The sequence below is a fragment of the Sarcophilus harrisii genome, chromosome 3 (genome assembly GCF_902635505.1).
Source record: "Sarcophilus harrisii chromosome 3, mSarHar1.11, whole genome shotgun sequence".
Taxonomy (NCBI): Eukaryota; Metazoa; Chordata; class Mammalia; order Dasyuromorphia; family Dasyuridae; genus Sarcophilus; species Sarcophilus harrisii.
Genome location: NC_045428.1, coordinates 542,542,154 through 542,659,002, shown reverse-complemented (window position 1 = coordinate 542,659,002; position 116,849 = coordinate 542,542,154). Strand labels below are relative to the sequence as shown.

Below are 116,849 nucleotides of genomic sequence, written 5' to 3'. Positions count from 1 at the left end.
CAAACACAATGAACCTAAACTTAGAATTTTTTTTTAACTGTCTGATTAGACCTTGGCTTAGGTATATCTTTAAGAGAAATCTTGGTTGATTTCCAAGTGAGGAAGGAGAAAAGGAGGAAAACTTTTTGTCCTAATTCAATAATTAATTATTAAATATAAGAGAAAAATACTTATTTCTCACAGTAGTATGAAGTTTACATCCCTAAAATGTGCCTAAAACATTCTATATTAACTTATAAATATTTGTTTTTGTCTTCTTTCTTTTCTTCCATCCTTCTGTCAATCTTTTTCCAGAGTTCAGTTTAAGAAAGCATTAGGTTAAATTCATGAGTTTATTCCTCCTAAGAAGGCATATATAGCTATGTAATATATATCTATACATACATGGGAACACAGTAGGAATTAAGCTCAGGATAGGCTGTAGAGATTATAAAGATAAAAATCACGAGGTCCACATGTGTATAATTGCATAGTGTTTTGATTAGGTTATCAAGACAAAAATCAAAACTCAGGGGGTGGGAGGAATGATTGCATAATGGTCTGATCAAATTATCTCTGGGCTGGCTGTTTTTCAGAAGGTTATTGTGGTCATATCAGGTTTTATCAGTGGACTGGGGATCAGTATGAATCTGAATTGATTCTGTAGTATAGCCAGGGAAGTTCTGGGTTCAGCAAATGGATACTGAAAGGAGTTTCTGATGTGCCCAGCTTAAAAAAGGCTCAGTTTGTCTCTTTTTTGGTTGACACTGATTCCCAGATCAGTCCAACCTCTGGAGAATAGGGAAGCTTGAGCAAATCAAAGTGGTTAGAAAGAATTAGTAACTGCCTCAGTTTTACAGAAAACTGCCAGTTTTGTCCTAGCACTTGGTCCCTGATTGAACCCAGAATAGAATGGCTATTTTGTAAGAGAAGTAGAGGTTGAAGACTCAGGTGTCCTGGGGCCAGTGAACACCTGTTGCTACACAAGCATCACTTTAGATTGATTTGTTTTCTGACTTGAAGGATGAAATGCTGATTTCAAGTCATTTTAAATCTCTAATCCCCATGGGGAGACTCTCTATCTTCCATGTTCAGGGAATTACATAAAGAGTCAGAATTTTTAAGATAATTGATTTTTCTTTTTCTTTTTGGGGTTGGGGAAAGCCCTTTCTTTAAGCAAAAATCCAATGTGGACTTTGTAAAAATGATGTGGGTTTGTATTACCATATATTTGGAAAAGTGGAAGAATATGAATGACTGGATTTAACTTGGACTGTGCCATGACAATTTTTTCAGACATTCCTTGGTACAAGGCACTGGGGAAGACATTCAAAATGGAAATGCAAATTCTTCAAGTTACTCAGGAGATATAAAAGCTTTGACCTTTGCCAGGCACATTTGCTGAGGACAGAAAATATGAAAACTGAAGGGTCCACATAGAGGAGGTTGAAAGCACTCCACCCAATTTTAGCTTGATACTTTAATTAGATGAGAATTTCTCAATCAATCAATCACTTGGAAGCTTCAGATTAAGCACTAAAAGACTTGAACTGGAATGACTGTCCAAGAATCCTGTTTGGATAGGCTGAGGAAACTTGATCGTGCTCCAGAGATTGTTTATAAATTATCCAGAAAATTATTGAGGTCCAGAAATTACGGCATATTTTGCATTCTAGAGGTATTGTCTGAGAAGGAATCAACTGGGATGGTGGGAGAAGTCTCCCTTTTTGCTTCAGCCATGGCTCTCCTACTCTCCCATTTTGGCTGGAAAAGTATCTTGCAAGTTTCAAGGGGTTCAGAGGATGTTGAGACTCCCATCTTCCATTGCCTATGGTGTCATAATTGTGGCATAGGACCAATTGATAGCAGTGTCACATAGAGTATCAAAGAATCTGGATTGGGTGAGATGGCTTTATTTTTTCTTCTCCCTTGACATCAAGAGAACAAACAAAGCTCAACCAAACCTTTAATTTGTGGACAACTGTTTTCTAATCACAGCGTGAAGGAGAATAAAGGAAAGGATGGAAGTACAGACTTCAAGATTTCAGGCTTTGTCCAGGAACAGCCTCATTGCCATGAAATCTTATTCTTGTACTTCTTGCTTTTTAATTTTGCTTCTGAAAATGTTCTTTAATATGAGTGAGAAGTCCTTTGAGGGTCACTTTATGGAAAAAGACAAAGGGATGGCAATGAGCCAAGTTAGTTATACTTTTTTGGGGAAACGAGTTTATTATACTTCTACTCTATCTTAAAAATCTAAGATAGACGATTATGTGGTAGTCATTCAAATTCAGTTGGCGGATGGCTACAGGATGGCTAGATCAGGTCTTGTTAGCACATGTACTAATGAATGAGCTGGTGCAGTTTGATCTTAGAGTGCCATCTCATGGCTTGTGCATGTATTATATTGTGTATTACCCACACAGGAGACACAAACCCATTGCCCTGTGTGTGCAGTCTACTCAAAGTTCTTTGAATACAATACCCCATCTCCCTTTATACTGGATTTTCTATGCCTGAAGTGTATCCCTCTCTTCACTTCCTAGCTTTCATCTTCATCTTAAATCCAACCTTCCTCAGGTTGCTTCTCTCAGTCCATCTGCAATCTCCACCTCCTTCTAAAGGTACCTTCATATCTGGTAGAAATCTACTTTTATACTATCTCTTCCATTAGACTGTACTCTCTTTTCTCCATTCCTTTATAATAATTTTCACACAAAACATTTAATTTATTTTCATTGTTTTTGATGTATTGGTCAGTTTTACTGATTGTTGTTTTTCTCTTTATTTTTTTCTTTTAAGAATATTTTTCATTATATGGGACAACAACTTTCAAGATGATACAAGGAAAACATTATGTTGTGATTGAAATTAAGGTAAACTGAGGCACACAGTATGAACACGATCAATTTATTATCAAAGCACAAATTTACTAGTAAATAAGGTCTTAGATTCTTCAGCTAGCTAAGACCCTGAATGAAGACTGACAGATTGTTTTTTATGCTTTTTTTTGTTAAACATGGTAGAAATATATATTAAATCCAAAATATGCATACAAATTTATACAATTATGCTGCACAAGAAAAATCAAATCAAACCAGAAAAAAAAAGAAGCAGAATAAAATATAAGCAAGCAATAAGGAAAAGAGTGAGAATGCTATGTTGGGAACCACACTTAATTACCACAGTCCTCTCTCTGGGTGTAGATGGCTCTCTTCATCACAAGATCATTGGAACTAGTCTGAATCATCTCATTGTTGAAGAGAGCCATGTCCATCAGAATTGATCATCGTATAGTATTGTTTTGTTTTTTTTCATCGTATAGTATTGTTGTTGAAGTATATAATGATCTCCTGGTTCTGTTCATTTCACTCAGCATCAGTTCATGTAAGTCTTTCCAGGCCTCTCTGAAATCATCCTGCTGATTGTTTCTTACAATAATATTACACGAATATTAATTACATATATAATTTATTGTATTTTATATATGATAATAATAATATTATAATATTACATTAATATTGTACAATACAATAATATTCCATGACATTCATATACCACAATTTACCCAACCATTCTCCAACTGATGGGCATCCACTCAGTTTCCAGTTTCTGGCCACTACAAACAGGGCTGCCACAAACATTTTTGCACATACAGGTCCCTTTCCCTCCTTTAAAATCTCTTTGGGATACAAGCCCAGTAATAACACTGCTGGGTCAAAGGGTATGCACAGTTTGATAGCCCTTTAGGCATAGTTCCAAATTGTTCTCTAGAATGGTTGGATCAGTTGATAATTCCACCAACAATGTATCAGTGTCCCAGTTTCCCCGCATCCCCTCCAACATTTGTCATTATCTTTTCCTGTCAGCCAGTCTGAGAGGTATGTGTGACATATCATTTTTATGGACAAAAGGAGGAACATCCAAACACTAGAAGGCAGCATCATAGATGGGGAAAACAATTTGGTTGGTTACAAACTCAGACAATGAGGGACAATATGATTAACTAGAAATTGGGAATACTGGACTAGCAACAAATCCTCGTTCCATCCTGTTGTTATAGAAAGCTTATTGGTAGTGTCTGCCTGCATGGTTAGTTAATGCCACAGTGATAACAAACCAGGTTTTTTTGAAGGACAGCTAGTGGTACAGAAATACAGACCAGGATCTCTGGTATCCATTTGAACTTTTCAAGGAAAACAGATTTTCCTGGTATGAGAATAGTGATTAGTAGGAAAGTTGAACTTCCAAACTTAATTCAAAAACAAATGAAAGAAAAGTGATTTAGATGGTTACTAGAAATGTCAGTGGTGATAAAAAATGAAATTAATTACAGAATAGAATAAATTTTATTTTCTCAATTTTCAGCTAAAACAAAAAAAATCAATAAAAATTAAAAACAAAAAGAATTCAAGAACCTCAATGGCAGGCACTATCTTCTGCCTTTCTTTGTGTTTCTAATCCTCATAGTGCCTGACACATAGTAGGTGCTTAATGAATGCTTGTTGACTTATTTCAGTTATATCAGTAATATTATTATCACAGAAAGTCTTGAATGCCAAGCTAAGAAGGATGGATTTCATTTGTGAAGTTGTTGGGAGCTACTGAACAGTTTTGAGTGGGTCTGAATGCTAATTCTGCAACTGTGACATCAGGCAAGTCACTTCTGTTTGGACTTTAATTTCATCTGTGAAGAAGGGAAGTTCCCTTTTGTTTCTAACTATTATTCCATGAACTTAGGAGTGATATATCTATATATTAGAAAAATTGCTCTAGCAGCATGTGAAAAATGGTTTGATTTGAGGAGAGTATGGAGATTGGAATGAATCATGAATCTGTAACCTGGGCCTAAGGTGATAAAGGATTATATGAGAATAGATAAGGAAAAGTTAAAATGAGGATAGTCATATAATAATTGTACAGATATAGTTTCCTTATTGGCAGTAGGGGCTGCTAAGAAGTATAATTTTCTCAGCTGGAATGAGAACATAAAGGATCCTGACAGATGAGAGCTACAATGGACATGAATCTTTGAAACTCTATAAAGCAGAGTGATAGCAAGTTACTAGTTTAGTTTAATGAATGAGCTATAATTCTTCTAAATAGAATTTCCAAACCTGAAATTGGAGCTCACTTATATTTCTCCTAGAACAGTAGATTTTGAAATATTGTCGATGGACCCAGAGGTCAAAATTATTTTTATAATGATGCTGAGATATTATTTGTCTATTAAAATTTTGCCCCATTTCAAATTATATAAAAGTGTGAGACTGAATTTTCCTCAGATATTTCAATCAAAACAACATCTCACAATAGATTCCATGCAGAAGCAGATATAACAATCCAGTTGTTTGTTCCCTATTGAACCAGAAATTTGCAAAAATTCTTAACACAAGGAAAGGGAGAGGAGAACTTCAGCCTCTTCATTATTAGTAGTCTCTTCAATATCTTCAGGGTTCATGTGTTTCTGGCTTCCAGTTTTGAGAAACAAGATGGATGATACCAAACCCTCTTCAGGTTACTGAAGGAAAAGACTCTGGGAAGAAGCTGACATGGGAAAAAACTGGTAGTCTCTACCACATCCCTATTCCCAGCTTGCAGCAATATTTTTATTCTAAATTTTCAATTCTAAATTCTTTCCCTCCCTCCTTCCATTCTTCACCTATCTATCCATTGAGAAATCTCTGACTTCTATTTGCTATGGATTTCTTTGCTATTTGGTATATGTGTTTATTGTGGGATTGGTCTTTGCTGGGAAGGGAGTCAAGTCTTGGATATGAAGTTTGGAGTCCTGCTCCTCTCAAATAATGAACAGTGATCAGAAGTTAGATTGAAGTTGAAAACCACCTCCAAGACTAATAATATTTAAGAAAGCAGATATATATCATTGTAGCCCTTCTCTCTGAGAAGAACAGAGTCATGAAGGTTTTGGTCTCAAACTCCTATTTCACCTTCCAGCAGGAAATATAGTCTCATTTTGAGAAGATATATATATATCTTCTTTCTAGCCATGCAATGACACCTCCATGCAGTCTATAAAGTATAAAGGGGTCCCAATACTAAAAATTCTAAGAACCATTGTCTTATAAGAATTAGTTAAATGGAGCCATGGAGCTACAGAGTGTGAATGCTGGTCCCTCAGCCTAAATGCTGCTCTTTTTTATCCAAAGAGAAGGGGGCAGTTAAGAGGAACTGGATCTCTCACAGTGACTATCATCATATGTTATTATAAGAAAGAAAGTCAAAGACTATAGGAATGTAAGCTACTATTTTTAGTCAATAAACATTTATTTCTGAGGTACTACCTCACATCTCTCAGATTGGCTAAGATGACAGGAAAAGATAATGACGAATGTTGGAGGGAAGGTGGGAAAACTGGGACATTGATGCATATTGGTAGAATTGTGAAATGATTTATTGGGGGGGTTTCTGAACCCATATTTTGCTTTGATTTTTTTCTCCCAACATGACTCATAAAGCAGTGTGTTAAAATAAACAAACAAAAAAAGAAAACATTTATTAAGGGGAGGGAATAAGAATTTATTCAACTTTTACTATGTGCCAAACACTGTGTTAATATTATTTCATTTCATTTTATTTAATCCACACAACCCTGTAAGTTATCATTTATTATTATTATTTTATCATCCTCATTTTACAGTTGAGGAAACTGAGGTGGGTGAATGAATGTTAACTTTCCCAGGGTCACATAGCTAACAAATGATGGGGTCAGATTTAAATTCAGGTCTTCTTGACAGCATTTCCAACACATTATCCACTGTGTACCAGCTTACCAATCATTTATTATGTGCCAGACACTATGTTTAGCTGAAGATACAAAGAAAATTCATTCCCTGAAAGAGTTCACATTTTAATGCTGGAGACATCTGAATAATGATGCAACACAAAATATAGACAGAGTTGATGGAAGATAATCTCTGCATCTTCTATGCCAAATGAAGTCTGACCTGCATCTTTTAGGCATGAAAAGTAAAAGACAAGATGAAGAATAAGAACAGTAGAAGCATGGGGGTGCAGGGTATTGGGTACAAGGAATGGCGAGGAATCTCGTGTCAATGCGTCAAAGAATAAATAGATGGAGGAAGGTAAGATGTAAGAAAGCTGGAAAAGTGAGAAGGGAAGGGACTACTTTTTTAAAAGCTTTTTATTTTGAGAACATATGCACAGATAATTTTTCAGCATTGACTCTTGCATAGCCTTGTGTTCCAAGTTTTCCCCTTCTTCCCCCCACTCCCTTCCCTAGATGGCAAGCAATCCAATATAGGTTTTACATGTTAAAATATATGTTAAGTACAATATATATAAACACATTTATACAATTATTTTGATGTACAAGAAAAATCAGATCCAAAAGGAAAGAAAATGAGTAAGAAAACAATATGCAAGTGAACAACAAAAAAAAAGAGTGAGAATGTTATGTTGTGATCCACACTCAGTTAAAGGGACCACATTGTGAAGAGCTTTAAGTGAGAGAGAATTGTACAGATGATGATGGAGTTAATAGGGAGCCCCAAACTTTTATAGAAATGAAGCAGGAATCACATAATCAGATTTTTACTTTAAGATTACATGAGCAGCTGGGAGCAGAACGATGGGAATGAGAAGAGATTTGAGGTAGGGAGAGCAATCAGCAGGTGATTACAGTGGTCCAGGTGAGGTGATAAGGTATTCTGCAGCAGAGTGATGGCGGTGTCAGATGAGAGAAAACAAAATATGTGAAAGGTGTTAAGAAGATTGCCTTTCTTTGCATCCCCAGCACTTAACACAGTGCCAGGCACACAGTAAGTGCTTAATAAATGCTTGTTGACTTGACAAAATCTGACAAGAGAGCTTAGATATGTGGAGAATGAGTAGGGTGTTATGGATGACACAAGAGTTGTGAATCTGGATAACTGGGTGGATGATAGTATCTATGACAATACTAGAAAAGTTGGGAATAGGAGAGTTTTAGGGGAGAGAGATAATTCTATCTATTTTTAACATGTTATTTGGGGTGCCAAAATATGATCCAGTTTGAGATATTCAAAAAGCGGTTGATGTATTAGGACTGGAGCTCAGGAGAGAGAAAATAAAGGCTAGATATACCAATTTGGGGATAATCTACCTAGAGATATAATGGAACCAATGGGACCCGAGTTCATGAAGCAAGAGAGAACAAGAGGAACACAGAAGAGAGTCTAAAGCAGAAGCTTGGGAGGCACCTATGGTGAGAGGTCATGATATGGAAGACAACCAGACAAAGGAACCTGAGAATCTGAGGAGTGGTCAGAGGGGCAGAAGGGGAATCAGGGGAGATTTGAAGAAGGGGATGAACAGTGAGTGTCAAAGCCCACAGAAAGGTCAAGGAGGATGAAGACTGAGAAAATGCTGAGTTTGTAAATTAAGAGACTGGTGACTTTGGAGAGAGCAGTTTCAACTGAGATGCTACGTGTACAGTACTGACTCAAGCGTTCAGAGAACGGAGAGTAAATTACCTATCTACTATTAGTTTTCTTTCCACAATTGGGGATAATCATACATATAGTACTTACTTCACACAATTATTGTGTGTTATCTCAGTTATTACTTTCTTCCCAGGGGAAGAAAGCTGTAAGCTGAGGCTTGGCTTGCACAAGCTACAATTAGGTAAATAAAGACAACTTTAAATTGAAACAAAAACCATACATGAAATATTGGAGTGGTGTTAATTCTCTCACAGGTGCAGGGGCTCTGTTGGGCAGCTTGCTCATCTTTGCTCTCGGGTCTGTTCTTCTCTGCAGATTAATTCAACTTTTTGGAATACAAGTTTTTTCTCTATTGCTAGAATGCACACTCCTTAAAACTGCTTCTTCCGTCAAGTAGTTTTGTTTCTCTGTGTCTTGTAGAGAGTATCTTACCTTCCTCAATTGTGCCTTGAACTCTTTTTTTAAAATTCAGTTTTGTTTTATTTTCAGTTTTGAATTTTCTCCCTCCCTATACTTCCTCTCCTACATTATTCCCACATTATTTTTTTTCCCAAAGCAATTGTGACTAAAGTGATCACACAGCTAATTATGGTGTTAAGTGTAACTGAGGTCAGATTTGATCTCAGGTTCTCCTGTCTTCAGGGCTGGTGCTCTATCCATTGCACCATCTAACTACCCAACTGCCCACATTATGTATGTGTGAGAGGGAGAGAAACAGATAGAGATAGAGTCAGAGAAAGACAGAGACACAGAAAGAGACACACACACAGAAAGACAGAGCCAGAGAAAGAGAAAAAAAAGTTTCTATTTGCAATTTAAGTCTATCTGCTCTGTATCTGAAGGTGATAGCATGTTTCACCATGAGTCCTTTGGAATTGTGTTGATCAATTATTAAAATTTTCAAAGTTAATTGTCATCATACTATTCCTGTTATTGTATAAATTATTTTTCTAGTTCTGCTCACTTTATTTTTCCACCACTTCATACAAGTATTCTCAGATTTTCCTATCTCCTTCAGCATTTCTTAATACCCCAATAGCATTCTATTTTGTTCATATACCACATCACATTCATCTATCCCCCAAATGATGGGGTCCCGTCAGTTTCCAATTTTTTGCCATCACAAAAAGAGCCACCTATAAAGATGTTTGTGTATCTGGGTTCTTTTCATTTTTCTTTGATCTCTTACAGGGGTCCTCAAACTACGGCCAGTGGGTCAGATGCAGTAGCTGAGGACATTTATCCCCCTCACCCAGGGCTATGAAGTTTCTTTATTTAAAGGCCCACAAAACAAGTTTTTGTTTTTACTGTAGTCCGGCCCTCCAACAGTCTGAGAGACAGTGAACTGGCCCCCTATTTAAAAAGTTTGAGGACCCCTGCTAAGATATGGGTTAATTCTGGTATCACTGACTCAAATGGTATATATAACTTATTAAGTTTTGGGGTGTACTTCTAAATTTCTTTCCAAAATGGCTGGATTGTTCACAACTTCATCAATGAGGCATTTATTTGAGCCCCTGTTTTCCCACAGGTTACGATAGTTTTTCTCTCTTTCTCCAGCATTTGTAATTTTCTTTCTTTGGTTATATTAGCTAATCTGAAAGGTGTACGTGGTATCTCAGTTGTTTTAATTCACATTTTTCTAAATATTAGTGATTTAAAACAGTGGTGTCAAACACAAATAGAAACAGGAATTGTATGTAAGGAATTTTGCAGGCTGTATATAAACCAAGAAAACCACATATTAACATTATGTTCTAAAATATTTTCATTTCTTTTGTTACATATTCCCCAATTCTCAGAATTGTTTGGGGTTGTATTAAGCCCACAGATTACATATTTTACAGCTGATTTAGAGCATTTTTATATGTCTAATTAACTTAGATTCCTTCCTCTGTGAATTGTTTATTCATATTCTTTGATCATTTATCACTTTGAGAGTATCCTGATTCTTGTAAATCTGACTCAATTCCCTATTTATTTTAGAAATGAGATCTCTGTCAGAGAAAATTCCTGCAGATGATCCTTCCCCCATTTCTTGCCTTTATTCTGTATAGGTTTTGTTTATGCAAAAACTTTCAATTTTATGTAATAAAAATTATTTTATCTCAAACAAATCTTTCTATCTTTTGTTTGGTCACAAAGTCTTCCCCATATATCTGATAGGTATAATTTCTTCCAGGCTTTACTAATTTGTTTATGATATCACATTATGTCTAAATAATTTTACTCATTTTGAATTTATCTTGGTATACAATATGAGATATTGGTCCTTACTTAATTTTTATCAGACTGCTTTCCAGTTAGTTATTTCCAATAGATATTTTTAATCAAATAGTGAATTCTTGCCCTAATAGTGGAGACCTTTATGTTTATCAAACATCAGGTTACTGTGTTTTTTGCTTTTGTATATTGTATATCCAATTTGTTTCACTGATCAACCTCTCTATTTCTTAGCCAGTACCAAAATGTTTTGATGATTGCAGCTTTGTAGTAGTTTGAAACTTGATACTGTTAAGCTTCCTTCTTGCCTGTGCTCTATTTTTCCTTCTCACTGATTTCCTTCATAATCTTGATCTTTTTTATTCCTTCAGATGAATTTCAAAACTATTTTCCCTAGCTACATAAAGAATTACTTGGTAGTTTAATTAGTATGGCACTAAGTAAATTAATTTAGATAATGTCATTTTTGTTAATATATATAATATATATAAGATATATTTAATAATATAATATATATAAGAAACTAATATTGCTCTAATTATTTAAATGTCTTTACTACGTAAAGAATGTTTTGTAATTCTGTTCATATAGTTCCTGTATATGTCTTGTCAGGTAGTTTCTCAAGTGTTTCATGCTATCAGTAATTTTAAATTTTAAATGTATTTTCTCTTTCCATCTCTTCCTGCTGAATTTTTTTGGGTAATATACAGAAATGCTGATGACTCGTGAGGGTTTATATCTATCCTGTGGTTTTGTTAAAGTTGTTAATTATTTTGATTAGCTTTTTTAGCTGACTCTAGAATTATATGCCTGGAAAAAATTGATTTTTTTTGTTTCTGTTTATTTCTTCAATTTCTTTTTCTTGTCATTGTTATAGCTAACATTTCCAGTATAATATTGAAGAGTAATGGTGATAATCCTTGCTTTACTATTGATCTTATTAGAGAGAATTCTAGTTTATAACCATTATAAATAATGCATGCTCTTGGTTTTAGATAAATACTACTTATCATTTTAAGGAAAGCTTCATTTATTCTTATTTATCACTTTCTAGTTCTCTTTAAAAGAGTAGGTATTATGTTTTATCAAAACCTTTTCCCATGATTTTTGTTAGTTATTAATTTGGTCAGTTATGCTAACTGATAATTATCAAGTTATGTCAACAATAGCTTACCTATTATTTAACCAGTCTTGCATTTCTGACAAAAATCTAACATGGTCATAACATCTAATCTTTGTGACATATTGCTGTAGTCTCTTCAACAATATTTTTATTTAAAATTTTACATCAATATTTATTAGGGAAATGGGTCTATAGATTTCTTTTCTGTGTTGATTATTCCTGGTTTAGATAGCAATTCCATATTTGTGTCAAGGGAAGAATTTGATAAGATTCTTTCTTTACCTATTTTCCCCATCAGTCTACATAATATTGGAATTAATTATTCTTTAAATATTTGGTAGAATTATCTTGTAAATCCATCTGGTCCTGGGTTTGGTTTTTTTCCTCCTTAGGGAGTTCATTTATGCTTGTTCAATTTCTTTTTTCTAAAATAGGGCTGTTTAAGGATTTTATTTCTTGTTCTGTTAATCTAGACAATTTATATTCTTATAAATATTTATATATTTCATTTAGATTGTCAATTTTATTGGCATATAGTTAGGAAAAATATTCCTGATATTTGTTTTTATCTCATCTTCATTAGTTGTGAATTCACCTTTTTCATTTTTGATACTGGTAATTTGATTTCTTCTTTTTTTTTTCTTTAAAAATCAAATTAGTTAATGGCTTATCCTTTAAAAAAAAAAAACCTATACCTGTATGATTCAGGTCAGTTCCAATGGTCTTGTGATGAAGACCCATCTGCATTCAGAGAGAATATTATTGGGGCTGAGTGTGGATCACAACATAGTATTTTTACATTTTTAATTGTTTGCTTACATTTTGTTTTCTTTCTTGTTTTTTCCCTTTTTGATTTAATTTTCCTTATGCAGTATGATAATTGTGAAAATATGTATAAAAGAATTACACATATTTTGTATTGGACTACCTACCAGCTAGGGGAGGGGATGGAGGGAAGGAGAGGAAAATTTGGAACAAAAGGTTTTGCAAGGGGCAGTGTTGGAAAAATTATCCATGCACATGCTTTGTAAATTAAAATAAATAAATAAATACAAATAATTACACGTATTTAACATATATTGGATTATTTCCAGTATAGGGGAGAGGAGAGGGGGAAGGAAGGGAAAAATTTTGAAATACAAGGTTTTGCAAGGGTGAATATTGAAAATTTTTTATGCATATGTTTTAAAAATAAAAATCTTTATTTAAAAAACTACCTGAAGGTTGTGTTTATTAATACAATAGTGTTTTTAAGCTTTCAATTTGATTAAATTTTCTTTTATTGTCAGAATTTGATATTTAATTCAGGATTTTAAATTTGTTGATTTTCTAGGTTTTTTTGGAAAGAGGACAGTACATGCCCAATTTATTTTTTTGTACTTTTTTCTCTTTTATTGATGAAAGAATTTACAATTATACGTTTCCCCCAAGCTTTGGCTGCATTCCCTGAATTTTGGTATGTCGTTACATTTTTATTATTTTTAGTGAAATGATTGTTTCTATAATTTGTTCTTTGATTCATCCACTCTTTAGGATTGAATTATGTATTTTCTAAGTAATTTTAAATTTTTGTTCCAAAGATCCTTTGTGGAATGCATTTTTAATTGCATTATAGTTGAAATAAGATGCATTTGCTATATCTGCTTTTCTGTATTTGTGATATTTTTATGCTGGAATACATGGTCAATTTTTGTGAATATGCTACGCATAGCTGAGAAATACATATTTTTATTCCCATTCAACATTGTTTAGAAGTCTGTCATTTAACTTTTCTAAAATTCTATTTATTTATTTATTTTGTTTACATCTTTTTTTTTTTTTATTATAGTAATTTTTTATTGACAGAATCCATGCCAGGGTAATTTTTTTTACAACATTATCCCTTGCACTCACTTCTGTTCTGAATTTTCCCTCCCACCCTCCACCCCCTCCCCTAGATGGCAAGCAGTCCTATATATGTTGAATATGTCCTAGTATATCCTAGATACAATGTATGTGTGCAGATCCAAACAGTTTTCTTGTTGCACAGGGAGAATTGGATTCAGCAGGTAGAAGTAACCCAGGAAGAAAAACAAAAATGCAAACAGTTTACATTCATTTCCCAGTGTTTTTTCTTTGGGTGTAGCTGCTTCTGTCCATCATTGATCAATTGAAACTGAATGAGGTCTCTTTGTCAAAGAAATCCACTTCCATCAGATTACATCTTATTTCCCAGTGTTTTTTCTTTGGGTGTAGCTGCTTCTGTCCATCATTGATCAATTGAAACTGAATGAGGTCTCTTTGTCAAAGAAATCCACTTCCATCAGAGGACATCCTCATACAGTATCGTTGTTGAAGTATATAATGATCTCTTGCTTCTGCTCATTTCGCTCAGCATCAGTTCATGTAATTCTCTCCAAGCTTCTCTGTATTCATCTTGCTGGTCATTTCTTACAGAACAATAATATTCCATAACATTCATATACCACAATTTACCCAACCATTCTCCAATTGATGGGCAGCCACTCAGTTTCCAGCTTCTAGCCACTCAAACAGGGCTGCCACAAACATTCTGGTACATACAGGTCCCTTTCCCTTCTTTAGTATCTCCTTGGGGTCTAAGCCCAGTAGAAACACTGCTGGATCAAAGGGTATGCACAGTTGGATAACTTTTGGGGCATAACTCCAGATTGCTCTCCAGAATGGTTGGATTCGTTCACAACTCCACCAACAATGTATCAGTGTTCCAGTTTTCCCGCATCCCCTCCAACAATCATCATTATTTTTTTCCTGTCATCTTAGCCAATCTGACAGGTGTGTAGTGGTATCTCTAAAATTCTATTTAGATCCTTAACTTCTTTCTTATTTACTTTTTCCTTTGTCTAGGATTGGGAGGATAAATTGAGATCCCCCACTATTACAGTTGTACTACCTATTTTTCCCCTGTAATTCCTTTAATTCTTCCTTTAAGAATTTAGATACTGTGCCATTTGGTATATATGCTTTTAGTAATACAGTTTCTTTGCTTGGGCAACTAGGTGGCAGAGTGGATACAGTGCTGGACCTGGAGACAGGTAGGTGCATTTTCCCAAGTCCAAATTTGACCTTAGACCCTTACTAGATGTGTGACTCTGGGCAAGTCACTTAACTCTGTTAGCCTCAGTTTCCTCAGCTGTAAAATGGGGATAACAATAGCACCCATTTGTAAATTTGTGAAGCATATAGTAGGTGCTTAATAACTTTCTGGCAGAAATAGAGGGAAAAGAAATGGAACAGGTGTCAGATTTTATATTCTGAGGTTCAAAAAGTATTGCAAATGGTGACTGCAGCCATGAAATTAAAATATGCTTGCTCCTTGGAAAGAAAGCTATGGCAAATCTGGATAGCATACTGAAAAACAGCAACATCACCTTGCTGATAAAAGTCCCTACAGTTAAAATTAGAGCTTTTTTCAGAAGCAACGTATGGTTATGAAAGTTGGAATTTACAGTTGCTAAAACAAATCATTTTCTCTCTAGAAGTAAGTATTTAAAAAAAGTTCATAATGCAACTTCTAGGTTTGGTGGTTGTGGAGATACTTCCAACAACCACATGGGTGTCCCAAAGATTTTGGTGAATCACTTTGTGGTAGGCAATAAATACATAAAGGGGAGTTGGGGAGGGGGTAATTATGGCAGTCATGCAAAGTCAATCTATGGTTTGGAAATGGTGGTCAGATGATGACTTAGAGGCTTGTTTCCAGGTAAGATAAAGCTAAAGTTTACCAATTGGATCCCAGATTGCCAGGGTGTAGGATTTCTAAGGGTGTAGGAAGTTGTGGAGGAAAACTGGGAGAACTGTGTCCCTCATGGAGGAAGATGGTCAATAGAATTAAAATTTTCAGATAGGTGAAGAAGCATTAGCAAGGAGAAAAGACCATAGTGGAAATATTTAGAGTTAGGAGATGGACTGTCCTGACTGAGGAACAGCAGGGAGGTCAATTTCTCTGGATCATTAGAACATAGAGTGGAACAAAGTGTAAGAAGACTGGAAAGGTAGGAAAGGACCTGGTCACAAAGGATTTTCAAAGCCAAATGGAGAAATGTCTATTTTATCATGAGAGTCATAGGTAAATCCTAGAGTTTATTGAGTGAGGGATATGTATGTGTGTGATATCAGAGATGCAGTTTAGACAGATTAATTTGATAGCTGAGGGGAGGAATGGAGTGGAGTCCATATTGATGAAATAGAGTCCAAACTGAGGTAGGGCAATTAACCTGGCTATTGCAAAAGTAAGGCAAGAAGGGATGAGCGCCTGTTTAGGATTTCTTGCAATAGATACAAAATAGACATGACCTGCCTTTACAACTGATAGAAGTAAAGAAGCAAAAATGAACACCTAGGTCAAGAGCCTGGTTGACTTAGATAGTGGTGCTATTCTTGGCAGTAATAGGAAAAATTGTAAGAGGGTAGAGTTTGGAGAGAAAGATAATGAGTTCTGTTTTGGTCATATTGAGTTAGATGTGGAGGAGGAGTAAGGAGAAAAGAAGGGTGAGGGACAACTCTGAGGTTGTGAATTTGGGTGACTAGAAGAAAAATCATTCCTAAAACAGAAACAAAAGATATTTAAAGGATGGGCAGAAAAGGAAGAAGATAATAAATTATATTTCAAACATGTTGAGTTTGAGATGTCTTTGGGACATCCAGCTGGAGATTGCTAGCAAGTTTTGAGTGATTTGGTACTGGATCTCAGGAGAGATAATGGGGCAGGATATATGGATTTGGAAGGGGAAAAGAGAGGGAAGGATTAGTTCCAAGCAAAACAAATTCAAAGAATGTAGGAAAATATCTTTAGTTATTTTTTGAGGCAGCATATTATAGAAATCTGAGGTGGTACCAATAACAGTGGAAATGGCTGGAGCAGTTACAGCATATAAATTTGAAAGTATACTATGGTTCAACCTAAAACTAAACTAATCAAAATAGTTTATAATTAAAACAAGAAAATTGATTGATCTCTGCATTTTTAAATTCCTGTGTTTTTTCATTAATCACAGAGCAGAGTATATAACATTTTAAAAATTCTTTTTCCTTTGCAATTTTCTCACCTTATAATCCCTCAAGAAAACTTTAAAATCTCTAAAAATAGAATTTAGATATTTTTCCCCAAGAAAAGTTTTGGAGTCATCTGGTGAGATGGACTGCACAATCTTGATTCAGAAACAACAGGGTATTTTATTTTTAGAAATGTCATAGAGAACACAGTCATATTCTTTGCTTTGTTACCTTATCATGTAACCATTCATATAATGTTAAACCATCTTTGTGTTATTAGTATTATCAATAAACATTATATGTATTCATGAATGAAAAGAATTCTATTGTTCTGTAAGAAATAATAAAGGGAATAATTTTAGAGGAGTCTGGAAAGACATATGAACTGATGCAACATGAAGTGAATAGAACCAGGAGAGCAATTAATACAAAGACAACAGTAAGCTGAAGAAAAATAATTTCAAAAAAATTAAGAATTCTGATTAGTATGATGACTATCTATGATTCTAGACAACTAATGATCAGAGACTACTTACCTCCTGAAAGATAAAAGATTCAAATTACAGAATCAGAATACACATACACATATGTATATATACATATTACATATAAAAAGTTTTTCTGGACATGGCCAATATGGACATTTGTTTTGCTTGACTGCATATTTTTAAAAGTTTTAATAGCTTTTTATTTTTCTAAAATACATGCAAAGATAGTTTTTAGCACTTACCTTTGCAAAACCTTATGTTTCCAAATTTTCTTCCTTCCTCCCTAGAAAGGAAGCAATTTGAAATAGATTAAACATGCAATTCTTATAAACATATTTCCATATTCATCATGCTCTACAAGAAAAATCAGATCAAAAGAGAAAAAAATGAGGAAAAAACAAGCAAATAAACAACAACAAAAAGATGAAAATACTATGCTTTGATCTGCATTCACTCTCCATAGTTCTCTCTCTGAATGTGAATGACTTTTTCCATCAACACGCTATTGTAATTAACTATGCATGTTTTTAAGCAAGGTTTTATTTTTCCTCAGTTCTTATAGTGGTGCTGATGGGTATTGGGAAAGGCAAGAAGGCATTGCTGCTAATTGAAAAAAATTTAAAGGCTATGTTGACTTTGTAGCTATCTGCAAAGAGATGATAATTGAACCCATGAGAACTGTGAGAATATGCTTAGAGAAGATATGGAGAAATAAAAGGACCTTAGAGAGAGCTTTTGAGGACACCTGTAGTTAGGGTAGGACATCAGTGAAGATCCAGCAAATAAGGAGTCAGAGGGCTGAAACTAAGAACCAAGAGAGCATCATCATGAAAGCTGAAGGGAAGGAGGCAGTGATGAATAGTGTTGAACAATGAAGGAAGGTAAAGAAGTATGAGGATTGGGGGAGAGGGAAACATTGAATTCAACAATAAAGAGATCACTGGTCACCTCTGAAAGAGAAATTTCAGTGCAGTCATGGGATTAGCATTCAGATTACAAGAAATTGAGGAGTAGAAAAGAAGTAAAAGCAATGAATATAGATAGAAATCTGGGGTTTTTTGAGTCTGATCTTTCTTGGGATAGGTATCTCTGCTCCACAAATGCTTTCTCCTTCTGACAGTGATACCCACCTTATCTCTTTTCCAGGAATTCTCTGTGCTAGAAATTTCTAAGCATCCTTGCCAATTCCTGGATATTTCCTTACTGTGTCATCAGAGGTAGGATACCAATCAAATAAATATACCTTCCCTTTCCTATAAAACACAGAAGACTGGTCCCAAATCTATATCAAGGAATGGCTTTGGGTGTGACCCAAAATTAGAGGAGTGATTATCACAGTTAGTGTTCAAGGTCATGAGGTCCATCCCTCCTGGAATCATTAATCCCTTTCTTCTCCCTGTCTTGGACAGTTGATTCACTTACTAGAGATCTACATTTCTTCCAATTAGCCGATGCTCATTTGTATCCCTGCCCCACCATAAACTGTGTCCTTGACTGTATAGAGACAGTGATCCAAAAATGTCTTTTCTTTTCTTGTCTCATCCTCTTTATGTCCCCATGAAAGGATCAAGTATCACATTTGTGAGTTAAAATATGCCAAATAAAATCCAATAACTTTCAGCATTTAAATCTTAAATTAAATCTTTAAAAAACAGTTGCAATGGAATGAGATAGATGGGATAATTGAAGGAATAATATAAATTTCTGGAGGATATGGATCAAGAAGAGTTGTTCTTGGCAAGGAGACGGAACACCTTTTCTTCAGAGAATAGAACAAAGGATAAAATGGGGTAGGGAGCTGATATAAAGGAGTCTTGAGATGCAGAACAGGGGAGAAGAGAATTCACATGGAAGGCTCCTCTTATTTTAGGAAAAGAATAGATGGAAGGGTCCTTTTCTGAGAAGGATTTGGCTTGGGGGAAAGAGGATTTCTGATTATTTTATCTCAAGGCTCTTCCTGTGTCTACTAATCTTCTTATTCCACGTTATCCCTTTACTTACTAGATCTTATGGGTTCAATGATCATCTCTGTGCAGATAAGTCTCAGATTTATATATTCAGTCATAATCTTTTTCCTGAATTTTAGAATCTACCTTCCAGCTGCCAGTTGGACATCACCTAATCTCTCTGGTCTCAAACTCATTATGTCCCAAATATAACTCATCATTTTCTCTAAATCTGTCTCTGCACTAAACTTCTTGATTTCAGTGAAGGTCACCATTATAATCCCAATCACTTAGGTTTGTCATCTTAGAAGTTCTCTTTGACTTTTAGTTCTCCTTCCCCCATTCCCAACATTCAATAATTGCCAAGTCTTTTTGATCTTCCATGCGATCCCTTCCCCCTTTTATACATGCACATTACCTCCAGCTTAGGTTAGATTTTCAGCACTTCCTTTTTAGACCACCAGTAACATCATCTAAATTGAGAGCCCGTCCCTGCTCTAACCCATCCTTTATACAGCTGTGTCTAAAAATATTCCTTTAATGCTCACATCAGTGCCCCTTATAAGGAGCTTTCTTTCAGTCCACTGGTTTTGTTGTGCTCTCCCTTCTCAAATTATTTTATAGTTACTTATCTATATACAGATTACAGAGCCGACTACTGGGCTTATACCCCAAAGAGATACTAAAGAAGGGAAAGGGACCTGTATGTGCCAGAATGTTTGTGGCAGCCCTTTTTGTAGTGACTAGAAACTGGAAACTGAGTGGATGCCCATCAATTGGAGAACAGTTGAATAAATTGTGGTTTATGAATGTTATGGAATATTATTGTTCTGTAAGAAATGCCCAGCAGGATGAATACAGAAAGGCCTGGAGAGACTTACATGAACTGATGCTAAGTGAAATGAGCAGAACCAAGAGATCATTATATACTTTAACAACGATACTGTATGAGGATGTATTCTGATGGAAGTGGATTTCTTCAATAAAGAGAAGATCTAACTCAGTTTCAATTGATCAATGATGGACAGAAGCAGCTACACCCAAAGAAAGAACACTGGGAAATGAATGTAAACTGTTTGCAATTTTGTTTTTCATTCTGGGTTATTTCTACCTTCTGAATCCAATTCTTCCTGTGCAACAAGAGAACTGTTCGGTTCCGCACACATATATTGTATCTAGGATATACGGTGACATATTTAACATGTATAAGATGGCCTGCCATCTAGGGGAGGGGGTAGAAGAAGGGAAGGGAAAAGTTGGAACAGAAGTGAGTGCAAGGACAGGCATCGGTTCTGTCAATATAAATTCATAATTAAAAAAAAAACCAGATTACAGAGCCAGCATGACCTAGTAGATAAAACTTGGTACCTGGTTGAAATATTATCTAATTTTTCTACAGCTACAGCTACAGAGTAGCTGTGAAATAGTGGGCAAGCCATTTAAACTTGATAAGAATCTCAATCCTCAATTAGAGGGGCTAATTTTGGAGAGGTGACCAGGCTCTCTAGACCATGCCCCACCATTGAGTAGCAGATGTCCTCTAAATGGATGATTATATGATGTGTTCCCATCACACCACTAAAGTGAAGGCAGGGTATGATATACAACTTACCTATCCAAGTAGAACCTATTGAATGTTGACAGCTGGCTTAGTACAGAGAAAATAAAAAGGGATACTGGAATTATAGCTAACTCTGACATTTTTTCTAGGTCTCTGACAAAAATAAATCTTTATGTCTCCGCATAGACAGTAATCTCCCATATCTATCAAGGGAAAGTGGTACAATCTGAGACTGAATTGTTCTTGCTTACACAGACAGAAAAGCCTCACTTCTATGCCCTCCAATCTCATTTGGCTTTGAAGGTCTTGGGAGTACTAATTTGCCAAAAATCAGGTGAATGAATTCATGAACAACTTCTTTGAACAGGTGATTGGCCTTTTAGGAGGATAAATTGGCTCTTTTAAGGGCAGGTGCTCGTAACTATCCTCAGAATGATTTTGAAATTGAATTTTCTGGAGAATGGGTATGAGAAGAGCTTGTCCAGTAAGACTTCTCAACAAAAATTACAAAGGGGAAAAAATCTACCTTTAACAAACAAACTAAAAATTACAAAAGGTTTTGATAAACATTAAAGAAACTATTACTTGAACATGAAATCAAAAAGGATTAAAACAGTTGTTCAGTCTCATCTGACTCTTCACGGTTTTCTTGGCAAAGAAACTAGAATTGTTTGCAATTTCCTTTTCCAGCTCATTTTAGAGAGGAGGAAACTGAGGCAAACTGCATTAAGTGACTTGCCAAGGCTCACACAGCTAGTAAGTGTCTGAGGCTGCATTTGTACTGGAGAAGATAAATCTTTCTGTGCTCACACTCTATCCACTGTGCCATCTAGTTGCCCTAAAGGGCATCATACTAAATACAAGTTTTATTCTATTAAAGAAATAAATTTCTATTGGGACACTGATACATTGTTGGTGGAGTTGTGAATGGATCTGGCCATTCTGGAGAGCGATTTGGAACTATGCTCAAAATGTTATCAAACTGTGCATACCTTTGATCCAGCAGTGTTTCTACTGGGCTTATATCCCAAAGAGATACTAAAGAAGGGAAAGGGACCTGTATGTGCCAAAATGTTTGTGGCGCCCTGTTTGTAGTGGCTAGAAACTAGAAACTGAGTGGATGCTCATCAATTGGAGAATGGCTGAATAAATTGTGATATGTGAATATTATGGAATATTATTGTTCTGTAAGAAATGACCAACAGGATGATTTCAGAAAGGCCTGGAGAGACTTACATAAACTGATGCTGAGTGAAACGAGCAGAACCGGGAGATCATTGTATACAACAACATCAATATTATATGATGATCAATTCTGATGGACATGGCTCTTTACAACAAGGAGATGATTGAGGCCAATTCCAATGATCTTGTAATGAAAAGAGCATCTACATCCAGAGAGAGGACTGTGGGGACTGAGTGTGGATCACAACAGAGCATTTTTACTTTTTTAATGTTGTTTGCTTGCCTTTTGTTTTCTTTCATTTTTTTCCTTTTTGATCTGATTTTTCTTGTGCAGCAAAATTATTGTATAAATATGTATACATATATTGGATTTAACATATATTTTAACATGTTTAACATATATTATATTACTTGCCATCTAGAGAGGGGGTGGGGAGAAGGAGAGGAAAATCTCAAACACAAGGTTTATAAGGGTCAATATTGAAAAATTATCCATGCATATGCTTTTGTTTTTTTGTTGAGGCAATTGGGTTAAGTGACTTGCTCAGGGTCACACAGCTAGGAAGTGTAAGTGTCTGAGGCCAGATTTGAACTTAGATCCTTCTGACTTCAGGACTGATACTTTATCCACTGTGCCACTTAGATGCTCCCATGCATGTTTTGAAAATAAAAAGCTTTAATAAATAAAAAACCCTAAAATTTTCCTTTCCTTCCCCCACCTAGAATATTTTTAAATGCATAAAATTAAATACATGTTATTACCAAAAGAAACCAAATATGTTAAATAAACATATATTTTAGCATAAAAAAGAAATACATTTCTTAAAATGAGAACTTCATTGACAATGGTAATAGACAACGAGTAACAAGCGAATCCAGTCCCTCATATGGTTTTGTTCTGTTCCTTACTTTGATTATTGGGGAAGACTAGTATTTCTGGTATGAGGACTGCCAAGCCCTTTTCAGGGCTGCTTTCTACTTTGGATGCTCACTTGATCCACCTAACTCTCACTCGTGGCACCAAGTTAAGGTAATTATGGGGTCTCAAATTCACTGCTGAGTTGGGGGTGAGTCTACCTCAAGCTTGTGAAGACTTCCTCTGGTGGAATGGGCAGAGGAGAGCAATTTGTTCCAGTGGCCATGAAGGCAGCTGAAGCAGGCCGGTTGGAATGCCTACAACTTCATCACACATCAAAGATGCCAAGGTCATCCACTACATTTTGAGCCATCAACAGTCATTTTGACTCTGTCTTGCCCCTGGATTGTTATGAAGCTGACAACTTTGTGCAATTCTGCCTCAATTAAATCTAATTTAGGCATAAATTAAAAGATATCATCCATACCATTTTACCATTTCTACCTATCTCAAAATCCTATGGCAACGGGCGAGTGACATAGCAGCAGGTTCTCACCTGGGATCCTGGGACACCTGATATGCTGGGAACTGAAGTCACAACCTTGCCCACAGGTGGTTCAGGCTACAGGGTCCATCTTCTCACTAGAAGCAGCAGTGAGATTCGGTGGCCCTTTGGGTGTCTGAGTAGCCTTTATAGGACCACATGCTCACCTAATGGTGTGAGGAAAGGACTAGTAAAGGTGCCCTAAAAATGATTTGCTTACCCAACCGTGGCCTGATTTATTGAGGCAGGTGAGGATTCCACCCTTCAGCTAAAAAACAAAAAAGTGCAAAAACTTCTGCAAAGATAATTTCACTCATTATTGGTATATGGAATGGGCACCCACTCGTAGAAAATACAAAATCACTGGAAATATACACTGGAAAAATACAAAATCTGAAAAACAAACAGATCTTCTTGCAAGAGAATCCAGCAGGTACTGCATCCAAATAACAGCCCTGAACAGAACTGGATACATGGTTTTCTGCAGTGCAGTGAAGGAGAGTGCTAGTGTAGGATTTGCAATCAAAACTAATTTAGTCAATTTGCTTACCAAAATGTCTACAAGCTCATGAAAATGTAATCGCCATTTGCAGGGAAACATCAACATTAATATCTATGATAAACCAAAGAAAAAATTTATGAAGACCTGGAGATCTTTATCATCAATGCACTGAAAGAGGACAAGCTTATAATTCTGGGTGACTTTCATGCTAGTTTAAGCTCAGATTTCAAGATAAATGGAGTAGGAAACAGCAACAGCCATAGTCACTTACTGCTGAAGACTTGTGCTTCTCATGACCTTCTCATCATCAGCATTGTCTTCCATGTAGTTAAATGCAATAAAACTTTGTGGAAGCATCTTCTCAACAAACACAGGCATTTAATAGACTATGTGACTGTAAGAAGAGACAGACAAGATGAAGGTGTATGGATCTGATCATAGACTTATCTTCTCCAAGCTAAATATTCATATTCAACAAAAGTGGCAGCCCCAAGGCACAATGACTACTAGAAGAATTAATGTCAACAGATTGGAATACAACAGTTTGCTGCTACCTTGGAGAGAACATTCAGTTGACATCAGGGTCACAGAAAAGGAGAGGGGAGCTGTCAGAGATTTGGTATACAGCCCTGCATTTGTTCATCTGGGTCAGAATACTTGCAAACATCAAGAATTTGGTGGAAATGATGGGGAAATTCAGAAGCTGCTAAATGAACAATATAAAATCTCCACAGGTGTACTAGCAGGATAGCTTATCTATCTCTAAGAAGGCAGCATTTAATTCCATCAAAAATAAAATTCAAGTAAAGCTTAGAGAGATGCTCAGTAAGAAGGGAGATGAAATTCAATTTTATGCTGAGAGCAACAATCCAAAGTGCTTTTATGATGTCCTGAATATGGTACATTTCAACTACTCGGTGCTGATGGAGTTATATTGATCAGTGATAAGGAAATAATCTTAGAGAGATGGGCTGAACACTTCCATTGTGTTCTCAACAGACCATCATACATCAATGCTGAAGAGACCATTTATCTCAGATTGAAGTCAATTCCTCTGTAGCTGAAATTCCAACTGAAGAAGAGTTTTTGAATGTTATTAATCTCTTTTCATGTAGCAAAGCACCTGGTACTGAGATTTAAGAGATGGGGAAGTTCATTGTTCCTTCAAAAACTGACCGAAATCTTCTGTGTTGTGGGGCAAGAAGAGGTTATCCCCTAGGAATTCAAAGATGCTTCCATTGTCCATCTCTATAAAGGTAAAGGGATTAGACTATCCTATGACAACCACGGAGGTGTCTCTCTCTTAATCTTTGCTGGCAAGGTGTTTCCTACATGGCTTCCTCAGTAGGCTGATCCTTCCCCTGGAAGATGGTCATCTACCTGAGAGCCAATTGCTTCAGAAAGGACTGAGGAATGGTCAATATGGTATTTAATGTCAGGAACATATCAGTGGTCTGTTTACAACGTTTGTGAATCTGACCAAGGCCTTTGATACTGTCATTTGTAAGAACTTATAGAAAAATGTCAACATTTTGTTGACTGGAAATGATAGCATGTTTACATAGGTTCTGGATAATGGGCAATGCTCTCAAGCTTTTCCCAGCTCACTCCCATGCTTTTTAGCATGTTTTCAACCATATTGTCTAATGACTTCATTAAGAATGAACATGGTATCAAGCTCAGCTACCATACTGATGATAAATTCTTTGACCTAAAAAGGCTACCTGAAAAATCAAGACTAAATTGGAGGGAGTGTTGATGCGTGATGTTCTGGTTGTAGATACTCAATGCAGCCTCTGAAGCTGAGATGCAACAAAGTATGAATTGATTCTCTGCTTCTTGTGCTAATTTTGATCTAACAATTAATGCCAAGAAAAGACATTTGCTCTTGTGACCAGCCAGAACCATAGCATCCATATGTGGAATTGGTTATAGCAAATGGAGAAATTTTGAATTCTGTGGTTAAGTACACTTACCTTGGCAGTATACTTTTTAGGGATATACACAGTGAAAATGAGGTTAACACATGCATTGACCGAGCTTGCTCAGTGTTTGGGAAGCTCCAAAGGAAAATGTGGGAGAGGAAAGTTATTAAGCTGACTACCAAACTGAAGGTCTATAGAGCCCTTGTGTTGATCTCATTGTTGTATGCCCATGAAACCTGGACAGTCTATCAGTGCCATGCCAGGAAACTGAATTGCTTCCATTTGAATTGCCTTAGGGAAGACTTAAAATTACCTGGCAGGAGAAAATAACAGGTTCTTTCTTAAAATAAACTGCCAAGCATTCAAACTCTATTGCAGAGAGTGCAACGCCAATAGAGTTTAAATGTCAAATGTACACTTGCCAAAAAGACTACTTTATGGAAAACTCACATAGGGCAAGCCCTAAAGTGGTGGTCAGAAAAAGCCATACAAGGACACTCTCAAGGTCTCTCAGCTTTAGAACTGATTCCATAACATGGCACAGGACTGCCCTCATCAGAGAAGGTGCCATGCTCTACAAGCAAAGCAGAATTACATTAGCTCAGAAGAAATGTGAGATGTGCAAATTTAGAAAATCCGCCCCAAGCGTTCACATAGAATATTTGTGCCCAACCTGTGGTAGAGCATTCTGAGCTCATATTGGTTAATCAGACCAATAATCTAATATAGTGATGTCATTTTGGTCCTCTTGAAGAACAACAATCAACCAACCAATTCCCGTTTATTTAAACAAGGAAAAAATCCATATCAATAAGGACACCTAGAATCTTGAATGGAAAGAAGTGATATATGAAACAATGACTCAGAAAAAGGTCACCCCAATACCAACTTTTAGGCACTTAGGTGGCAACATAGTGCATAAAAGAGCCAGGCCTGGAGTCAGGAAGACACATATTCAAATCTGGTTGCAGACAGAGACTATGTGACTCTGGGTAAGTCACTTAACCCTGTTTGTCTCAGTTTCCTGATCTGGAAAAGGAAATGACAAATCAGTCTAGTATTTTTGCCAAAAAACTCAAATGGGGTCATGAACAATTGAACGGCTGAAAATGACTGAATAACAATAAAAACACACAAACTTTAAACCTATAAATGGCAATCTGGAAAAATGGAAGAAATTCCCACACAGGTCTTTAAGGTCCTGATCAGTAAGTGTTATATTGTGTTATATCTACACACACACACACACACACACACACACACTCTTTCTCTTTGTCTCTCTCTTTTGTCTCTCTCTGTCTTTGTTTCTTTCTGTCTCTGTCTCTCTGTCTCTGTCTTTCTCCCTCTCTCTCTGTCTCTCTGTCTCTCTGTCTCTCTCTCTCTCTGTCCTTCTCTGTCTCTGTCTCTCTCTCTCTCTCTCAGTCTCTCTCTCTCTCTTTTCTCTCTCTCCCTCTCTCCAACAAAATGTAAACTTCCTGAGGGCAGGATCCATTAAAAAATGCTAGTATACTCAGAATCTAGCACAGTGTGTGTAAAATGCTGTAGTAGTATATACACTTAAAGACTATAATTATTACACATTTAAAATTTGTTTAATTGAGATTAAAGATTTGGGTGGGGACATTTTTAGTGGCCGCTGAAGTAATTTCATGGGTAGAACTAGAGGTTTAGTCCTTTCTGGACTTGGGGAAAACATAGGACATGTTCAGTCTGGAATCCATTTAGACATTTAGATAGAGTACATAAGGACAGAGAAGAACCTGCAGCTGTTAGAAACAAATTTGTTCTGGTCTCCTCCCCCTTTTACTTTCTCTTCTTCTCAGCATGGAACTGCCCCTCACTTGGTGACTGCAGACACTTCTCTAAGCACCTCCCCTCCCTAATAATAAAATGAGGGGATTGGACCAGCTGGTCTCTCAGGCAACCTTTCTGGCTCTGACATTCTAAAATCCTTCCATATTCTAAGGTCTTTCCAGTTCTGACGTTTGATTTTATGACATTTGATTCCTGTCTCTGGATAGAAACCCCCAGATTCAGACCTCTCTGATGCTCTCTAGCTCTACCCAGAGAGAAAGCCGGCTTCACTCGTTTGCTTTGGGGCTGGATTCCTAGCCCTCTCTTGGAGCGTGAGTGGACAGGCTGACGTCTGAATATCTTCCTGGGAAGCGTTCGCAGGAGACTGTTAGGGTTTCGGGATGCCCACTAGCATCTAAAAGCCCCTCGGCCTCTGCACAGAGAAGCGGCTGGGGAAAGCATGAAAGAAGGCTTGTGCTCTGACCCCTTGCACCGCAGCGATGGGAGGAAACTACCTCAGGATTAAAACCGGGTGGAAAAGGGGAGGTCAGGCCGGGTCTGACGGGATTACGTGAAGGTCCTTAGACCGGTCATCTTTTTTCCCCATAATTCTCCAGCGAAGCTTTACAACCCAACTATGTCCCGGGCCTGAAGACCGAAGTAGTTTGTGCTGCCCGCCATCCAGCAGCGGCGAAGCCCCTTCACGTTCCCTGGTCACCTGGGTGAGGAGGTAGAGTAGGAAGCCAGTGAAGAAAAGGCCTTGAACCTCCAGACGCCTCCGCTATGGCGGGCCTCGGGCTTGCGTTTTTTCAGTTGCACAGGAAGAGGCAGCGGCTGCTGGACAGGCCCAAGTTTCTGAGAAGTCAGTCTGAGATCCCGTTGCAGCCTGCAGAGAACTCCAGATTAGGGACTCCTGCGCAAAAGGACCCAGAAGCGGCATTTGTGAGGGCAGATCTGGAGGCCACGATCACCCTAAACGTCGAGTAGATCCCGGTGATGTCCAAAAAGGAACTGAAGACGGTCTGTAGGGTGCTGGGCCGAGAAGCCCCCAAATCCACCACAGGCAGGGAGCTTCGCAACTGGCTGTTGGAGAATTCGGGGGCAACGAGGAGGCTGCTCCGGAGAACGCACTCCTCCACCAAGACGGTCCCGCCCTTTTCAGCACCCGGAGGAGAATGGGATGAAGGGGAGTCTGGCACCGACGACTTGGAGGAGAGAGTTCCCTCTTCCACCGAGGTCAGCAGGGACCTAGTGGGGGCTGGGGAATGCGCAACCCGACGGGGCGGCGGAGGAGCCACGGGAGGGCGGGTCAAGACGCAGGGGAAGACTAGCAAGGGCGAAGCTGAAGGAGAGCCCTCCGACTCTTCCTCCATGTCCGCAGAGCGGCAGGGGAATAGTGGGGGGGATGAGTTCCTAGTCTCGGAGAAGCGAGGAATCCCGGGCTGCTCCCGAAAGCTCTTTGGCTGGAAGACCCGAGGCAGAGCCATCAAGCGCCTGGAGCTCGTCCTGGAGAATCTCGGAGAGAGCAGCTCCAAAGACCTGCGCTCCGAGGCTGGCGAGGAGCCCAGGACTTTTCTGAAACCCCCCGGGAGTATTTCTCCCCGGGACCTACTCGAGGCTACGCGCCGGCGTTCCGTGATGTCCGGTCCGCCCCGGGAGCAGCCGGGGGTTTCCCCAGAGGAGGAGGCGCAGGATGGGTCCGCGCACCCGCTGACCTGGACCTCCCCGCAGGAGAAGACAACTCGCAACTTCATCTACGGGCCCGAGTTATTTTGGCGCCAGCTGCGCCGCCTGCGGCCCCGGCCCCGGGAGCTCTATACCGACTTTGCTGCCCAGGTGACGGGGCTGGTCGGGGCCTGGGTGGAGAAGGCCGGGGCGATGACTCGGGATGAGGTGATAGAGCTGATCAGACTGGAGCACGTGTTGGATCAGCTCCCGGAGCAGCTCGGCCACCTGGTGCTGGCCCAGCAGCCCAGGACGGCCATGGAGGCGGCCGCCCTGGCGGACCAGTTCTCCTTCCAGCGGAGCCGTCACTCGGGGCCCGCGGCCGGGCTGGGGCCCGGGATCTATTCTTGGTTCTCCCGAGCGCAATCGTCCCCCACTGGGAAGGGCACCAAGAAAAGCAACCAGAAAGGCCATACTTTCGGAAGGGAGGCCGGGTCCAAGAAGGAATCCCAGTCGTCTGGCTCGGGTTGGGGATGGAAACCCCTGCCCGTTCGCACCTGTCACAAATGTGGAAAGGTTGGCCATACTAGAGCCAACTGTCCCAGCTGGAATTCTGCAGAGTCCTAACTAGGGCAGGGCTAAGGGCATTAGGTGGGAAGGGTAAACCGAGGAAGGGGACTGTGGAGTGGGGAGTGGGGGAGAAGCCCTAGGAGAAAGGAAAGAGTCCCCTGTGGCTGGAACATAGTCCACCTTCAATTAAACATTTTTTAAAAAACATTTTACTAAAGCATTTTTTTTTTCCGAACAAATTTACTAATGGCTGAAAATGTGCACTAAAGTGAATTCTGGGATGAGAAAAACTGAATTGACCCAGCCTACGAGCTCAAGGATCTTATATTTCTTTGGTGGGAGATAGGAGCAAGATAGGGAGTAGTAAAGAAGAAGTAGCAGTCAAGTACTTCAGGGAGTAGTAAAGAAGAGGTAGTAGTGGAGTACTTCAGGGAGTAGTAAAGAAGAGGTAGTAGTGGAGTACTTCAGATATTTTAAAGGAATAATATCTTAAGCCAAAAGGATCACTTTCAGTTGGGTAAATAGATAAGAAAGGATTTAATTAAAGTCGGCTTCCTCTGCTGAGCTTTAATTGAAGAGGACTCTAAAGACAGATCTAAGATTTTTTCATTTCACCCATGGAGGATGGACTCTATGAAAGTCTAGGGAAATCGAAATTAATAATTTTTTTCCTTCCTGCACTTCATTTTCTCCATCTGAAAAAGAAGAATCTTAAACTAGATAATTTTTTCATACTCCATCCATTCATCCCAACAATAGATTTGGCCTCTATTTCAGCTTATGCACACCAGCCACTCTTCTGGGAAAGGGGGTTAAGAACCACCTGTTTCTGTGATCCTCTTGGAAAGGAACATAGGTGCAAGGGCAACATGGCTACTGGGAATGGAAGAGATAAAAGGGAACTAGACACAATGAGTTACTGGCTGTATTTCTTGATTCTGGATGGTGAAAGTTGTTTTCAAATTGAGTGACCTGTAAGAGGATCTCTTACCTTAATCCCAGAGGGTATTCTCTTAGGTAACACTGCCCCAGGGTTCCAACATTCCAGCTTTTTCACCTGATTCAGCCTAGAATAGCAATAGCTAGATATCCCACTTGGTTTACATCTATGCTGGACATTAGCAGAGTGACGTCTCCAGGACCTTGGTGAGGTGGCTTAGGTGGGTAGGGGGAGCCTGTACAAGAGCTTTGATCAGCAGCATTCTCTCTAGTCCCATCTCCAGCATGGAGAACAGAGACAGGTATCTGGAAGAGCTGTACAGGCCAAAGAAACAAAATATTTTGGGCTTGGGGGCATTGGATTAATTGTTGAGGTGCCTCCAACCCCTGTACCTTAATTGGAGACTCCTAAGATAAGGTGAATATAATTGTCATTGCTTAGGAAGGGCAAAGAATTTCTTCTACCTTTTTTGGATTTTGACTCAATATATCCAATGCACAGGTGAACTCAAATGCAGATCTTCATAAATTAGCAAGGTACAGGAGAGATTATTGGTATTTAACCAAGTTCAGTGGAAAATTGGAATTAAAGCCTGAAAACTTCTCTCAGGAAGCCAAAGATATGATAGAGATAAGAATTAAGGAGACCTGAAAGCTCATATGAAAAGTGCTTCAGGGCAATGTCAAGAGTCATGGGTTTGAATCTTGGCTCTGCCCTCACTGCCTTCGGTGACTTTGGGCAAATTCCTTTCTTCCTTTCTGGGTCTCATTCCTTTCTGCAAAGTGGGGGTGGGGTGGGATCAACTTGGTAAGATCTCTATGGCCTTTTCCAGATTTAGAGCTATGACCCTCCAATCCAAGTCATTCTTGACCCCTCTAATAAGTGTATGATAAACTTATTGTGTTCTAATGGGAAGAATCCTAGGAATTAAGTCTGAGTTCAAGTCACTTCAGTAGCTGGTGACCTTGGATGAGACTTGACCTCCTAAACTTCATTTTTCCCATCTATAAAATGACAGATGGAGGTGGGGGCGGGAGTGGGGTAGGATTGCATTGAGTGGTCTCTTAAGAACTTTCTAACATTTTATGCTCAATGAATTTCCATTCCACAATGAAGGCCCCCAAAATTCTCCCAGGACTGTATTATGGCCCAGAACTCTGAACCTGATACAAAGAATTCTTACAAGGTACTAAGTCAGTGGAATTGATAGAGACAATAGTTATCTAATTTAGCATGGTTCAGTATGATTGATCCTACAAGGATTAAACAAATAGCTGGGCCAGAACTTGAAACAAGGTACTAAGTGGAATTGAGGAGACAATGGTTAAATCTAGTTTAGCATTGATTTAATCCTACAACAACTAATGGTTTCCTAGTGATATAATGATTGGTGTATACTTGGTGTGGGGCATATAAGCAAGAAGCTCTCAGAGCCTCAGTCAGGATTGAATTGGAGAGATTCAGAAGCCAGAGAAGGCAGGAGGGAGCTCAAGCTCTCAGAACCAAGACCATTCTGAAAGGCTCTCCAGAAAGCTGCCCAGCTCCAGGAAGAAGATAATAAAAGATCTGAACTATAAAAAGGCTAATTGGGCTCCAGGAAAGGAGACAAGACTTAGAAAGAGACAATAAAAGATTTGAACTTTAACCCCTGGCTCTAGTCCTTTGCTTACTGAACTGAAATGAAGGCTGCTCTCAGAGAACCCCAAGAAAACCCCAACAAGAGAACATTACATTTTAGAGAGAATATTACATTTCGGCACCCAACATGGGGCAGACATGATTCTGATTTCAGTGGAAAAGCCTCCTTGACCCAGAAATTAGGATGAGTTCAAAAATACACAAGGAAACCTTGTTAAAGTGCTAAAGTAATACTTCAGCTAAAATGGAACAGATGTTTAGAAAACAGCTTTTTTCTGATTCAAGGAAAATGTGTAGAGAGCATTGTCAGACTTATGAAAAGCCAAGGTTTGATTATAATTTGGGAGCAGATCACTGAACTTTTAGAAACTGTACAGTACACATCTCCTTGGTTCTCTAAGGAAAAAGAATTGGATTTAGAGGAGTGGAAATTAGTGGGAGATCAACTATGCCAATTCTACAATGAAAATGGACCTGACTTAATTTCCAAAGAAACACTTTATACATATAATTTAATACAACTGGATTTAGGAAATTATATGTTATAGAATAAGAAAAAAGAAGAAAGAGCAGGAGGAGGAGGATCCAAATAAACTAGGTGAAAAGGATGAAGAATCAGATAAGAAAGAGTTAAGTACAATTCTGAATGCAGCACTTCACAGCAGAAGCCATCCCCTGACCTACTTCCCTCAGTTAACCCTTCATGGGTGGAGGGAGAAGGAGGAGGGAGAGGCAATAACACAATCAGCACCACCTATGAAGCAGCCTATAACAAGATTACAAAAGGCACTGATTAAAGCAAAAAACGAAGGACAGGATGTATCTGATTTAATAAATGCATACCCTGTGATTGAAGAGCTTGACTTTTCGGGTCAAAAAGGGAGAAGATACACTCCTTTTGATCTGGAAAAAATTAAGGATTTGAAAAAAGATTGCACTCTTTATGGGGCTACATCATCTTATGTTAAGATGTTACTAGATAATTTGGTTTATGAAATCTTAACCCCTAGTGATTGGAAATCCATAGCAAGGACATATTTAGAACCTGGACAAAACTTGTTGTGGCTTTTGGAATATCATGAATTATGTAGGATTCAAGTCCAATGCAATAAGAAAACTGGAGTTAATGGACAATCACTTTAGACCAACTAGCAGGTGATGGTCAGTATGCAGAGAATTCAGCATAGACTAATTACCCCATAGGAGCATAGGAGCAAATTGCTACTGCTGCTATAAAAGCTTGGGGTACCCTTCCAGGGAAAAATCAAGGGGAAGCCTTCACAAAAATAGAGCAAGGTCCCAATGAACCCTTTGTGGATTTTGTGGGATGTCTGCAGACATGTGTCACAAGAACCATTAAAGAAAATGCAGCTACAAGAATTATAATTAGACAACTGGCTAAGAAAAATGCCAATGAGGTTTGCAGAAGAATTATATGGGGACTACACAAAGATGCTCCTTTAGAGGAGATCATAAGATGCTGTGCCACAGTGGGCACAAATGCTTATTATACCCAGACTGTGATGAACATGGGACGACAAGGTCCCTCATGGCAAGGGACTTCTAGAGAGACTCGCCAATACTTTCATTGTGGAAAAATACGACATCTGAGAGCCCAGTGTAGGTATAGAGATAGAGTGAGAAGACAGGGTGAGAGAAGACCTAAAACCCTATGTCCAAAATGCCACCAGGGCTTCCATTGGGCCTCAGAATGTAGATTGACCCAGGGAAATGAGAGGCAGGGCCCAGCTCCAAGATATCATACAAAAGACAAGTGGGGCATGATAACAACTGAGGTTACACCTTTGGAAGTTCAGTACCCTGAGAACAATCACCAGAGAAGCAATCTGATAGAAGAAAGAGATTGCATGATCAATCAGCAGAAAAGCAATCAGATGGCAGAAAGGGATTACAATTGGGGAGAATACAAGCTTTTTTAACCCAACAGAAGGGCAGTGTCCAGTGCAAGCAGTTTTAATGTAATTACCAGATGATGAAGAGAGATTTAGAAAGTAGTAAATAGAAGGGACTAGATAGTTTAACTACTTGGGAGAAAGGGTTTGCTTGTATCTCTACAGATGGAGAAGGAACCAGATGGGTGGCAATAAGCACTTGGAAAGAGACAGAAAAAGAGAACAACCTTGAAACAAAGGAGAAGACCTAAGAACAAAATCTGTAGGAATCATTGGATTCCCTAACACAAGATGAGACTATTGCAGGACTTCAAAGATTGCAGGAATTATTGGATTCCTGACATATGAAGTAATGAACAATGGATTCCTTTTGGACTATTTCTAGGATTTATGGACATGTATAATTCCTCATGTTGATTCATGTTATTTGTTACATCACTACTAGCTTGTGTTATATTGGTATGTGCTTATGTAATTTATGTAATTATGTGTAATACCTCCCATACTGATGGATTTATATATACCTGTTTTAGGAGTGAGCCCCTTCAGAAACCCCTTCAGAAATATGACTTGACTTCCCATTTCTTTTGGTGTTTTCATCTCCCTTCCTGAGATGTCAGGAAGGGCGTGACCAGCTCCTCTTATGGTGTTTTCATCCCTTTTTTGAGCAGTCCTTTTTTAGGGTTCTCACCTCCTTAAGAAGTCAGGGAGGTCATGACCACCTATGTTCTAAAACAAAAGAAAGTGGGAGAAGACTGGTTTTATTTGGAAGAGGTCTCCAGGACTTTATCTTGTTACTCTGGCAGAATCAAAGGTCTGACTCCCTTTACCAGAGGTGTGTATATGCTGGAGGTCAAATCTATTACTATGACAGATGGATGAAGTATAGAGAAATTAGCTGCATTCCCCTCTGCCCCCTTTGCCCCCTCTGCCCCCAGTACTAATGAGAAAGAAGTACAAGGCAACACTATTCAGGCTTTTATGAAATCAACCTGGATGGTATTTTAACCTTGAATCATATAATTCTTAGGAACTTTATTTGAATAAAGTCTCTATGATCAGGAGTCCCCAGGGAGGAAGGTTTATTTGGGAGGAGAGGAGAGAGTATCAGGCTTTTGTATCATGGATAATGTGAGAGAATCTCCTAAAATCAGTTTTTGTGAAAAGTAAAAATCGGAGACTTTGGACATGAAAAAAAAAAAACAAACAAACAAACACAGAAACCTACTTTGACAAAACAAAGCACAATCCCAAGAAAATCTAATTGGGAGTCTAGAGAAAACCATTACTTTGAGCAAACCAGGAAGATGAAGACTAAAGAATGGGAAAACACATGTCCCAATGAGCCAGAGGTTTTTTTGTTTGTTTGTTTGTTTTAGGGAAGACAGGTTCCAAGAAGGTTCCTAGGCTCCCGTTTAGCGTTACTTGGCTCAAGGGACCTTTGATCAAGGAAAGTCCTTCTCTAGTCCCATTTCTAATTTACCCTCTCACTGTGACAAAACTGCTTTTTACTCCTGATTCAGAGAACAAAATCTTTTAAAGCATACACTCTGTGCCAGGGATACTACTAACTTTCAGAATTATGAATAGTTCTTCTCTATCAAGAACATAAATTCTTTTAGGGAAGGGGTTGTTAAAGTGGGGTCCCTTAACTTGAATAGGAGAAAAATCACATCTTTAATATATTTGGTTTTCTTTGTATTTTATTTTATGCATTTAACATGATTCTGAGAAGGGGTTATAGACTTCATCAGACTGACAGCTGAAAGGGATCCAAGGACGCCTGCAAAAAGGTTAAGAACCTCTGTGCTAAAGGGAAAAACTGTACAAAACAAAGTAAATATAACATTTACATAGTGCTTACTATGCACCAGAACTGTGCTAAGCACTTTAAAAATCATTAAGTACAAAATAATCAGGGGCAGAATAAGCCATAACAACAGAGGGAGTATAGCTTAGGTAGCACCTGAATTTAGCTTTGGGAGCCTGAGAGAGAGAGAGAACAGCCCAGATTCACAGGACAGTCTGGACAAATGGGAGAGAATATCAAGGGGATTTAAAATGATTGGGAGGGTGGGAAGATATATGTTGAGCCAACCTGGAAACAGAGGGTAAAGCCAGAAGGGTTTTAAATGCTCAAAAGACAGCCTGCAATTTGTCCAAGAGGCAATAGGGAGTTACTGACATTCTTTCATTTAAAAAAAAGTCCTTATTATAAACTTAAGAAAAAAGGAAATATTTACATGCCAAAAAAAAGAACCTCATCCCCCAAATTGTGAAGCTGTGACTTTCTCTTACATGCAGTTTGTTTAAAAAGTATATATATTAAATGTATCAAGATAATAAAATTGGCCAGTTTATTTCCATGTCTCTTTCTGAACATTATTACCTTGTAAATTTTTATGGTCTATTGATGGTCTTTTCATTCTTTTGTATCTGGAACTTCCCATTAATAATACTTTTTCCTATTAATGGTTTCCCTCCCTCCCCTCATTATAGAGTTCTGCTTTGTAATAGGTTTAGTCAAGTAAAAGAAACAAACGAAAAGGTCTCATTTCACTACTCTATATCATCATGTCCCTTTGGAAAGTGAGAAGTAAATTTCAGTCTTCAGTCCTCCAAAGTCACTTTTGGTCATTGCATGGATCAAAGAACACTGAAGTTTTCTAATAAAACAAAGTACCTGGGCAGATTCTGGCAATGCTAGAAGCATGCCAAAGTATTTAGCAAATGCTTATTTTCTGTAACCTAACAAAACTTCAATAGTTGTTAAATTAAACAAAGTTAGGAAGTGTACCTTCTATAAGGGAAGAAAAAACTGTTTCCAGGTAAGGTTCTCTGCCCTGGAGAGACTGAAATCCCACTTCCCAAATTTCTTGGTCAATTTTCCTGGAGCCTAGAGCTGTCTGGCAGACTATATTTGATGCAAAAGGGAAAGCATTTATGAAGTAACCATATATGCCAGGCATTGTGTTAAATGCCTTAGAACTATTGTCTCATTTGATCCTCAGAAACCCCCAGGAGGTATTCATGACTTGGGAGAGAGAGCTCTTTTAGTTGAATAATGAAGTTAAAATCTAGACTGTAAATTAAGAAGGAAGGAAGTATGTAATGTTTAAAAAGTTCAATAGAGAGGTGGATGTAATGGGCTGAGGCTTGAGTTGATGCACTGAGGTCCCAAGTACGTGAGGCTAAATAGTAATTGGCTAAATAGTAAATAGCTATTAATATACATGATTGGATAAAGAATGGTCCCTGCCCACTCTCCATGCAAGTCCTGATGTGTTGTATAGGAAATGACGATTTTGGTGGGTGGAGGCAGAGAGAGACAGGAAGAGAAGCTGGGATAGATTGGGCCTGGGTTCAAGACTCCGAGCTGCTGGTTGTGTGGCTGCTGGTCGAGCTAGCTTCTTGACTCAGCTGCACACATTGCTATCGCCGATTCTCTTCCACCTCCGATCCTTCTTCACTGAGAATAAAGACTGACGGTTTTCCCCTAACCTGAATTCCTGACTCCTGTCGATTTAAAAATACACGATCTTCACAGGTGGAGCCAAGATGGCAGTGAATAGACAGGCCTTTGTCTGAGCTCTTCCTGGCTTCCCTCAGATCAACACCAGATCAAGCCTCTGAACAGGATTTGGAGTGACACAAATATTGGGAGTAGAGCAAATTTTCAGCAGAAGATATTTTGGAAGAACTTCAGGAAAGGTCTTTCTCAATCAGGCAGGGAGGCAGACTCAGCCCAGCATGGGAAGGCCTACTTTGGAAAGTGTTTCTGAGTGCTGGGGGAATAAGACTACTGTGAGACCTCCAACACAACTCCAGCAAGCAAATAGTGAGCCCCTGAACCCCAGCATAATAAGTGGGACTTGGACATGCCCAATGAGCAGGGTAAGGAAATTTGAAGCACTCATCCCAGGGTAGTGTGAAGCTGCTGTCACCTTTATAGGAAGCTTTGGACAATCTCCTCTTTGCCCTAAAAACAGACCTCAATCTTTAAAAATGAGCAAAAAAGCAAAAAAGAGCTATGACCATAGATAGCTTTTATGGGGATAGGGAAGAACAAACCTCAAACCCTGAGGACACAAAAGGCAAAATGTCTCCAAATGAAGCCTCAAAAGGTGACATAAGTTGCTCTCCATCTCAAAAGGCTCTCTTGGAAGAATTAAAAAAAGGATCTTAAAAAAGAAAAAAAAATGAGGAAAGGAAATGAGAGCTCTGGAAAAGGAAGCACAAGTTGTCTGTAGAAAATCACTCCTTAAAAATGGTTTTGATGAAATTTTTGATGAAAAGTTTCCTTGAAAAACGGAATTTGTGAAAAAAAAACACAGTGAACAAAACAACTCATTTAAAAGTTCAATTGGCCAAATGAAAAAGGAGATACAAAAACTAACTGAAGAGAATAATTCACTAAAAATTAGAATTGAATAAATGGAAGTGAATGACTCAATGAGATATCAAGAATCAGTCAAACAAAACCAAAAAGAAAAATAAAAGAAAATGTAAAATACCTCATTGGAAAAAAACCCAACTGATCTGGAAAATAGATCCAGGAAAAATTATCTAAGAATTATTGGACTACCTGAAAACCACAATGAAAAAAAGAGCCTAGACAACATCTATCAAGAAATCATCAAGAAAAATTTGATGATTTACCAGAGGGTAAAATAGTCATTAAAAGAATCCATTAATCATCTCCCTAAACAGATCCCAAAATTAAAACTCCAAGGAATATTGTAGCTAAATTCCAGAATTATCAGGTTAAGGAGAAAATACTGCAAGCAGCCAGAAAGAAACAATTCAAATATTGGGGAGCCACAATCAGGATTACTCAGGACCTAGCAGCTTCTACTTTAAAGAATCAGAAGACTTGGAATATGATATTCTGGAGAACAAAGAAACTTGGATTACAGCCAAGAATCAACTATCCAGCAAAATTAAGCATTATCTTTCAGGGGGAAAAATGGACATTCAGTGAAATAGGAGATTGTAATTTATTTTTGATGAAAAAGCTAGAGCTGAACAGAAAATTTTATCTTCAAATATAAAATTCAAGAGAAGCATAAAAGGGTAAAAAAAGGAAGAAAAAAGCTATGTTTTTTAAAGGTTAAAATGTTTACATACCTATATAGAAAGATGATATGTTTAACTCTTGAGAACAATATCTTTGTTAGGGGTATAATTAAAAGGTGTAGGCATAATTTGACTTTACTGTGATGATACAAAAAAAGAAACTAGGGGTAGAAAAGGGATTTTATTGGAAAAATAGGTAAGAAGAAGTAAAATAGAGTAATTACATCACACAAAGAGGCAAAAAAAGACTCATTACAGTTGAGGGAAAGAAGGGGGGATGAACATTGTGTGAACCCTAATCTCATTAGATTTGTCTCAAAAAGAGAATATCAGAATATTCAGTTTGATATAGAAACTTGTCTCATCCTATAGGGAAGTAGGAGAAAAAAGGGGAAAGAAAAGGGGGAGGAAATAGAAAGAAGCTAAATTCCAGTAGATGGAGAAAGAGATAAGAAAAGGGGGAGGTGCTATAAAAGAGGAGGGCATATTGAGGGAGGTGGTGGTCAGAAGCAAAATGCTGGTGAGGAAGGAAAGGGAAAAAGGAAAGTAAAAGGAGGGAAATACAGTTGATCATTTTAATGTAAATGTAAATGGGATGAACTCTCCCATAAAACAGAAGTGGATTGCAAACTGGAATAAAGGCCAGAATCCTACAATATGTTGTTTACAACAAGCACATTTAAAGTAGAATGAAACATATAGAGTAAAGGTAAAAGGCTGGAGCAGAATCTATTATGCTTCAGGTGAAGTTAAAAAAAAAAGCCATCCTGATCTCAGAAAAAGCAAAAGCAAAAATAGATCTAATTAAAAGAGATAAGAAAGGAAATGATATCTTGCTAAAGGGTACTATAGATAATGAAGTAATATTAATACTAAACATATATGTATCAAGTGATATAACATCCAGATTCCTAGAGTAAAAATTCAGAGAGCTACAAGAAGAAATAGACAGCAAATCTATGATTTTTTTTCTTGATGGTACATGGAACCTACACAAAACTGACTATGTATTAGGGCTTAAAAACCTCAAAATCAAATGCAGAAAGGCAGAAATAGCAAATACATCTTTTTTCAGATCATGATGCAATAAAAATTACATGTAATAAAGGGCCAGGGAAAAATAGACCAAAAAGTAATTGGAAACTAAATAATCTAAATAACCCTAAAGAATGAGTGTATGAAACATCAAATTATAGAAACAATTGATAATTTCATCAAGAGAATGACAATTATGAGACAATATACCAAAATTTATGGGATGTAGTCAAAGCAGTTCTTAGGGAAAATTTTATATCTCTAGATGAATAAGGCATGCAACTAGAAAAAGAACAAATTGAAAACCCCCAATCAAATATCAAAATTGAAATTCTGAAAATAGAAGGGGAGATTAATAAAACTCAAAGTAAGAAAATGATTGAACTAATAAACAAAACTAAAAGTTGGTTTTTATGAAAAAACCAACAAAATAGATAAACCTTTAGTTAATTTGATTAAAAAGGGAAAAAAGAAGATTATTAAAAAATAAATGGGTTAACTTTTCATGAAGAAGAAGAAATTAGAACAATAATTAGGAGCCACTGTGTTCAATAAATGTGATAATCTAAGAGAAATGGATGAATGTTTATCAAAAATAGATTGCCCAGATTAACAGAGGAGGAAATAAATTACTTAATTAGTCTCATTTCAGAAAAAGAAATTGAACAAGCTATTAATCCATTCCTAAGAAAAAATTTCCAGGGCCAGATGGATTTAGAAGTGAATTCTACCAAACATTTAAAAAACAATTAATTCCAATATTATGCAAACCAATTGGAAAAATAGGGAAAGAAAGAATCCTACCAAATTCCTTTTATGATGCAAATATGGTACTGATACCTAAAGGATTATATACCAAGACTAGGTAAGATTTGTGCTAGGAACACAGAGCTGGTTCAGTGTTAGGAGGGTATTGGCATAATTGACTATATTAATGACCAAACTAAAAGAAATCATATGATTATCTCAATGAATGCAGGGAAAGCATTTGACAAAATCCACCACCCATTCCTATTAAAAAACACTAGAGCATGGGAATTAATGGATCAATAGCATCTAAAACCATCAGCAAGAATTGTTGATATATTTACTAGGCATAAACTAGAACCATTTTCAATAAGTTCAGGGGTGAAACAAAGTTTTCCACTATCACTATTACTATTCAATATTGTATTAGAAATATAGCAATAAGAGATGAAAAAAAAAGTTGGAGGAATTGGAGTAGATAATGAGAAAATAAAATTATCACTCTTTGCAGGTGATATGATAGTATACTTAGAGAATCCTAGAGAATCAACTTTAAAATTACTAGAAACAATGAACAATTTTAGTGGAGTTGCAGAATGCAAAATAAATTCACATAAATCATCAGCATTTATATATGTTGTCAACAAAGCCGATCAACAAGAAATAAAAAGAGAAATTCCATTTAAAATAAAGGTACATAATATAAAATGTCTGGGAGTCTACCTGCTCAAGACAAAGTCAGGAAATATATGAACACAATTACAAAACACTTTCCATACAAATCAAGTTAGATCTAAACAATTGGAAGAATATCACGTGCTCATGGGTAGGCTAAGTTAATACAATAAAAATGACAGTTCTACCCAAATTAACCTACTTATTCAGTGCCATAGTATTCAAACTGCCAAGAAACTACAGAGCTAGAAAAAAATAACAACTAAGTTCATCTGGAAAAACAAAAGGTCAAAAATTTCAATGGAATTAAAGAAAAAAAATGAAAATAAAGGTGACCTAGTTGTACCAGACCTAAAACTACATGAAAAAACAGGGGTCATCAAAACTATTTGGTATTGACTAAAAAGTAGAGTAGTTGATCAAGGAAATGGGTTAGGTTCAGAAGACACAATACTCAATTACTATAATAATCTAGTACTTGATAAATCCAAAGACCCCTATTTCTGGGATTAAAAACTCACTATTTGACAAAAATTGCTGGGAAAATTGGAAAAGTATGGCAGAAACTAGCATTGACCAACACCTAACATTCTATACCAAAATAAGATCAAAATGGGTTCATGATCTATACATAACGAGTGATACTATTACAAATTAGAAGAACAAAGGAGAATGTACCTCTCAGATCTATGGAGAAGGAAGGAATGTATGGTCAAAGAAGAACTAGAGTACTTTATGAAATGCAAAATGAATGATTTTGATTATGTTAAATTAAAAAGGAGTTGTACAAACAAAACCAATTCAGACAAGATTAGAAGTGAAGCAATAAACTGGGGGAAATTTTTTTATATCTAAGAGTTTTGATAAAGGCCTCATTTCTAAAATATATAAAGAATTGATTCAAATTTATAAAAATAGGCATAAAGAATGAGATTATAAACAAATTAGGAGAACATAGGATAGTTTACCTCTCAGATCTGTGAAGGAGGAAGGAATTTGTGACCACAAAAGAACTAGAGACCATTATTGATCATAAAATAGATAATTTTGATTATATTAAGTTAAAAAGTTTTTATACAAACAAAACTAATGCAGACAAGATTTGAAGAGAAGCAATAAACTGGGAAAACATTTTTACAGTCAAAGATTCTGACAAAGGCCTCATTTCCAAAATATCTAGAGAATTGACTCTAATATATAAGAAATCAAGCCATTCTCCAATTGATAAATGATCAAAGGATATGAACAGACAATTTTCAGATGAAGAAATTGAAACTATTTCTGCTCATATGAAAAGGTGTTCCAAACACTATTGAGAAATGCAAATTAAGACAACTCTGAGATACCACTACACACCTCTCAGATTGACTAAGATGACAGGAAAAGATAATGACAAATGTTGGAGGGGATGTGGGAAAACTGGGACACTGATACATTGTTGAAGGAATTGTGAATGGATCCAACCATTTTGGAGAGCAGTTTGGAACTATGCTCAAAAAGTTATCAAACTGTGCATACCCTTTGATCCAGAAGTGTTACTACTATGCTTATATCCTAAAGAGATCTTAAAGGAGGGAGACGGACCCATATGTGCACAAATGTTTGTGGCAGCCCTTTTTGCTAGAAACTTGGAACTGAGTTTGAGCCCATCAAATGAAGAATGGCTGAATAATTGTGGTATATGAATGTCATGGAATATCATTATTCTGTAAGAAACAACCAGCAGGATGATTTCAGGAAGGCCTGGAGAGACTTACAGGAACTGATGCTGAGTGAAATGAGCAGAACCAGGAGATCATTATACATGGCAACAGCAAGATTATATGATGATCAATTCTGACAGACTTGGCTCTCTTCAACAATGATATGATTCAAAGCAGTTCCAATTGTTCAGTGATGAAGAGAGCCATCTACACCCAGAGAGAACCATGGGAACAGTGTGGTTCACAACATAGCATTTTCACTCTTTTTGTTATTGTTAGCTTGCATTTTATTTTGCTTCTCTCTTTTTTTTTTACTGGTTTGATTTGATTTTTCTTGTGCAACATGATACTTGTATAAAGATATATGCATTTATAGGATTTAATGTATATATTTTCCATATTTAACATATATTGGACTACTTGTCATCTAGGGGAGGGCCTGGGGGAAAAGGGAAGAAAATTGAACACAGGGTTTTGCAAGGGCTAATGCTGAAGAATTGTCCATGCATATGTTTTGAAAAATAAAAAGCTTTAATAAAAAAACTAACTTTGCATATATATTGAAAATAAAAAGTTATTATTTTAAAAACTTTTTTTATTCAAGAAACATAATTTTTAGGTAATAAGTAATTTTATTAATAATGCTAGTATATTATCAATAAAATGGATCAGTGACATTCTCAAATGCCAAATGCCAAATGATGGTGGACTCACAGTTTATAGGCCCTTAGAATAGTGAATGTTCTTGAGGGTGGCAATCAACTCTGATTAGTTAACAACTAATAAGAATAAACATTACAATGATTTGGGGGATATATCTTTGCTGATGTTATTTACTTCTAAATTGTGCATCCTTGGGCAATCTAATCAAAGAATTTATCCTCACACAAACCTGGAAAGAGTACAATTGGCTTCTTGAGTGAAGTCTGAACAAGATTGGGGAGAAAGTTAATTCAATTTCATCAGCAGCAATGTTCTTCAGAGAGTGAACAACCTACAAGCTGCTGCAAAAATCCTGGTCCTAATTCAATAATTGATTTTTAGTTTGAGAGAAAAATAATCGTTTCCTAGACTCCTATTGTAAATGGTCTTGTCAACTTTAACCACAAAACAGAGGAGACATATGATAGCTACTGAAAATGGGTGGAATAAATAAGGAAGGGAAAAGGTTTGGACACTAAATCTCACAATTGCCCCTCTCCTAGCCCCTGACTGAATCAATGTATTTTGTAAGACTATATTCTAGAAATGGAGGCACAAAAAAGGACATAGAGTAGGTATAATATAAAAGGAAATGTATACTGTACACTATTCAAATTCATGGCAAACCATGAAGAAGCACTAACTAATTCCTGTGGTCAGACAATAAGAAAAGTCCTTTTTGTTCTTTGCTCTGCTTGTCAGTCCGGAATCATTCTTAACATTAACATTCAACACCATATGTATAGTACCACAACACACTTTTGTATATATACTTTTATTTCCCCTTGTTTCATCTTGTGTACTTCTTTTATTTATTTTTTTTAACATAAGTTGATTGGTTAATTTCCTATGCATCCACCCTTGTTTCCAGTCAATTCCCTTTCCTCCTGCTCATCCGAATTGGTTTTCTTTGTGTCTTTGGAATCTCATTCTTCAGAACTTGGCATTTTGCCTGGCCTGACTTTTCCTATAGAATTTTCATTCATGGGATATTCTCTAATCTTCCTCTGGTACTTTGAAATACTTGGAATTTCTAGCCTTTTCTATCATAAATTCTAAAAGGGAATATTCGTTTCCCTCCAACTTATCCACAAATCCCACTCCAGTTGGTAAGAATCAGATCCTGAATAGAATTTTTCTCCCTTCTAATATCCCCACATTAGAATTAAGGCAAATCAAGAAACCACATGCTGTTCTGTTTGTTTTTTTTTTTAATTTAAGAAAAAGAGTTCTAGCAGTTGTCTTGATAATTTAGGTCTATTCATCACTCTATATTACCCTTCTGTGTCAGGCTTATGGTTTGCTCCCTAAGTTTCTCGGTTATTTTCTCTTTGTCTTGATAAATTTCTGATGAGAAAACTCACTTCTGTACTGGTCTCTGTTGATATTCACTCAAATGTTCACCATTCTTCAGCTCTATGGTTCCTAAATTTCTTATTATTAATATATCTTCTAATTATAACAATAATGACTATCATTTCTTTTAGTGCTTTAAAGTTTGAAAAATACTTGTTAGAAGTTAAAAGCAATGCTAAGATATGAGATGCTCTGTACTTTACCTCATTTGCTCCTCACAATAACTACCGTGAGGTAGGTGCTGTTATTATTCTCATTTTACAGATCAGGGAAATGAGTCAGACAATGATGAGATGCTTTACTCAGAGTCTCACAGCTAGCAAATGTGTTTGCACTGAAGTCTTCATGACTTCAAGTCCAGTGTTTTATCCTGTGTGCCCCTATAACTACATATAAGATATCATCCATGCCCTTTAATCTAATCTTATTTCTTTTCCTTTAATATTTCTTTTACAACATTATCAAGCAACTGATTTTTTCCCTCTTCCACTTCCTTCTACTCACACAAAAATAAGAAAAGGAAAGAAAGAAAAAAATAAGAAAAAAGGAAAAGTGGAGAACTCATTTATCATATTATAGGAAAGAATGCATGTATCATATAAATATAGTCAAGCAAAACAAATTCCCACAATGACTGTGTCCAAAAATGCATTTTTTTATTGTGTGTATTTTAATATCATCCCTTTCATGAGATGGGCAGACTTCTTTTTCTTTTTTTAATCAGTCCTCTGGAATTATAGTTATCTTTTAGTTGAGCAGAATTCTTTGGCACAAGAGTAACTCCAATCCCCAAACCCATTGTTGAGACTTTCCCCTTTGGTAGAACCAATGTACTGCTCCTACATGAGGGGAAGAGTGGAGCTGGTGAGAGTGGGAGAGAGGAGAACTTCAATATCTTTAACAGTCTTCAAGAGTTTTTTCAAGCCTTTGGACCGGCTTCAAGTCTCTTTAGTCTCCATAGCCACTTCAGGACTTTTTGACTTCTAGTGTCAAGAGAGAAAATGGATAATATTAATCCCAATAAAATTACATTAAATAAAAGGTCTATGGGGGAAAAGTACTAAAAAAAATCAACAGGAGACTAAATAACTTAATTCTATTTTTTCAATAAAATATTCCTATTCAGCACGATATTCCAGTCATGTCTCATCCCATAAATTCTAGTGTTCTTTATGACATCAAATTTGCCTCCTTCATGTTAGGAATTCTTGTTCATCTTGCTTGTTACTTATTCTTTGTGCATTTTATAGCAGCATTCTCAGCCTTGGGTTCTCTTCCTGGTTCATTTGTTGGATTTTATCTTCTGTGAATTTTGAGCTGTCTCAACTCTATTTTTCTCTTTAAATTATAGAAGTTCTTTTTTTTTATCTGGTTTGGTGGGTACACATAGGCATTTTTTTCTTCCTTTCCCCCCTCCTTTTGAATTTAAACTTCTTAGAGGTCCAAGAAAGTCCTTGTTAGGTGCACTCTATCTCAGGTCAGGAATCTGCCATTTCTATATTTTAAGTTATAGTTCCCCCCGCCAAAAAAAATCTAAATCCCATTCTTAGTTGCCATGTTCTTAATTAGTTTTCCTTTGCCCATTCCTCATCTTTAATATGCAGTCATGATCAAAACATTGCCTATGCTATTAGATCAAAGGGGGAAAACACTACAGAAAAAAAAAACCAAGCAAAGAAACAATAACAAAAAGATGAAAATACTATCTTTTGATTTATATTAAATCTCCATAGTTCTCTCTCTGGATGCAGATGGCATTTCCATCCCAAGTCCATTGGAATTGCCTTGAATCACTTCATTGTTGAAACTCAGAACCAAGTCCATCACAGTTGATCACACAATCCTGTTGTAATTCTGTATAGTGTTCCTTTAGTTCTGCTCACTTCATTCGGCATCAGTTCATGTAAGTTTTTCTAGTCTTTTCTTAAATTAGCCTGCTCATTATTTCTTATAGAACAATAATATTAAATTCATATACCATCACTTATTTAGTCATTCCCTAACTGATAGGAATGAGTTAATTTGAGAACACTCAATGTCTAATTCTGGGTAAGGGAACTTTAAAAATATTTTCAAATCATAGTAATAAGCATATCTGAGACTACAGTTTTACCTATGTAATTCAATTACACTGTGACAAAATATTGAAAGTATTATTTCTCTTATATTTTCTTATAACTATAGATGGGTTTGATTTCTTTTTCTAAAAAGTGTTTATATCCTTTGATCATTTATAAACTAGGGAATCATTCTTTTTATAAATCTGACTTAGTTCAACACTCAGTATATATTTGAGAAATGAGCCCTTTATCAACAAAACTTTCTGTTCTTATTTTGCTATGATATCGTTTAGGAAAATGTAGTTTCCCTGATTCTCTCTCATAATTAGGTTTATTTTTGCTTTTCCTTTGTCTGAGGTTATGTTTGTTAACTGCCTTGTTTTTAAACTTCATCTAGAGTATATTAGATTCTGCTGCAGCCCTTTATTTTAATTCTGTGTGTCTTTCTGTTTGAAGCATGATTCTGGTAAACAACATATTACTGGATTCTGGTTTCTAATCTATTATGCTATCTGCTTCTTTTTTATGGGTTATCTCATTTTATTCACATTGACAGTTATGATTGCTGTGTATTCTTCTATTCCACTATGTTCTGCTTTTTCCTCTCTTGCTCTTTTTTTATGCTGTTCCTACTCAAAAGTCTATATTATTTCTAAGCTACTGTTTCCCTTCATCCATCCTCTCCTTTATCATCCCTCTCCTTTCTCTTATCTCCTTCTTCTCCTATTTCCCTATGGGGTAAGTGACAATTCTTTGATCAAGTAAGTGTGTGTGTGTGTGTGTGTGTGTGTGTGTGTTCTCTTTGGCCAATTCCAATGATAGTAAAATTCAAACATTGTCTGTCACTGTCTGCTCCCCCCATTTTCCCTTCTATTATAAAAGCTCTTTGTTTACCTCTTTTATGAGAGAAAAATTCTTCCATTTTACTTCTCCCTCCCTCTTTTCCCCAGTGCTTCCCTCTTTTTTCACTACTTCATTTTTTTTAAACATCATTCTAACATAATCAACTTACACTCATGCTCACTATCTATGTAAAATCCAATAATGATAAAGTTCTTAGGAGTTACAGGAATCATGTTCCTATATAGGAATGTAAACAACTTCATTTTCTTAAATTCCTTATGATTATTCTTTCATGTTTACATTTTTTGCGCTTCTCTGGAATCTTGTGCTTGAATGTTAAACTTTCTATGTAGCTTCTATCTTTTCACCAGGAATATTTGAAAGTTTTTTTTTCCATCAAATTTCCATTTTTATCCCTAAAGGATTAGCTCAGTTTTTCAATGTAGGTGATTCTTGTTTGTAATTCTAGCTTCTTTGTTTCCCAGAATATCATATTATAAGCCCTCTGCTCCTTTAATGAGGAAGCTGCCAAATCTTGTGTGTCACTTTGATTGTGGCTCCATGATATTTGAATTGTTTCTCTCTGGATGTTTAAATTTTATTTCTTTGATCTGGAAGCTCTGAAATTTGCTTACAATATTCCTGAAATTACAATATCTCTTTCAGTGATAATCAGCAATTCTTTCAATTTGTAGTTTACTCTTAAGATATTGGGGCAGTTTGTTTTGAAATTTTCTTTAATATATAATGTCTAGGTTCTTTCTTTGAGCGTGACTTCTAGGTTGTTTAATAATTCTTAAATTGTGCCTCTTTGATCTACTTTTCTGGTCAGTTGTTTTTCTGATTAGATATTTCAAATTTTCTTTTTTTTCATTTTTATCTTTGTTTTATTGTTTCTTGATGTCTCATAAAGTCATTAAATTCCAGTTGCTCAATTCTAATTTTAAGAAATTATTTTCTGAAGTGATCTTTGTACCTTTCTCCCCCATTTGGTCAATTTGTGCCTCATTTGCAGCGTTAATTTCTTCAGGATTTTTTGGGTTACTCCTTTTACTAAGCTTTTCTCTTTTCAAATATGTTTTGCATCACTCTCATTTCTTTTCCTAATTTTTCCTCTACTATTATTATCTCTTTCTTGAACTCTTCCAAGAATTCTTGTTGGATGTGGGTGTAATTAGTATTTTTCTTTATGGCTTTTTTTTGGGGTAGCTGTTTTCATATTGTTGTCTTCTGAGTTTATGCTTTGATTTTCCCTGCTACCAGAAAAGCTTTTTATGGTCAAATTCTTCTTGTTGTGTTTGCTCATTTTCTTAGCCTGTTTCTTGACTTTGAACTTTATGTGAAAATCATGCTCTGCTCATTTGGGAGTGGGGAAGCACTGTTCTATGCAACAGACTTTTTGTTGCTGCTGTTTTCAGAGCTAGGTCTGAGTATGTGTGTGTGGAGGGGATGTCTGTAAGTCTGTTCTAAAGAGTTATTGGAACTGGAAAGAGTTATTGATCACTGCTTTGTGTTCTGATCTTTACCAAGGAAGAGTCTCTTTCCTTTGAAACTATCTATGCTGGCATTTCTCCTTGCCTCAAAACTCTGGCCAGAGTCCCTACTCCCTTGTGATTGATACTCAGTGCTACTCTCCATCCTGGAACTACATATGGGAAATAGAGCTGCTGATCAGCACCAGCTGTACCCAATGCCAGGAAATGGTCTCTTTCTGATCAGTTGCCCAACCCTCTCATGGTCTCTGGGCTGAAACCTTCCAAAGGTGGTTGCTGCCTTTGTAGGTCCATCAGAAGCTTCCACCCTGATGTCACAGACTTTTCAGAGGCTGATCTCTTAAGTTTACTTAGATCAGCCCCAACTTTTTGTTGGTTCTGTTTCTCCAAATTTTGTTTGAAGTATTATTTTAAAGCTGTTTGCAGGAGAATGTTGGGAAAGTTCAGTTCTGTGACTGCCTCTAATCTGCCATCTTGGTTTCCCCCTTCAAAGTCTTTCAAGTTTGTCTTTACAGTGTCATTATTATAAAAATCATTATTGCTTCTGCTATTTAAATTGTAAATTAGTTTACACAAAATTTCCCATTTTTTTAAAACCAGAGACAGCAAGGGGGTAAAGTGAATATAAAACACTAGACCTGGAGTAAGGAAGGTCTGAGTTCAAATCTCCCCTCAGAAACTTACTAGCTGTGGCCCCCTGGGAAAATCACTTAACCTCTATCTGCCTCAGTTTTCTCAACTGTAAATTGGGGATAATCATAGTATCTCCCTCCCAGGACTCCTGTGAGAATCAAATGAGAAAATATTTTTTAAAGCACTAAGTATTAAGGTACTTAATAAATGCTTGTTTTCTTCTTTCCATCTCTTTTGAAATTTTAATAATATTTTGTTATATTAATATACCACAATATATTCGGCCATTTGTTGATGGCACTCCGAGATTTCTACCTCTTTGCACAACAAAAAATGCTACTATAAATGTTTTTGTATACATGTGTCTTTTCCTGCTTCCTTTTATCCATTTGGTATATGTGCCTAGTAGTGGTGTTGCTAGGTCAAAGGGTATAAGCAATTGAGTGCTTTGGAGAGTATAATTTAAAATTGTTTTCCAGAAAAGATGCACCAATTTACAGCTCCACCAATAGTGCATATTAATATACCTGTTTTTCCATAGCCCTTTCTACAATTGTTATTTTCAATTTTTGTCATCTTTGCCAATTGAATGCAACTCTAAGATTTTACCACATATATGAAAATTATGGAATATTACTGTTCTGTAAGAAATGACCAACAGGATGATTTCAGAAAGGCCTGGAGAGACTTACACGAACTGATGCTGAGTGAAATGAGCAGGACCAGGAGATCATTATATACTTCAACAACAATACTAGATGATGACCAGTTCTGATGGATCAGGCCATCCTCAGCAACGAGATCAACCAAATCATTTCTAATGGAGCAGTAATGAACTGAACTAGCTATACCCAGAAAAAGAACTCTGGGAGATGACTAAAAACCATTACATTGAATTCCCAATCCCTATATTTATGCACACCTGCATCTTTGATTTCCTTCACAAGCTAATTGTACAATAATTCAGAGTCTGATTCTTTTTGTACAGCAAAATAATGTTTTGGTCATGTATACTTATTGTGTATCTAAGTTATATTTTAATATATTTAACATCTACTGGTCATCCTGCCATTTAGGGGAGGGGGTGGGGGGGGGTAAGAGGTGAAAAATTGGAACAAGAGGTTTGGCAATTGTTAATGCTGTAAAGTTACCCATATATATATATATATATCCTGTAAATAAAAGGCTATTAAATAAAAAAAAAATAAAAATAAAAATAAAAATAAAAAAAATAAATTAAAAAAAAAAAGATTTTACCACATACTCAGCAAATTGGCAAAGAAATAGTCAATATTGGAAGGATGAGACAAAGCAAATACATTAATGTGGTGTTTGTGAAACTATAAATTGATCCAGTTATTAAAGAAAACAATTTTGAATCAAGTAAATAATCTGACTAAAATGTCCATACTTTTTGATGCGGAGATTTGAGTCTAAGGCAAATACTCCAAGGAGATCAATGACAAAAATAAAGGTTCTACATATATAAAACTATTCATGATAGCACTTATTTGTAGAGTTCTGTTTGGTTTTCTGGAGGTCTCTGGACCAGCCTTCATTTTAGCATCCTAATCACTATAAGAATAGCTAGGGGTTAAAGTCAAATTCTTTATTGTCTCCTTGCTTGGGGTCTCAGTGGGGAAAGCAGAAGGCCAGGCTATCCACCATGGTGGTGTGAAATGGAGTGAATCTCTCTTCTTGGCTCTGAGAGCTTGAGCTCCCCGCTCCAGTCCTTTGTCTTCTCCGAGTCTGCCCCCCAGCAGAGTCACCAGGAGCCTGATCAAAGATGAAATGAATTTCCTCCAGTCCCTGCTGGCTGTTATATACTCTATTATAATTACATTATCATAGGTGTGAGAATTATTAAGTACTAAGTACATATACTGAACTAGAGAACTATTAATCACCATACTAAAGTAGATAACCATTGTCTTATCAATTCCACTGACTTAACATCTTATAAGAATCCTTGTTTCAAGTACAGAGTTCTGGCCCATAATATTTATTGTTAAAGCAAAGAACTGGAAACAAAAAAGTTATTCATAAATTAGTAATTAGTTAAAAATTTGGTGTATGAATAAAATAGAATATTATTGTACTGGAAAAAAACAAATGTAATGAATTCAAAGAAGCATGGAAAGCAAAGGAAGTAAGTGGAATCAGGAAAAAATACACAGTGACTATAACAATTTAAAAAGAGGAAAAATGAAGAACAGAACAATTGAGACTAAGGATGATAAACAAGTTTGGTCCCAAAAAAGAGATATGAAAAGACAACTCCCTCTGCTTCTTTGCATAAATGTGGGAGTCTATGGTATAGAATGCTTCATAAAATGTGAGACTTTTTATGTCTTTTAATTTTTGTGGAATTTCCTTTTATTTTATTTTATTTTATTTTATTTTATTTATTTATTTTTTTTTTTTGCTGAGGCAATTGGGGTTAAGTGACTTGCCCAGGGTCACACTCAGGTCCTTTTGACTTCAGGGCTGGTGCTCTAATCATTGCACCACCTAACTGCCCCCATGTTCTGTTCTCTTTTTAAAGATTTTTTTTTTAAATTACAAAGAATGGTTTTTGAGGACAAGATGGAAGGAGGAGTAAAGATAGGGATTGGACCTGATTTCAATCTTCTAGGAAATCCCCAGGACAGGAAACTTCTTCTATCAATGCAGGTCAGAGACTTGTCTTCTTCCAGTAAAATTTATAAAATCTGGGTGAAGTATTTGATTATAAACTCTGAGTCATATCTGCAGGCCCTCAAATGTCATCTGTGGTTTCCACAAAACTTCTAAAAAAATTCCCATTTGGGGTGAATAAGTTATGACATATAAGTTATGGAATATTATTGTTCTATAAGAAATGATGAGAAGGCTGATTTTGGAGATGCCTAGAGAGACTTACATGAACTGATACTGAGTGAAATGAGCAAAACCAGAACATTGTTGTTTACAGCAACAACAAGATTATATGATGGTCCATTTTGATGAATATGGCTCTCTTTAACAATGAGATGATTCAGGTATTTCCAATGATCTTGTGATGAAGAGAGCCATCTACACCCAGAGAGGGACTGTAGGAACAGAATGTGGACCACAACATAGCATTTTCACTCTTTTTGTTGTTTGCTTGCATTTTGTTTACTTTACCATTTTTTCTTTTTGATCTGATTTTTCTTGCACATCAAGATAATTGCAAAAATATGTATACATATATTGATTGGATTTAACATATTTTAACATGTTTAACATATATTGGATTACTTGCCATCTAGGTGACGGAGGGAGGGAGAAAGGGGGAAAATTTAAAACACAAGGTTTTGCAAGGGTCAATGTTGAAAAATTATCCATACATATGTTTTGAAAATAAAAAGCTTTAATGAAAAAAATTCCCATTTGCTTTTTTATGTGAATTGCAATATGTTGAAACCATTATGGGGAAAGTTGAGATGTGGGAAGTATGTATAGGAAATTGTTCTTAGATTTATAAGAAAAAGAGCCATCCAGATAATATAGTTTTTAGAAGGAGTTGAAGTTATACATAGCATATGAAAAAAATGTTCTAAATCATTAATAATTAAAGAAATATAAATTAAAATAATTCTGAAGAACTGCTTCCCACCCATTAATTTGCCCAAGTTGACAGAAAAGAAAAATAACATTCTGTAAGAGCTATAGGAGATCAGTTACATTAATGCATTGTTGGTGGAATTGTAAATTAGTTTAACCATTTGGGAAGGCAATTTAGAACTATTAAACTATTTACACACTTTTTTTCAGTGATACCATTGCAAAATTTATACCCCAAAGAGATCAAAGCAAGAAAAAAAAGTACCTATACATACGTACAAAAATATTTATATCATCTTTTTTGTGGTGGTAAAGAATTAGAAACTAAGGGGAGCACCCATCAATTGGGGAATGACTGAATAATTTATAATATATGAATGTGATGGAATACTATCATGCTAGAAGAAAGGATGAAGGGAAGATTTCAGAGAAATCTGGGAAGATGTGTGAAATATCAAAATTAGCTACAAAATAGCTATCTGCATCCAGACAAGGACTGATAAATAGAAATATGTATAGAAATATAGAAATATATGACTTTACACACACACCCATTATTGTTGACTGTTCAGATCTAATAAGATGATAGAGAAAATGGTAGTAATGTAGATTAAACTTAAAAGTATGTTCTGGAAAAAAGAAGTGTGTTCTGCATACATTTCTATCTCCTCCACCCCAACTAATTGTTAAGCATTTATCAACATACCTCTTCCTGCTTTTCCTTATGTTCAGAACCTTCAGTGGGGGGCTATTTGTTTCCTCTCTGTTCATTTAGTCTCCTTGATAAGATCCACTCACAGCATTTCAACTTAGTGTTTTGAGACTTGGTCCTCAAGTTTTTCACTGATTCTAAGTGTTCATGGAACCCAAGAGCAAGAAGGGAAATTCATATATTTGTTTGATCTCAATGAAGAAACTGAATCACAAGGAAGCTTAATATCTTACCTTCCATAAATCCTTCCATAAAGCCTTGTTGCCTCCTTCACAGGTTTACATATATATATATATATATATATATATAATAGATGTTTATATATAGGTGTCATAATATGAATATGTTCATGAAGCATATGCCTCTTTCTTCTCTCTTTCTCTTCTCTCCCTTCTCATACATGTTCCTCTCTAACCTTGGGCACCTTAGTTGGGAATTTGCATATTAATTATAAATTTCTTGTGGGCAGGGAGTACCCAATACTGCTTTTATATTCTTAGTTGTAGCACAACTAACATATATGTGATAATAAGTACATATTTATTGAGTAACACATGCATACATAGCCATATATATATTTGTATACATTCATATTTTTCTATTCTCCAGGAAAATCTCATTCTCTTTATTCATTGATTTTTTTTATTATAATTAATCCACCATTTCCACTCCCCTTCCAGAATAACCCAATTAAAAACACTTTAAAGAGAATTCCTGGTTTTTTTCTTGTAATTAACCCTCAAGAGCTAGGATTGACTTTAATTAAGACACTGGTGAAGGATTTATTAAGACAAATAAGGCCAGGAATCACTACTCTTCCACTCAAAATTTCACAACTAAGCTGTTTGTCCCTCTAAACTGAAAGCAAGAATTCCTCCCCCCCCTTGAAATGATTCTTTGCCATTCATTGCAACAGTGGGGATTTGAGATATAACTAAATTTCCAGACTTCTTAGTAGTTTATACCAGAAGATGTCCACTATTCTCCACTATGAAGAAGAAAGAGAACCTTAGCCAGTGGAGAGTCTCTGCTGATCTCTTATCTCATAGTGGAACTTGGAAAAAAATACCTTTTATTTTTAAAAAATATTTTAAATAAATATTATCAATATTTTTGGTATGTTTTCATTTCTTGTATTTTCTCATGTATCCTTATCCCTGACGCTTTCATAGAGCAATTTTCTATAACAATTTTTTTAAATGGGGAAAATGTCAGCAGAATTAATCAAAATGCAAAGATAATCAGAATTATATTCAGTGTTCCACACCTGTGGCCCTCCTACTTCCACAAAGGAGCAAGAGGTATCTTTTCATATTTCTTCTTCAGTCAAGCTTGGTTATTATAATTTCATGGCATTCAGTTTCCACAATTTTGTTTTATGATCCTTGCCTTTTTATTGTAATAATTGTGTATATTTTTTTCTGGTTCCATTCACTTCTCTCTGAATCAATTTTTATGTCTTCTCATACTTTTTTGTATTCTTTATGTTCATCCTTTCTTTAAAAACAGTATTGTAAAAGAATTTCTGATTCAATTTTATTATTCCTATTTACATAAGATGAGGAAATCATAACTATCTGGGGTCTACAAAATCAAGCTGAAATATTAACATTAGCTCTGGTGTAAATGGTTAGCATTCAAGTTCCATCTACATCCCAAGTGCTTACTGATTAGCATCTTGTTTTACCTGATACAGATCTTTTCCTTCTGCCATTTGTTTTTCAGTATGTAAATCATTACCTTTCCCTTCTGCTTTCTGTAAAAAACAAAAACAAAAAACCATTTTGCCTAAATAATCTACTAAAATGTAAATAATGTGACTTAAAACGTCACCGATTCTTAGGTATACAGGGAGTTAATCTGAGCATATAATAAACTTTCCCCCCATGTTTTGGCATCATTGATGGATATGATATTCTATTATATTCATGGATTACAAATTATTCAGTTATTCTTCAATGGATAAACATCTACTTTGTTTACAATTCTTTACTAATATAAAAGGTGTTAATATTTTTAATTAATAAGGTACCTTTATTTTATCATTTGATTCCTTAGCGTGGAATCTCAAAAGGTATAGCTATTTTAGTCACTTTATTTGAATAATTCCATATATTCCAAAATGTTAGACCAATTCATGACTCCAACAACTCATTTGTACACCAATCTTAAAAAAAATACTTTTGCCAAAACATTTTATCCAAATATTTACATTATTGTTGTTAATCGTCTCTTCATTTTTTTTTTTTTTAAAGAGGACCAGTGCTATCATGGATGATGTTTTGATTTGCTATGAATTGGTTTTAATCAGGGCAGAGTTGCACAATCGTCAGCCTCACTCTCTCTTCCTGGGTCATGGAAGTCCAGGAGCAAGACAAAAGTCTAGAGGATTGGTAATGGCCTGGAATGCAATGGATTACTTTAGCATCTTTGATGTCTTACTAAATTCTAAGCTCTCCACAGTACTTGTTTCATCTATCTGCCTTTGTGACCATTGTGTTCCTGTTGTTTCTTAAGATAAACTGGAAGTACTTTGAGGGCAAGGACTGGTTTGGTATCCCAGAGCCTGACACCAAGTCTGGTCCATAATAAACAGCACAGATGTGGGAATGGAGTGTACTCTCTATATGTCCCACTCTCAATAACATCTTGTTTAATAAGTTTTTATTTGTAGGATAAAGTTAGCTCGTTAATTTTTTTAAAAATTAGGTAAGTTTTAGTTACTTTAGCTTCATGAATGAAAAAATATATCCTTTATGATTGTTTGATGAATGTTTGCTTTTTCAGTTAACATTTTTTTCTTGCATGCACATCCTAATAAAATGTTATACAATATGGTATATCCTTTTGCAATTCTTGCTGAATGATTTATAATCTGATTTAATGACTTCCCTAAAATTTTTTGCTAACAGATGGAGAATTTGCAGTTGTCACGAAGGAGATTAAGAAGGACATTCTGTAGTAGAGGGCAGTTAGCTGAGCTTTGAAGGGAGATAAGGATTCCTAGGGCCAGCAATGCATTCTAGACTTGGGGTACCACTCATACAAAGTCATAAAGGCTTGGGATGGAATGCTCTTTCTAGGGGGACATAATGTAAGCCAATTTGTCTGGAACCTAAAAGTTCATAGAACTCGAGAGTTATTTGAAATCTTTCTTGGAAGGTAGATGGGAGTCAGATTATAAAGGGTTTAAAATGCCCAAAGAGGAGTTAGTGTATTATCCTAGAGGCAACAAGGAACAGGGCTTCTAAAGTTAAAGAGTAGTTGAAGATATGTGAGAGACTGATGAATCAACTTATCAGAGTTGTAAAGGACAGGGATGAATCATTCTGATACTTAAAGTATAGCAGAAGTTTTATTTTTAAAAAGCAGTTTATATTTTAACAGCTCTTCTAAGATTATTTCCTTTTTTCCCCCTGATCCCATTTCCCCATGTTTCTTTATCTTTGTATCCATCTCTCTCTCTCTCTCTCTCTCTCTTTCCTTATGCCCTTTTTTTCCTCTTTTTTCCTTTTTTCTCATTTTTTCCTATTTTACCTTCCCTTTCTTTCTGCCTCCCTCTCCTTCATACTTTTTCTTATTTCTTTCTCATTTTCTGACCATCATATAAAATAAAATGGTTCAATGGCAAAGGCATTGAACTTGGAGTCAGAAATACTTGGATTTAAATCCTGACTCAGGTGTTAATTATGTGAGAGTGAACAGGAATCTAATTCTTTTAATACCTTAGTTTTACAATAAACTGGGAAAACATTTTTACAGTCAAAGGTTCTGATAAAGGACTCATTTCCAAAATATATAGAGAATTGACTCTAATTTATAAGAAATCAAGCCATTCTCCAATTGATAAATGGTCAAAGGATATGAACAGACAATTTTCAGATGATGAAATTAAAACTATTACTACTCATATGAAAGAGTGTTCCAAATCACTATTAATCGGAGAAATGCAAATTAAGACAACTCTGAGATACCACTACACACCTGTCAGATTGACCAGAATGACAGGGAAAGATAATGCAGAATGCTGGAGGGGATGTGGGAAAACAGGGACACTGATACATTGTTGGTGGAATTGTGAATACATCCAGCCATTCTGGAGAGCAATTTGGAACTATGCCCAAAAAGTTATCAAACTGTGCATACCCTTTGATCCAGCAGTGTCTCTACTGGGCTTATACCCCAAAGAGATCATAAAGAAGGGAAAGGGACCTGTATATGCCAAAATGTTTGTGGCAGCCCTGTTTGTAGTGGCCAGAAGCTGGACAATGAATGGATGCCCATCAATTGGAAAATGGTTGGGTAAATTGTGGTATATGAATGTTATTTTATATTATTGTTCTGTAAGAAATGACCAGCAGGACGAATACAGAGAGGATTGGCGAGACTTACATGAACTGATGTGAGCGAAATGATCAGAACCAAGAAATCATTATATACTTCAACAACGATACTGTATGAGGATGTATTCTGATGGAAGTGGATTTCTTCAACAAAGACAAGATCTAACTTAGTTTCAATTGATCAAAAATGGACAGAAGCAGCTACACCCAAAGAAAGAACACTAGGAAATGAATGTAAACTGCTTGCATTTTTGTTCTTCTTCCCAGGTTATTTATACCTTCTAAATCCAATTCTCCCTGAGCAAAAGAAAACTGTTCGGTTCTGCACACATACGTTGTATCCAAGATCTACTGTAATCTATTTAACATGTATAGGACTGCTTGCCATCTTTGGGGAGAGGGCGGAGGGAGGGAGGGGAAAAATCGGAACAGAAGTGAGTGCAAGGGATAATGTTGTAAAAAATTACCCTGGCATGGGTTCTGTCAATAAAAAGTTATTTAATAAAAAAAAATCTTAGTTTTAAAATGAGGATAATATGTGAGGATAATAGCTTCAAAAGTCCTTTCCAGCTCTAAATCTGCTATCTTTTATTGAATAAATATTTGTTCAACCCAAGTTTTCTTTTAAAAACAGTTATTGGAAAAAAAAATGAAAAAACGCACTTCTTTCCCTTCTTTACAAAGGTAGTGGACTAGATACATAGTGTTGCATATATTATCAGCTTTGGTTAATGGGTTTATTTTTTGTCTCTCTGTTTTTAAATTTTGTTAGAAGGAATGGATTTCTAGGAAGGGAATTATATATTTCAAAAGTGAAGATGATGTAAAAACAAAAGAGAGCAATCCAGTTTTAAAAAATAAGATCGGTTAAGTTGAATGGTTTATATTTCTCTATGTTAAAAAAAAAAAAAAAAAAAGGAAAGTTTCTCTCCGGGCACTTTTGAGGATTTCTTTTTTGTTTACAAAAAAAATTTTTTAAATCCCCCTTCCCACCATTGCTGTTAGAATTCATGTACCCTGGGAAGTGGGGAAGGAAAGAGACAGACATTCTGCGGGACTGCATGAGGCAGGGCCCCTGTGCAGGGGAAGAAAGATGCTTTTAAGGTCAGCCTCCACTTCTTACCCCTCCTCCATTCTCTGCCCGGGATCAGCTCTGTATTATCTGCAGGACATCTTAGCAAGCCTCCTCCATAGAGAAGCTGACCTTCCGTGTCACGGCTCATCTGGGTTTACTTTCTGCCGGGAGGAGCTGGAGAAAGGAGGAGGAGATCAATTTCTCTTCTACCCAGACAGGGTTAGTTTTCAATAACTTTTAAAGGAGGCATGGACAGACTGACAGAGCAGGAAGAAGGACTCACAGACTGGGAGGAGAAAGGAGCGAGGGAGACAGAGGAAGCGAGAAAAAAGGAGAGAGAGAGGAGAAGGGGAGAGCCAGGCTAAGGAGAGGAAGAGGAGGAAGGGAAGAGCCGCCGCAGAAGGGGGAGAAGAGAGAAAGTCGGGGAGCAGAGCCGGATGAAGACGGGGGGACAGAGAAGAGAGGGGGGAGAGGCAGACAGACGTGGGGCGGGGCAGCGGCGGGAGAGAGGCGCTGCCTTCAGAGAGCTGAAGCACGTTCCACGGCCGCATCTGTCACTCTGGCTCTCCCACTCCTGCTCATTGCCTCTTCCCTTTCCCAGCGTGTGCGGGGGAGCCTGCGGGTCGGGAGGCGGCCGCCGTGGCCAGATCCCCTCTTGTCAAGGCCACGGAGGTCTTCGGCCCCCTCCCCGCGTGGCCCTTCCCCCGCCTCGTCCACAGCTACCCTCGCGCACGCACACACCTCCGTCCCAGGAGCGACTTGGGGGCAGCGTGGAGCCTCGGAAAAGGCCCGGCTCCGGCCAGCCCCTGGAGAAACGGCGGGGGCCAGGGGCGGGAGCCGGGGCGAGATCTCCGGACCTAGGGGACCGTGAGTGACCTGCGGGCGCCGGCCCTCGGACCGTCCCTAACGGCCGCGGGGGCCGGATTCCTCCCGGCGCTTAGCCGGCGGACTGCGGCCGCAGGCGGGGCCCTGGCAGGCCACAGGTTTGGTTCCGCGGCCAGCCGCACCTGGACGGAGCTTTTCTTCTCGGGAAGGTGACTGTTAGGCCCAAAGTAGGTTTGGCTACTTGAATTACCCGGATAATACCTGCTTGTCCTCGTAGACTTGCGCTCTGACCCAAGTCTGTCCCCTTTAATTTGCTCGTATTTTGCTCCGGAGTCTGGCCCTAGGGCTGCTCCTGCTTGATCTGTGATAGCTCATTAGCACCGGAGCTCTAGCGCTGCTACGCCCAATTTGCATATATCTGCATATATCTACATACACCTGCGTTTCTCCCCTCTCGGCCCATTCAGTTTTTTTTTTTTTTTCCTCCTTGAGTTTTTCTGAGAAAGTCGAATCCCTGGAAAATCTTTCTTCTATCCTCAGGTGTCAGCTCTGGAGGCTGGGCTGTGAACCCTTAAATTCGCAGGTCCTACCTGCTTTAGCACCTTGCCCCTGACAGAAAAACCCTCCAGGATCCCTCCCTTGCCAGTCCTGCCTGGGGCTAGAGGCACCAAGACTGGTTAGGGGGCTACTGGGACAGGGGTCACTCGGTGAACTGCAGTCAAATTGCTAGAGGTGCAGTGTGGGGCTTCAGATGGTATTCGGGGAGCCAGAGGAGAGGATCTGCTAAAGAAACAGAGTTGTAGTGACGAGAATAGGAGCTCTGTGGGATTAGGAATGGGCTATTTTGGCGAATGTAATTGTTGAAGGGACCTCCTGAGGTATTAAATTTGGCAGACACTGATTAAGTACCTACTAGAAGCCAGCTAAAAGGCTCCCTTTGCAATTTCCCTAAGGCTAAATGAAATGGGGATGGGAAATGGGAGTGGGGAACCTTCCATAGAGGTATGAAAATATGGAAGAGGGAGCCTGGAAGGAAGCTTGGGAGTCTCAAACAATCTCCAGCAAACTAAAAGAAGTGTCCAGGGCACACCTGTTCCCATAACTCCTGCCTCTGTCCAATATTACCCTCTTTTCCATTTACCTTCCAAATTGTAACAGTTTAAGAATCAACTCCATTCCTTTTTCCTAGGCCCTCTTCTAATTCTGATTTCCATTTGGCTTACTGGCCTGAAGGTACCTAAGTTAAAAATATATATATAGCACTTCTCTGTATCTGTCTCTGCCTAGAGCTTCCTTTGGGAGATTGAGAAAATTAGTTCTGCCCATAAGGAAACAATTCCCCCTCTTTTTCTTATTCCCAATCCCAGCTTTATATGAGAAAACTGTCATATATATCTATTAATACATAGTAGATCCACTTATTTCTCCATAAAAGCATCACATCAATAAGTTACTATTGGATTCTAAATTCCTTGAAGGCAAAATCCACTAGATAGTTCCTCCCTGACTTCTTAATCCCATAGTGAGGGTTAAGTCAATATTTGATAAATAAAATAAAATAAAATACAATAAAATTTGATATAAATAAGAAGAACCTACTGGATAAAAAACTAATTGGCCTGGGAGGCAGCAGGACTTGATTACAGTCCCTCCCTCTCCTTGATACATACTGGCTGTGTGATCCTAGGCAAGTCATTTAACCTCTAAATGTTCTAGGCAATTCTCTGTGACTATAAATTGTAGAGAAGGTGCTTATCTTAGTAAAGGAACTTCCCACATAAGTTACAGATTCCATTTCTATTCTCATGTACTTATACATATATATGTACTTGAATAGACACAAATATATAGAATGAGCACTAGGATTGACTAAAATAGGAAGCTTGTCAGGTCACAATGAAGGATGCTTTTTTAAATTAAAGCTTTTTATTTTTCAAAACATATGCATGGATAATTCTTCAACATGAATTCTCGCAAAACCTGTGTTCCAATTTCCTCCCTCCTTTTCCCCCACTTCCCCTAGATGGAAAGTAGTCCAATATGTTAAACATGGTAGAAGTAGCTGTTAAATTCAATACATGCATACATATTTATTGCACAAGAAAAATCATATCAAATCAGAAAAAAATGAGAAAGAAAATAAGATGCAGGCAAACAACAACAAAAAGAATGAAAATGCTATGCTGTGAAGCACACTCAGTTCCCACAATCCTCTCTCTGGGTACAGATGGCTCTCTTCATCACAAGACCATTGGAACTGGTCTGAATCATCTCATTGTTGAAGAGCCAGGTCCATCAGAATTGATCAGTGTATAATCGTGTTGTTGCTGTGTACAATGATCTCCCAGTTCTGCTCATTTCACTTAGCATCAGTTCATGTAAGTCTCTCTGGGGCTTGTACTTTAATAATTTGGTACCACCATTTATAAAGAGACACTATTTTGACCTGTTCTTTTGAATAAATATTTTATAGTAATCTGTCTTTTACAGAGCATCCTATATATTAACTCAGTTGATTTCCATTGTGGCTACATGGAGGTAGGTAGGGCCTATAGTATTATTGTCATCTTCCAGATAGGGGTGCAGAATCCCGTAATGACTACACAGGTATAACCTGTTTTCCTTAAAGAATTATTATCTGTTGTTTTTATAATGCGGACTCCTTTTTAAATAAAGATTTTTTTTTAAAAGTGGGGTTTAAATCTAGAAAACCCTCCCTACACACGTTTTTCTAATGAGGGAGGACCTAATTTTGTAATGTCTACCTCAGGGTGAAGGCTCCAGCAGACCATCACAAACAGGGGGCGCAATTTTCGAACTTTGCCCAGCGTATATCCTGCCTCTGCAGACGTTCCACACAAACACATTTTCAGGCACATGTATTGTCTCTTCAGCATCCTGTAATTAGGACTCCTGTGGCCTTGGATGGGGAGAGACATGGTTTGAAGCTCATCCTGTCCAAAATCCCCATCCTTTCCCCTACACATCTTACACACACACACACACACAGGGTTGATTCTGACCACATAGACAACCTTCGCTCAAGGTCAAGGACTGATATTTCTCTCTCCCTCTCTCTCTCTTTCTCCCTCCCTCCCTCCCTCCCTCCATCTCTCTCTCTCTCTCTCTCTCTCTCTCTCTCTCTCTCTCTCTCTCTCTCTCTCTCTCTCCTCCTTCCCTCTTTCCGTCTCCCTCTGTTTCTCTGCTTAACTGCACAGAGAAAAGATACGAATAATTTCATGCTCCCACCACCAAGTACACACAACGGCACTTGTCTCAGCCAGGCCGGCCAGTCCCCCCTCCCTAGAAAGGGCTGAGCTAATAGCAAGGTTCCCGCATCCCCTTTCGGCTGGAGAGAGGTAGGAGCCGAAGCTGGTAAGGAAAAGGAGAGGGTGGGGAACAAGAATTAGAAGACGGATTCTCCACAGATTCTGCAGCCCCTGTGTCCTCCCCAGGTGGAGCTGTGACGCGAAGGCCTAGGAAAAACACCAAATACGGTCTCTACCCCCCCCACCTCCCCCACCAGGAAAGGCTTGGCGGCGCCCATCGGGTTAGAGAAGAGGCTCAGCGCCCCAGGGGGTGGGGGTCCAAAGAGACCCCCAGTCACCAGTCACATGGCAAATCTCCAGTCTCCACCTGAAGACAGGAAAAGCCATTCCGGGAAAAGCCAGAGCCTCCCGAGACTCTCCCCGCCCCTTCTTCAGGATGTCCCGGAGAGCGGGGGCCCGTGGCCCCGAGGCCGGGAAAGTTTTGCCCCGGGGTCTCGGCGCTCCGCGCTTGCGGAGATGCACCCGAATCTGGGTCCCTGCCAGAGCAGCTTCCCTTGGGGCGGGAGATCCAGGTCTCCTTCCACTCCCCATTCCGGGGTACGGGGGTCCCCCTTCTCCGTAGATGCCCCATCTTTCCTTCCCCAGCCCACGGGCTTTACCGGGTGCCCCACCCTGCGCATCCAGGGGCTCTCGGGTCCCTAAGAGGCGATTCTCCCACGCGTGAACACGTGCAGATCTTCGGTTCGTGGGACCACGCCCCCTGCGCCTACTGCTCCACAGGGATTGGCGAGCCGCCCTTCCCCCCTCCCGCGGGCCTGGCCCCGCCTCATTTCCTATAAAGCTCCGCCTCCCGGAGCAGGAGCCCCGCCTTCGTTCGATGCCGATTGGTTGAGTTTCTCGGACTGCGTTTGCCGTTTGGCCCTGGCAGGTGACGGTCTCAGATGCGTCCCCGCCCCCAGCCTGGGCCGGGGTCCGGAGCGCGGCTCCGCGGGGCGGGGGCCAGGACTGGGGCTAGGGCTACGGCCGGGGCTGGGCCAGGGGCCGAGGCCAGGGCCGGGGCTGGAGCTGGGTCCGGGCGGCCGCGCTGACAGCTCACTCAGCTGGACCATGGAGATTGGCGCTTGCCCGAGCCCCCAGCGCCTGCTTGCCTGCCTGCGGCTGCTCTTCCTCTTGCTGTTTCTGGGGCCCAGCCGGCCTGGCACCGCCGAGGAGGGTGAGTCCAGGATCCGGAGCCAGGGGGTGGGAGAGCTGCAGGGCCAGCGGCCGGGGCGCGGAGAGCCGAGGGCTGGAGCCTGAGCAGCCGGAGAGTCAGGGGAAGCCGAGGGATCGGGGGGTGGGGGCGTGCGTAGATTGGGCCAAAGAAGGCAGGGCGGCAGGGAGACCGAGGGGAGGGGGTTAGTCCGGGAGACCAAAAGGCGATGAAGCCACAGGGTGGTAGGGCTAGGGGTGGGGGTGGGGAGAGCATGGGGGGCGGGGCATCTTGTGGTACTGGAGGAAAGGTTCGGAGACGCGGGCGGAGGAGTGTCTGGCAGACTAGAGGGGGCTTCCGAGTCTCGGGGTGATGTGCAAGAACTGCAGGGGGGCGGAACACTGGGGGTCCCGGGGATCAAAGAACTTCCAAAAGACGGGGAAGGGGCCTGAGAGACGGGGATATTGCGGGATGTACAAGGGAGACCTTTGAGAGGGAGACGGGGGCACGGAAGAGATAAACATGGTGGGTAAATCTCAGAAAGAGCTATGTGGGGGGGAAGAGGAGAGAAATGAAGACCGGACGCGGGCGAGATCCACGGGAGAGGCCAAAAAACCGAGGCAGACGAGCAGGGGCCCGGGCCGCTGTCCATGGTGCTGCCAGCCTCAGCCACCTCTCTGGTCAGAATTGGGCGGGCCCGCAGACTGGGCTCCTCCCTCTGTTGGCTGTAGCTGGGCCGAGACCTGCGTCTGGAAGCAAAGCCTGTTCTGGGGACCGCTCTCCACCCTTGGCTCTCATTGACTAACTAGGGGGGCTCTCTGGCAGAGTAACTCTGGCGACTTCTGATCGCCTGCCTTATTAAAAGGGAGGCTAATCGGTGTCCCCACGCCTTCCCCAGGGGAAAGCCATCAGGTGTTAAAGGGGCTCCCCTCTGGAGTTCAAAACCATTTCCCTTCTTCTCTAAGCTTACAAAAAAGACGTGAGAAAAGATATTTAGAGAAAATGTAGAGAAGGCTTAATCCTTCCCTTATACCGGGATTTAGACGAGGAAATAGTCTGCTTTGGACTGGCAGAGAGATAATTTGGAAACTCATTTAAGGGTTTACTTTGACCCCCCAAAAAGTGGATTCAAATCCCGGCTCCCCTACTACCTATGTGCCCTTATTAAGTCACTCTCTCTACTTCTCCAGTACTTCGTATGTAAGGAGATAGAATTGTACTCAAAGAAGTCCCAGAGAACTTACAATATTAAATATCATGATCCAAACCCCTCCCCCTACCACTGGAATGCCGGGTGAGGAGGGGAGCAATGGCAGAGATTGAGAATATTTCTGGGGAGATCGCTGGGCTCTATTGGCCTGGACATTTCCTTCTATACAGGGGGATTTGTCATCTATCTCCCTATAAAGAGACACCTTTTCTACCATGTCTAATCAAACTTAAAGCAGAGATTAGATCTGATGGCCCATGGGACTCTAATGCAATCAGTTTCTATAATATTCTTCTGGTTTACAAAGATCATATAATCTGAGTAGTCAGAGTTATTCCAAAAGACTCCTAAGGGTTTTTGACCCTCTTTTTAGGTAATGGTAAGCTTAACATCTCTACACAGAGACTGAAATTGTTCGTTCTTCACTCCAGCCATAGGCCTTCCTCCTCAGGAATCTAGGGATATAGAAGGAGCCCTTTCATTGTTCCCTTTGGTTTATTCTCTTGCAGACCTTCTTGTTGTTTGGAACATCTGCACCCCTTCCGTGGCACTAACTTGTCTCACTCCCTCTTTCTAGTTGTCCTTCTGGATTCCAAGGAATCCCAAGCTGAGCTAGGCTGGACTGCACTGCCCAGTAATGGGGTGAGTCTTTCCTTCTCTTTCCTGCTCCTTGAGTGGTAAGGGTGGAAATAGAAGTGTCCTTCCACCACTACATAGGCAGTGGACAGAGTCTTCTTTAGTGATAGAGGCTGAACTGCAGCCCTTCTCTTTCTAGATTAGGGTTGCATGTGGCCAAATGGAAATCTCAGCACCTCTACTTAATTAGCCAGTCCAAGGAGCCAGCTGTTCTTCTTTGGGAGTAACTGACTATATCTGTCTTGCTTTCTTCCCTTTCCCACTCCTCTGAAGAACATACTTCATCCAGACAGTTTGTTATGGGCCCCTGAATTCTAGACAACAAGATTCTGGACTCATGTTCTGAGTTTCTAGGGCCCAGTTGATATGAGATCTGTACTGCAATGCAGCTGCTATTACTGCAGCTCAGGTGCAGAGTCTGGCCACCAGGAATCTGGTCTCATCCACCTGCTCTACAGATGTCTGATTATCTGTCAGTGTCCTGATAGGAGTAGGGAGAAGACCCTAGATTACCAAGGAGACAAGTTTAGATTAAGGGCCTCAGTAGGAGAGTCACTGATATCTGGTTTCTATGGCCAACTGTTGGATACAATCTGAGGACAAATAAAACTGCTCTATTTTACCTCAGTTTCCCCACTTGTGAAATAATTCACCATAGCAATTGTTTACTACCATGCTCAATATATTTCATCAGGATAAATCATCTTCTGCTATACACTCATGGCATGTAGATTTATTTAATATGAAGCTGAATGAAAAATCATTATACAGGCAAATCTAAAGTGGAAGTTCTTACAGTGTGTATCAAAGACAGAGATATGATTATTGGATCATTTCTTTTACTATTCACTTCAACAGCAGAAATTATCAATAATCCCAGCTTGCTTAGACTTTAGTGGCTGCTATCACCATTGGGCGTCATGGTTTAGTGAAAAGGGTACCAGATTTGGAAACAAAGGATCTAGATTGAATCTAGGTCTACCAAAGACATCTTGATCAAGTCACTTCTCCCCCTCTTAGCCTTGCTTTCCTCAGGTGTAAAATAAAGGAGCTAATTATGTAATAGCCAAGGTCCCTGATTAATCTAACATATTCTGACCCTATAGAATATGGTTTCTTCATAGACATTGGTGCTAGACAGTGTCCTGCCCAAAATGGACCATCAGAAATATTTGTTGATCGATTGAGTCAATGTTCTTTCCATTGCCCAGTCTCAATCAATTAACAGAGGATCACTGATATCTCTGTAAGAAACAGAGAGCTCCCAGGATCACAGACTCACCAAGTTTCAGAGACAGGTTTCTATCTCAACACTAGTCATTAGGACACATTGCCTCTGTCAATAGTAATAATAAAATAGATCACATATCCATAGTATTTAAAGTTGTATGTACTTAATCATTTTCCTATTTAATGCTCATAACAGTTCTATGAAGGAAGCAAGAGTAGACTTGGAATCAGGGAACAATGGATTGAAATTCTTACTGAAGCTTATCATGTCTGAGATTCTGGACAAGTCAATAATAATGCCTCATATTAACATATTGCTTTTAAACATTTTTTCTAATCATTTTATATAAATTCATTTTTAACTCTCATAGCAACACTATGAGGTAATAGGTATTATCATCTGCATTTTACAAATGAAGAAACTGCAGATGGGGGAGGTTAAGTGACTTCCTCTACATTACTAAGCTAGTTTCTAAGAAAGAAAGTTTTTCTAACTCCAAATCTACCAATCTATTCATTAACTTCTATGAATGTCAGATAATTCCCTAGTGCTTACCTAATGAGTCATAGATGGTTTTGGTAGAGAGTTTACACAACAGGAGTTCCCTGTGCTGAAGATATCACAGATCACATAGATTTGTATGGTAAGACTTGGATCCAAGTCCTTTCATGGGGCAGTCTTGGTCTGAGTCTATGGACAACGTGGCAATGACCTTCTGGAGAAAGCACTGAAAGCTCTGGAGTGTTTTAGACCACATTAGTCTAATCTAATCCCTTAATTTTAGAGTTTGTGAAATTGGGCAGACATTTTAGACCAGACTAATCTAATCTAATCCCTTAATTTTACAGATTGTGAAATTGAGGACAAGAAAGGAAAAGTTTGTTAGAAGTTCATAGGGTTCAGAAATCACCATTAAAATCTCCTGAGAAAAGAGACAAAGTAGGCAGAGCCCTAGAAAACTGGAGGAACTGAATATTGGTGAAGTTAACATACTATTGGGAAAGAGAAAATATTTCAATTAAACATACTTATTATAGTTTCAGCTATAAATCAAAATGAAAATCTTACAAAAGGAACAAAACAAAACAGCACAAACATGAAGGTTTATTTCACTCAATAAGTCTTTATTAAGCGCTTAAGTGCCCAGGGAAAGTGAGAAGACAGTACTTTCAAGGAATTAACATGGAGTGTAGATACAAATTAAACTTTTTTATTGGTCAAACTTTTCCCACTTTTGAATCCCATGGTTTTTTAAAGCTTTTACAGCAAAATACTTAGTCCAGAGAGTATAATGACAAATATACATTCCCCAATTCATGAGTGCCATGATCCTCCTTGTCACATATGCTTTTAAAGCTTTTTAATGTGAAGCTAGTAAAAACAGTGGTATAGAGTTTAAAATTAACATTTTAGCAGAGGATGGTTTCGATCCATCGACCTCTGGGTTATAGGCTCAGCATGCTTCCGCTTCGCCACTCTGCTACATGAATAAAAGACCTTAATTAGCTCCTAATAGGTTTAGCCACTAGCTAATTAAGACCTCTTTAAAGTTAGAGCTGATTTGTATGTTTCAATTGTCTTCTTACAAAACGCCAGTGGCCAACTGAAGACCCTCATTTTATATAACAGAACTAGAGGGAAATGCACTTGATCAAGGCTACACTGCATGTAAAAGGCAGAATTAAGGCTCCATTCATAAAACCAGAATGTTAAAGTTGGAATAAATTTTAGAAATCATCTAGTGTACCTTTCAAGACCAAGTCCAGAGAGAGCTAGATGGTGCAATGGATAGAACACCAGCTCTGAAATTAGGAGGATCTGAGTTCAAATTTGGCCTCTAACACTTACAAATTGTGTTAACTTTGGGCAAGTCATTTAAACCCAATTACCTCACACACATCCCCCCAAAAGACCAAGTTCAAATTCCACTGTGACTTTGGTTAAGTCAGATAATCTTGTTCAGTTTCTTCAGATGTAATATGGGGATAATGGCACCCACATTTCAAGATTATTGGAAGGATCACATGAAATAAAATTTATAAAGTGCCTGACACTTAGTAGGTGCTTTGTAAATGCTACCTACTGTTGTTGTTAGACTTGACTCTGGGAAGTGAAGTGATTTATCCAAGATCACAAAGCTAGAAAGTGGGGAATCAGAATTTGAACTCAGATTTTCTAGCTCCAAATCCAGGGTTCTGTCTGTGGCATTACACAGCACTCTGTCCAAGACAGAAACCTTCTTCTCTTGCTGGATACTGATCTCCCCCTCTCCCCCTGCCTTCCTGCAGTGGGAGGAAATCAGTGGAGTCGATGAGAACGACCGACCAATCCGAACCTACCAGGTGTGCAACGTCCTGGAACCCAATCAGAACAACTGGCTGCAGACAGGTTGGATCGGGCGGCGCGGTGGGCAGCGGATTTTCATCGAGCTCAAGTTCACACTTCGGGACTGTAGCAGCATCCCAGGGGTGGCAGGATCTTGCAAGGAGACCTTCAACCTCTACTATACTGAGGCAGAGGCGGAGGCTGGGGCTGGAGTAGAGGGGGAGGGAAATGGCGGGGCTGGGCTAGGTGGAAGCCTGAGCGAGAGTCGCCAGCGCAAGGTAGCCACCATCGCGGCGGATGAGAGCTTCACTCAGGGGGATCTGGGAGAGCGGAAGATGAAGCTGAACGTGGAGGTGAGGGAGATTGGGCCACTGAGCAGGGACGGCTTTCACCTGGCCTTCCAAGATGTGGGCGCCTGCGTGGCCTTGGTCTCCGTGCGAGTGTATTACAAGCAGTGCCTGGCCACGGTGCAGAACCTGGCAGCCTTCCCGGACACCGTGGCAGAGGCTGCCTTCTCGTCGCTGGTGGAAGTCACTGGCACGTGCGTGGCCCATTCGGAGGGGGAGCCCGGGCGCCCTCCCCCTCGAATGCACTGCAGTGCCGATGGGGAGTGGCTCGTGCCCGTGGGCAGGTGCAGCTGCAGCGCGGGCTTCCAGGAGCGGGAGGAATCCTGCGAAGGTAAGTGGACCGCTCACTGAGCTATGGCAACACCCGGTGCTTGGTAGACACGACTTCGTTCAAATCTCAACCTCGCCCGGTGGCGATAGGAACACTGGGATTTATTATTCTTGTTTGACAGATTAAGAAACCGAAGCTCAGAGGGGAAGTGACTTGCCCACCGTCCAGGATTCAAACTAAGCAGGGCATTGCGCTGCCTCTGATAAGAGCGAGAATAACATGTTACATTTACGTAGCATTGTTCAAAGCACAGCAGCCCAGTGAAGTAGGGAAGTTCCCATTTTACAGATTGGAAGGGTTGAGAAGGTCAGAAAGCTAGAGGTAGTTGAGCCACAATTTGGGGTCCCTTGACTATGTAGCTAATGTTCTATTACAGCCATTAATTCAGATGGATGAGGAAAGGCTTTTAACAGAGTGGAGGAGAAAGTTACTTGATCTACATTAGATCAAGTCTTTGGAAAGCTGAATGTGACATCTTTGTGAGGATACAGTCAGAGCAGGATGGTTTTGAAGAGGTCTGATTTCCTAGACAAGGATTCTTCTCCAAATCCTAGTGCAGACTCATTCTCATTTTCATGAGAATAGGGATCTTGGTAGACTATCTAGGGGCTTAGATCACTATTAATCCCCCCTTCTCCCCCAATCACTTGTGGAAAAAAGCATATACTGTAGTGAAGTTTCCCTCATTGCCTCACAGAGGTCCAGGATAAGGTCCCATTAGTTCTGGGAAAAGCCCAACCTGCATATAGCCCCATGGCAAGACAAGAAGGAGGCCAGGTCTATGGTGAACACAAAGTCCGGCAGATTATTGAGGGTATTATATCTTAGGCACTGCTTTGATCATGTCACTGTTCAATAACCTTCATTGGCCTCCTATAGCCCATCTGGTTTGGCATTCAAAGTCTCTCCACCATTTGGTGTCACTCAACTCTTCCATGTTTACCTTCCACTATTCTCCAGCCTGTAAAGTACACTCCAACTAGACTAAATTATTGTACAGGTCTCATACTTTCCCATCCCTGTGCTTTTGCTCACAATGTTTCCTAAGTCTCCTTCCCTTCTCCAACATTATCTCAGCCTGTTGTCATCTTACTTCAAAGCCCAACTCACATGCAACTTCATCCCAGAAGCCTTCCCTCATTTTCTCAGTCAATAATTACCTTCCTTTTCAGTCATCACAAAGCACATTGCACCTTTTTGATGTACTGGGCTTGTTTTGATTTGTATTAGATCACATTGCTATCTGGGTATATATCATATCCCCCTACTAGACTGTGAGCTCCATGGGGAGAAGAATTATGTTTTATTCATCTTTGTATATCCTTCTCCATGTCCAACATAGTTCATTGAACACAATAGCCGATAAATTTTTGTTGAGTTGAACTGAGATCTCTTTCCAGTTCCCTCCAACCTCCAGAGACTCTATCTGGTTCCTCAGTTGTCTATCTTGCCACCCACATTTGTATCTATCCTTCCACGCTGCCAGTGGCTTTCTCTGCATTCCTACCCCTGTCCTAAGTCTTGAGAGGACCTTAGGCCTTGGGTATGCAAGGCTTGTGTGGGTTGAGGATTCATCCTGTAGTTCTCTGAACTCCAGGGGATTGCAGACTACAAGACCATGAATCAATCCAGGGAGGGAAAGACAAGTTGAGGGAGAGTTGGAGATGGAAGGACTGAGACTCTAATTTTTCTGGCTCTTTTGGTCTACAATAGGGCCCAGAAAAATAGCTGTGAAGATTTGGTAGCTTCAGAAAGACTGAGCTGCCATTCTTTCATATATTAACAAATGACCAGTCATTGATTGATCAAATGTACTTTAAAAATCATTTTTCCAATACTCTTTATTTCAAAGATGAAAGAGAAGATACTTAACCAAAGTCACAAAGCTCTGTCAGCTTCTGTTGATCAATAAAGAGCCCATCAATAAACTATGTCTGCAGTTCAAGAACCAGCTGATTTCAGTGTGGAGAGACTTCCTCCTCAGGGAAGGTTGGATTGGTCACCTTTTTTTTTTTTTTTTTTTTTTTTGCCATGGTCACATAAATTTTATACATGTGTGTGTGTATACACACAAATATATAGGTGTGTATATATGCATATATAATATATGTATGCATGTATGTATATATCGATATAGATATGGAGTTGTGAGCTTATATTAGTGGAGGGACCCCCACAGTGATGACTCTTAGATCTCAACAGATAGCAAAGGAGACTATCACATCAACTTTTCTGTCTGCCATATCTCACTTCTAATTTGAATTCTGGCTAGGGTTCTGGCTCTGATTCTCTCCAGCCACACCCCCTGGGTCTAAGCCTCTAATTTGTTATGAAATGGACTTTAAATAATGCACATTTTTGAAGGGAAAATACTTTATGTCCTTTATAAACATAATTAAATTCATTTCCCACTCTCCAAGAGGAGAGGAATCAGGCCATTAACTGGCCTAGCCCAGACTGTCTGCTCAAAGAGAAAAAAATGGGGGAACTTCCCCTCCCAACACTAGCCTATAAATGAGAGAAGACAAGAGAGTGGCCACTCCAGGGGACCTGTCTTGGGAAGGAAGGGCAGCTTTCAGATCTTCCCTGATGCTATCTGGCCCTGAGCCCATTCAGACTTCATAATCTCATAAGAGAGCCCAGGACCCATGTAACAAGGAAATGTCTAGTCTAATTGTGCCATCAAAGGTTAAAGAAAAGAAAGAAATAGGCATTCATGAGGCGGAGGAGGTGGAATAGGATGGAGAAAATGAAGGGTTCTTTCTTCTGAAAGATGCTTGTTTCCTAAGTCTCCTAACTTGGAAAGAGTTGAACAATTGTCAGTGATGTTTGGTGATGGGGTAGTGATGGATGGCAATAATCACTGGTTCTGGCAGAAATGGTGGGCAATGGATAATGATGAAGAACAATGGGCAATGATACTGAATGATGGTGGGTGGTGATAATGATGGCAAATTATAGTCAGCAATAGTGGGTAAGATGTGTAATGATGGCTACCAATAACCACCAATGATGACAGCAATGATGAAAAATTGTTACTTGGTGTAGTTAGAGAAAATGTAGTGGATATAGTGGGTGATATTCATTGACAGTAAACAGTGGTTTACAAATGCAAGGATGGTGGGTAATAGTGATTTTGCCTTTATCTCTTTATTTAATTTTGTCTTTATCTCTTAGCAAAGTCCTTGGCACATAGTAAGTGCTTAATATAAGCTTGCAAATAGCTGACTAGAATTTATACGGTGCTTTAATGTTTGCAAAGCGCTTTACAAATTTCATCTCATTTGCTCTTCGTAACAATACTCAGGAGTGGATGCTATTGTTATCCCAATTTTGCCAACAAGGAAACCAAGACAGAGGTTGAGTGACTTGCCCGATAAATATCTGAGGCCAAATTTGAATTCAAGCTTTTCTGACTCTTAAGTCCAGTGCTTTATCCAATATGCCACCAAGCTGTTGACTGTTGCCCAACAGTAAGAGTAGGTAATAGTGAATGATGGTTAATGATGGATGATAGGCAGTGGATAATGTTTAATAATAGAGCCACTCTCTTTCTTTCACGCAATAGTTTTTGGTTTTCCATGTCTGTTGCCAGATACTGGACCAACTCTCCTGTGTATGAGAATTAAGGCAGATAAGTCTTGATAAGCACAAGAGTGAATCTTTGAAAAACAAGTTCCAGTTCTGACAAGGATTGTGTGTTTTCTTGGAGTTTTAGAATCTTGAGAGCAAGGGCTGTCTTATGTTTGATGATGTAGCTGTATCTCTATTAGAGTGACCTATACATAGTTAAGTATTTAGTAAGTTCTTCTTAAATTGAATGGCTGAATTCACACTTGGACAGCTTGGATTATCATAAAATTTGAAGAGACCTTGGAGTTTATCTAAGTCAGGGATTCTATTTTTTTGAATTTGTTTATTAGTTTTCAACATTTACTTTTATAATATTTTAATTTCCATTTTTTTCCTCCTTCCATCCCTTCCCCCAGATGGCAATCTTCTACAGACTCTATATGTACAATCATGTTAAACACATTTCTACATTAATCATATTGTGAAGGAAAAATCAGAACAAAAGGGAAAAACCAAGAGAAAGGAAAAACAACAAAAAGTGAAAATACTATGCTTTGATCTGCATTCAGACTCCATAGTTCTTTCTCTAGATGTGGATAGCAATTTTTATCATGAGTCTTTTGGAATTGTTTTAGATCATTGTATTGCTGAGAAGAGCAAAGCCTATCAAAGTTGATTATTCACACAATGTTGCTGTTATTGTGAACAATGTTCTCCTGGTTCTGCTCACTTCATTCAGTCCATGTTCATATAAATTTTTCCAATTTTTTTCCTGAAAACTACCCGCTCATCATTTCTTATAGAACAATAGGATTCCATTACATTCATATACCACAATTTTTCAGTCATTCCCTAATTGATGGGTATTCTTTCAATTTCCAATTCTTTGCTATAAAGAGAGCTGTTATAAACATTTTTGTACATATGGATCCTTTTTCCTTTTTTTTTTGATCTCTTTGAGATGTAGACCTAATAGTAGACCTAATGTAGACCTAAGGTATTGCTAGATCACAGGATATACCAGTTTAATTGTTCTTTGGGCAAAGTAACCTTTCCAGCCCTTTCTGGAAGTCCATGACCCCTTCAGAACTTTGGAAATATTGCCATAGGTTATGTTGGCCCATGACCCAGAATTCAGACTCTTTTTCTCTACCTCAACCCCATTCCTGCCACTGTTCTGATGTTGTGACTTTCAGCATGAGTGACACTATGACATTTTCTTGGAATTACATACAGCCTTTGTCTTGATCTTCCTCTTTCCCGGTGAGTGCCTCTCAATGTCTGGTTTCTCTCTATGGTTGAATCAGTTCACAATTCCACTAATAGTGCATCAGTATTCCAATCTTCCAACATCCTCTCCAACATTTATCATTTTCTTTTTCTGTCATATTAATCAATTTATAGGTATGAGGTGGTACCTCAGAGTTGTTTTAATTTACATTTTTCTAATTCTCATGAACTCCCAAGTGACCCTAAAACTCTTTCAGGGGATTTAAGAAATAAACAGATTTTTCCATAATAACACTAAGATGCTAGTTATTTTTAAAAATATTCCTCCCTTTTCCAACAACAAATATATATAAAAAACTGGAGTTTTTTTTTCAGATACTTTGCCAAAACATGTCACAAGAGATTGAATGCAAAAGTGGAATCTAGTTACCTTCTATTAAGTCAGACATTAAATAAATTTGCAAAGATATGCAAAACAATATTTTCACTATTCTTTGTTTTGGAAAACATTTTTCATAGAAATATCTTGTTTATGTTAATGTTAACATACAATGGCTCATTATTGTTATTTTAGGTGAATTAATAAACATTTTGAAATTTTATCAGTCTTTATTTCTAATACATGTCAATAGATATAACCCATAGAAGAAAAAGTTCTTTGACATTCTCAATAATTTTAAGAGTATAAAGGAGTCCAAAGAACAACAAATTTGAGAATTGATGATCTGGGTTAACCTCTTACCATATGCAGGAATTCTTTCTATTACAGGGTCTTAACCTTTTTGTATATGTATGCTATCAATATCTTTGGTCTCAGAATTATATTTTTTAATACAAAAGCATAAAATACATAAAATTACAAAGGAAATCAAATATGTTGAAATCCATTCATCAAAATATGAAAAGAAAAGGTCTGAGTTTATGACTAAGAATGAGTATATACCTAACAAATGGTTACTCCACCTTTGTTGAAGGTGTCTATTATGATAATCTATTCTACTCTGGACAGCTCTAACTCAAGTCAAGGGATCAACAAGTATTTATTAAGCACCTGTTTCTATTTTGTCCACTGTTCTAAGCACAATTTAATACAAATAAAGGCAAACAATCACAAACAAAAACAAAGTTCCTGCTCTAGAGGAGACAATGCACAACTGGGTATAAACAAGATATTACAGGACAAAATGTAGATAATCTCAGAAAAAAGAGACTAAGGTTAAGGAAGTTCTAGAAAGATTTTTTTTGTAGAAGGTAAGATTTTAGCCAAATGAAGTCAAGGATGCCAGAAGGAAGCTAGGATTTGAAAAGTAGGTTTTGGGAAAACTGGGGAGATAGAAAGGGGCTAGGTATAAAGGACTTTTTTGAAAAGTGCATTTAATCAGAGAATGACATAGTCAGATCTTTAGGAAGATCAGTTTGATAGCTGAAATGATGGACTGGAGTGGAAAGAGCCTCTAGGAGGAGAGGCCAGTAGGAAATCTATTGCTTGATTTCTGAGAAGTTTTTTTTTTTTTTTTTTTAAATGTTGAGCTGAAATTGATCTCTGTATCATTGACTTCTTCTTGGTTAAAATGGATTAATATAAGGGCAAAATGAACTCCAAATGTCTCCTGTTTATGACAGGTTGCACTGTAATTAAGAATTCCTTGGCATTGGGAAGGAAGCCTTCTGACTGTGCCTTTCATTTTGAGGACTTTTTCTGTTCACCTTGACTCATTGATTTCTAGGATTTCTGTCCTCTAGGGTCATACACAAAAAGGACTTGAACCCTGGACCCTCAGCTTTAAGATCTAACCTTTCCAGCCCTTTCTGTAAGTCCATGACCCCTTCAGAACTTTGGAAATATTGCCATAGGTTATGTTGGCCCATGACCCAGAATTCAGACTCTTTCTCTCTACCTCAACCCCACTCCTGCCACTGTTCTGATGTTGTGACTTTCAGCATGAGTGACACTATGACATTTTCTTGGAGTTACATACAGCCTTTGTCTTGATCTTACTCTTTCCCAGTGAGTGCCTCTCAATGTCTGGTTTCATTTGCTATTTGAAAGGATCTTCAACCCTTTCTTTCTCTATGCTTTTGTCGGAAGTTGTATGTAGGGAACTGAAAGGGGCCCTAAGTCTCTGAATGCCCCCAAGGAGGGGCCTACCAAAGAGTAGATTGAGGACAGCACAGGGAAGATGTGTCCTGTTCTCAGATTTCTGTTTATTCTCTACCTTCAAGTCTAAACCTTTGGACATGAGGCCTAGAAATTAGGGATTTATGCATATATTTTAGAATATTTAACAGGACTACCTGCCATGTAGGGGAGAGAGTGGGGGAAAGAAGGGGAAAATTTGGAATAGAAGGTTTTGCAAGGATTAGTGTTGAAAAATTACCCATGCATATGTTTTGTAAATAAAAAGCTTTAATAAAATAAAATTTAAGAAAAGAAATTAGGGGTTTATGGAAGGCACTTTAATGAAATAATAACCTCTGCTGAGTAGCACTTTAAGTTTTACAAATTTCATTCCTCCCCCAAATCCTAAGAAGCAAGTAATACTTGTATTATTATTCTCATTTTCTTGGTAAGAAAAGTGGCTCAGTGCTTTCATGGTTATAGGTAATCTCTCCAACATAGATCCTAACTCCTAATTACTTATGTAGAATCGGGTCTTTGGGGCTATCTCCTTGGTCATGTTCCTGGGGAGTTTGGAATTACTACAAAGACTCATTGGTCACATAGGTAGTAGCAATGCTTTCCCTCATTTGTCCTAACTTGTGCACTTCTATCTATATGATCTCTACCCATGAGTGATTTTTCCTTTAGCCTGTTTAGCAATCCATAAAGGAGTTCCTAGGATGCTCAGACTTGGGTCATATTTGAATGCTTTATACCTCACAGCTGTAATAAAGAATGTGTTGGCCAGACCAGAAAGTTGTTTTAAAAAGTGACTCAGAAAGCTTAAATTACTTTCCCAGGATCATAGAAACAATAAATATTGGAGTCCAAATCTTTTGGGTCTAAGTCAGATGAGATCATAAATGATAATCCCTTCTCAGAGCATATACATTTGTCTTCAGGAAAATAAATCTTGTCCTGTGAGCAACTGGAACAATGTCCCTCAAACTCCTCTCTTATTTCTTTCCTTTTTAATCCTAAAAGCCATCTGTAATCACAAAAATTTGTACCTATGATGTTTCCCATTGATAAATGAGAAGCAACTCTCTAGGACTTATCTAAGTGGTAAATGAGTTTGGTGGAGAATTAGTATGTAAAGATTTTCTCATTGACATAGATAGGAGAGAACCTATTAAGCCTCTCATTGCTACTTGAGAATAAACTAGAATTTATTCACTATGTTAGGGATTTGTGGATAAATTTCAGGAAGTTTATGAACTTCTATGGGGGGGAAAATCACATTTTTTATTTTCACTGTACCTTGATTTATTTTATAATCTTATGTATTTTACTTTATGCATTTAAAAACATTATTCTGAGAAGGGATTTATAGGCTTCACTAGACAGCCATAAAAGTTTGTGACATAAAAGGACTTAAGCATTTTTGTACTAAGTCATAGATCAGGGAGATGGAGGGTGCTTATAAAGCCTTTCATTGTTAAACGAGAGAGGGAGTTAAGCTTGTAAAGCCTCTCCTTGCTATTTGAGAGGCAATTCTCTAGACCTTATCTATTAGCTATACTTTCTTAATTCATTGAATTAAAGAAAAATATTATTATGAGTGACTAAAGCATATGTCCCTGTTTTAATAAAACACAATTAATTTTAAGGGATAAGGGGGGAAAGCAGAATATGATGATTATCAGTATTATATTATTAGTTTATTAAAAAGTTGTAAAAGTGCTATGGTAGCCCACGTTTTTGGATTTATGCAAGCATGGAGAACAGACAGTGGAAGTGTTCAGTCAGGAGATGTAATGTCTAGTTCAAGGAATAGTAAGAAGACTAGTGTCATTGATTTGCCGACTGCAAGGAGGGAAGTAAAATATAAGAAGACTGGTAAAGTAGGAAGGGATTAGATTATGAAGAGCATTGAAAGTCTAACAGGATTTGATTTTATATTTGATCCTGGAAATAGTAAGGAGTAATAAACAAAACTGGAGTTCATTGAATGAGAGAGGTGATATAATCAGACTTTGTGCTTTAGGAAGATCAAATTGACAGCTGAGTGTAAAATAATTAAAGTAGGATGAGACTTAAGACAGGAAGACTTACCAGAAGGCTACTGAAATAGTAAGACAAGCTGTGATGAGGTCCATCACCAGTGTAATTGTAGTGTCAGAGGAGAAAAGAGGCTATCATATCTATATATGTTTGTATATATAATATATAATATAATGTATTATGTCATAACATTATATGTAACATAATATAGTATACATATATACATATGCACATGTATATTACATGTTATATTATGTTATGTACATATAATGTATGTATAACTAAAAGAAAAGTGGCAGGATTTGACCACTGATTGGATGAGAATGGTGAGAGACAGTAAAGAGTAGAAGACAGTACCAAGATTGAAAGCTTAGATGATCAGGAGATGTAGTAGTAAGCAAGAAGTTAAAAGTAGAAGACTCTGAAGGGAGGGGAGAAAAATGAGTTAAATTTTGGACATCTTGAATTTAAGATATCTACAGGAAATTCAACTAAAATGTGTAAAAGGCACTTGTAAATACAAGACTGCATGCCAGGAAAGAAGTTAAGATTATACAAGTAGATCTAAAAGTTGTCTGTATAGATATAATGATTGAAGTGATGGCACCTGATGAGATCATCATGTAAAACAATGTGGAGAAAGAAGAGAAAGGGCCCAGGAAAAAGATTGGGGGAAGGGGTGTGTCTACTCATTCTCAGCCCCAGATTTTTCTCACTAAGGGCATACTCTTTCCAAAGTTGGGAATTGGCAGCCCTTCACTAAATACTTTCTGTGCTCAATCTTGAAAAGGGAGACTAAGAATCCCTCTTAGCAATAAGTGCCACCATACAGTTTGCAAGTCATTATTCTGTCTAGTCCTCTCCCTGGGACAGGACAATCCGTTCCCCCACTCAGGTCAGCTAACTTAGTAAGAGGTTCCTGGGAAAGGAAATTTCTTAGTTATCTCTATTCACCAGATCTTTTTATTTTATTTTATTTTATTTGCAGTTAATAGTATTTTTTCCAAGATGTAAGATTTTGCGTTCTAAATTTTTCTCCCTCCCTTACCTTCTCCCAAAATAGCAAGCAATCTGATATAGGCTATATAATATATAATCATATTAAGCATATTTCCATATTCATCATATGAAAGAAGAATAAAAAAAGGGAAAAACCAGGAGAAAGAAGAAACAGAAACAAATTGAAAAAAACTGAAAATAGTATGCTTTGATCTGTATTCAGATTCCATAATTCTTTCTCTGGATGTGAATAGCATTTTCCATGACAATTCTTTTGGAATTATCTTGGATCACTGTACTGCTGAGAAGAGCTAAGTCTATCGTAGTTGGTTGTCACCCAATGTTGTTACCATATTCAATGTTCTCCTGGTTCTGCTCACTTCACTCAGCATCAGTTCATGTAAGTCTTTCCAGGTTTTTCTGAAGTCACCTACTCATCATTTCATACAGCGCAATAGTATTCCATTACATTTATATACTATAACTTGTTCAGCCATTCCCTAATTGAGGGTTATCCCTTCAATTTCCAATTCTTTATAGAAAGAAATGCTATGAATATTTTTGTACATGTGAATTCTTTCCCCTTTTGGGATACAGACCTAGTAGTAGTATTGCCGGATCAAAGGTTGTGCACAATTTTATAATTTCTTGGGCATAGTTCCAAATTGTTCTCCAGAATGGTTGGATCAGTTCACAACTCCACCAGCAATTCATTAGTGTTCCACTTTTCCCATGTCCCCTCCAACATTCATTATTTTCTTCTTGTGTCATATTAGCTAATCTGCTAGATGTGTTCACCAGATCTTCTGCCCTTGACAGGAAATAGTTTTTATGTTTTGATATCTCTTTTTCACTGCAGCAACAGCTTTCTTGCCTTGCCTTCTCTCCACATTAAACTTGTAACCCCTACTCACATTTCTATAATATGAAACTCTTTATATACATTACCTCACATTTGATACTGTTAATAACTGCATGAGTCAATCAGTAAAAATATAACCATTCCCCATTTTACAGATGAAGAAGTTGAAGATCATAGAGGGATAGCCACTTGCCTAATATGAGCAATTAATAAGTGGCAGAGTTGAAATTTTAACTCATTCTTCCAGTATTTTTTCCACTGTATTGGAGATGTGTGGGGAAGGACAATTTGGGGGGAGAGTTGGGGGACATGGGAAGCCCTAGGAAGATCTACTGTGGCTCTTAGAAGAAGGCAGGAAAGCCCAGGTTTCTAAAATCCTCCCAGGCTCCCTGGGAATTGTGACAAAGTCTGCCATTATGGCATCTAAAAAACCAGACCATAGTGAGAAGAAAAAGGCCTCAAAGTATCTTCATGTAAAGAAAGAGGCTATAGGGGATTTAAATGTGTGTCTGGCCACAGCCAGCTCCCAACCCAGAGCCCGTTTAGAACCAGGCAAGAAAACTTGTCCTAGGATCCATTTGGGTGACAAGAAGGAATTCCCTGAATTTTCCATCTCCAGGGGGAGCCTTCCTACATCTCATCGGTCCCAGATTTGCGCCCACCCTCTTCCACTCGCGGTCCTAGACTGGGTCCGCCTCTTCCCGCGCCTCCTGCCCCTGACTGTCGCCTCTCTCCACAGCCTGCCCCCCTGGATTTTACAAGGTGTCCCCACGGAGGCCACTCTGCTCCCCGTGCCCCGAACATAGCAGCGCTCTGGCCAACGCCTCCACGCTCTGCGTCTGCCAGGACAGCTACTCCCGCTCCCCAGCGGACCCACCCTCAGCCTCCTGCACCCGTGAGTCACCTGGGGCGGGCGTGGACCCAGCGATGCCCTCAGCGCCGGACTCTTCTTCGAGCCCTGGCAGAGCTCCTCCCCTCCCCTCCCAGACATCCAATCGGAGCCCCTTCCCATTCTTCACCCATCCCCAGGCCCTCCCTACTAATCCTACGTCCCATCCCGCACCTCTCCAAGGCCCAGTCCCATTTCCCATGGCTTTTCAGTTCCAGTCTTCAAATCCCACAGAATTTCCAATGTTTAAGTAGATAAAATAAGAAAGAGGTGGCGAATTCAAGACTGAAAGCATATTCCAGATAAATGTTAGTGGGGGCAAAGGGGGTAGGGAGAGAGGAAGGGGAAATTGATTCCCTCTCCTTTCCTCCTCACTTTCTCCGCCCCCTCCCAAGCCGCCCAAAATAGCCGGGGTAGCACTCCTTCCTTATTCATGATTTCCTATTTGCGTGACCGCGGTCAAATCACTTCCATTCCAGTTCTCGGTTTCCCTCATCTTTAAAGCGAGTTGGATCCTCTGAGCTTTATATTTTCTTCCAGTTCTCAATGTCCTCTCCTGGAGTTCCCTCCCGGTGACGGACCATGTGGCCTTCCCCTCTCAATCTCTCGAACTGTCCGTCACCACCGGCCTATTTCAAACTCTATAGATTTACCCCTTCCCCCAAACCCTGATCCTCCCGGTTCCTCCCCTCCCGGTTCCATTCTGCGCTGCCCAGGCCGGGTCGTTCTCCCGGACGCGATCTCACTGCCCCGCTCCCCACCCCAGGTCCTCCGTCTGCCCCCCGAGATCTGGTCTACAGGCTGAGCCGCTCCACCCTGCTGCTGCGCTGGAGTCCCCCGGAGGACTCTGGGGGCCGTTCCGACGTCACTTACACAGTCCTGTGCCAGCGTTGCCCCGAGGATGGCCCGGGCGCGGGGCAGGGGCAGGGGTTTGGCCAGGGACCCGGGGGCTCCGGGGGCGCCTGCGAGTCCTGTGGGCCCAGCGTGAGTTTCGTGCCGCGCCAGACCGGACTGCGAGAGAGGACAGTCACCTTGCTCAACCTGCTCCCACACTCCCACTACACCGTTCGGGTGGCAGCGCTCAACGGCGTCTCCGGCCTGGGCGCCGTGGGGACCACTTATGCCCAGGTCACCGTCTCCACGGGTCTGGCGGGTAAGGCCCCAGGCTTGCCCCAACTGTTCTCCCTGGCCCCATCCGAATTCCCCCGGCCGCAAGGCCCTAGGAATTAGATCCCCCTGGCCCGCTACTCCCCTTTGGGAGGAGAATAGAAACTAGCCCTGCCCGCTGAAAAGGTACCCAGAGGTAGGGATGCCTCTGCTCCCGAGAGGGAAGGGAAATCCCTGTTTCCTCTGCTCAACTGCGTTCACTCTTATAGGCCATCTACCCACTTTTCAGCTCCTCACTCCCACAGTTTTATTGCTCCCTCCTTCCAAGTGTTGCCCATGCAACCTATATATTGAAACTTGCACTTAACAGTCAAAAAGACCAAAGCAAAACAGTTCCTGCCTTTAAGGAGATAATTTTCTATCATCAGTGAATATGCACATATACAAGTAATGCTCAAGATGATTACATAGGGATTTGCTGGGAAGGACACTAGGTGGGGCAGGGAAATGGCTTAGGAAAATTTTTATGTACAACATGGAACATGAGCTGACTCTTGGACTAAGAGTGGAAGTTCATTCAGGCATGAAACATGGAAAAAGTGCATTCAAGACATGAGGAACAATCAATGCAAAGTCAGGGAGTCCCTTTCATGAAGGCAAGTTTACCCTAATTATGGAGTATATGAAGTGGAGTGAAAAAGGCTGGAGAGGAATGTTATGGCCATATTTTGAAAGTCTTTAAATACTAAAACAGAGGAGTTTAATTTTGCTCCTAAAGGTACTAGGGAGCCACTGGGGTTTATTGAGTGACGTGTTCAGACCTGTGTTTTAAAATTTTAACAAGACATCCCTACACACACACACACACACACACAAATAATCAATATGTGCTCTAATACTTGGTGACTTCTAAGCAAAAGTAGAAACAGATATGGATTGTGAGAAATAGATCAGAAAGCATGGGTCGGGAAGAAGCCTGGAGAGACACTAGAGATTCCAAAGAAGCCCATGTCTTTACCTCTTGAAAGTTTAAAAAAAAAAAAAAAAAAAAAAAAAGTGCACAGAGAGCATCTTCTAAAATCACAAAATATGGGACTGATTATCTCTTAAACAGACAAAAAAGACTGTTGATATGTCATCATGGAATCAGTTATCTATGTTCAGGCAGACCACCAACTTGTAAAGATCAGAAATAGCAAAAAGAAAAAAAAATTAGAAGAATAGTAAGGAGAAAAAGAAGGAATTCTATTGAAACAGTTCAATCCTGTTCTATTTACAAGTAGCAAGTCACTTACCCTCTGTCAATCTCAGTTTGCTCCTCTGTAAAATGGGGATAATAGTAATTACTTCATATTCTTATTGTGAGGATTAAAGGAGATGTATGTTTTATACTGTTATGAAAAGTGGACAACAGACAGCAAAATTACATCAACATCAATTATAATAATTTTATATAGTTTAACTGAGTTAAAATAATTGCCATAACAAGGAAACCAAAAGAGCCTAAATGTGCACTTCAGTCAGCAAACACTTGACTAAACTGCTCAAGGCAACTGGTTTAGAATATCAACTCATTTGTGAAATAGTAAAAAAAAATGATGAATGATTTTAAGTAGTAATGCCTCATAAAAAGGGGAAAACAGTGGAGTATAGAACCGGTTTAAAGAAAACTTAGGAAGAGAGACAGCTAAGCAAAATCATTCCAAGGGAAATATCACCCTCTGATGTCATTGATCCTCTTTGAGAACAAAGGACCACCACCACCACCAACAGTATTTTCCAAATAAAAAGGGGATCAACAAATAGAAGAAAAATGCAAAGAGCTATAAAGACTTTTTGCAACAAACTATTTTTGCTACAAAGGATGGTAGAAGACAGAACCCAACATTACAACCAAGATATTCTTATAGGGAAGACAGAAGTAGAACTATAAAAAGATGGCAAAGAAAGTAGGTTGGAGCAAGTGTCAATAGAGCAGATATGTGAAGAAGGTGACATTTGTGAGGGCATTGAGGTATCAATTTAAAATGTAGCTAAAGAAGGGTCAATACCAAAGGAGTGTGTGTGGAGGGGGAGGAATCTCAGACCTTATTAATACCAGAAATGACTGGGAGATGTGAAAAATACAAGATCAAATTGTACTTATTCTTTGTTGATTATGAAAAACCATTTGATTTGGTAGAGCAAAACACCTTAAGAGATCTCTTCTATTAAGATGTCTTTCATCAAAATCATTCAAGATTCCATAGAAAATATAACAAAAGAAATAAACTTTTTCAAAGATCCACTAGTCATAAACATCAGATGAATCACAAAACTGGGAGATATGTTTGCCAAAGGTATTCAGCATCATGATGGAGTAAATCTATCCCAGAATCCAAGACAATAAAAGTATTTCCTATGAATGTTGAGGTCTTTTAGATACTCTTGTTTGTAAATGGCATTTTATTTCAAGTCCCAGAACTTTGCAGAGCTTCATGAAAAGCTATCCTCAGACATTCAGATGAGATTGTATTATCATCCATACAGGAATGATCAAGTGGATGAAGAATCTATTGTCCAAGTTATGAATGCAGTTAGATGGATTCTTTATAGAGCTTGCCAAGAAGTATGTTTATATTATATGGATAATACAAATGATTACTTGGAATTAAACAGGAGGAGAGCAAGCTGGATTACTTTTAGGAAAGTACAAAGTTCTTTTAATTACCCCAGACTTCTCCTAGAAACGAAGACATAGCTTTTAAAAACCAAAATTCTAGTGATATTTATTGAATATCTGTGAGACATGTATCAAAATGTTTTTAGGAAAACTTACAATAAATGTTACATAGCAAGCAATAGAGAGACACATGGTGTATAATAACTTATAACCAACAAGAAACTTTGAAGAACAGGAGTAAAAGATCTTATCAGGGAAATACGTGATAAGAAAAGAAGATAGCCTGGCCATTTGGCAATAGTAAGGAATAACAGATGAACAGCTAGAGTGCTTTACTAACATCCTTGTAATTTTGAGAAAAATTAAGGAAAGCCTTCATTATATTGATGAATTTGGGGGAACAAAATTTTGAGAGTACTTTTAAAAGCCCCGTGTAAAATCCTTTTCTAATGCCTCATTATAATATGGGAATGACCTTGGTATTTTATACAAAGATTATACCAATGAATACTGTTTATTCCTAGAAAAAGAATGATTCTATTTTCTGAGGACTAGCCTATCTAATCATGAAGAAGAACCTGATGATGAAACTTGTTTGACTATGGCAATCTATGAACCAGAAAAATAAAAAAAAAAGTCCCTTGCTCCTGTTGCACCCCTTTACCTTGATCTTCACCTTCTGCAATGATGATGGAAGAGTTGAGGGAAAGAGTCCTAAGATTCACACACATTTGAGATTGCCAACAATCTTTAAAGTGACTATTGGTTTTCTAAATATAAGATTCAATGACCAAGGAATAGACATAATGTGAGAGTAGTTGGAGTATACCAATTTTGGCATTCTTACTATAAACAAAATTAGACCAAAGAAAATAGAAGAATGGCTCACAAGTAGCCCTGGGAGAGGCGGAGAAAAGCATTGGTGGAATAATTTTATCACATGCCCCAACATGATAAGAAATATTATTTCAAAGCACATATGTCACTGCATGTACTAGTGATAATTATTTGGAGGGTATAGCATGAAAACAGCTGTAGCTTATGTACTATCAGTTGTTGAGGATAAAATGATAAGTTCTATGGGTGATTTTGATAAGATTCTCTAAGCCAAATAGTAACGTACTATGATACTTAATAATGGGGGTACAAAGGTAAAAATAGTTGAGAATAGAAAGCATGATTCAGGAGATAGAAATGAGAAATGACAAAAACATGTAGATTATGTAGAAGCCTTATGACTTTATGTCATGAATATTTTTTAATAAAAGAACTTGTAGGCATGAGAATATTAAACACCAAAAACTAAATTGACATATCATGAGACTTATTATGGAAGTAAAAGTTGTCCCTTAGTCAATTCTCTGTGCACTATCAGAACATCAACTACTTAGACATAAGATCAAAATTTATAGGAAACAAGAAGAAGGAATAATAATGAGAAGAGGATGTGGTATACAATTAAGATTTAATACTAAATTATTTAAACAAGCTATGGAAACTGAAAAGTGGGAAATGGACAACAGGCATGACTTCAACACCAACTATGTGTTATATATAACTATAGCAGTATAGAAGTTAATGTAAATTAATCAGATAAATTTGGCAATGTAAATTAATTGCTACAACATGGAGACCAAAAGAGTATGGAAAGTATCCCCAAAACATTTGACTGCTTTGCCTGGCAGAGAATGAAAGTTGCAAAAGATAATATCAGGTTAAAATAAACTAATTTTAAAATCTTACAAAGGGGCAATAATAGACAATTGTAGAATTATCTAATCTTTTAAAGCAAAAGGAAGCAGTGGAAGGTAAACCCAGACTAAAACAAGCTTGCTGACTAACCAACTAAGCAAAATATCTAAGTAAAGTCATCTCGAAGACATTCAAGGGTGAAAAAGAAAGTTAACAATAAACAAGAAAAATGGAAAATTTTACAAAAATCATTACTACAAGTTTTTCTTCAGGAAAGAGAACAAAGATCAGAAAAGCACCTGGATTGGATTAAGTTAGATTATTGGAGGTGATACAATTGTGAAGAGAATCTAGGAACCAATTTACAAGATATCTAAAGAAGGGGGAAATGGCAAAGGCAGGGGAAAACAAATCTTGTTGATCACAAAAAAATGACTGAGAAAAATATGATCTACTCATGTATAAAGCCTACAATCTCTTTTATAAAAAAAAAAATCTTTACAAGGATCACCTAAGCACAAATTGAGAACATCCTTCATGAAAGTATTATTAGAGAACAAGTTGCCTTTGAACTATATTGTTTTGTCTCACAAGTGAGAGATATTAGAAGGTATGAGATCCAATTGTGCTTATTTTTATTGACTACAAAAAAAGGCATTCAGCTCAATTGATCAAAACATTTCCTAATAGACTCTTTTACAACAAGGTAATAAATATAGTGGATCGAACATCAGACCTGGATGTCTGATCAACCAGGTCAAGAAGACCTGAGTTCAAATTTGGCCTTAGACAGTAGCTGTGTGACTCCGGGCAAATCCCTTAACTCTGTTTGCCTCAGTTTCCTCATCTGTCAAATGAGCTAGAGAAGGAAATAGCAAATCACTCCAGTATCTTTGCCAAGAAAACCCAAAATGAGGTCACAGAGAGTGGGATACAACTATAATGACTAAACAATAAAAAGTCTCCCATTCATATAATCAAGATCATTTAATATTTCAAAGAAGATACGCTCAACCATATAAACCTTGTTCAAAGACAATCTGAAAATATCAAACAAGACATACGTAATTGTCTCATAGGGTTTTCACTGATATGCTATGGTCTGCGTGGGCAAAAATCACACAGGATGATCAGGAATGATTTGACTTTGATTTGCGTTATTCCAAATCAATAAGATTTACTTGAATCAGTGGGAATACATAGATAATACAATGATGCTCAACAAAGATATTTACCATTGGTATGTTGTTTGTAGCCGAGAGGCCAGGTAGAAGAGCAGTTCCTTATGCATAGGGAGGTCCTTCAAATGCTCCTGTTTGTCAAGCTTTGAAAGGACATGTATGAGTGTCTCAGATTCAGGATTGGAGTGGTGGGAGAAAACTCTCAAATAAAGTCATGGATCTAGTCAAGAATTTTAAATATGGGCAAGAATGATACAGGATAGTCACGAATGGCTGGGTTTTTATTTTCATTATTTCAAGAAACTTCAAAATCAATGAGATCACAGAGCTCTTTGAACTTTTAAGAATCCTTCACATAGAAACTGATTTTCCTGAAGTCCACAGATTCTAGACTTGCCATTATGTTTAGTCATCTACATGCTGATTTAATTAAGGGAACCACCAATTTCTGGTCCTTTTTATCCCTCCTAGGTCCTCAGGCTAGTCTGAGCTCAACTACTCAGTGAATAAGGCTTGAGATTGATATCACCATCATAAGTAGAGATGGGTTTGGTGTGGGGTCAGAGAAGGAAGGATTATTCAGACTGACCTACTATTCAGTCTTTTCAGATGAGGGCCCCTCAGCCATTCTCTTTAGTTTCTGCCAGGTTCAACTAACTCTACATGTTCTCTCACAAGCAGCTGCCAACATTTCAGAACTCCCCACACAGCATATGCTCATCCCCTAGCAGTTGTTCTTCAATCCTACACCTTCCCCAGGGACTCTCATACCCCATATCCCTCTTCATCTTCCAGTATCCAGTGGAGTGCCTGAGATCCATCCAGACCGAGTGGAACCCAAGAGTGTCTCCCTCTCCTGGGAGGAACCAGGGTTCCCAGGGGCTCCAGGAACCAACAACACTGAATATGAAATTCAGTACTTTGAGAAGGTAAGTTCAGATTGTTCTTCCATTTGTTCTTGAGGTACTTTCTTTAGGATGGGTACAGGGTGAGCAGGGTGGGGACAATGCCTGTTCCCCAATTTAAGGTTCCTGAAGAGTCTAATATCCCATGGTCAGGCTCTCATAGATTGAAGAAGCAGATAACCAGGTTAGGTACTCCCTAAGGGAAGAACTGTGCCCCTTTTCACCTTTGCATGTCCTGTGGCTAGTACAGAGTGCTGTACATAATAGGTACCTATTATAAACATTTGTTGAATTATAAAGAGAGGATTAAAGACCATGTCATCTCTTTTAAAGGAACTGGTAATATTTAATTTGGTGATGAGAAAACTTGAGGATTAGAAGAATAGGAGCACCTGTTTCAAATATATCCAGGGTTTCCTTCCTTTTTGTAGAAAAGCAGAGGATTATTAGGGGAAAATGTTGTATACATTGTCCTTATATCGGTATTTTGTTGTATTATTTTTGTTGTTATTGTTATAGGATAGAGTTCAGTTTTGGGAAGTACAGAGGAGTATTTCCAGAAATAATGACTGTGATATAAAATCAATAGCAATGTTTAAAAAGTCATATATATATATATATATATATATATATATATATATATGTATGATACATACATACACATATGTAAGGAGACATTAGGTTTCTGCTGGTCTCCAGAGGGAAGAATGAGAAATAATGCAGGGAAATTGAGAGGCAGATTTCAATTCAGTAGAAGGAAAATCTTTTAAACAATCATACCTGTCTAAAGGAGGGTAGTGTGCCATCAATCACCCTTTGAAGTCTTGAAGCAGAGGCTTGATGGCCTTTTGTTGGGGATGCTGAAGTGAGATAGAGGTAGACTAGATGGATTCTGATTCATTGGTGATACAAAGATCACCTGAAATTATGGAGGTAAATGTCTTCCTTCTCCATTTTACTTAACTTGAAAAATACCTTAATGGGTCATGACTGATCAATCACCTTACCCAAGCAATTCTCTCTGATGATTAGCTCCCTGTGTCATCCAATAGCTTTCTCACTAATCAACTTTTCTCCCCCTCCTCCCCTTCTCCATGTCTTCCTCACTGTCTTAGTTGCCCTGGGGGAGAAGTCTAAGCCCTCTTCACCTTTGACAACTTTACCTTCAATAAAAATGAATTTTATTAAGTATCTACTACATGTACAATTCCATAGGGAAGGTGGAAAACTGAGGGAGAAACTTCTGATTCTAGGACTTGAAAACATTTGTGAGTTATTTCTTGAGTTACAAAATATAAGGAGTTATTTTGGCCAAAAAAGATCACCCCTGGTGGCCAACTTTTTGTTCTAAGGCTCTGGATGGGATTTCTTTTGCCTTTGGGGTCTTTATCCCTAACACAGTGTTGTGTGAAGAAAAAGTATGAGGGGAAAGTCTTGTCCTTGGATTCAGGGACTTAGTTGTATCTGTGTAAAAGAGTGGGGGGAGGTGCAGGGAGGGAAAATTGTGTTTTGTCTTTAATCCGAAATCGGGCTAACAATACCTTCTCTCTGCAGTTCCTCAACCACCCCCTGTGTAGACCTGAAATGAATAGCTTTCCCGCACCCTGTAGCCTTCCTTCCACCACTTTTGTTAACAGGATGTGTTCTCCTCCAACATCATTTCCTTCCTCCTTTTCTTTAAAAAAAAATCATTAATGCCTTTATTTCTAACACATTCATTTTAAAATATATCTTTCCCCTGTCTCTTTAAGTGAGCCTTTTCTCCTTAAACTTTAAATTAAAGAAGAAAGAAAATAAAAAAAAAACATTGATTACACCTGACCCCCATGATCCCCCAGTCCTGCAAAGAAGCCTCCATCTCTTTCTAAGGAGATGAAGATCTGCCATTTTATTGGGAAGCTGAGCCAGATCTCCTGGACACCAGGCCACTCTTGCTCCCTTCCTCCCTCACCCAGGGCCAGAGGGAACAGACTTATGCCACTGTCCGGACAGGAGCTCCTGCTGTCACCGTCAATAACCTGAAGCCAGCTACGCTCTACGTTTTCCAGATCCGAGCCGCCTCGCCCTCCCTCTCCCCAGAAGTTGGAAACTTCACTCCCAGCATAGAAGTAGAGACTCTGGTGGAAGGTAAATATTGGGGGGGGGGGAGTTGGGGAAGAAGGAGTCCCCAAGGGAGAAGAGTCTGGGAGGGAGGGGGGGGAAGGGCAAGACTCTGAGGGGCTGAATGTGGTCTGGGATCTACTTTGGGCTAATGACCTCATCCAGCCCCCTACCCACTGCCCAATCCTCCTTCTTCCATCAAAGCTGGTTCAAGGGCTAGGAAACAGAACCCTGTGGTGGTTGCTGTCATAGTCGCTGTAGCTGCCCTGCTCATCCTTGGCTTCGGGCTCAGCTCTCTGGCCATTTGGAAGAGGTAAGTGGCCCCCATTCTAAAAGCCCATGCTTCCTTCCATCCTGGCTCCTGATGCCTGATCCCTGGAATGGGAGCGTGTAGACTCAGTTTTGCCCCATGTATCCTACAATAATACAGATGTGCATAAACAAACCCACTGAGACACCGAATTGAGATGCAATGCTGGGGAAATCTCTGGACTGGGGATTCAACTTTCCTAACCAGTGTTGTCCCTCTCCAAGTCTTCTCTCTCTGGGCCAGTTTTCTTATCTGTAAAATGAGAGGGGTGGGCTTCAGAGTCTCTCTCAGCTTGCACATTCTCAGGTTTTTTGTACGGGTAGCGCCCAAGACTCCTGGGGGGCGTTCTGCCTCTTAGCATGTACTTTTACATATAATTGTGATGTTCATACTCACATAGATTTGCACATGCAAGCACACAGACCCAGGGATGCAAGAATAGATTTATCCATCCCTTCCCCCCCTCCTTGCCTCCACTCCCTGGGAAGGATGGGATTTGGCTGCTTAAATCGCTAACAGCCTGTAGGCTTCAGCAGGCACAGGGAGGGTGCACTAAGCCTTCCTGGGCTACTGCTCATAGTGATTAGGATTCGCTTCAGAGGGTCATGGGTCCCCAAGGGAAATGAGCTCCCGGTTCCTGGGCAAGCCTTGGAACTAATCCTGAAAATAAATGTGATGGGAGGCTCTCCGGGGCCAGAAACCCACAGTGGAAAGAGCCCTAGGCTGAGAGGGAGGATACTTTGCTTTTCATTTTAGCTCTTCCTCTTGAACTGGTCATTTCTCACTGGGCTATGGTGAGAACTTAGGGCTTCCATGCTTCCTCCCAGTTTTGACATTCTGCAGTTCTTCTGTGTGTTAAAGGATGGGAATATGGGAAAGGAGGACATGGGAAGGCAGGAATCAGGGCAGATGCACATCCTGCAGCAGTTTATAGCAGAAAATTAGGAATCTTGTCAAGAGAATAACAATTGTGCCTTCCCTCCCTGACTTCTGGACAAAGCTGCTGTTAGGGAGGGCGAAACCGTGAAGGAGGTGGAAGGAAGGTGGGATTAGCACAAGAAAGGAGAGGGTTTATAATCAAAAGGGAGATTATTGGATGCTATTGCCAGGAGAGGGGGAATACAGATGGGGGGGGGGAGGGAAGGGCCCAGCTTCATTAGCCGAGGCTCAGTTTCCTTGAATAGATTCAATACAAGGTACTATCCATGAGACCTGGGAGCACTTGCTTTTTGATTTTGTTTACCCATCGCCCAGGACTAGCACAGTGGTTGGCACCCTGCGGGCACTTAAATACTTGACTGATGAATTGAGAGAGACCCTTGTTAGCCAGGCTGACGGTCCAAAGCTTTCGCTGAGCTTCTAAGTGTGTATGTGATGTTGTAACCCTGGGGGACAGTGCTTCAATCCAGATATGGAGCTTCTCTCTTCTCTCTGAAGCTGTTTGGATTAGGGGGCTGCTAGAAAAGGCAGCACTTCAAAGAGCCTGCTGCGGCTTTTCCCACTGGGTGTGTATACGTTTCGGTGCTTGTGTGCACACATGCATGTACGGCAAGGGGTGGAAGGTTCGGGGGGGAAAACAGCATTCTCCTCCTGGAGGCTGGGGAAGCTCGAGACAGCTGCCGCTGCCCGGGAAAGCCTCTGAAATGGATAATTATGCCAACTTCAAAGTCGCTGGGCCGGATTCTGAGCTCCCCTTCCCACTTTCCCCAGTCTCCCCTTCCCACTTTCCCCAGTCTCCCCTTCCCACTTTCCCCAGTCTCCCCCTCCCCATTCAGGGTTGGGGGGGAGAGCAGAGGCTGCCTTAGTCAGACAGACACCGCAGCCTAACAGCCTATAATTGGGAATGTTCCCAAATCAGAGCAAGATTAAACAGCCCCAAATGGGGAGAGTGTCTCATAGCCAGGGAAGCTCAGGGAATCATTTGAAGCGGGAAAGGAAGGCAAACATGGAGACAGAAAAGAGAAACAGCTGGAAGGGGGGGGGAGAGGCACATATAGAAATCACCTGAAGCATTTTAAAGGCTAGACTGGGGGCTGGGTAAAGTGTTAAACAGATCAGGCCCCTGCTTATAAAGGAATTACAGATAGAACAACACAAGATTTTCCAAATCTATTTGGAAACTTTATTGAGCAGCTACTAAGGTCAAGATAGATTCTTTCTCATTGTTTAACTCCCAATCCTATCTCCTCCTCCAGTTTAGGAAGTGTTCACTGGGACACCTTCATACCCAACTCAAAACTTTTGCCCTGTTCTCTCATATTTTCCTTATGTCTCAGAGACAGAGGTGATAATGTCCTATTGATTCCATCCCCTCCTTCCCCCTTTCAAATCCATCAGCCAGTTAGAGAATCAGAAAGTCAGAACTGAAAGCAACCTTTCTGATCAATACTTCATTTTACAGAAAAGAAAAGGGAAGTAGTTTGTCAAGTCACACAGATCACAAGGAATTGAACTGGGACTTTACCTTTCTACCACATGATGGTGTCTCCCTATCTTCCCATTAACCTTCTCTTCTTAGCGGACGCCTTCTCCACTGTCTATAAATGTACTTGGGTCTCCCTTTCTGAAACAGCTTAATCCTTTTCAACTCCTTGAGCTGCCATCTCTAGCCCTTCATCTCTAGACTCCAAGAATTACCTTGTATCAGCTTCCACTTCCTCATCATTCACTCTGTTCTCAAACCCCCATAGTCTGGCTTGTATCCACAGCACTTCCCCGAAACGACTCTCTGGGGAGATATAGGATCATAGAACTGGGAGAGACCTCTAGACTATCTAGAGCAATCATTTTATTTTACAGAATTAAAAACACAAGTCCAGAGAAGCCAAGGGACTTAGTCAATAAATGTTTATTAAATGCTAACTAGATACCAAGCACAAACAAAGAGGCAAAAGACAGATCCTGTCTTCAAGGAGTTTTTATGTGGGAGACAATAAACAAACAAATGTAGACAAACAAGCTACATCCAGAATAAAAAGGAAATTAGAGGGAAGTCACTAGAATTCAGAAAGATTGGGAAAGATTTCCTGTAAAAGATGAGATTTTAGTTGGAACTTGAAGGGCACCAAGGAAGCCAGTAGGCAGAGATGAGAAGGAAAAACATTCCAGAAATGGAGGAGAACCAATGAAAATGCCCAGAGAAAGGGCAGATAAGGGGCCCAGTGGATAGAACCCTAGCCCTGGAGTCAGGAGGACTGAGTTCAAATTTGGCTTCAGACACTTGGCACCTACTAGCTGTATGACCCCAGGCAAGTCACTTAACTCCAACTGTGAAAAGAAAGAAAGAGAGAGACAGAGAGAGAAACAGAGAGGCAGAGGGAGGGAGGGAGAGGCAGGGAGAAAGGAAGAAAAGGAAGAAAAATGCCCAGAATCAAGAGATAAAGTGTCTTTATGGAAATGAAATGAGACCAGTGTCATTGGAACTAAGAATACATGGCAAGAAGAAATGTGTAAGAAAACTGGAAATGTTATGAGGGTTTTGAAGGGTGTGAAGGGTTTTGAACTGAAACAGAATTTTGTGTTTGCTCTTTGAGACAATAAGAAACCATTGGAGTTTATTGAGTGAGGTTGGGGGGGTGACATGGTTGGAGCTACAATTATAAAAAATCACTTTAAGTGTCTATATGGAGGATGGATTGGAGTGGAGAGAGACTTGAGGCAGACCCACCTGAAGCTATTACAATAATCCAGGTGTGAGGGAATAAATGACCTGCCCCAGAAAAGTAACAGTGATAAGAGGAGAGAAGGGAGCATATTCAGGAGATATTGAAAAAATGAAATAGAGCTAGCTTGGATATAGGGAAAAGGATTGTGAGAATAGTAAGGAGTCAAGGATGACAGTCATGAACTTGAGGGGCTGGGAGGAGGGTGTTGTCTTCTACAGTAACAGGGAAGGTACGAGTAAAGGAAGATTTAGGTGAAAAGCTGATGAGTTTGGTGTGGACATATGGAGTTTAAGATGTCTACTGGACATCCAGTTTGAGCTGTTTGAAAGGCATTTGAAGATGTGAGATTGGAGGTCAGCAGAGAGATCAGCATTTAAAATTGTCAGCATAGAGATGGTCATTAAATCCATGGAAGCTGATTAGATCATCAAGTGAAATAATAAAGAGGGAGAAGAGAAGGGAGCTCATCTAATGATTAGAAGGTGGAATATGGGTGAGGATCCAGTAGAATATGGATGAGGATCTAGTAAATAGAGAGGGGAGAGTATCAGGAAGAGAAAAATGATCAAAAGTTTCAAAGGAGATCAAGGAGAATGAGGATCCAGAAAAGGCCATTGGATTTGGCCAGTAAAAAATCATTAGTGACTGGAAAAGGAAGTTTTAGTGGAATGATGGGATCAGAAACTGGATTGTAAGGGATTAAGAAGTGAGTTAAGAAGAGAGAAGAAAGTGGAGGCACCTATTATAGATATAGGTCTTTTTTGAGAAGTTTAACCACAAAGGCCTGCAGAGCAATGGAACTAGAGCTGGTAGGGATGAGCTTTAATTAGGATGAAGCTTGATGACTCCTTACCTAAGGCTCTTTCCAGCGCAGGATTATACCACTTACCTCATTGCTAAATCTAGGACTGTTTTCTCAGGTCTCATTGTCCCATCCCACAGCACTGGACATCAGCTACACTAATGCTGATTATGTCAATTCTGCCCTTGAAACCCCCTTTTCCTGCCCCCTTCTCGGACTCAATTTTAGTTACCTGTCATTAAAATGGCATCTTACCTAAAAGTCCATTCTCAGTCCCCTTTCTTTCTTAATATCCCTCAGAAATTTTTTTATGGCATCAGTTCTCAAGTCAAACATTCATTATGTGTCTATTGAGCTCAGGATTTTCAGCCTCTATATACCTTAGAGATAGCTAGGTGGTATAGGGGTTAGAACACTGGACCTGGAGTTAGGATAGACCTGAGTTGAGTAAAACTTCAGATATTTAATGCCTGTGTGATTCTGGATATTCAACCTCAGTTTTCTCATCTGTAAAATGGGATAATGATAGCACCTACCTTCCAGAGTTGTTTAGAGGATCAAATGAGATAACTGTAACTCACTTTGCAAACCTTAAAGTTCTATATAAATTCTAGATATTATTATTATTAGTTTTCCCATATTTTAAATGAATGGGATTCATATAACTTCAAAGTTCCTTCCAGCACTAAATCTGTGATCTATAATTTATAAATAAACAAGTAGGCAAATCATAAATGCATGCTGGGGGGTTGTTGTAACTGATTTGGGGGGGGGGGCAGTATTAAAAAAAAGTTTTGAGACCTTTGTTCTAAGGTCTGTTCCAGTCCTGACATTCTGAATCTTCATTCACAGGCAAATATATATGGATTTCTGGAATTGTGGCTCTGTCTAGGGTGACTGACTGTGTGTGTGTGTGTGTGTATGTGTGTAAGGAAGAAGCCTGTCTGGGGTTTGGGCAATGCTGGGGGGTGGATGCTGCCCCTCCTTAGTGCTCCCCACTCTCTTTCCCAGGCAGTGCGGGTATGGAAAAGGCCTTGGAGATGGCAATGATGAAGAGCTTTACTTTCACTGTGAGTCTGGGGCTCTCCTCCAATGACTAGCACTCCTCTTCTTCCCAATCCCTAGCAGAGGGCAGGGAGCTTGTGGAGGGGGCCGGGGCAGGGGGGGGAAGATTCAGAGACATCATCCCCTGCCCTGATGCTATTCCTGAGCAGGAGCTCCTCCTAAAGGTACATCTGTCTTTTGTGTCCCTCACCAGTTAAAGTCCCGACAAGGCGGACATATATTGACCTGGAAAACTGTGCTGATCCCATGCAGGCTTTGCACCTGTTTGCCAAAGAGCTGGACAGCTCCAGTGTGTCTGTCCACAGCATCATCGGCACAGGTAAGTGACTCTCACCCGCTGCCCTGGCCCAGCCTGGGTTAGCGCACGCGCACACACACACACACACACACACGTACACATACATGTGCGTGTGCAAGCCTGTAGAGTTGACTTGATTTGGAGTTTCCATGGAAACTCAGGAGATATCTTCTCCAGGCCAGCCAGGTGACCAAAGCTAGATCCAGAATCCTTTCCTGAGAGAAAGTATGTCTGTCCCTGGCGCCCTACTGCCTACTTCTGGTCATTCTTGGTGCTTGGTCTAGCCCTCTCAGAACTGCAGCTCTCAATTATCTATTCAACTCAACAAATTGTTTAAAAAATAATAATCATTTTGGGGGCAGCGAGATGGCGCAGTGGACAGAGCACCAGTTCTGAAGTCAGGAGGACCGAGTTCAAGTTTGATCTCAGACACTTTAACACTTCCTAGCTATGTGACCCTGGACCCCTATTGCCTTAGGGGGAAAATTGTTTTGGTCCTTATATCCTTTTCATTTCCCATTATACTTCTCCTTAATATCTCACCCAGAGATGCAATTCTTATAGTAACAAAAAAATGGAAAAAAGCAATAAATTAGTCAACATAGCAACCAAGTCTGAGCTTGTTCCACATCTATAGTCCTCCACTTCTGCAAGAATTCTTTGTTATTTCCCTTTAGAACCCTAGCTTAGTTATTATAATTATGCACTGTTGAATTTCATTTTTTTGGTGTTTAATAAATTGGTTGGATTGAACACAATTGAATTGTATTGAAGTGAATTCTAATAAGGTAGTTTAAAATCAGATGCTTATCATGATTTAGTATTTACATAATATTATTGGTTACAAAGCACTTAACATTCATCATATCATGCATTTGCTACAACAAATGCATGCCCTGTGTTCAGAACACAGTGCTAAGATTTGTGGGAAATATGACATTTAGCTAATACACGCTTCCTACCATAAGGGAGTTTATTGTTTATTAGGAGAATAAGACATACAGTTTTACTCAATAAGTCCTTATACACCAAGTACTAGAGAAGAGGCTTGTGCATCTCTCCCCCAATTCTTCCTTTCTTCATTGTATGTGTGGCCAAAGAACACAGCTTTTACCTAGTTTGAGGAAGCACGTATCATTCCATTTCCCATCTGTACACCTTTGCGCCAGCTGTCCCCCATGCCTGGAATGCACTTCCTTCTCACCTCTAATTCTTACAATCCTTACTTTAAAGTTTAGCTCAAGTGCCATCTCCTAAATGAGATTTTTTTTCTATCAGCTCACCCCCACCCCAATTGCTAGTACCTCATCCTCATTTATTTTGTAACTTATCAAACAACAATTTACTTTGTATTATTGATTACCTTGTATTTATTTTGTAAAGGTGACTAGAGCATCCTCAAGTCTAACCTCTTGTACATACTGGCTGTGTGACCTTGGCCAAGCAACTTAACTTTTCAGTGTCCTGAAGTAATTCTCTAAAACACCAAATTGCAGAACACAAATCTGCATAAAGAGAATGTCCTCACTAGAGGTTCCCATTACAGATGAATCATAGGTTGGATCCAAAAAAACCAAGTGTGTATATGTGTGTGGGAGGGGGGAGGGGGCAGCTAGATGAATAGAACTCATCTTCCTAAATTCAAATCCAGCCTCAGACACTTAATAGCTATGTGATCCTGGGCATCTATTTGCCTCCATTTCCTCATCTGTAAAATGAACTAGAGGAGAAATGGCAAATCATTCCAGGACCTTTGCAAGAAAATTCCAAATGGGATCATGGAAAGTAGGACAAAACTGTGTGTCTGTATATATATACCAAATGTATTTATACTTATCTGTGTATATGTTGTCTCCTCCAATAGAATATAAGCTCCTTGAGGGCAAAGATTGTTTCACTATATTACGTCCCACAACTCTTTCCATCTCCACAATATGAGAGAAAGGATAGTGGAGGGCAAAGAAACAGACATACAGAGAGAGACACTGAGACAGAGAGACAGGGAGAAAAGGAGAGAAAATGAGGAAGAAAGGGGGAGGAAAACATACAGACAGAGAAAGAGGAAGAGCCAGAGCCAAAGCCAGATAGAGACAGAAAGGGGAGAAGAGGGAGAGGGAGAAAGAGACAGAAACAGAGAAAGAAGGAAGAAGAGAAGGAGGGGGAAGAAAGGGGGGAGAAGAAAAAGGAAGAGGGAGAGAGAGGGAGGGTGGAAGAGAGACATAGAGAGAAACAGAGACAGAGAGAGACAGAGCCAGAGAGAGAGAGAAAGAAAAAGAGAGACGGAGATGGAGACAGAGAGACAGAGAAAGAGACAGAGAGAGACAAAGGGAAAAGAGGGAAAGAGGAGGGAAGAGAATGAAAGAGGGAGAAAGGGGGAAGGCAAAGTGGAAAGAAGAAGAGGAAGGGTGGGAATTATTGCCTTACTCTCAGCCAGAGGATGGAGCTGTAATTAAGAGAAACGCAGTTTAGTCTCATGGAGATGAAACTTTAGAGTTGGGGTTCCTTCACCATCTAGTTCCCAACCATCTCCCTTGTGTCCATCAATCGTTCAGCAGAAAAGAAGCTTTGCAGTGCTCTGAGATGCACTTTCTCCCCTTCTTTGGGGATAAATCACAGCCCTGTCCCCGTCACCCCACCCCAGCTCTGCTTTCTCCCCTGCCCCACAAACAAAAATGATTAGCTTTGCCCCTACCCTCAGACCACCTGACGCTTCTAATAGCTAAATGACTGTGGGCAAGCCTCAGAGGCTCATTTCCTGACCTATAAAATGGGTTTATTTTAGAAGAAATTCCTATTCATCAGGGATGGACTAGAGGGAAGTCCCTTAGTTTTCGGGATCTGAGAGCCTAGCCTATGGCGTTGTGCTATTTACTCGACAGGGCTTCTTTGTTTTAGAAATGGGAAACCATCTGATGCTTGTGTTTATCATAGTGACTTTTCCCTGCTGCTTGCCCAGCTGTGGGCTCCGCTGTTCTGCTGGGGGTTTAGGGTGAGGAGGGGGAGATGAAGCAGGGTGGGGGAGGAGAAGGGGGCCAGAGAGGAGCCTGTCCCTTCCCCTCTGGCCCTTGGATGCTGGCTCCTGAGCTGTGCCATTCCCCGCAGGTCAGTTTGGAGACCTGTGCAGTGGCTGCCTGAGGCTGCCGGGTGGGAGGGAGCTTCTGGTGGCTGTCCATACTCTCCGGGATGGCGCTTCAGAAAAGCAGAAGCTCCGTTTCCTGGCAGCAGCCTGGGCTTTGGGTCAGTTTGACCACTCCAATATTGTCCGGCTGGAAGGAGTTGTCACCCGAGGCAAGTCGCACTTCCTGCCCTTCGGTACCTCCTGACCCATCTCACTGGTTCTTCCTATGGACTGAAGTCCAGAACCCATCATCTGAAAAAGGAATCCTCCTCTACTCAGTCTTTCTTCACCCATTCCAGCTCCCCCAGGCCTCAGGCCTTCCAACTGCTCCTTTCCTTATTTAGATGATTTACTTCCGCAATCATTCCACCCACCAAAAATGTGATTTTAAATTTTCTAGTGTTTTGAAACCCAAAGAGTTGGATTTGGATCCCACTCTGTCATTAACTCTCCATGTGACCTTGGCTAAGTGCCATCCTTCTCTGGATTATTTTCCTCCTCTGTAAAATGAGGTGATTAGATTTGAGGGCCTCTAATAATCTCTTCCAATTCAAAATCCTAAGTCCATACGTGTGGTGATCACGCTTTCTTTTCTAAAAGCCTGGGATCCCCTGGGCAAAGTTCTCTCCACACCCATCCCACATTGGCAGGCTTGCAGAGCTCCTGGGCTCATTCCCCCTTTCTTTTCCGATAGGCTCCCCAAGTCTTCCTTCTTTTTTCCTGTGCTTGCTGGGGTCCGATGCCGGGGACGGGCCCCCCATCCCTGAACCAGAAGCTAGGGGAGGGAAGCCATGTGAACACACACTGACTAAGCACAGGCTTCTGCCTGCTTTCCCTGGCTCTAGGTCTCACCATGATGATTGTCACCGAGTACATGGGCAACGGGGCCCTGGATGACTTCCTCAGGGTGAGTACTTCACCCTCCCTTCAAAGCTGCGGGGCTTGGGAGGACCAGAGCCCAGGAGAAAGGTTCTGTGGTTCTGAGGTTCCGGCCCCAGGTCTGCTCTGCTAGATCCATGATGTGCCAGCCTGCCACTTCTTAGCCACACAAGTCAGTTCTGACTGTTTCCTCACCTGTAAAATGAGAATAAAATTATACATCCCTACTTTTCTATGAGGAAAGTGCTCTTTGAATCTAAATATTCTATGAAAATGATGATCACTGTGGCCATGGCTGTGGTTATGAGCAGTGTTACCATGGGTGTCTGGCCCTGGGTTTTACGGAGTTTTGCACCGACCCTGTTGGTCTATATGCTCCCTGGGTACTGATGGGAAGGTGAAAGCCAGGAAGGCTGTTCCCCCGGATAACAGTGACTTGGGCTGGGAGAGGGGAGGGAGGGATCCAAGAAGTCTACAAAGAAAGGAGATGTGTTCAGATCAGGGGCAGGGGAGGGTTTCCACAGCCCCTCCTCTCCTGCTTCCCCAGAGGTACGATGGGCAGCTGACCGTGAGCCAGCTGCTGGGGCTGCTGCCGGGGGTGGCATCGGGGATGCGATACCTGTCAGAGATGGGCTACGTCCACCGCGGCCTGGCTGCGCGGCACGTCCTGGTCAGCAGCAGCCTGGACTGCAAGATCTCGGGCTTTGGGCAGGGCCCGCAGGACCAGGCTGAAGCTGTCTACACTACCTTGGTGAGGCAATCTCTCTCCTCTCCCTACCTGTACCCCCGCGCATGAGCCTAGCTGGGGGGGCTTTCTGCTTGGCTCAGCGTGGGAATCGGCAGAAGGTATGGATTTCCCGGGGTGGGGGAATAGGAAAGGAAGAGGTGTCAGTCACGATTAATCTCACTAGGGAGAAGGACGGAGTGTGTTTGGGACAGAGGATTTCAGTTTGGTAAAGGCAAGGGGATTATAAGGGTGGAGAAACCTTGGCTGGGGTGGGGGGCACAGTGTCCCGGCCTTCGATTGAGTCTCTATGCCTGGTCCTGCAGAGTGGCCGGAGCCCGGTTCTGTGGGCTGCCCCCGAGACCGTCCAGTTGGGCCAGTTTACTTCATCCAGTGATGTGTGGAGCTTTGGGATCCTCATGTGGGAGGTGATGGCGTTTGGAGAGCGGCCGTACTGGGACATGTCCAGCCAGGATGTGAGTGGTCCCTGGTCCAAGATTAGGGTTGGGGGGAGCATGAAAATTCAGCAGCTCAGGCAGTTTCCCCTTCCCAGTAACATTCTGCTTTGAGACCCTCTGGTCCCTGCCCTGAGCCCTCTGCTCCCCACTCTGGGATCCCCTGGTCTCTGCCCTGAGCCTTCTGCTCCCCACTCTGGGATCCCCTGGTCCCTGCCCCGAGCCCCTCTGCTCCCCCTGGGAGAATCCTCTGGTCCCTGCCCTGAGCCCTTTGCTCCCCCTGGGAGAATCCTCTGGTCCCTGCCCTGAGCCCTCTGCTCCCCACTCTGGGATCCCCTGGTCCCTGCCCTGAGCCCTCTGCTCCCCACTCTGGGATCCCCTGGTCTCTGCCCTGAGCCCTCTCCTCCCCTTGGGGGAATCCTCTGGCCCCTGCCCTGGGACTCTGCGCCCCCCCCCATCCCCTCCCAAGTACCAGGGCTGAGTCTGCTAGGTAGGGGAGGAATAGGGACTTGATTTTCTTCCTTCTCTTTTTCTGTCTTCCTCTCTCACAAACGGCCATGATCATCCATCACTGTGGGTCCAGGTGATCAAGGCCATTGAGGATGGCTTCCGGCTCCCAGCTCCTCGGAGCTGCCCCTCTTCGCTGCACCAGCTCATGCTCCATTGTTGGAGGAAGGACCCCAGGGAGAGACCCAGGTTCACACAGATCCATAATATCCTGTGCAAAATGGCAGAAGCTCCAGAGACTCCTCCAAGCGCCACCCTCACCTGCCCCAGATATGTCCCAGACAACCTCACCTGTCCTAGATATGTCCCTGACATCCTCACTCTCACCTGTCCCAGGTATGTCCCCCAAATCTCCCTTAACTATATCAGACAGGTCCCACCTCCTGCCAGTCACGTTCCCGATCCTGCGGCCCTGGGGGGCCTGATGCCCCCAGAACTACCACTAATGTGATCCCCTCCAAGGTGCCATCCCCCAATCTGTCTCAAGTTCATCCCTGATACGATCACTAATACCAGGTGTAGCCATGGTGTTTTCACCTGTACCAAGCTTCTTGCTACCCCGTTTATTCCAGATGGCTCTCCTACTTCCCTCTCATTGTCTCCTCTGGTCCCCTGGCCCACTGACTCCCGGTACGACTGCACTTTTCATCCTTTTCCTTCCTTCAGTTCTGTGGATGAGTGGCTGGAGGCCCTGAACCTGGACCAGTACAAGGATAGATTTGCTGCTGCTGGTTATGACTGCCTAGAGGCTGTGGCCATGATGAATCTTGAGTGAGTCCTGGGAAATAGGAGAAAGGAGGTTGAGATCCTTGGGGATCCTTGGGAATTGACCTGGGGAAGATGGCAGCTTGAGCTCTGGGCGCTTAGGGGCTCCCTAGTTCAGTGGTGACAGCTTGACCATCTTAAGCTTGACTTAAGAAGTTTAAGAGTTGTAGGGATAGCATCTGAGACCCTCTCTCATCTGTACTCCATACTTCTAGGTGGGTCCTATCCCTGACCTAGGAACCAGACTTGGCAAGGAGGGAAGAGGGCCCAAGGGCAGCATGGTACCCTGCCTGGGGAGGAAGGAGCTGGGAATGGGGAGGGAAGGGAGGAGAGTTCTGAAAGAGGAGAGGGTAGGAATGATAGAGGATCTCCCCCCAGAACAGACCCTGGCTCTCTTTTATCCGCAGTGACTTATTCAGTCTGGGTATCTTCCCTCGAGCACATCGAGATATCCTCCTGAGTGGCATTCGAATGCTTCGGGCACGAGTCATTGAACTTCAGGGCCAAGGGGTTCAGGTGTGAGCCGGATTCCCCCTTTCTCTCATGGCCCAGGGACACCGGCTGCTTTGCGCTGCCCGCGTCCCCTCTCAGCCTGTCCTCTGGCTGGGCTCCAGGTGACCTGGAGATCACACACAGCCCGGAGATCGGTGGCCTCCTTGGGCTTCTGATAGCTTGTCTGACCTCAAGCCACCGGACTCTAAGCCTGTGGCCCTGTGGATCCCAGGGTACAGAGCCTGCCTGAAGGAGCAGAACAGGTGTGGGGGGAAGAGGGCCAGTGACTCTCCTACTTCTCAGTCCCGGCCTGCTCTGTTCCCTTAGCAGCTTCCTGCCCCCTAACTCCCAGCTCCCCTTCCCTTAATCTCCACAAATGTCTTTATTCCCAAACCTGTGGGACCCTCTGGCCTATAAGAAAAGATGAGGGGCTCTGGGAAGTACATATGGAGTATTCTCAATTCTTTTCCCCCAACCCATTCGCTTTTCTCTTCCACACACATGGGATTTGGTCCCTCTTTGGGGCTGGACTCAAGGGACTGAGGAGGTAGGTAGCTGAAGCTTTGGAAGGGACATCTGCTTCTCTGGTCCTACCCAGTCCTGGTAGTATGGGCCAGACAGGGACCTTCCCAGGTGCCCTTCCCCACCCTAACCCCCTGCTCTCCCAAAACCTACACTGGAAACGTGAGAGGAGACCAGGTGGGCACTGGTAAGCAGCCCCCAAAACCTTGGGATCTAGCTAGCTAACCTGAGGGTTGGTCTTAGGGTCCCCAATCTCAGGTGCTTATAGAGACACTTCTCTGTCTGTCTTCTGTTCATCTCTTCCTCCTGGGGTCTTGTCAGAACTACCACCCAAGGCCATTTCATCTACTCCCACCATCTCCATCCCCCTGACTCCCAGACCAACTTGAATCTGTCTTGTTTAAAGATATCACTGCCTCCTTGGAAGTTCTTCAACAAGTCCAGTGTCCATCTTTGTTGCTGCCAGTTCCTTTTCACCCTGGAGTGAGAGAGGACCTACCCTCGGAGTAATTCACCCCGAATCTGCCACACTCCTGCTGCCAACCTGGGGGGGAGGAGGGAGACAAACAGGGTTCTCATTTTTAAACTTTATAAACTAGCAAGAGTTTTGCCTTTTCCCCCCTGTACCTGGCCCAGGTAAGAACTTGTTCTCTGCACATAAAAACCCTATTCTCCAGACTCCAGGGAGTATGGGAAGAGAATCAGAGAATGTCAGACCTAGAAGTGAGCGCAGGTAACCTAGTCCAACTTTCCCATTTTATGTACGGAGAAAGTGAGTCCCGGAGAGGGAAAGCAGCTTGCTCCAAGTTGCCGAGTCGGTAGAATAGCTGGGACCAGAAACAAGGTTTTTTGACCCTTAGGACTTTCCCCATTTCTTCTGTGACTTTAACTGTCCTCTGATAGAGTGACCCAAAGTCTGGGAAGTCCTCTTAGAATAAGTAGGAGCTGAGCCAGACCTTGAAGGACAGGTATAGAGCGAGCCAGGAGGGAGGGCACTTGGATGGGAGTGATCTTGGCAGCTTGGGAGTTACAGGTGAGATGCAATCCAAAGCCTGGTATGAGTGGAGTAGGCTGGGGAGGGGGGAAGTGAGGTGGCCTGGGAAGAATGCCAGGAGGCTGGCAAGGGGGACAGCTAGTCCTGACTGGTCCAAATACAGACCAACAGATTTGAAAATCAGTCAGTAGTTTGGAGCCCAGAGCTGGGAGTAAGGGTCTACATCAAGAGAAAAAGTGCTCCATACCCACCCCCTCCCAGTCACATCATTTCTCCAAGGCTAAATATCCCTGACTTTTCTGTGGATAGGAGCTATTTACGGGTGCCTAGGAGTGAGATCTGGGTTCCATCTACCTTTTGGACTGTAGCTTGTGACATCTAAGGGTGGGCTGAAAGAACTTGAGAGAAGATTTGATGGGGTTGATGGTCTGTGTTAACATATCTGAAGAACTGTCCCAGGGAAGAGGAATTGAGTGGGGTCTTCTCCCACTCCCAGCTTCATAGAACAGGGTTAGGAGCGGGGCAGAAGCTAACTTCCTGACAATCAGAGCTGTCCCAAGGTGGAATGGACTTGGGGGTTGGGGATGCTGGAATTGGATTTGGGGAAGAGTTCTATAAAGGATATTCTCGTGCAAGAAATGGGAGTAGGAAATGCTCTTTGTCCCCCTGGAATCCCCTCCCCAACTCGGAGACTCTGTGATGATACCCCCAGTTGTACATGGTATACACCCCCCCATTCTATACAGATCTATTTTTATATGAAAGTTGTTAATTTCACCAGTGTAAGCCAATGGGGCGGAAGGGGTGGGGCGTGATGGGGTGGGGAAGTTCTTTGTGATTTGATTTCTTTGGTTAATTTTGGAGATGTTTTGTATTTATGGGGTCCTGTCTGCTACATGCAATAATAAAGACATATGGACACCTGGACTGTGAAATAAAGGGGAGTCCCTGTTGTGGTCAGCTATGGAAGATGATGGGGGCAGGAGGTCTGGCCCAGGATACACCCAGCCACGGTCAGAATTTTTATTATTGTATTTTTTTTAAAGGGACTGGAGGCATCATTTAAGATCTTTGATCCTTAAGGGCAATGATCAGAGAGGTGGGTTGAGATGATGAGGAATTCTACATGATTCAATCCACTAAGCACTTTCTATGTGCAAAGAACAGCTGAAGTGGGGCTTTGACCAATTAGGGGCTTCTTGTGGAGCTTTTAGATAGAGAAGGGGCAAAAGCTTTTCCCCTAGGAGCCTTCCCCTAAATCTAGGCATTTTTTTTGGTAATTTTTGAGCCTTTGCAGAACTCATGAGAGTGAGTTAGCTATGTGTGCAAAGGCCAAAGGTGCAAAGACCAAACATGGATAATCCTCCCTTCTCCTGATTCTTGACTGCTGCCTTTTCCTCTCCTCAGGCCATATTTAAACTTGATGGCTGATTTGGAGAATATAGAGATGGAGGGGCCTGTTTTCCTGGAGCAGAAACTATCAAAGAACAGAAGGTTTTCTGTATCTGTACTATTTACTCTATAGTAAATCAGAATCAGACACTCCTCACATAGTCAATGAAAGCTACCAGGCAATTCTTCCCCATTTCATTCAAAACATAAGATGGATCAAGATTTCTGGAGAGTGAAAGGGACCCCTTTCCATGAGAGGATTCCCTCCCAAGCTACACCATTCTTGTTGGTTGGGACTATGGGTAAAGAAGGAATCAGCTAGGAAAGCATCTCCCATCTCTAGCATCAAGTGCAGAGGTCAGAGATCCGGGATCTTGTCTTAATGGAGCAGAAAGTAGGAGAAAATACCGCATTTATTTGATCCTGGTGTCAAGGATGTATCAGAAAACATTTATTAAGGGCACAATGTCCCAGAGGCTCTGCTAAGCACCAGTCCCTTTGCTAACTTGAGGGCTGCAGGTCCTGATGCTGGCCTCCTGATCCTCCTATAAATCCTCTGCCTGTTGGAGGCCTTTCTCTGGGTCTTTCATGATTTCTCAGACGCTATCACCGTCCCTGTTAGTCCTTCCTCCCATAGCATTGCCACTGTCCCTCTGCTAATCATCCCTTCACTCTTGCTACATAGCTACACCACTTTGCTTGCTAATCCCACAGCATAGGTGCTTTTGGTTTGAGTCTGTGACTTCAAAATTATGGGACATTCCCTCCACTGATTTGTCAGAACCGTGTAGGCTTTCAAAGCCCCATGGAAGGCTGAAAGGCAAGATGATTTGGTTCAGAGTGACTTGGACAGTAGACTTCAGAGGCAGCCTTCAACTAACTTGGGCCCTCCCTTCCCCACGCCTAGATACCTCCTAGCCTTAATGTCTCATAAGGCTCTTCTTATACATGTATAAGCCCTCATGTTTCAAGATGTTTACACCTATCATGAATCTTTCCAACACCTTTTGGGTTACCTGTGGTTGGGATTTCATCAGAGATCATGGAGCTACATGATTCACAGCATTACTAGGAGAATCCTGGTGTGAAAGAGCTGGGGTTTAGTTGGGAGCGTAAAAGATCCATTTTATGAGGAGAGCAAGAAGAATTTGGGAGGAGGAGCAGACAACAAGTCTCTGCCTTGTATAAACCTGTGCCAAATAGAAAATGGGGTTGTAACTAGTTAATATTAAAAGAAATACTCCTGATAATACTTTAAAATATACAATAATCCAATGAAATAATAGGCAGGCTGTGCAAATGTGATCAATGAAGGCATTAATTATTAATTGATAAGAGTGGAAAGGGATTTGGACTTGGGGTCTGAAGGAACTTGGTTCCAACACTGATTAGTCATGTGACCATTGGCAAGGCACTAAAATCTCTCTAGGCCTCAGTTTCCTCATTTGTAAAATTGAGAATAATTCTTTTAAGTACTATCAAAGAGCAAACTATTATTACTTTTATTTCGCAACTGAAGAAATTGAGTCCCGGGAGGGGAGCAGATTCACCCAAGCTCACACAACTAGTAAATGTCAGCTCATGTGTCTGAAGCGAGGTGGTCTGATTTTGACAGGAAACTGGGTAGCTCAATGGATAGAACACTAGGCCTGGAGTCAGCAAGACATTTTCCCAAGTTCAAATTTACTTGAGGTACTTACTAGCTGTGTGGCCCTGGGCAAGTCATTTAACCTCATCTGCCTCAGTCTCCTCATCTATAAAATGAGCTGGAAAAAAAAATGGCAAATCGCTCCAGTATCCTTGGAGTCAGAGACCCTTGGACATGACTGAAATGACCGAACATGTATACAACAACCATCCTGATCTCAAATTCAGTGGTTATTTCCACAAGGTTATTTCTTTCTGTTGCATCGGAAGGTTACAGAGGCAGCTAGATGATGCAATGGATACACCCTGGAGTCAGGAGGACCTGAATTCAAATACGGCTTAAGATTACCAGCTGCATGACCCTGGAAAAGCCACTTAACCCCAATTGCAAAATAAATAAATAAATAAAAAGGTTAAAGTTTTCTTCTTCATGGATGACAGGATAGCTAAACAGGCTGCAATTTCTTCTCCCTCACTTATCTCCGTCCTCCTACCGATTACATTTGTAATGTGGAGAGGTCTGCTCTGGGTGAGGATCCCTTTGGTGACTGGCTGCTGGGGATCAATATTTTACGGATTACCAGGTGTAGTGGCAGCTGAGGGAATTTATTCAATTTTACAATCATGAAAGAAATAGAGGCCCATGAAAATTAAATGACCTAAGTTTCATACAGTTAGTAAGCAAGAGAAATGGAATTTAAGCCCTGATCTCCTGAACTATGGAATGGCTAATGTCTTTCTTTAGTTGTGCCATAATGCAGAGAATTCATGACAAATAAGTTATCATTCCTCCTCCCCTTAAGTATCTTCAGCAAGAGCCCTTACTTCTAGCCTCAAGACAGCGCTGATTGCTAACAAGTTGGTCCTTAAACTGAAATATGCCTTTCTGGCTCTAATTTCTTTTCCTCATACCAATATTTCATATATTTCCCCAACCTCTCCAGTTTTCTCTCCACTAAGCATCCCAGTTCCTCCACCCAATGCATCACACAAATGTCCCTTTATTATGCTAATTTCTAACTCCTTCCTAAAATGTTCCAGAAATTAAATACTAAACATTGGAAGTTTGCTCTCTGAGAAAGTGTTGGACATACGTTTAGCCTTGATTGCCCATTCTAGTGAAATAACCAAACAATAACGTCAAAGCTGTTACAGTCCCTTCACCTTACATTTGTTAGCCTTTAGGAGCTAGACAAACATCTGTAACTATTTTGGTTGGATCTACGGACTCAACCTGCTAAGAGTTTGAACACCAGCTGCTCAGGCAGCTGGCATCAAAGCAGATGGGAGCTCCTGAAGGTGCACCAGACACTGCTTGATTCACAATGTGCACAGATTGGAGCTGCTTCATCAGAGGCCCTGAATATCAACCAAAGAATTTTGGTCTTTTTTTTTCCTTGAAGACAATGAAGGTTTCTGAGAAGGGATGTACTAGGAATATGGATCTGTCAGAATGGACAGGAAGGAGTGATGCTGCTGTCAAGGAGACTGGTTAGCTGGATTTTTCCACAGTCGGGTTGAGAAATGATAGCATTACCTAGAGTGGAAATGGGAGGGGGAGAAGCAAAAGACACAGAACAAATATAGAATCCATGGGACTTGGGAACTCATTTGTGCTTTGAAGTCTGATGCATTTTCCATATAGATACTATAGCTCTTATTATCACTCATTGAAAAGAGCCTTGGGCCTATAGTTAAGTTTAAATCTGGTTCTCAGGTACTTAATAGCTATGTGACCACAGGTAAATCTTGTTCTCAGTTTCCTTAACTGTAAAATGAGACTCCGAACAGCATTTATTTTGCAGTTATTGAAATCAAGTGAGCTATTTATCTAAAATACTTAACAAATGAGATATTTAAAAGGCACTTAAATGCTTATTTCCTTCCACATCCCTATATTGTAAATTCCTTGAGGGCTCATAAATTCAAAGAATCAGGGAATTGGAGAGTTGGGACCTCAGTAGGTATGTACTGTAGTCTGATTTATACATGAAAAGACTCCTCACCTGATGAGTCGCCTATAACGAATGGCCATTACATTTAGTGTTATTTCTTCATTTGCCAGATGCCCTTACATCTTTGAATTCATGTCCATTGTTTCATTTAGTGTGTCAACAATCAGTGAAGTACAAATTTGCTTAACCATGTTACAAATGAAAGGTATTTTTACTGTTTCCAGTTCTTTGCTACTACAAAAACTGCTATACATCTTGGGGTATGTAAAATCTTTTTTTGCACCCTCTTGGGGTATTCTGCATAATAGTGAGACTTAGAAGTATTTTCTGTTTTTTAGAATTTCAAATTGTTTTTCAGAATGGTCGGTCTAAAGTGTTAAGGGCCAGAATGGTGTTAACTCAGTGGAATTGATGAGATGATATTTCTCTAGTTCACATATATATTTAGTTCTTAGCATGGTGATGTAATGATTCTCTAATTCACACATAATCAGTATGTTGTAATGATGTAATTGTAATAGGATATTTAAGGGTTGAAAGGACTGGAAATGAGACATTCCATTTTTGACCATCCTCCTGGTGGCTCTCCTGCCTCCTGCACTCCTTCACTAAGATCAAGACTAGATCCGATTGTAATAGACACAGACTGTGAAGAAGACAGAATGTGAGAATAAAGACTTTAGACTTTAAAAACGACGTAGAGGGCCAGAACTCTGGAGAAGTATATTTGAAACAGGTATACATAAATACACTGGCACGGGAGGTATTACACAAACACATAGTAATATAACACAGGCTAATAGTGATACAATAAACAATATGTATCAACGTAGTGATATAACAAACTATGAATATACATGTCCATAAGTCCTAGAAGGAGGGTATATAAATAACAATCATACATACACCTTCTTCAGCAGCCAAGAGATATCCAAAACCAGTCTATTGTCCATTACTTCATGTGTCAGGGAATTCAATGATTCCAGCAAGTTTTGATGTCCTGCAACAGTCTCATCATGTGTTAGGGAATCCAATGATTTCTACAAGTTTTGAAGTCCTGCAGCAGTCTCATTGACAATTTTTGATGTTCACTGTCATGCTTTTTCAGTGGCACTTGTCAAGAGATGGAAGTGCCAGATGCTTCTTTAGTCTTCTCTGTCTCTCTCCAATGGACAGGGTGAAAACAGCCTGTTGGCACCCATCTGATTTCTTCTGTACCTGTAGACATACACAAGCAAACCCGCTCCCCCAAGCAGTTAACCCATCTGGTCCATTCACCACTTTCTGGATCTCTCCACATTACCTAGTGATTCTCTAAAGTGAGTGTCCTCACACTCACTGGACACTGCCCTTCCAGTGGGTTATAAAACCTGTCTGCCAGAGCCAGTGCATCTTTATCAAAAACCAAGAAATTAATAGTATAAAAGATTAAGTTTAGAAGTTCTCTATGATTACCTGTGGCAATTTATGTATACCTGTTTCAAGTATACTTCTCCAGAGTTCCGGCTCTCTACACACTAAAGGATTTCTAGTTAAGATCTAGAAATGTCCAAGGCCATGTAGGAGTCCTGTTTTCCCAATTATACTGCAGTAAAGATTATAACTGCTTCTTAACCCTATTTGCCTCAGTTTTCTTATCTGTAAAATGAACTGGAGAAGGAAATTACAAATCACTCCAGTATCTTTGCAAAGAAAACTCCAAATAGGATTAACAAAGGGTCAGACAACTGAACCGACTGAATAGAGATTATAAAGGGTACCAGACTGATAGTGATCAATATACCTAAAGAGAACAGTAAGTTTCATCATAAAGCTCAAGACTAAAAAGCAGCAGAAGGCCGTGAGCATCAGGAAAGGGATCTTGTCAGGGAAGCTGCTATGGAGTCAGGTAAACACAGGACAAGCCTGGCCCTGGCACAGTCTCAAACCAGGAATGAAGGTAAACAGGACATAAATGCAATGAAGGAATACATACAAGAGAACTAAGAAAGTAATTCTCCAGCTACAAGCAGAGCCTCAGAGGGCAAAAATGACTTTACCACAAGGACTCTATGACTAAAAGAAATAAAGATTTTTTTTTTTTTGCTTACTATATAGAAGGCAATTCTAAAAGTGCCTTACCTAGATAAGGGGATACTAGAAAGGCACAAAGTCCCTATCTAAAAGGAAGCTCATATTCTAATAGACAACATACAAGTACAACATACACTGAAATTGGTGGTAATTTCAGAAGGGGAGAAGGAAATGATATACAAGCAGTGAAAAGACACAGAACTGTGTGAAGAACAAGAGATACTGATTCTGGATCCCAGAAAGGAATAGAGTGTACAAAGACTGGAAAGGTAAAAGGTTGTGAAGGGTTTTCTAAGTCACAGGATTTTGCACCTGATCCAGGAGGTAACAAGGTACTAGTGAGCTTGAGCAGGGGAGTAGTGACAGTCAGATCTGAGCTTCAGAAGGTCACTCTGGCAGATGGATGGAGGATGGCCTGGAGTAGAGAGCCTTGAGGCAGGCAGTGCCACTGGCAGCTACTGCAGTAGTCCAGGGATGAAGCAATGAAGGTTGGTGTCAGAGGGAGAAGGGAATCTGCAGGAGTAATAAATGACAAGATTTGGTAACAGACTGGATATGTTGGATTGGAAGGAGAACAGCTCAGAACAGGGGCTGGACAACACCACTAAGCATAGTTAGGCTTTTTTTTTTTTTCATCTTTACCAATTTGCTGATTGGGAGGGTCAATCTGTTGTTTTGTTGCTCACATCCTTGACCTTTGCCACTGGGAAAGGTCTTAAATTATTTAATGCATAATCAAGTCTTACATAAAGCACTTGCTTTGTGCATTGCATGACAATGTGAAGCAATGGGGAGGCAAATAAAAGATAGCACCTACTCCCAAGGACTCACATTTTAATGGGTATAGACATAGTTTTAGCTGCAAGTCCGAAGGAAAGGCTCAATGGACCTTAGGGTGCAGTGGCAACACATATGGCAACATGTCTTCTTTCATCTCATTTCCATTAATAAGTTTCTGAAGTTGGGAAGGACCAAACATTTATACAATACCTCCTGTGTGCCAAGTATTGTGTTAAGTGCTTTGCAAATATTAACTCATTTGAACTGGCTCTTAAGCGAGGCAACTGCAAAGTCACACCTCTACAAGTGACCCCTCTCCAACGCTGGGGAGCAGGTTGGAAGCAGGACTTGTCATCACGCATTATTCTTCCTGGGGCTCTCGGCCCTAGATGGTCTGCACCAGGGGAATCCATGTGGCACGTACCACCTCCAATTACCCATCAACAGTGGGTGGTAGTCAGGCTGCTCCCTTCTATCAGTTTTAACATATATGTAATCATTAATACATTAATGCTATATTAATACATTAGTGATAATATAGAGTCAACATTATATATATTAAATGTTCACCCCACCAATTATTTTCCATTTACCTGCATAAATGTGACAGTTGGAATGACAGGTTGGTGCCTTTCAGCTGAATTCTCACTTCCTGGTTCTGTCTCACTCCTTACATCACTGCAATTGGATCATTTTTCCCTTGGCTCTGCACTCAGGCAGTACCTGGCACATACCAGGTGCTTGATGTTATTCTACTTCCTCTACATCTGTTTGTTGGTTAGAACAATTCCTCAGTTATCTTGCGGCACCATATTCCACAAGCACCTAGCTCGTCTCCTGGCTTTTGATGCTACCGATTGTTAGCTGTGTGCTTTCACGCTTTCCTAGGGATCCGCTTCTAATGCACCCTTCTGATCACACATTACACGAGGCCCCTTTTTTGCTTCCTCAGCTTTCTGATCTATTTTCTTGCAAGACTTTTCCTAGGTAGGTCTTTTTTTGTTGTTCTTTTGCTGAACCCATCAGTTTGAGAGGGTGCCACAGCAAATGCTCTCTCCCTGCCTCTCAATGGGGAAGGGCATTTCCCTCGACTTGACTCAGCACTTATACCAACAGCTGTGGTACAAGATCAGTACAGGGGAAGATGGGGACCATGTCTTATTTAGATTTGTTATCTTTCCCAGACCTTAGCAGAACAGCCACTTTATATTTATTGATTGTTTAAAACAACAATGAGATGAAGGAAGTAAAGTAAAACTGGAAAAGTAAAGTAAAAACACTAGAGCCTGGGAAAATGAGAACAGCGATACTTTCACCAAAGAGAAGAA

General features: G+C 39.9%; 1 protein-coding gene and 1 long non-coding RNA gene across 3 annotated transcripts; one reads left to right on the top strand and one right to left on the bottom strand.

The window, feature by feature from the left end:
• Positions 1–46,270: 46,270 nt before the first annotated feature.
• Positions 46,271–60,648, bottom strand: LOC116422135. The gene is made up of 3 exons (XR_004232698.1): positions 60,399–60,648; positions 56,620–56,688; positions 46,271–46,607 (listed from the first exon to the last, which is right to left on the bottom strand). It is a non-coding gene; the product is annotated as an uncharacterized LOC116422135 (long non-coding RNA).
• Positions 60,649–65,320: 4,672 nt separating this feature from the next.
• Positions 65,321–110,720, top strand: EPHA10 (EPH receptor A10). 2 transcript variants are annotated; one of them, XM_031962178.1, is made up of 17 exons: positions 65,321–65,657; positions 67,421–67,485; positions 70,999–71,713; positions 83,282–83,437; positions 84,198–84,584; positions 90,869–91,002; positions 92,934–93,105; positions 93,283–93,391; positions 98,867–98,925; positions 99,114–99,239; positions 102,321–102,506; positions 103,182–103,243; positions 103,763–103,966; positions 104,266–104,415; positions 104,978–105,237; positions 105,568–105,672; positions 106,074–110,720. In XM_031962178.1, exons 1-17 carry the CDS (start codon positions 65,552–65,554, stop codon positions 106,186–106,188), a joined length of 3,111 nt encoding a protein of 1,036 aa, XP_031818038.1. In that variant the 5' UTR covers positions 65,321–65,551; the 3' UTR covers positions 106,189–110,720. The 2 variants fall into 2 exon arrangements, with proteins under 2 accessions (XP_031818038.1, XP_031818039.1); XM_031962179.1 differs by lacking the exons at positions 83,282–83,437; positions 84,198–84,584 and having other exon boundaries at positions 65,334–65,657.
• The last annotated feature ends 6,129 nt before the right edge of the window (positions 110,721–116,849 follow it).

Bases quoted from the DNA above. Each gene is read 5' to 3' on its own strand.
- EPHA10 (XM_031962178.1), top strand. From the start codon at position 65,552: ATGGAGATTGGCGCTTGCCCGAGCCCCCAGCGCCTGCTTGCCTGCCTG. The intron at 102,507-103,181 runs GCAAGTCGCACT...CCCTGGCTCTAG, and splicing joins GGAAGGAGTTGTCACCCGAG to GTCTCACCATGATGATTGTC. The intron at 104,416-104,977 runs GTGAGTGGTCCC...CTGTGGGTCCAG, and splicing joins GGGACATGTCCAGCCAGGAT to GTGATCAAGGCCATTGAGGA.